The 144,179-nt window shown below is 43.2% G+C and overlaps 3 protein-coding genes and 1 long non-coding RNA gene across 7 annotated transcripts; 3 read left to right on the forward strand and 1 right to left on the reverse strand.

Annotated features, from left to right (window-relative positions):
- The first annotated feature begins 26,944 nt into the window (after positions 1 to 26,944).
- Positions 26,945 to 78,737, forward strand: fam110b (family with sequence similarity 110 member B). The gene is made up of 5 exons (XM_085388004.1): positions 26,945 to 27,050; positions 54,611 to 54,726; positions 70,501 to 71,083; positions 73,076 to 73,479; positions 76,405 to 78,737. Exons 3-5 carry the CDS (start codon positions 70,961 to 70,963, stop codon positions 77,312 to 77,314), a joined length of 1,437 nt encoding a protein of 478 aa, XP_085244130.1. The 5' UTR covers positions 26,945 to 27,050; positions 54,611 to 54,726; positions 70,501 to 70,960; the 3' UTR covers positions 77,315 to 78,737.
- Positions 78,738 to 82,030: 3,293 nt separating this feature from the next.
- LOC146648758 (THAP domain-containing protein 6-like) lies at positions 82,031 to 86,385 on the reverse strand. Of its 2 annotated transcripts, XM_085388009.1 has the most exons (4): positions 86,227 to 86,383; positions 83,767 to 83,959; positions 83,601 to 83,687; positions 82,031 to 83,519 (listed from the first exon to the last, which is right to left on the reverse strand). In XM_085388009.1, the coding sequence occupies exons 1-4, from the start codon at positions 86,304 to 86,306 to the stop codon at positions 83,307 to 83,309; spliced, it is 573 nt and encodes a 190-aa protein (XP_085244135.1). In that variant the 5' UTR covers positions 86,307 to 86,383; the 3' UTR covers positions 82,031 to 83,306. The 2 variants fall into 2 exon arrangements, with proteins under 2 accessions (XP_085244135.1, XP_085244134.1); XM_085388008.1 differs by having other exon boundaries at positions 82,031 to 83,687; positions 86,227 to 86,385.
- atg10 (ATG10 autophagy related 10 homolog (S. cerevisiae)) lies at positions 85,318 to 92,439 on the forward strand. Of its 3 annotated transcripts, none has more exons than XM_085388007.1 (7): positions 85,318 to 85,953; positions 89,458 to 89,562; positions 89,639 to 89,785; positions 89,861 to 90,035; positions 90,446 to 90,543; positions 90,617 to 90,714; positions 91,873 to 92,439. In XM_085388007.1, the coding sequence occupies exons 1-7, from the start codon at positions 85,876 to 85,878 to the stop codon at positions 91,991 to 91,993; spliced, it is 822 nt and encodes a 273-aa protein (XP_085244133.1). In that variant the 5' UTR covers positions 85,318 to 85,875; the 3' UTR covers positions 91,994 to 92,439. The 3 variants fall into 3 exon arrangements, with proteins under 3 accessions (XP_085244133.1, XP_085244131.1, XP_085244132.1); XM_085388005.1 differs by having other exon boundaries at positions 85,903 to 86,042; XM_085388006.1 differs by lacking the exon at positions 85,318 to 85,953 and adding an exon at positions 86,288 to 89,178.
- A 16,754-nt stretch (positions 92,440 to 109,193) lies between these two features.
- On the forward strand, positions 109,194 to 110,924 carry LOC146648760 (uncharacterized). The gene is made up of 3 exons (XR_014908582.1): positions 109,194 to 109,333; positions 110,236 to 110,328; positions 110,459 to 110,924. It is a non-coding gene; the product is annotated as an uncharacterized LOC146648760 (long non-coding RNA).
- The last annotated feature ends 33,255 nt before the right edge of the window (positions 110,925 to 144,179 follow it).

Below are 144,179 nucleotides of genomic sequence, written 5' to 3' on the forward strand. Positions count from 1 at the left end.
TTTCTTTCTAGTTTCACTCAGCAGCAATGCATACAAATACCACACAGTACAAAATAGGATGCATTATTACAATTTTTGCTCAGTCGCTTCGAAACATTTCCCAAAACACTTTTAAAGTTCTCAGCAGTGAAGACATATTTCCATAAACATGTATGAAATACACTGCAGCTCACCCAGAGCCTCAGTTCATATTTTAAAGTCACATGTTTGTGTCAGTGAAAAGGTCACTGCCAACAAAATTAAAGGTTTAGAAATGTTGTAAGAATAATTTCTCACCTTCCAATTTCACAGTCAGGTCCAAAACATTTGCTACAGTATACTTGAGCTTGAAAAAACCTGTTAGGGATGACTGGATGTTATTGCAGCAAATACTTCTCCTCACTATGGAACAGGTGAAGAACCAGCAAGTACACATGATTCAGTCCACTGCAGTGAGATTTATGTGTTGGGCATTCAAAAAGCTCTTGATTCATCAGGACAGAAGGTTTCTTGGCAGAATGAAGGAGATCCTGCCAAGAAACATGAAATGTAGATTGTTCATTTGGTAGAAATGTTAATAATGTATATTATAATTCCAACAAAGCTTCATCTTGGAATATGACTGGCAGCTGTAAGTCTGACAAAATGTCAGCATATTTAAGTGCATATAAATGCATGGTTATCATTTGATGATATTTCATCTATAAAAACATGAATTATTTAATATTTTCGGAAACTTGGGAGAAACTAAGCTATTGAAGTAACCGTGAGGAAAAACTGAGGCTTTTAGTTAGTTAAAAAACTAAAAATAGATCACTTTGTTGTTCTAATGTCGGTTGTACAAATGCAACAAAAAACAAGACATTTATGAGAACTTTTACAGACTCTACCTTCCCTTTGCTCTCCATCCATTAGTCCCTTGGGTGAGCAGAGCAGGGAAAAATGCCAAGGAATGTGGCTGTGAAGAAAACAGTCAGCTCTTTTATATGCTTGTGGGAATTCATGCTTCCCATGATTTCACCTATTTCAGATCATCTAAAAGCCTCACTGGGAGCCAGTAACTATGTGGGAAAAGTTCAGCAGTCGCAGTCATTTCCATGAAACCTTCTGGTATCATGTAAGCACCAGAGTGACAAACGTTGGACCCTCCTCCACATGTACGCAGGAACACACACTTACTCCAAAAACCCACAAGCGTACAAAGTATTTGTCTTTTTTGGTTAGCTTCACTCCAGGATTGTTTTGTGCATTTCACTTTGTCCAGGAAACGATGATGATGTGGATTAAATACTGGAAACAGCTTTACGTGGTAAAGCGTGTGTCGTTTCTTCTAGGATTTCCTGCGTTAAAGTGTCGGAGCATCTGCTTTGCTTCTTCTCAGCACTGGTTAATAAACAAAGCATTGCTGTAAACAATGAGAGCCCGGACACATGTTTCTGATCACTGCAGCACCAACACCAGCGCACACATGCAACACGAAATCAGTGTGATGGTGCAGCCAGTCTTGTAAAATTCACTGCTCAACAACCAAGTCAGTGTTTACATCAAGTAAACATAGTGACAGGTCCAAAAGTAGTTGTTTTTCCTTTTTTAAGTGCAGTTTAACAGTAAATGAAGGGTTTAACAAAAGTATTGCATTAACCTTTAAAGAATGAAAACCATTTCTATGCGCAGTTCTCCATTTTCAGAGGCTAAAATGCACCATTAACTGGAAAGTATTTTCCTGGTGTGGTGAGGCCTGCTTCCTCATTACTTCATAACAAATAAAGCAAACACAACATATGCAGTTGATTCCAACTCTGGAATTTGCATCTGGTAACTTTTAAGGCTTTTAATTCTCAATGAGGCCCAGCGAAGACGAAGAGGCCGAAAACCCCAAACAAACTATCAGACAGAGCAAAACCTCTACGTACATACGTACATTGTTAAACGAAGGAATACTTTGGTAAACACAGCAACACTGTCTCTGGTGGGCTCTACAGCCCACAACATACAGTGAGCTCTCAGTCTATTCAATGCAGATTTTGTAAACAGAAAACTACTGTAGAAAAGTGTCTCCAAAGCCTGCCTGCGTAGTCGCAGTGATGCTGTTCTTCTCTTTTTAGAATAATAAACATCCACCCAAGCAAACTCTGAAAATCACCACTAATCCCTTCTGTGCTGTGCTCAGCCAAGTGCTGTCCCGAGAGCTTTAAGTGGTGCCTTAGACTTAATTTGTAGACATAAGACAGAAAGGCTTGACTAACAAAGTGTAATATTTCAGCAGCGTCCTCCCTATGCTGGAATGTTGAAATCTAATGAGTGATAGTCATGTAAGGAATGCCAGTTTCACGGAAGGAGTCAGCATGGTGTTCACAAGGTTGCAAGGAAATTTAATGACTCACCCGGTCACTCTGACACATCTCACTCAAGTACCTGACTCACATCGTAGCAGTGTACATGTCTGCCTGTGCTGTTTGTTCACACCAGGCTGCTTTACGTAGAGTGAACATTCAGGCCTCCTGCTTTGCTGTGTGGAGTCACACAGCTATGATCTCGCAGTCCTAAAATGCCTGTCAGCTGCAACATTCAAATCCCAGCTGGTGTCTTTCTGTTTTCAAAACACGTGTACTCGTTAAATCCATGGAAAATTTGAAATAAAAGGGACAATAAATACAGCACAGTGATGAGTTTATCTCTTAACACTGGGACTGTGTCAAATTAACCAGCATGTTAGCTGCTGCTGCTGCTGCTGCTGCTTCATCAACAGTAGAACCAGCAGTGTTGGGCAAGTTGTTTGGAAAAGTAATTAATTATAGATACTAATTACTTCTTCTTCAAAAAAGTAACTGAGTTAATAACTAAATTACAAGATTCTAAAAGTAATTAATTACTAGGAAAAGTAACTATTGTGCTACTTAAAAAAGTTGTTTAACCCTCTGGGGTCCAGGTCATAATTGCCCATTTTTAACTACTTCTGATGTTTCCTCTACATTTCACCTTTAAAACGATTTTCTTTGCCTTGTTTCGTATTGTGGCGGACCACCAGGTGGCTCCACTCACACCCAAGTTGAAGGGAAGTGTTGGGGTGGAGATTTTGGCGCTTACTATATGTGAAGTTCTGAGAGTCAGTTAATAAAGTTGGAGTGAGACACTGAGACCTCTCCTGTCGTTATTACATACCTCCACAGTATCATCCTTTTCAGCACTACCTCACGTGTCTGAATTTACAGTCATGTTTTCATTTTGACTACAGTATTAACACAACTGATCTAAAATCAGACAAAAAACATAAAATCCAAGTAGAAAAAGTTATTTTTACTGTAACAACCACAAACATGTTTAATGAATCGTATTTCATAACTTTAAATGTAAATATAGTTTGTAAATTTTAAAATCCTGTCACGGTCACCGAGGCAGACCGTGGGGAAGTGGGGAAGGACCCAAACGCTGGACTCTGTGCAGTGAACAGTTTATTTACAGTGCAGAAAAGGACAATAAATCCACATGTGCTCCCTTGACTTCCGTGTCGTGTCTTCTCCCAGAAATCAGTGTCTTTGCACTCCCTGTGCTCGGTGCCCTCCTGTTTCCACGCTCCTCATGGAGTCTTCGCTCCCCCGACGAGCCTCATCAGCAGCAGGTGAGTGGCATGGTCTTCAGGTGTGGCCAGCTCTCCTGCAGGGCCACACCCACCAGGCCTATGGGTGCCTGTCACCCAGCCTACAGGAAACAGCCACACCTGCAGACACACACGCACACATGCCTGCGTATACATACAAATGTGGAACACAGAATGGCAGCACAGTGCAGCAAAAATACAAATAATAATAATAATAACAATAATAATGAGAGTCCACACTGCTCAAGGACCCTGGGTCACTCACACCCACCTGACCTACAGGTCAGTGGCCACTCTTTCAGTGATGAGGATATGCACATCCTGGACAGGGAGGAACGCTGGTTTGAGCAGGAAGTCAAGGAGGCCATTTACATGAAAAGGGAAAGGCCACCTTTAATTTGAGGAGGGGGGCTAAGGGTACATCTGTCACCATCTTACAATACTGTGATTGTAGCTATTCCCCAACTCTCTGTGAATGGCACTCATGGTCATTGATCAATGGTCTCTGATCAGTGGTTTTTGATTAATGGTTATGACAAGTTGCATGTTGGTGATCAAGAAACTGATCTCACAGTCCATTGTTCGCTAGTGGTGCTAGTTTGTGCAACTTTTATTGGGCGAAGCAGGGCTTTGTGCAAGGGCGCTGCTAGGATCATCTCAGTGGAAGGGGTTACATGAAGAGGACATGGAAGCTATGGAAACATGGAACCTGTGATGCCCAACTTCTAGACTAACTGCAAAACAACTAGTAACTCAGTGTTCCACCATTTAGAAGGCGCATCTGCTATCACAAGTGGAGCTCAATGAGGTACAACACAAATGCTATGGCAAGGGGCAGTCATCAGGTCAGGGGGGTGATATCATCATCCACACCCAAGATAGGGTACCTTAAACACAATTGTTCATATAAATCCTCTGAGGATCTACTAGATGATGTGAATGCGGCTCTACGGACAATACCTACCGCCACCATTACCGAGACTAACAAGTGGGGCTGAGTATCATCACTGATTTCTAGAATCAATCGATTCCAGTTCACAAGGTCCCGAATCGATTCAATCCACGAATGGATTCGATTCAATTCGATTTGAATTTGGGAAATTTTGCCTCAGACAGTCAGAAATATTATAATTCTAAACAGAATGTCTGTGAAGGTTCTCAGTCATCCAGGTCATCGTAGTCAAAGGAGCTTGCAAAGAAAAGCGTCTGGACTTCTTTAAGTTGCAACTTAAAGAAGTCCAGACGCTTTTCATCCACAAGCTCCTTTGACTATAATTCTAAACACTTATCCATATTTTTATATCTATAAAAAGACAGCTGACACTTGTGAGCCTTTATCAAAGGTGTGAGCATCACAGCAGATGCCTTTGTGTCAAAGTAACTGAGGATAAAACACAGAACAACATGGACATTTTCGTGGCCTGGCTTTTTATAGCAGATAACCTTCAAAATATTGTGCAATAGAACAAAAACGAAAGAAAACCATGAATCATCATATGAACGTTACCTGATGCTGCTGAAGTGAAGCAGAACAAAGTTACAGAGCTGAGCGTTTTGCAATTTTGCATAATTTTAAAAAGTTTACATTTGTTCAGTATTGACCAACAGAAATGAGACTTTCTTTTTGGAAGTCAGTAAAAAAACAAAAAACAAACTGTGGCCGACAGCGCTGTAAACAACGGTAGACAGGTGCATAATAAGCAAGCGAATAATGCAGAAAACAGAGATTTTTGGATGGGAAACCTATTCCTGAGAGAGGGAGACAGAAAGCTCTGCATGAAGTGTGATTTTATCGTGGTGGAAGCAGAACAGCAAAAGTCAGAAGGAATTCATGACGATGTTTACGTGAAGCGAAATGTGAAGCGTCGTTTGGCTTCTTTTGTTGATGGTTCAGTCAATATTGGAGAGAGATAAAACCTGCAGCTTCAGAATCAGCGCAAAAAAAGATATAAACACAAAGAGTGGACCCACCGACGCATTAAAAATCAGTGAGCTGTCGCCTTTCTCATGGACATGGCGTCGGGGCGACAGCTCACTGATTTTAACTACTATCATTTTACACCTCGGAGTTACATTAAAAGATTGTGACTCTACTTAGAGTAAAATTAACTCTACTTTTGCAAGAAGACTATTAACACCAAAACATTTAATGCTTTTGAATTGCTGTGAAGTTACTGATGGTGTACTTTGTGGTAACTGAGACACGCCAGGACCACAGACTCGGTGTTGGATCCATTTTATTTATTCTGGCTGCAGCTCTCGGCTGTCAGCCGCACATCACACCACAAAACTACTTGCAACTCTTACCCAAACCCTGATTCTCCATGTTTTAACATGGGGGGCATGATTGCAGATGCCGTGCAGTTGCGTTCGCATGGCACCGCAGACTACGCCCCACCACATACTTAAACTTACTTAAAATGCAATCTGTGTCTCCTTCCCTGTAAAATAACATGGCCATTTTCCAGAAAACAAGCAATATTTATACATTTTACATCGTATGAGGCATAGGCTGCATTCATGGAGTCACTTAAACATACACAACATCAAGGTATTTTACAGAGAAAGAAACACTAAGACAGATTTCTGAAAACTGACTTTGTGTGAAGCTGTTCCTCCAGCACAGAGAGCTGCAAAAGCCCTCAGGAAAATCTAACTCTCCAGTCACAGACAAAAACCAAAAACTCGAGCAGGCACCTGGAAAATGCTGTCTGGGTTGATATTGGATGTTGCTGCTGATGTCAGCAGAGTGCTTCTGACTCATGTGGACAGTGACTGTGGAGAGCTGCCCTGGCAAACTGAAAAGAGACGTAAAATGAAAAAACCCAAACAGGATTTCCATAAAGGCCATTTTGGAATCAGTAATCAAATATTGATCACAAATATACGGAAAATTATTGATTTATCTTTCAGTTAAATATGAATGTGTTCCTTAACTGTGAGGAGTTAAGATGTGGTTTGATTTACATCTTTCATGTACCCAGCACGTTTGTCATGGCCTCCAGCTAAATATTGGTGTAATCTCAGGGGAAATAGCTTATTGTAGGGATTCTGTGAGAAAGATTGCTAGCTCTAATATTAATAGCACAAAATCCAAGGACACACCGACAGCTCGGATTTCTAGAACAATTTAAAAAAAAACATTCGTTTTCTTCTGCCCATTCAATTCAGGGTCACAATGGGTTCCAGTCTGTGGCAGGACTTACAGTGAGACAGACATTAGAGTAGCAAGTCTGTTTAAAACGACTACAAGCTGGCTGCAACTATGACCATGTGTCTCTGTGCCCACGGTCCACTTCTCAGGAACCTGCAGTTCATTTTTAGTCTACTTTAAACAGACCTCACAAAGTCCAGTATTTTGAATTGATTATGGTACCTTTGGTCATACATCTCCTCACCACCTTCATTTTAACAATTCTAAATGAGACTTGAGTATTTTTCCCACACCTAAATAAAAAATACTGATATTTACAGATAACACATTCAGCTGATCCAGCCTGACTCCAACCTGATTAGAAAAGGTTCAGCGCAGACAGACAGGCATTGTTTAAAGTCAAGGACAGCAAATGTTTGTACAGTATTTCCCAGACAGTGTTTGCATGATGTTTGATGTGACGTTTGATGTCATGAAGTTTCTAACTAATGCTCCGGCAGCAGTTAAGAGGGTCATTAAAGCTGCATCCTGAGGTTTGTTGATGATCTGTCCGGCTGATTAAAGGAGCCAGATTTCTTTCAGACAGGTAGAATTTTATTTTACACTGACCCTGAGTCAGTATGAGTAACCTATACACCGAAACTTTAAGCCAGCACCATAAAGACGGTAAAGCACGTGATAATAACACTCCTGGTAACCACATTAACATTACTGACACTCGCTGACTTATTATAGTCCCTATAAATGCTCTCCATTGCAATGGTCTTACCTGTAAACACTGCCATGTCCACCAGAATCTATCAATCAATCAATCAATCTTTATTTATAAAGCACTTTTCATACAGAAAAAATGTAGTACAAAGTGCTTTACATAGTTAAAAGCAGCCCACCCCACCCTCCAACTCACTCCCCACACTCTCAATACACATATATCCCCCCACACACACACACATACACACACGCGCACACTTAAAGAGTAAAAATTGGGCTGGGCTCGCATGAGCCAAGTGAGGAAACACTATAACAGAGAGCCGTCTGCACCGAGAGCCGGTCACAGACCGCAGCCTCCGGGCTGGGCACACAGCCGGAGGGAGGCAAAGGAGCCCCCCAACCAGGCTGAGAGGACCCCCAGAGACCCAGCAGCCACGGTCAATAACAGCCCCGGTGCAGAGAGCGCCCTCCGAGGAAACACTGGAGATATGACACAATACGATATATACAGGGTAAAATGATAAAATAAATAAGAACAGGATACAATATAAATATAAATAGAGTAAGAAGGTTAAAAAATGAATAAGAATAAAATCAAGAAATATTAGGTAAATCCTAAATTAATAATAGAATAACAGGATAGAATAAATAAGCATAAAATAAATAAACGTTAGGTAAAATCTAAATTAAAAAGGTGGGTCTTGAGCCTGTTCTTAAAAACATGTACGTTCTCTGCGGCCCTGAGCTCCTCCGGCAGGCTGTTCCACAGACGAGGACCATACCACTGAAACGCTGCCTCTCCGTGAGTATGTGTCCTGACTTTAGGGACAATCAAAAGGCCAGCACCAGAGGACCTCAGGGTCCGCGAGGGTTCGTATGGTAAAAGCAGATCTGAGAGATAAGAAGGCCCAAGACCGTTAAGACATTTAAAAACCAGTAAAAGAACTTTAAAATCGATCCTGAAACACACGGGGAGCCAGTGCAGCGATTCTAAAACCGGTGTAATGTGGGCCCGCCCTCTGGTCTCCGTCAGCACACGAGCTGCCGAGTTTTGCAAGAGTTGTAAAGTTGAAATATTCTTCTTAGGAAGACCAGAGAGCAGGGCATTACAGTAATCAATGCGACTGGTAATAAAAGCATGCATCAGCATCTCCGTGTTGGCCCGAGAGAGAATAGGGCGGACTCTGGCTATATTTTTTAGATGATAAAATCCAATTTTAGTTACATGTTTAACATGTGGGATAAAACCAAGCTCAGAGTCAAAAATAACACCCAGGTTTTTCACTTGTAGCGAAGGACATAGTGAAAATGCCTCTAATTTAGACAAGAGTTTCTCTCTCTGAGCCTCAGGACCGACAATTAAAACTTCAGTTTTGTCCTGGTTAAGCTGTAAAAAGTTTTCTGCCATCCAAGATCTTATATCCAAGACACAGTTAAAAAGGGCATCCATTGGTCTGGTGTCATCAGGAGACACAGAGATGTACAGCTGCGTGTCATCAGCGTAACTGTGGAAGTTCACTCCATGCCTCCTGATGACACCGCCGAGAGGCAACATATACAAATTAAAAAGTACAGGGCCTAGAACCGACCCTTGAGGCACACCACATGTCATTTTATGGATCTTAGAGGAGCATGTATCCATACTCACCATAAAAGTTCTGTCAGAGAGATAGGAAGTGAACCAGTTGTGTACAGCACCAGAGAGGCCCACCATGTGTTTCAGTCTGTTTAAAAGAATAGCGTGGTCTACTGTATCAAAGGCTGCGCTTAGATCCAGTAGCACCAGGACTGAGAGCTTTTGGGAGTCCCAGTTACATCTAAGATCATTTAAAACCTTTAGGAGAGCCGTCTCTGTGCTGTGGTTCACCCTAAATCCAGACTGGAATATCTCCAGGATCTGTCTATCATTGAGAAAATCAGTAATCTGAGTAAAAACAAGTTTTTCTAAGATTTTACTTAAAAATGGTGAGTTGGATACAGGTCTGTAGTTATTAAAATCATTACAATCCAAATTGCTCTTCTTCAGAAGGGGCCTCACCACCGCTGTTTTAAAGGCAGCAGGGAAGACACCCAACTGAAGAGAGCAGTTCATCATGTATAAAAGCTCAGCCTCAAAAAATCCATAAAGTGTTTTAAAGAGTGAAGAAGGGATTGGATCTAAAAGACATGTGGTGGGTCTCACTGTGGAGAAAACCTTCTGAAAGTTCTCAGCATTAACCAGGACAAAGCTGTCCAGTGTCTCCTCAGGTACAATCGAGCCCTCAGATGTGTTTAAAATCATATCGCGATTAGATAAAATATCAGATCTGATGGCGCTGACGTTTCCCCTGAAGTGGTCTGCAAACTGCTCACAGAGCGAGTCTGTGGGGGTTCTTTTGGAGCTTTTAAAATCAGGGTTAAATAAATGATCTATGGTGGAAAAGAGGACCTTGGGATTATTTTTGTTTTTACTGATTATTTTGGCGAAGTATGAATTTCTTGACTTCCTTAATGTATTATTGTACATTTTAAGTTGCTCGGAAAATATTTGATGGTTGATATTATTTTTATTTTTCCTCCATCTCCTTTCTGCTGCCCTGCAGTTTCTTTTGAGTTTTTTGACTTCTTCGTTTCTCCAGGGTGATGCATGTTTTACGTTAATCTTTTTGGTGGTGAGTGGAGCAACGGAGTCAAGGCTTTTCTTCAGTTTGCTGTTGAAATAACTAAAAATCAAATCGCAGGGTGCAGGTAGAATCACAGGGGGGCATTCGTCTAAAACCCTGGTAAGATTTGCAGCCACTTCAGAGGTTAGATAGCGCCTCCTCACAGTTCGCACCGAGGTCTCCCGCTGAATAAAACCGGTGATGTTAAAAAACACACAGTAGTGGTCAGAGACAGCCAAGTCAACAACAGAGGACACGCTGGTGGACAGCCCATGGGTGATGACCAGGTCCAGAGTGTGTCCTCTGTTGTGAGTCGGCTGTGTGACGTGCTGGGTAAAATCCAAACAGTGAAGAATGTTTAAGAATTCTTTTGTTGCAGGGTCAGAAGGATTATCTATGTGCAGGTTAAAATCACCGGTTAAAATTATCATATTATATTTATCTAGGGAGTCTTCCCATCCTCCTGTTAGTGATCCCCCATCTGAATGGATGATAACAACCTTCTGAACAAACTAGGTGTAGAAGGCCCCTACTGGCCCATATCTATGGGGCTGATTTCTGCTAATAATGCCCATTGTATGGACTGTTAACATGTGAATCGGGTGCCCATTGCCTTTTACGGTTGACTCCAGGTATTTAAACTACTCCTTGCATCTTCAGTATTATACAGTACCTATCTCCCTCTCATTCACACACATCACAAAGAAGCTCTAATGTTTAATAGTAGCAATACTCTTCACTTCTGTGTGTGATTTTCTACATTTGGCAGAGCAGCAGCCTGTGCTCACAGATGGTGACGGTGTGAGAGACTGTGGTGTTTCCTCAGAAGAACTACCAGAGGGCACAAGTCCTGTGCTGTGTCATCAAATGTATATTCCACATCTTCTATGCGTACAGATGCAGAGGCTCTGTAGAGGTTAGACAAAGCAGAGAAAATGAAGATCTGATCTCTCATAAGAGGCAGAAGATAAACCATCCACAGCTAGAAAAGAAATAGTTGTGAGTTGTAGAATTTATGGCCTCTCATGTTGTACGTAGTGTGTTCTTTACATTTTACTGTGATTTTTGTCGGCTGATGTTTAGAGTAGGAATGGAAAGTGGAATGAGATGCAGATGTTTTCACTGTCTAATGAAGTGTTTAAATCTTTAATAATATTTATTTGTTGGTCACTTTAGGAGTGTTTTTCTGAACATGGAGAATTTCCAGTCTCCTGCTGCAGGTGATGACTGTAACCCCAGAGCGAACTGGTCTGCAAAGCTAGAACAGGACTGAGAGAGAGAGCAGTCTTCATCCAGCTTCAAAGAAAACATCCAGGTAAAGCGACGCGGATCAGTGGATAAACTTGTCTCCACTTTCAAATGAGATACTCTTAGAGACAGACGATCTGAGCCATTTTAGCCTTAAATTCTAGTACTTTCAAATACACAAAAGTTTTTAAAGGACAAAACTTAACATCCAACTTTGACCATAATTCAGACAAGCCATTGCATGTGTGTGTTCAAACTTCCACAGATGGGCAGGATATCGCTGTCAGGCCGTCCAACCAGCCAACTTCAACAAAAGAACATGGCAGGCCTCAGTGATCACCACAGATGAGTGTGTTCCTGCAACATTCAGCATCTGATTTTTCTTGGTCTGTCTGCTTCTGCTGTTGGTAAGTATAGTGACCTACAGTAACCATCATGCGGTCACTCTAGACACATGCCATATCACTATTTCTTCTTGTTCCCTTCAATCTTGAAGTGTCAGCTGGAAAGGAAACCATGCCAGTGTGCTGTGATGTTTCACCAGCATGTGCCAGATGCTGTTCTTGCCATTCATAGTTACACCACCAGAGACAGCCCCGCCCACCTCAGGACCTCCCTGTGTCAAGTATGATTATGAAGATGAAAATGAGCAGAACTAAGACTGTAAAAATTCATGAACAGAATGTTTAAATGCTTTTTAATTATTTATGAATCATTAGTATGTTTGTGTGTTTTGTCTTGTTTTTTGGCGTTGTTACTAACAAAGTTCACCAAACTCAGACAGTTTACATTCTGTATGTGTTTTCATCTTTACCAGCCACACTCAATTGTTGACTCAGTGACTTTATCAAATATTCAAGTAGTCCAGGTAACCCTTGCTCTCAGTAAGTTTGAAGTAATTTCCATATTTATTTTGTAATCTCTACTCTTTCTGTGTTCTGCTCTGTTTGCGTGCTGCCTTTAACAGTTTTTCTCCTTTGTAACTGAGCTTGTAAACAGCTGTGTCTCTTTGTTCCCACATCACCGTGTTAAGTTTTTCAGTGTCTGGTTATTTTTTACTGCTGTTTGAATTCTCTGTATGTTTGACCCTGTAGACTGTTTAATGGATTGCTTATCTTTCTGTTAAGCCTGTTTTTGACTAAAGATTTGGATTTTTGATTTTAATACAGCCTCTGCGTGTCCTCTTCCTCTGTGAATGTGTTACACATGACACAGATGTTTTCATTTTAATAACACAGCTTTCCCACAGTGAGTTACCAGCAGCATTTATTCACAGTATCACAGAGAAAGGAGATAATGACTGTGAGCCACAGTGAGTTATTATCTTTCATGAGGTAAATTTGAAAGTCCAGTATTTCAAAGCAGATGGGATTAAGAACAATACTTTCACTTATTTACAAAGTGTCGTTTTTCTAATTATGTTAAGAAATATGCTCTTTTTTTTCTTTTTTTTCTTTTTTTTGTGTCCCGTTTGGATCTTTAGCATCAGAATTGTTGTCTTAAGGCCAAGAAAGATGCCAAGCGGATTTATTTTACCACGTGGATCATCATGGCCTTGCCATATTGGTCCATTTGATTGACCTTTATTATAATTATGAATTTATTTTATTTTCAGTTGCTACAAACGGGACAGACATGACTGGGGGATAGGACAGGGAGAAAGAATGAAAGAAAGAGAGGGAGAGAAAGAAAACCAAAGGGGAGAAGAGACGGTGAGAAGGGGGGAAGAAAGAAAAAAACAAAAAAACAAAACACCTGGGTCACCTGTATGGAGAAAAAAAACGGCACCATCACAATAAACTAGCTAGCAGTAGATATCAGTAGATACTAAATAATAAACAATATTGTGCAGCACGCAAGATAGACAGCGCACAATGTGCTTTGAGGCAGCAGCCAAGAAAGCTGTAGTCCGCGTCTGTGAATACCCGTGTGTACACCTGTGTGCATACCTGTGTGGATCAACATGCTTGCATTCCAAAGGTTTCTCCATGTAACGATCTGCTAGGGAGTGTGGGGGGGCCACAGCCCCGTCCTCCAGGGCATGAAGCAGGTATGGAGGAGATCAAAACTCCAGACATCCAGAGGCCCCCAGAACACAAGAGACCATGGAAGACCAACAGAGGGGCAGCCGCGCCACTGTCCCAGAAAGAGCTGAGGAGAGTCCCAGATGAGGGCTCACTCAGCAGCCGCGGAGCAGAAGCCAGGGGGAGTTGCAGTGACGCGCCCGTGAGCTCCGCCGGCCGCCAGCTGTGCCTGAGTGACCGAACCCCAGGCCGAGAGGCCGGGGGCACCCCACCTCCGAAGTGGCCCGAGCGAGCCCCAGGCTCCAGGCCCCGATAAGCGGCCGCCAAGGAGTGAGTCGGTGTGTACCCAGACGCCCACCCCCAGACACAAAGAACCACCAACACACCGACACCTGAGGGAGTCCGCCACCGGCAGGGGAAGTGGTGGTGGGTGGAGATAGGCCTCCAAACCTTGGAGGGCCTGAGATGTCCCCAGAGAGGTGGCGTCTGATACCCAACCTGACATATAGACACAGACATACAGGCACACACAGATACAAACATCCATTCCCACCCTCATGCTCTCATATGCACTTACTCCACACTCAACCAACGTGGAGACAGACATAAAGAGACGCTGTACACACGATCACACTCCCCAAGTGTACTCTACGAACCGGGTCTAGGTACCTTTGCCCCTGGAGGGGGGAACTGCACCCAGACCCAGGTGGTGTTACCCTTTTCCCTGCGGTGGGGAGAGGCAGACCGCCCCGACTCCGCAGCAGCAGGGAGGCCCCACACTCCAGACCGCAGTCGGACGGCCAACTCCTCCTCCTAGCCCCCCGCTCCAGCAGGTCGCAGAGAACGGGGGTGAGAGAAGACTCCAAACCTCCCTCCACCCGCTCATTGTAGTGTTGATGCATGTGTGTTCTAAGGTGCAATTAAAACCCAGGAGGGCATGGAGCTACCTGCCAGAGAGCAGCAGGTAAGCGCATAGTCCCTCCTGCTGGCCCTCAATGTCTAAGTGTATTTAAAATTGAGAGGTGGGCAACGACGCCAGGGGTGAGGTTGGACACCCTGATGGTACCGTAATTTGGACTCCGTGTATCGTGCCCACCCCCAAGATCCTATATGTATGTGTAATGAGAGTGTGGGTAATGTGAATGTCTAAGTTGTGGGATATATGCTATTAATAATGCTGTTAGTCATGTATAAATTAGAGATGGTGACTCTAACTTTACAGAAGGATACTAAAACAAGTACACAACTCGCAATCTAACATGCCTTACTACTCTAAGTCATCATAAATAGTGATCGTTTGCTATGAGAGTCTGACAAGCATTTTTCTTGTCAGTTGGGAAGAAAATGACCTCAAAATGTTAGACTTTCTTTTTTATTTTGCTTTTTTTTTTGCTGCTTTTCTTTTATACTTGAAACTTTAATCAAAGTTACCCATGTAACACTGATGTTTATTAAGCTTGGGTTAGCAATTCAGACATATGTAATCGATATTACTCTTGCTGGATTTAACAAATATCTAGGAATTTGTAATATAATTCAATTTGCATGTAATATTCATATTCAATATCAGTCCTTTCATTTGATAACCACATATGCTCCCAGGCTCATGGTGGGGCAGGGATGTGTCCTGGGATCCCTGAGTAAAAGGCAGTGTACATCCAATTCAATTCAATTCAATTCTTTATTTATTTGTCACATGTAGTTATAACTAGTACAACACACAGTGAAATGTTTTTTCCGGCTAAAAAGTACTCCCCCCCCCGACTGTGCATCTTACTAAACTTATAATAAAAAATATCTATATAAAAGTATAAAAATGTATAATATCGTGCAAAATATTACACTGTAATAGTTAAGAGCTATAGTGTACGTATTTACATAAATACAGATGTATATGATAAAATACAAATAAAAAATAAGGATAAAACTCAAAGGAAAATTATATACTGTTTGGTTAAAAGAATATGAATGTAAACTAAAATCAAAGTAGGATTCTTGCAAATGAGAACATGGCTGTTTGTATTCAAGTCTGTCTTTGACTCTATCGTCCGCCTGATCCATCAAACCTCCAGCCAGTAAACCTTAGTCATGACATTATTAAAGGTAACAATGTAAAAAATTACACAGTCTGAATATAAAGTGCATTCTAAACTCCACTTCGGTGAATTATATGAATGTCCAAAGAGTCATTCAGGACTGTAAAACATTAACTAAAGAGCCTGGTCTTTATCATTAAACCTGTTGTTGCTTCATGTTTCTATTTTATATCAGATACTCTAAAGGTTTTAGTAAAGTTGCATTGTTATGGTGAAGTGACAGTATATATGTGTGTTAGTGTGTGTGTCACCAACAGCTATAAAAGGCTTTTTCTTAAAGGAGAAAGTGGGGTTTGAATCCGAGTTACAGCAGACTGTCAGCACTTTGAAATGGAACGCAGCCCTCCTACGGTGGACAGCCAACAACAGGAATCGGATGCGCCTTCCACCCAAAAACAGCAAACACCATAGCAACCGCCTAGCATGAGCTTACAACATATCCAGTCTTCATAACTATCAAACATATGAAATAATTTGCAAACAGTGAAAGTGTTACAGCTGTAGAGAGCTATATCTTTGGAAGCTGCTAACATGTAATAATGTAAAATGTGATGTAACCATGGAGACCATAACTCAGTCATGTTAGCTAGCACTGACTGAGGTGATCGAGCACAGCCTCCACACACAGCACAGGATAAAGACATTTTTTGAATATAGTTTTGAGGTTATGGTGAACAGAAAGTAAATGGATATATATTTGCTTTCTTTGACAGTTTCAGCCTACAAATGTGCACTGTCTAAACATTAAAACAGTCGAAGAATAACGTTTTGTCTCAGAAATAAGCAGAGCTGTTCATGTTTGCCATTATAGTTTTATTTGTTGAGAGAATTATGAATTTCACACTGTGTATCTAATGACAGAGAGTTTGAATAGTCTATTTCATTCCTTTGCCCTCTGAGAGCAGGAGAAACACTGACAATTATAGTTTAGCAAACTTCAGTTAAATCATGAAACAGTAGATACAGGTAGTGTCAGGGTCCTGGGACTGGGCGACCTAGGATCCCTGGGCAGTCATGGACCTGTGTATTATTATGTATTTTTGGTGTCGTTTCCCCTTCTCTGTGCGTGTACATATGTGTGTTTCTCTGTGCTGTGTTAGTCTGTGTCCCACTCATATGTTTAGGCGAGGTATGGGTGTGTATGTCTGGAGGATGGAGCTCGGCCACCTGCAGGCCTGAGGGGTGTGGCCCTGCGGAGGGACTGGCCACACCTGAAGCAACACACCTGCCGCTGATCAGGGCTCGTCGGGGGAGCTACTTAGGAGAGTCTTGGAGCTCCCACCGACGCGGGATCATTGCATGAGACTCCACGTTAGTCACCCTGTCTAGGTTTTGTCTTAAAGTGTATGCCTGCCATTCCTAAGTGTCCTGACAGCTGCCGCTATTGTTTCCCACAGGTGGAGCGTGGAAGGCTTGGGAGAGCAGCGAGCACCGGGGGTTGCTGACACGGGAGCAGAGGGCACGAGGGAGACACGACACGGGAGTCTGGGGAATACACTGGGGTTTATTGTTACTTTCCATCACTGTAAATAAACGCACTGTTTATACACAGAGTACCGCGCCTGGGTCCTCCTTTTCCCCACATCCCCACGGTCTGCCGTGACAGGTAGAAACTGGGTCAGATTTTTGCTTAGTCAAAAGCAGATACATTCTGAGTTCAGTCTGTCAAATTAAAAAAGAAACTACAGCATGCTGCATGTACTGTTTGCATACACGGTCTCATAAATAGGCATCGATGTCTCGAATGTAGACGTGTACCGCAGTAAGCATTAAAAGATCACAAATGAAACAGCAACATTCATGTAAAACTAATTTATATGACAATGATCAGACACTGAAAACAACATGTTTTAAAACAGTATTGTGGGGTGTAGGTGGGCATCAAAGTAGAAAACAGAACAGGACAATGTTCAATAACAAACACTTGCATGCACGGATATAACACATCTCCAAACAAAAATAAATATTTCACAGTTTTTGATCAGTGTATTGATTGTTGTATGACCACATGCAGTGTGTTACCATGATTGGCACACTGTGGATTGAGACTATGAACGTCACTTCTTTGAAGGATTCTCCTTCTTCTTGGCATCAGCATGGAAGCAGAAACAGCAAAGAGTTGCTTTCATCCACCAAAAGGAAAAAGCAGAATATCTGAGTTGAAACCAGTCACATCATGTCACTTTGCTGTTAGGGTTAGTGAGTTTCTCCAAGGTGTTTAACTGGCAGTGAATGTGAGCAGGGCTTCTAGCTTGGAAGCACATCAGTGGCTTACCCCCTAGTGATGGGTCGTTCGCGAACGAAATGGCTCTTAGAGCCGACTCTTTGACGTGAACGACGCGAGCCGGCTCGTGACGTGGTTTGTTTGTTTTTTCTCTCACCCTCTCTCTCTCTCGCACTTTTTTCCCGCTTCACTCCGCACGCGAGCCTTGTGCTTTAGGCTGGGCAGAGGGGGGAGGGGCGGTAGTTACACTGAGTAGCACAGGAACAGAGCAGGAGAGAGAGAGAAAGAGAGCCAGGGACAACAACGTCACATTAGAAAGGTATAGTGATCATCCACAACTATTTTCAGTTGCAGATGATAAAGGATTCACAAAGTTTATTCATGCAGGTCCATATGACAGAGAATATGCATGTTCTTTTTGTTTTCATATTATCATTTATATTTAATTGTGTTGTGATTTGCAGTGTTTTGTGTTGTTTCACTTTAAATTTGTAAAAGGAAAAAGCTGAAAATTTAAATAGTTAAAAGTTGAAATGTGAATAGTTGATTTTTGTATTATATGATTTATTTATTACATTTTATGTGGAGTGAATAAATAAAAGTATATTTACGGTGGCCCCTAGAGACAGAGCACACACAAACTTCAAATCACGTACAAACTCCAAAACACGTAAAAACACGTACGAACTCCGAAGCACGTAAAAACTCAGAAGCATATAAAAGCTCAAAACACGTATAAAACACAACAGAAGTGCTCCAGGATGCTGGGCGCAGTGTTGAGCTTTTGTTACCTCGTGGCTACACAAGCCAACAAGTACCAACGACCAGATTTGGTGTGTGGTAGTAAAAGGTAAATGAACTTTTTTTTTTTAATTATTTGAATTTATATGAATGCTTGTGTATAAATACACAAACAACACACATATGCTTTCAATTGTGTAATTTAAGTGATCTAGTAGCTCTGCTTTGGAAGTTCAGTTAATGCTAGAAATGTGTTTTGGAGTTTGTACGTGTTTTGTCTCTAGGGGCCACCGCATATATTTATATATAAACATATATAAATAAAACCACTTTTTTTTACGTTAGTAATTCCTTTTGTGCATAATTTTATATTATTGTTAATAATAAATTAATTAAAGCAACAAAACAACCTGAAGAGCCGGTTCGGAGCCGAAAGAACCGGCTCTTTTTAGTGAGCCGAACCGAAAGAGCCGGATCTCTAAAAAGAGCTGGAAATCCCATCACTATTACCCCCACTGGTTATCTTTGGTTGCAGTTAACTTGGGAGGTAGGTGTGGTCTCCCATGACAATATGAAAAACAATTATCTAGGGTACATTTCATAATGCATGCATATATCAATTCAATCTGGCTTGAAGTCTGCTATATTTTAAATTCAGTCTCGTAGAAACTTGGGATCTGTATTGCAAACATGTTACAGTTAACCTGTCGCTGGTTAGTGCAAATGGCTCATTGGGACATAGAAACCTAATATCTATGTCAAAGAATATCCAACCTGTAAAAGCTGTTTACAGTCAGAATCTTTTCCACCTGTATGCCATAAAAATAATACAAAAATCAATAGTTACATATGTTAATGAATTTTGTATTTATAAGGATGTCTTACTAAAATAGCACCTCTCTCAGCATGTTTATATTGTTTTCCTTTCAGAAATGTAGCATAAAGCAGACTTATAAACATTTATTATCAAGTAGCAGCTAAATGTTGTAAAATGTAAGCATGATGCTAAAGTGTAAAAATAAATGTTTCACCAGGTATATTTACTTTAATTCAAAAAATATTTGTTTGTTCATCTTTACGTGCATGTATGTGACAAGCATTTTCTCTGCTAGTCATTCTTTTAAGAAAATATCGCATGGCAGTAATTTCCTTGTTTTGTTTTTAACATACAATTTTCCAGCATTAAATTTTATAAAACGGTTATAAAAGTATTATGACATTATTACATTCACTTGGGTTCTATTTACATTTTATGACACAGTTGAATGCAATACACCAAAATAATGTTTAGTGTAATGTAAAGATGGCACGATACCACTTTTTTATGTCCAATACCGATATCATAAATTTGGATATCGGCCGATACCGATATGAATCCGATATAGTGTGTTTTTTAATTAAGACTGTTTTTTTAATATCTTGCTGCATTTTGTATAAGTTCAACTTTAAAAAAAACAAACAAACACTAAAGCTATTCTGTTATACCTGTATGCAAAAAATACACTGCAGCCAAAATATTTCATAGTTCAGCAACACTGATCAATCTAATAAACTTAACCCTTTAAGACCTACCATAGAACCAAGTCCGTCAGAGCTTATATTATATTTTTACATGCTGTGTGTCACGGAGGAGCAGGGAGGACTCGGCGCAGACTGAAATCTCAGAAAAACAGGTTTATTTACACACTCCAGGTGCACTATATACAGGTGAAGGAGAGGGGGGCCAGGGTTCCCAGGGGTGCGGAGAGGGGTCGGGAAAAGCGTCCAGAGTCACCAAACCAAGCACGAGAAGTCTGCATACAGAGAACAAGAGTTAGCACGGAACTTTCACGGACAGAGCTCAAAACTGGCTGAGGCTAAAGTAGCACTGACGAGCGTTACTCAATAGTCCAGCGGTGAGGTGCTCTCAGTCACTGCCTTAAGTAGCGGGAGCAAACAAGGTGAGGAGCCACAGGTGATTGCCTACAGGTGGTGGAGGCCGGGAGCTCACAATGAGCTCCGCCCAGGCAGCGAGCAGAGAGAGAGGAGAGAGAGAAAAGACAAAACATAACATGTAGCCACACAGGGCCAGCCGAGCAGGCACGGGGACCATGACACTGTGGTGCCATTTCTGGGAGCATTTCAAGTTGATATACATCAATACAACCATTATAGCCCAAATTTTAATAATATGTATGCATTAAGTGCATAGTAATTACATAAATTGCAAAAAAGTGCAATAAACTACAAAAAAAATTGAAAATCGTTTTTGTTTTTTTAACATATATTTCTAGTTAGAGAAATTTAAGAGGCTTATCCCTCAAAACTGTAAATACAAAACAGTTGCACAAAATAGTTTCCCACCTCAGGAAATTTATTTTGAGTGTCTTCATAGTTTTAGTTTTGAAATACACCAACTTTTATATACTGCATGAAAAACGAAAATAAACATTATAATACAAATTAGTGATGGTAAATTTGATTCTTTTTACTGAATCGATTTTTAATGAGTCACTCACCAAAGTGAATCTGTTTTTTTGAGTCATTTGATTCACTGAGTCAGTGGACCAGAGAGTGCAAAAAATGTACATTTTCACTCGAACTTAATTTGTTTCTCTTTTCATGTAAATCCTACTGCTAAGGTGAATGATTCTAAAAGAAAAACAACTATTTTATAGAGCAAAAAAGAGCAAAAACATTTCTAAAATTAAGCAATTTCCTATCAAAATTGCTTAATAAACATTTATTTTGTTTATTTTTATTTTATTAGTATTTTCCTTAAATGTGTTAAATACACTCAACAAAAATATAAACGCAACACCTTTGTTACTGCTCCCATTCCCCATGGGATGGACGTAGAGACCTAAAATTCATTCCAGATACACAATATAACCATCCCTCCCAAACAGTGGTCACAAATCAGTCCAAATGTGTGGTAGTGGGCACATCTGCTATATTGAGATAATCCATCCCACCTCACAGGTGTGCCACATCAGGATGCTGATCTGACATCATGAGTAGTGCACAGGTGTACCTCAGACTGCCCACAACAAAAGGCCACCCTGGAATGTGCAGTTTTTTGCGCTATTGGGGGTCTGGGGACCCAGAACCGGTCAGTATCTGGTGCGACCACCATTTGCCTCATGCAGTGCAACACATCGTCGCATGGAGTCTATCAGATTGTCAATTGTGGCCTGTGGAATGTTGGTCCACTCCACTTCAATGGCTGTGCGAGGTTGTTGGATATTCGTGGGAACTGGTACACGCTGTCGTATACGCCGGTCAAGCACATCCCGAACATGCTCAATGGGTGACATGTCCGGTGACTATGCTGGCCATGCAAGAACTGGGACATTCTCAGCTGCCATCTGCCCTGAACAATGTGAACCATGATTCATCCGTGAAGCGCACACCTCTCCAACGTGCCAGACGCCATCGAATGTGAGCATTTGCCCACACAAGTCTGTTACGGCGACGAGCTGGAGTCAGGTCAAGACCCCGATGAGGACGACGGGCATGCAGTTGAGCGTCCCTGAGACGGTTTCTGACAGTTTGTGCAGAAATTGTTTGGTTGTGCAAACCAATTGTTCCAGCAGCTGTCTGGGTGGCTGGTCTCAGACGATCTTGGAGGTGAACCTGCTGGATGTGGAGGTCCTGGGCTGGTGTGGTTACACGAGGTCTGCGGTTGTGAGGCCGGTTGGATGTGCTGCCATATTCTCTGAAACGCCTGTGGAGACGGCTTATGGTTGAGAAATGAACATTCAATGCACGGGCGACAGATCTGGTTGACATTCCTGCTGTCAGCATGCCAATTGCATGCTCCCTCATTGCTTGTGGCATCTGTGGCATTTTGCTGTGAGACAAAACTGCACATTCCAGGGTGGCCTTTTGTTGTGGGCAGTCTGAGGTACACCTGTGCACTACTCATGATGTCAGATCAGCATCCTGATGTGGCACACCTGTGAGGTGGGATGGATTATCTCAATATAGCAGATGTGCCCACTACCACACATTTGGACTGATTTGTGACCACTGTTTGGGAGGGATGGTTATATTGTGTATCTGGAATGAATTTTAGGTCTCTACGTCCATCCCATGGGGAATGGGAGCAGTAACAAAGGTGTTGCGTTTATATTTTTGTTGAGTGTATATATTTTCTCATCTAAATGTCCACTGAGCTGTGAGCCAGGGGGCGGTAATGCGCCTTAACATTGGCTGCCAACCAAGAAGAAGAAGCTGTGAGCCAGGAGGGAGGGGGTGAGTGAGTGAGTGAGTGATTAGTTTGCTCTATGATTCAGCACAGGAGGGAGGGGGTGAGTAGCTCAAATGTGCTGTTAGCATGTTGGCAGAGGGATGCTACTGTGAACCGAGGAGCTATTGTCTTGATGTGAGCTTCTACTCAGGGTTTTTTCTTCCAGTTCAGAGCAGAATTTTTTTTGTTAAGATACTGGATGTTGTGTTTTTCTCCACAATTTTAATTATAAGCTAGATACATTGCTGCTAACAGCAACAGGGATGAGTCAGTGAGTCAGTTGGGTTTGTGAATCATGATTCATGAGTCAGTAAAGTGATTCTCGAGTATTGAACGATTCGTTCATGATTTGCGCATCACTAATGCAAATTTGCAAAAAAGCAGCATATGCATCAAAATAAACTATATCCAGCAATGCAATATGAGTCCTAAGCATCCCAGAAACGACACAGAAAGTCATAAAGTCAAAGATAACTTATAAAAACACCAGTATAGGCTCATGAAGCCCTGATGGTAAAAAACTACATTTTCGCGAAAATGTCACTTCCGGTTTCGGGCAGGTCATGGTGGACATGCGAAAGTTCGCGCTGACGTGTATTCCTGATGGCATAAGATGTAAGTACAACTCCTCCGGTTTCATATGCAAAAAAAATTATCGCGCTAGCTTACGTGGTTGCAGTGCTACTGGGATTTAAAAATAGTTATGCAAAACAGAGCGTGCCGCTCCGACCGGCTTTAAAGGGTTAAACCTACTCCATCCTCCCTATTCTGGTATTTTAAAGAGTAAGTGTTAGGGAAAATATTCTAAAACACTTCTTCAGTAAAGACTCAGAGAAGAGAAACACACAGAACTTCTTGCTAGCAAGGGCAGCCTCCAGACTGAGACTCGCACTAAGAAACTGCCCCAATCTTTATTTATACTTCAGTAGGTGTGTGTGTGTGTGTGTGTGTGTGTGTGTGTGTGTGTGTGTGTGTGTGTGTGTGTGTGTGTGTCCTGCTGATCAAAGGGTCATGAGAGCACAAAAGGTACATCCTTGGTCAGGAAAGGGGGTAGTCTCCCCCACCCTAGATAACATGGTGAGGAAGTCCAGCAGTTCATCTATATGTAAAGAAGCACTTAAACTAAAACAGACATAGCTACGTTAATCCTGCTGTAAAACAATAAAACAAGGTATGAGCTCTCATGCTCCCAGACGTGGGGGTGCATTCCTGGGATGCACCCCAAGCCTGCAGCCTGTTAGAGATCACACACAATTAATTATATGCCTCTAAGTATACATGGTTGAATATTTTCTAATACAAATAACTACATGCAGTATTCTACCATATGCAAACTTATATCACTAAAAGATTATACTGACTACTAAATACAATTTTCCATTGACAGTAAGCAACCTAATTAATAGGGTTGCAAGCTCCCAGCAAAAAAAAATAAATAAATAGGGAACCACCCTCCACCTCATGATGCTTAATCGACGTAATCAACTTTAATTTGATGCAGTGTGAAAAAAAAATGCAAAGAAATCCATTATTTTTCAAGAATAATTAAATATAGTCAACATCTTTCTTCAACAGAACTGCAGACTGCACAGATGGTACCTTCCCAAAGGAAAAAGTTCTATAGCTTACTAGGGTATATTAGACTTAATCTTCTTCTTCTTCTTCCTAGCAGTTAATATCCCGCGACGCAGGGTCCGCTATCTTGCATGCCTTCCTCCACTTCTTCCTATCAAGGGCGTCTTCTGGTGTAACATTCACAGCCTTCATATCATCCTTGATTCGGTCCATCCAGAGTTTTTTTGGTCTTCCTTGTGGCCTGTTTCCATCCAGATCTAATTGCTGGGGTGTCTTTGCGATGGAATTTTTATCGCTACGGACAACATGGCCGTACCATCGGAGTCTCGCCTCTCGCATCTTGTCTGTGATCGGTGTCACTCCCCATTGTTTCCTGACATCTTCGTTCCTCACTCGGTCAAGTCGTGTGAGACCCAGAGGCCACCTCAGCATCTTCACCTCCATGGTGTGAAGAGCTTGTTCGTGTTTGGTCGTCGCTGGCCAGCACTCTGACCCGTAGAGTGCCACTGGGCGCACAATTGACTTATAGACTTTTGCCTTAAGATAGATTGGCATTCTCTTGTCACATAAGACTCCACTCACCTGATGCCACTTCCTCCACAATGTGTTGACACGGAGTCTGGCGTCTGGTAGAGTTTTGCAGTCCGAGGTGACAAGGGACCCGAGGTACTTGAATTGGGCAACTTTAGTCAGCGGCTCGCCGTCGATAGTGATGGTACTGTTGATCTGGGGGCCGCATTCAAGGTACTCAGTCTTCTTGATGTTCAGGTGCATGCCGTTTTCGAAGAGCCGGTCTTTCCATGCTTGTAGGCACACATCATCTGCATACAGGAGGAGCAGCAGGAGAGGGGGAGAGAGAGAGGCAGTCGTCCATATATCGGTTGTTAAACTTAACGTTGGAATGCTTTACAAACATTCAGAGATGAACTTTGTAACAGTTGCTATCGTAATGCAGTGTATCACCACATGGCGGCGCCTCCTGTCTCACGACTGGTGTCACCCCCTTTTTTGTTCTTCTTCGCACTCCTCCTGTAATGGATGCTCCCGTGTGTACGCGGACTAGTGTGCTCTTCAGTAATGTGTGGTAGAGGTAGCACTTATTTTTGCTACTGTTCTGTTGCTCATTCGCTATCCACCTGCACACCTCCGCGGCTGGCTTCATCTCCACCGCACGTTACAACTTACACACTTGCTTTACTTCTCTCTGGGATCACTTTCTGGTAGATGAAATGCCAGTTTGGTAGCGAGCCTCCAAATGCTCAACCAGACAACAGGTCTCATGCCACAGCCGCTCTATCACGTGATGCATACTGCTCCGCCGCGCTACAGTCATGAGCCGAGTTACGCCATGTCGCAAGTTTTGTGAGGTGCTTTTTTGATATTTAATGGATCGGATTACATTTTTTTATTTCTCTCCGATATCTGATCCAGTAATTTAGGTCAATATCAGACCGATACTTAATATCAGATCGGTACATCTCTAGTGTAATGGACTTTCACTTGTGCACCTATTCTGTGAAGTACACTTGTGCCGTCTGGACAGACAGCACGATTATTGAATACATTATTGCATGCATTAACTGCTGTTATGTAAAGCAGTGACAATGGATTGAAACAGAAAAAAGCAAAAAAGAAATTGCAAGCATAAAAGGAAAAACACTGTAAATGTAAAAATTCAGTGTCAGTGTTTGCTTTTTCAGTTCACGTTTTTTTTTTTTATCTTTCAATTACATTTTGTTTTCAGTATCAAAACCAGATGCTGTTCTGGCTTCATGTTACCCACCCAGGATACCAAGGTTGCCTGAAAATTCCTCTATCGGCAGGCTCTAATAAAAAACCTTGCAACACTCCATTCCTGATCAAAACTTAAATCAGTGTTCATGTGTTTAATGGGACAGTTTACAATGAAATTGTTCAGCCAGTTTTGGGGTGCTGCTGCAAGAAATGCTAAACCCGCTTCTTATTCTAGCTGTTAGCACATGCATGTGGGCCACCCAGCTGTCAAAAATAAGATTCGCACTGGCCCTTTAATGACTGGACCGCTCCATTCATTCCACAGGGGAGAACTCACCAACAAAGAACTAGATATGCCAACGTCTAACATAAATACAAAGAGTCACGGGGGGAAAGTGAAGGACACCACGTAGAAAATCGAGATAAAAGACTGTCTATGCTAAGAGTGGATTTAAAATTAAGTAAAGAAGCAGACAGTCCAAGGCTGCTTTCCCGTTCAGCCGCATCTATCTACTTTATTGCAGGGGCTGAGCCCCCGTCAAGGTAGCCGCAGTAGTGGATCACTAAGCGGAAAACAAGGGTTTTTCCTTTCAAAATAAAAGTAAAAGTAGGCCCAGCTACAGTACATCAAAGGTATCTGTATATTAATTCATTCACTCATCACTCAATTATATTATGCTACAATATTTATTACGACTAGTCTTTTTGATTTTTTTATGCTTTTACATTCATTGTAGTTCATTTTAACTGTTGTTTTTACGATTGGATGCATCTTATGATGCATCTTATGATTGGACTTTATAAAATGCCAGTACGCCAACATCAACAAGTTATCAGAGGTTCACTAAAATCTGTTAGGGTATAATGAATATCTTCTTTGTCCTTTATAAATAGACAACTATATAAACGTTAACGAGGGTCAAAGTCGACCATAATGCTTGAAGTTGTGACCGGAAGCGGCCTTCGTGCTGCCGCGCAGCCTCACAGCGGTGCTGCTGACTGGAAACAGGATGCTGTCAGGCCGAAGAGACGCTCTGACCTAACGGAGAGAAACCGCAGCATCATCCTTTGTTTTCTGGAGCTGGATATCCAGGTAAGGACAACTAACTAGCTTAGTTGTGATGTTAACCTGTCTGCATTTCATAGCTGCAATGGCTGAAACGGCACTGACACTTCTGATGAAACGCAGGACCTGTCTTTTTTTCTTCATTAGCAGTCTTGTCGTAACTAAGGCTATTGTTCGGGATAATGCGATCCAGTCAGGCGCTGAGGACAAATCATATAACGTAGCACTTATCCGTTGTTCTGACGAAGCCCTATGAGAGGTGCTGATGTGATTTCGTGTGAGGTTAGGGGTGGTGGTGCAGAGCTAGCTTCCAGCGCAGGAGCACACAGGCATTCCGAGGTGTAACATCCATGGCTGTGCTGCTGTGACGGGGGGGGGGGGGTCGCATTGCATTGCATTGCATTGCATTGCATTGCACTGCACCACCCCCACCACCAGCAGCAGCAGTAGCAACGCGGGGACGCGCGCGCATGCAGGTGTAGTTGGTGTTGTAAACAGCTGGTGACACATGGTATCACAGATAGGGACACCTCTGAATGCTTTGGGGACGTTTGTCTTCCTCCTCCATGTCACAGTGGCTGTAGATATATCTGCAGTATATGATGCTCATGCTAGCTTTGAGGGAGGAAAATATTGTCTTTTGGTGTGCGCACACTCACTTCTCTCTCTCTCTCTCTCCCGCCCCCCCCCTCTCTCTCTCTCTCTCACACACACACACACACACACACACACACACACACACACACACACACACACACACCTTTTCACTTACTTGTAGGCTGTTGATTATGCCTGACCATTTTGTGCTTGTTCCACCCTTTAACCATAAGAAACACTGTCCACTTTCACGCTGTCTTTAGCAGTAGGTGGTTCTTTGGCTAGCTGCAGTTACACGGGAAATTCCACCTGTTAGCTGTAATGTCGTGAAGGACTCTCTAAATGACAACTGTGTGGAGCAGAGTCCGTTTGAATCACCAGACCAAAAAGCCGGACCAGTGTAATCAATGTAACCCAGGGATCATACTGACAGTAGATGGCCCTAAACTTTAAGCACTTGTTCTTAAATTCAGCCAAACAGCCAGTGTTACATCTATGTCAGCGTTTGGGAGCATGGTGTAAATGAGCCTTTATACATTTAGTGCTTCGTGTCCACTTTACTGAAAGGAAACGGGGAGAAAAGGCTGCTGTGGCAACAAGTCGCTGTCAGTATCAGTCCAGTTCAACGGGGTAGAAAAGTGCTATATAAGAACCAGTCCATTGACCAGTTTTAGTGTTGAATCCAAATTTACAATGTGTGCTTCATCATCAGTAAGTATGGAGGAGGTCAGGAAAGTGAGTGGCAAACACGTTGGAGGTTCTGCCATGGTTTAGGGTTGTATTTAACCCAGTAGTGTTAAAATTCATGGAATTACGAAAACTGCAAAGTACCATCAGATTTTAGCTACCGTCTGAAAACTGATTTGTTACAGCTTCATTTTTCAGCCTGTGACCCCAATGATCCCAAACACGCTGCCACTGCGGTAAAAGCATTCATGGATTTAAAAACAAAATCAAACACAAGAAACTCAGTGGAACATCAGTCATGGTGTTATTAGTAGTAATACCAAGTGTTAGCTTTCAAGCTTGTTAACATTGTACAAACTCTGTTATGCAGCGTATATAGAACAGAATAATCCTTTAATTGTCCCACAAGGGGAAATTTGGTTGTAACAGCAACAGAAGAAAAGCACTTATACAAACAGAAACACACAATTTTTACAGAACAAATATTTACATCATGGAATCGATTCAGTAAATCACTGTTACACATTTACCTAGTGAAATATAAAGAAATGAGGAAGGGCTGAAGAGGTTTGAACAGAAATGAAATCACTACTGTTACAATATATACTCTAGAACAGCGGTCCCCAACCCCCGGGCCTCGGACCGGTACCGGTCCGTGAGTCGTTTGGTACCGGGCCGCGAGAGTTGAGGCTCAGGTGTGAAATGTCTGGTTTTCAGGGTTTTTATCGGTTTTCAGCGTTATTTTGTTATCGTTTTTATCGTTAACTCTGTTTTCCTGGGTCTTTTCACTGTGTTATGAATAAATTTTCTGTTTTTTGGTACCGGTACTAGTTTTATTTTGTTGTATTTATCCGTGACACATTAAAGGCCGGTCCATGAAAAAAAAGTCGGTCCGTAGCGCAAAAAAGGTTGGAGACCGCTGGTCTAGTACATGTGCTCAGCTTAAAAATCACAGCCAACAGTACAACAGTGCTTTTTACATTATGGGTAAGTTTACATTCATTAAGCTTGTCACAGAGCAGCAGCTCACCGTCTGCTCTCTGGGCATCATTCCTGCATCTTATAGTCATTTAGGGCAGCAAATAAGTCTTGATCACATAGAGTTTTGTGTGAAACTGTACACAGAATACAGTTTAGTATATAAGATACAGACCAAAAACAATGTCTCTGTATTTTCAGACTGAATAGTACAGTTCATAGTGCAGTGTTTCCCACACAGACATTACTGGGCAGGAACCCCAGGTATGCTTTATGATTTCATTTTTTCATCCTTCTGAGAAAACGGCACCATCAGTTTCCTTATAGGCCAAATTTTTAAGCCCCGTCACTGCTGGACAGGCTCTCATCTTATAGTCAGATGGACTCTGCTGCCATGGACTGATTCTGGCAGCAGTAGTCAGTGCTTGTACTTGGAAGGTCACTGTCCACAAGCTGCAGGTGGGAGACTGGTTCATGCATTGCTAAGCTGTAGTTCAGTGAGGCTAAAGAAAGTTGCTGCTAACTCCAGGTCAGGATGTTGAAGATTGAGTTTTTGTCATTCAGATTAGACAAAGTTTAATCTGTGAAAATCCCAGGCTCTTTCGTCTCCAGCACTTTTCTGCTCTTAGTAACCAAAGTGTGAAAACTGCAGGGGTCAGCAATAACCAGCACAAGTGCGCATCACAGAACTGTTCGTGTTTTGAAGGTTCAAAGTATCTTTACATGAAATGTGAAACACTTTACTTCCAAAATGTCTGAATGTGAAGGACACGTGTCTCACCTTTGTAAATGATGCTGTTCCTGTAAGGACTGCCAGCTCTTCAGTCGTGTACGTTATTAACACCAGAGGAAATTACAGTGGTGTGAAAACGTGTTTGCAAGCTTCCTGAATTCCTGTTTTTTGTATGTTTGTCACACTTCAGTGTTTCAGAGTATCAAGCAAATGTAAACGTTAGACAAAGACAATATAAGTTCCATGTTTTCGCCATTTGTGGATAAATGGCTCGTACTGTGTTTGGCTGAAGTTACACAGCTTTAGCCTTTTCAGACTCAGACCTGAGGGTTGTTTCTCATTTGTTCCTGAATTTTCTTGGATCACCTTATTCTTGATCGAGAACAGGTGTGGCAGTAATCAGCAGCAGCAATGGCCTTTATACATCTAGTGTTTCATGTCCACTTTAAGAAGCCACACTTCCACTGAGTCCATTTCTGATCAGGCTTGAGTGAACACTGTGGTGCAGCTGAAGTACATCTTCATGTCATCTGTTGCTGGGTATTTTAGTCAGGACCACTATAACCAATAGAAAAGGCAGACGTTTTCCATCTGCACCTTCCCAACTTTCCATGTGTATGTACATAGAAAACCAGTTAAAGGGAGAGCAACTATCCTAAAACAGCTATAAGAGACAAGCAGCTTCATACACAGAAGGCTTAAGGTAGCAGTGAAACCACTGGACAACTATTCGAGGAAAACCTTCTGCCCTTCCGTGTGAACGGGAAACCTTGAGGGAGGCCAAGCAGCAGAAAACATGGCCACAGGGAAGCCACTAACTCCTCTGTTTATCCCCAACCAGGAGGTCTGAGTCAGAAGTGAACAATGTTGAATTTGACCAGCGGTTATTGAATCAAATTCTTGCTTTCTTACAGAGTCTAGTTTTTCTTCTCAATGAGCTAAAGTCTGCCTAAAAAAGCAAAAACATGTGTGAAGTGTGTTTGCGTGAAGGCGATGCTTTTTCCGCTTTAAAAGTCAACATCAACATGACTGAAGCTGTTTTTTACAGTGCTGTCATTAACAGTCCTGCACCAGTATTAAGTTAGTTTTCTCACTGTGTGCTCAGCAGTTAACAAGTAGTGTAACTTCCACTCTTCATTCAGATCACTGCTACATTGAGCCAGCATCAAAGAAGCAAGAAGAAAGATGGAAGAGCCCTTTATAAAACCTGACCTTTGCTTTGGTAACACTGCAGAGCTCTCACCTTGCGCTCCCTCTTCATCCTGTGCACACTTAAGTGATGCAATAACCTTTTAAATTTGTCTGGGCAGTCAGTTGCACAGTCTTTGCTTTGTTGTAGAAACAAGCCTAGAGTTTAGTGCTTCCAGCTTCGACTGAGATGTAGATTGAGGAAGTTTTACCTGAGAGCCACAGGTGTCCTTGCTCATAGTGCACAGCTTCTGTCTGTAGCCTTTATGAATTCTGCTGTGAATGATTTAGTCAGGCTGTTTCTCTGCTCTAGCTGGAGCTTTAGATTGCAGTTACCAGGAACAGCTGACAGGGATTTAATCAAATGCATGAGATGATGGGTTCCCAGGTATCTGTGAAGTTACAGACGTCATGTATTAGCAGTTATTGAAAAGTGTTTTCTTTTTTCCAAAGACAGTGCTGCTGCTTCTTCTTCTTTAGAATCAGTTCAGACAATCAGGCTAAACCTACTGCAGCAATGACTTGACCCCTTTAGAAGGAGCACATTCAAATGATGGAGGTAAATGAAGCAAACTGCAGCGACCGCAGTGAAGGCAGGGCTTACTCAGGATGTGACACTACCCAACACTGGAGCGTGCATTGCTGTGCTAAGGGACATTTCCAATAAAGTTTACTGTACAACCAGCTCTGCTATCAGTGGTGACATACAGAGAGCTGTGCAGAGTAACTGTGAAACAGCACCGACTCTGAATTTGTACTCACCCATGTAAATGATCACCAGTGTCCAGTATTTTTACATTTGGGGCGGTCGTTGTGTCCTTGGGCGAGAGACTTCACCCGTTGCCTACTGGTGGTGGTCAGAGGGCCCGGTGGCGCCAGTGTCCGGCAGCCTCGCCTCTGTCAGTGCGCCCCAGGGTGGCTGGGGCTACAATGTAGCTGCCATCACCAGTGTGTGAATGGGTGGATGACTGGTTGTGTAAAGCGCTTTGGGGTCCTTAGGGACTAGTTTTTACCATTTCCAGTGACTCTCAGATTAAACAATAAAAAGCAGAGTGTGCTACTTTGAGCCTCTCCTCTGTTACAGCTCGGCGTCTGTCTGCATTGTGTGTGTTCTGCAGTTTGAACTGAACATTATTAAGGTGTCTGACAGTGAATGAAGAGCTAATCATGGTCTCTTCTTTTTCTTTGCACTGACACATTTTTGGCAGCGCAGTTGTTAGTAGTAGAGCAGGGCGATATGACCCAAAATATTTATCACGATATAGATTTGAAAATTTGCGATAACGATATAACTGACGATATAATTGACACTAGAAAAAATACTTTACAACTCCTCAACTTTATTAGTGCAAAAAAACCCATCAATGTATTTTCTCTTAAACAAGCAGCTGTTTTTTGTATGTGCATTACAGTTATATAAACTTTAACAATGCAAATGTAAATTCTTTGCTGACAGTTTAACCAAAAGGCATTTCCAGTGGAAATTGGCCAACATATCCTCAGCATAACCATGTATAATATCCTCAAAACTGAAAAAGAGGTTATACACACGCAATACGGTAATATTATGTTGAAGCCTACGATAGCCGTAATGCTCCGACAAGCCATCAAGTGGTGCGGGTTCGTAGCTTAGCAAAGTCGTACTAAACATTTGACAGATTTTCGAGCGCCACATAAAATCGTTTCGAGGTCGGTAAACAAAACCAGGATTAATATATAAGGCACACGGGATTATAAGGGGCACTGCCGATTTTCAGAAAAATCAAAGGATTGGAAAATATGGCACACTTAAAATCAAACAACACGGTAATAACGACGGCCCGCTAGCATGCTCTACCAAAAATAGTGTTTTGTTGTGTATCTGACGGACGAAAGCCAAACCAGTTCCACACCACTGAAGTTGCAGCATTTTTACAAACCAGTTCTGGTTCATCCGTTTCATTTAACGATCCGCTTTCGCCCTTGTCATTCTCCGTCACCGCCGTGCCTTTTCCGCCATGTGCGTATGAAAACAAAGGCACTGCGCATGCGCGTTTTACCCATATTCTATCGCGATATTTAATTTTAAAATAAAACAATGTTGTTTTTGTGCATAACAAAAAGTTCACAATTGTGCAGTCAAAATGTAAACTAAAAGACGCTGAGCATAATATGAAAGACAGATTTCACAGCTGCTCTGTTCCCAACTTCTACTGTGTGACTGACAGCCTGGAGTTTGAAATCCTCTTTGTAACCACGTCTCTGAACAGTTGCCATTTGTGTCAATAATTAATTAAATGTGTCAAAAATATTTATTTAATTAATTATTTCCCATTTGTATTTAATTATTGCCACATTTAATTAATTATTTAATGGTGTATTTAATTAATTCATTATGGCAGTCCTGGCGTTCCATAGTAAAGCAGCAACACTGATCCTTTTATTAAAGATGAAAGAATTTAGACAGTTTTTAACTCTCAGTAAACCCACAGTGTTCGTTTGACTTTGGACCCAGAATCTCGTCTGTAAGTCTGACGTCACTGACTTACAGACCGGATAAGATAAAGAAGACATTTAAGCATCTGCACGTTTATTTTCTAGAAATGAAAGCAAGACGAACATAGCAGTGTAAAGGCAGTATCCAATGAAACTGAAGTTTATATCAGCATTTGTACAGAGGAAAAATAAGGCTTTTTTGCATGTTTTTAGGCCACCAGCTTTTTAGCAGGACAAGCACAGAGATGAGTCCACTGTCAGAGGCCATAAGAAGATCATTTGTAACCTTCACTAAAGCTGTTTCTGTGCTGTGCTGAGCTCTGAAACCTGACTGAAACTCTTCAAATAAACCATTCCTCTGCAGATGATCTGTTAGCTGTTTGACAACTACTCTTTCAAGGATGTTTGATATAAAGGAAGGTTGGAGATTGGCCTATAATTAGCTAAGACTGCTGGGTCTAGAGATGCTTTTTGAGTAAAGGTTTAACTACAGCCAGCTTGAAGGCCTGTGGTACATAGCCGATTAATTTTTAAAACACCTGATGGCTTAGCATTTAGCGTCACAGTGAGACATTTATATATAACCTAACTGTAATCCTGACACTCAAACCACATTTTGAGCCTCAAACATGCCTTCAAACTTGTGGGGACGGCATTTCGTCCCCATTACTGACTGTTAGTCCCGACAAGTATAGTAGCATGTCAATTTTCTGTCCTCACAAAGATGTCTAAATATGTACACACACACACACACACACACACACACACACACACACACACACACACACACACACACACACACACACACACACAGGACCCAGTCTCTGTAACTATTTTATTACTTTTTTATGACAAACAAATGACAAAGTAACATAATCAGTTGCTTGTCCATTCGCGATGTGGAGTCTTAACTGTTGATCTGATCTGCAGCCTCTGTCAACTTGGCAAAGTGGTTGATTAATGACTTTATGCATGCTGCAGGTTTAGATGAAGTATGTCTGTGAAGGTTCTCAGTCATCCAGGTCATTGTAGTCTAAGGAGCTTGGAAAGAAAAGCGTCTGGACTTCTTTGAGTTGCTTGAAGACGTTTCACCTCTCATCCGAGAAGCTTCTTCAGTTCTAGGGTCACATGTTGGAGAGTCCCAGATTTAAGCCGTGTAGGAGCAACCCACTGAGAGGGACAATGGACCCCCTAATGATCCTCTACCTAATCACATGAGCCAAGGTGTGAAAATGGGTGTAGGTCGTCACAATGGGTTAACGCCCACTCACATCCTGGGCCATCTGACCTCAGAAAATCACATGGTGGGGTGGGGCTAGGTTTCACAATGAGCTCACCCGAAACCTTGGCTGATTGTGCCCTACACCCATATTTGGTTGTAAAGGTGTTGTCGTTGTGCTGTTGTCCACCTCAGTGTGTAAACAAAACAAAAAAACAACGATTGGGAATAATACTTTCTGAAGGGATTTGGATAACAGAATTTAAAAAACAAACAAAAAAAACACAGCGATTGTAGACTTTCATTTCTTTCTTTTTATGATTTTCTTTTATTGTTTATGATGTTTTTTTATATCTTTATTTTAATGGTTTCACCTTGTCCTTTAGTCACAGTGTAATAATATTAGAGACAGCGTTTTACTTTGCAGTTATTTTTGTGTGTATCCATGGAAATAAATCCTCCATGAGCCATCTGTCACATGCTCTCCATGTTGCAGAGACTATGTATGTGCATGAGGCGCACTACCTGTCAAATGTGTGAGCTGATTTTACCTAGGAAGTAGGATCCACACACAGCCTCACTCTCTCTTTGTCTCACACACACACTTGCAGTTGAAGAATACATTAACTCAGCTTCCTTCTTGTACTTGCTGGACTCTTTCAGGTAATTTAAGATTAGAATCTGATGGGTCACATCAGGGCGTCTGGGTGAAAATGAATCCAGGGATGTGTGAGCATCAGGCAGATGAAGTGGGGGAGGGGCTTTTACATGTCTACTCCAATCAGATTAGAGATGTTAAATCTTTCTGCTTTGCCATCCTTGGAAAACATGGCAAGCACTGTCATCAGTCTGTGCTTCAGTTCAGACTGCAATTCATGAATGGATGCTGCAAGTATTCCCTGGTTCAGGGCAACAACAAGTACCACTCCTAGGGATGGGAATCGAGAACTGGTTCTCTACAAGAACGAGTAGTTCAATTTAAGGTTGGGCGACTGGACGAATATATTGAAGATAGGCTGAGCCTTCCGCTGATCGTTTTTACAAGAGTGATTTATTTATTTGCCCATGAGTAAGTTTGCTAAAAATGTTGGTTGAAGCTAAGAGAAGCAGTCAACCGTAAAAATAATAGCGCTGTTTTAACAGCATCCTCTTCCAGCTGCGAACAAATGCAGCAATTCATTTACTCGGGTGGGGCGATCGTGGCTCAAGAGTTGGGAGGTCGCATTGTAATTGGAAGGTTGCCGGTTCGAGCCCCGGCTTTGACAGTTTCGGTTGTTGTGTCCTTGGGCAAGACACTTCACCCGTTGCCTACTGGTGGCTGTGGCTACAATGTAGCTGCCATCACCAGTGTGTGAATGTGTGAGTGAATGGGTGGATGACTGGATATGTAAAGCGCTTTGGGGTCCTTAGGGACTAGTAAAGCGCTATACAAATACAGGCCATTTACCATTTACTCAGACTCATAACAGAAAGAAAGAAAGGAGTTCAGAAAACATATTATTACAAAAAAACCCAAAACACAATGGTGGGGAGGGAAACAAAGAAGAAATGGCTTCTTTTTTCCACTATAACTGTGTTTACAGGCCGTTCCAGTGTTTATGTGTTTTACACACTCGACCAAACAACAAATACAAAATTAAACACAAAGTAAGTTAAAAATGTCTCTGCCAGCGAACATAAAAAGAATCTCTGACGTAAAGTTAAGTCTTTTGTGCGATTTGGTGCATCTCAAATAAATAAATGAGTAATCCAAAAAGTATCTATGTTAATACTGAAACAAGCAAGATAAGAAGGTGAAATATTCCCTCCAAACAAAACGTACAAATTTGAAACGCGCAAATCAGTCCATACATGATTACATTGCTCTGCCCATCAAAAAGTCTGCATGAATATATCGCCTATCATCGGTTATTGGACTGTCAGTTGGAAACTTTTTACATATCGCCCAAGAACCCAAAGTGAAAGCTGAATGAATGTTAACCCCAACCCAGCAACCAGACACCGAAACTGGGTCTACATATACATGTATATATGTGCGTGTGTGTGTGTGTATACCAGCCAAGGTGTACTCTCAGTGGCAGAGGAACAATATGAAATCGGCACCACCAAGGCAGGAGACGGCGCAATATTGGAAGAGCATATGGGAGAAGGACGCAACTCATAATGGCAATGCTCAGTGGCTAGTGGATCTAAGAGCAGACCACAGCAACCTCCCTGAACAGGGTCCAGTAACCATGCTGGTTGACGAGAGACACCCAGAATGGCTAACCAAAGGCCGGATGGTCCTGATCCTCAAGGACCCCCCAGAAGGGACCGGTCCCCTCCAACTACCGACCAATAACCTGCCTCAGCACCACGTGGAAGCTCCTGTCAGGCATCATAGCTGCTAAGATGAACAGGCACATGGGTCAATACATGAGTACGGCACAGAAAGGGATGGGCAAGAATACCAGAGGCGCAAAACACCAGCTACTGATAGACCAAGCAGTCAGCCTAGACTGCAAGACTAGGCTGACCAGCCTGTGCACTGCCTGGATTGATTGCAAGAAGGCCTATGACTCAATGCCCCACACCTGGATCCTGGAATGCCTAGAACTATATAAGATCAACAGGACCCTAAGAGCCTTCATCAGGAACTTAATGGGGATGTGGCGGACAACACTAGAGGCCAACTTCAAGCCCATAGCACCAGTCATTATCACGTGCAGGATCTACCAAGGAGATGCTCTGTCCCCACTGCTGTTCTGGATAGGCCTGAACCCCCTCAGTGAGATCATTGACAAGACTGGCTACGGATACCGACTACGGAACGGAGCAGTTGTCAGACACCTCCTGTACATGGATGACATCAAGCTGTATGCCAAGAGTGAACGAGACATCGATTCACTGATCCACACTACCAGGCTATACAGCAATGACATTGGAATGTCTTTCGGACTGGAGAAGTGTAGTCGGATGATAATAAAGAGATGGAAGGTAGTCAGAACTGAGGGGATCGAACTACCAGAAGGTAACATTGCAGACATAGAGGACAGTTACAAGTACCTGGGGATCCCGCAGGCAAATGGGAACGATGAAGAGGCCGCTAGAAAGGCTGCAACCACCAAGTACCTGCAGAGGGTCAGGCAAGTCCTGAGGAGTCAGCTGAACTGTAAGAACAAGAAGTCCTGAGGTCAAAATGGGAGACGCCCCCAAGGGTGATGGAGAATGTCCGAGCTAAGGTCCTGTGGGACTTCCAGTTACAGATGGACAAAATGGTGGTGGCTAACCAACCGGATATAGTGGTGGTAGACAAACAGAAGAAGACAGCCGTAGTGATCGATGTAGCGGTTCCCAATGACAGCAACATCAGGAAGAAGGAACACGAGAAATAAAGGGCTCAGAGAAGAACTCGAAAAAATGTGGACAGAGGTGTAACAGCGATCCCAGTGGTAATCGGAGTACTCGGTGCGGTGACTCCCAAACTAGTCGAGTGGCTCCAGCAGATTCCAGGAACAACAATCGGAGATCTCTGTCCAGAAGAGCGCAGTCCTGGGAACAGCTAAGATACTGCGCAGGACCCTCAAGCTCCCAGGCCTCTGGTAGAGGACCCGAGCTTGAAGAGTAGACCGCCCGCATGGGCAAGTGGGGAATTTTTAATTTTTTTAAAATATTCTCATTCAGCAGTCAGCGTACAAGTTATTGAACCTTGCATTGGCCTCTATGCTTATATAGTGACCATTGCAGGGAGAATTCCTCGGCATAGTGGAGGTGGAGCATCCCCACACTGACTCCTGAAATCTGACATGCATGTGTTCATCACGGTGTGTTAGTGCCATTCATTTGGTGAGTTAATAACATTACATAACAGCTTTTTTTAGCAGTGTCTGCAGTACTGTGAGGGAACTGAGGCTGGAGAGTTCATCTGTGTTCTCAGTTAGAGGCCTGTCACAGTATCTGTATAGGACCCACAGCATCTTAGCACATGTGTGCAGGAGATTTGAAATGTACTGTTTACCCTTTATCTACCTCATACCTTTATCTAATAAACTTAAACTAGTGCTAACACTGGTGAATATTGCGAGGATTGTTTTGTTCCAGCTAATGTCTAAATTGCAGAGGAAGATATGCAGATTATTACTATTTATCTTTTTTAGAGGAATCTTGTTTGCTTGTCTTATGTTTAGTTTGCAGTAGGGCTGCATTTTTACTCGTAAAGTGGACTGGTACTTATTGCAGATTAAGGGATTTTTTTGTGTCCAAATTACAGTCCCTAGGGTTTCTCTGTGTCCGTTTCAATGTATATGTGTAGCAGCTGGATTGAGGCCATCAAAACCACAAGTTTTTCACAAGGCTGTCAGTTTATTTGTGGCACAAACCCTGCCTGGATTAACACGTGCTGCTTTGACTTGGCTCTCAGCACTCTAATGTCTCTGATCCCAGTCAGTCTGTATGTACAGAATAGAATAGAAATAGAAATATCCTTTATCGTCCCTCACTGGGGAAATTCAAGTGTTCCAGTAGAAGAGTGACCAGCATGGAGCAAAAATAAGGAATAAGAGACTGTATGGTCTCTTAAGTGAAATTTAAAACATAAGAAAAAAAAATACTTTACTGTTATTAAAAATAGCATACTTGGATTCAAAGAAATGTGCAACGGAGTAGGGTAATTGTTTTTAAAAAGAATGTACAAAATGTGCTGTATATTTGTGCTTAAAAAACCGAGACTTTTTACAGACAATGGAAAAACGAGGGGGCATCCTAGGACAGAGCTGGCCTTCTTGATTAGCTTATCCAGCCACTTCCTCTCAGCTGTAGATATGCTGCTGTTCCAACACACAACACCACAGAAGATGGCTGACGCTACCACAGAGTCAGAAAAGGTCTTCAGCAGCATCCCTTACACTCCAAAAGATCTCAGTCTCCTCAGTAGGTAGTCTGCTCTGACCCTTTCTGTAAAGTGTGCATATATGTTTGGAAGTGTGGCAAAACACGTTCTTGTGAACGTTGTGGCGACTGTGGGTGAATAGTGCAACACAATAGTGACATAACCTGCAAGATACAGTGATAAAACTTTACAGGTGTGTAGAACAAGTTTAAAGAAGAAAGAAGTGCTACAAAATGAGATTACGGGATTAGAAACTTATGTTGAACATAACCTGCTCCCACTCAAGTTATATTCAGACATTTGGTTTAATGTGCCATCTTTTCAGTTGATTCTTTTGTTTCACGTCCAGTATACACTCACCAGCCTGTTTAACTGCTCATTAACACACATATCTAATCAGCCAATCACATGGCAGCAATGTAAATTTGTAGACATGGTCAAACATGGTCATGATGCTGAAGTTCAAACTGAGCGTCATAATGAGGAAGAAATGAGATTTTAAAAAATATCCAAGTTTTTAAAAAAAGGCAGCATAAAAAGTACACACTGTGGGTGCTGTGGGTACTTTAAGTGTTTTTAACACTCAGTTTCACTTTATCTCTTTGTTTGTTAAAACCTCACTGTTCTCTACAGCTGCTGATGGACCAGCAGCAGCACAAGCAACAGTGTCCCATAGATCGGTTGAACCACATTTGGACACTGCCTACAAATGGCAACAGATACCCTCTTCTCATAGATGGGCTGTCCATGGCCCCCTATAGTCTGCCAGCGGAGAACCGTGCTGAGCTCTGAACTCTTATGAATGCATCAGGACCAACTCAGGGTTCAGTGTCTTGCCCAAGAATACTTTAGCATGCAGACTGGAACAGCCAGAGATTGAACCAGCAACCTTCTGAATAATAGATGCTATAGTCTGCTACTCTTCAGTCTCCTCCTAGAAATATCCTGAAAGAAAGAACAAAGAAGAAGGAATCTTTTTATAGCAGTTTCCAAGTTGTTTACTGAGCCACTTAATCTCTGAACAGTAATTTCCGTTGACACGAGTCCAATAAGTTGAGGTGGTGAAGAAAAAGCTGTTCTGTAGAAGTGCTGTGATTAAAGCAGTAGGGTAAGTCTGCTTGTAAGATGTGATCTGTGTCTTTGGTAAACCCATTAGCTCCAGCACACAGCTTATCTTGTCTCCCTTATCTGACCCAGGGCTTCTTCAGCCTTCTATTGCCACTCTTTTTGCTTACTTTCTGCAGGTTTCTTCATGAACCTTGTTAAATTTGCCTGAAAATTGTAGTTTGCTCAAAGAGATGATGCCAGTTTTTGCCTGACTCGGGCAACAATGTGTACAGTAATTGTGTGCTTCATAATTCGCCAAGTCATCAAATGTGTGGAATTTAGCAGACTTATGGTAAGTCTGCAAATTAAATGTTGCAGAATATTAGTCTTACTATACAGTTAGTTCCACAATTTGTTGGTCAGCAACACAGTTTTTGTCACGTTGCCTCTGTCCACCACCACAGTGGATTTTAAAGTGCAGACTTACAGCTTTAATTTGAGATGTTCAACAAAAGATTTGGCTTAACTGTTTATAAATTGCAGCCATTTTTTTCACGGTTCCCCATATTTGGAGCCTCAATGGGACTTGGACAGTTGAGTGGCAAGCATGTCCTGTGCCCTTTGTTATTATCTGAAGTTAAAGAGATATTGGTGCAAATGAGCAAAGCACTCATTGGTCTGAAACAAAAACTGTGTGTGTGAGAGAGAGAGAGCAAAAAATCTGTTAGATTTTACAAAAGAATGGATGAACTGTTCAGCTACAACACAAGGCCTGAAAGAGCACTGCAGAAACTGAGGTGTACAATCACAGATTCATTTCCTTGGTTAAGACAACCAACTTCACAATATCTAACCATGATAAGAAGCCTCTCGAGAAGGCAGGAATGAATGGAAATACAAAGTTTAGGTGAAACAAGCTGAAAACGTCTGGTGTGTAGACTTCATAGGAATCATGTAAAACCTTCACAGTTCTGAGAGGTGAAAAACAGTCTTTGGACAAATTAATCCAAGATGAACTTGTACTAATGTTGGAAAGACAAAAGCACAGAGAAGGAGAGGAACGGTCCATGATCCAAATATCTGTCAAACATAGTGGAGGTAATGTTGTAGTGTTGCCAGTGGAACTCAGCATAGTGTTGATTCATGATGTGAATGCTGATAGAAGCAGAAGCATGAATTGTGATTTGTACAGGGTTTTACTCTTTGCTCGGGTTCAGACTGATGCTTTCCAGGGCTTCTCAGAACAGATGGATACTGACCCCAAATATGCTACAAAAGCAACCCAACAGAGCAGCTTCAGCTACTGAGGACAAAACTAAAGACGAGGACCCGCAAATGGGCAGCAACTGAAGATGGCTGCAGTAAAAGTGTGACAGAACATCGCAAGGAAAGCAGCATTTGGTGATGTCCATGGGTTCAAGACTTCAGGCAGTCAATTTTCACCTAAGTATGGAAAACAATCCTTATATTTGAAATGGTCCTAGTTTGTCCACATAGTTGTCAGCAGTGTTGGTCAAGTTACTTGAAAAAAGTAATCAGTAACTAATTACTGATTACTTCTCCAAAAAAGTAATCCCGTTACTTTACTGATTACTTATTTTCTAAAGTAATTGATTACTTAGTTACTTAGTTACTTTTTAAAAACACGATTTACAACCTGAGTAGGTGATAAAGCGATAGATCTTTCAGCCCAATTCTACTTTTTCTGCATAATCCATCATACAAAATGTAATCAAATGGAAAAGTCTCTTTTTAAAACTTGTTTTATTGGTTTTAATCTTTTAACTTTATGCATCAAGCAAACATTTAATTATATGCAACATTCTCTGACTGGAAGAAATTAGTTTAACATTTAAACCTATTTTCTGCACATTCCAGCACATAAAATAAAATATTTTTTGTGTTTACACTCAGTCTTTCAAATAGATGCAAGCAAAACACAGCAGAAAATAAATAAAGTCAAAGACTCAGCGGTCCTGTTGCTCTATTTTCACCTGTAAAGCAGGAGTGGGGTAGGCGGAGGTTTACCCTGGTGCAGGTGTGCCGCGGTCAGTGGAAGAATCCGCGAGTTTCTCTGTGAGTTTCCCATTACGTCGTTGTGCACTCGGAGCTTGTTTGGGGGGGGGGGGGTTCGGTGTAAAAAGAAGTTTTCTTCCCACGCACAGCGGACACTAATGTTTTTGTCACTTTTTATGGAATCAAACTCAAAGTAAGGTCAGTACTTCCACGCTTTAAACGCTGCACGCTCATACTCTCTCTGCACTCGATATATGATCCATTGTTGATCTGCACACAGCTGTTGTCACCAACGTCGCACTCGCTTACGTCACTGTCATGAGACATTCTCACAAAAAAATCACGGTTTTAGTAACGCAGTAACGCAGCGTTCCTACGGGAAAGTAACGGTAATCTAATTACCGTTTTTGCAATAGTAATCCCTTACTTTACTCGTTACTTGAAAAAAGTAATCAGATTACACATCTCTGGTTGTCAGCCTCTAACAAGTGGAGAAAATCACTGAAAGACCTAAAAGATGAACCTAACATTTTTGTAAAACCCCTTGAATTAGGCTGCTCGTATTGTTTATTTGATTTCTGATCCATTGTGGTGGCGTTCAGAGGCGAAACTACAACAGCTGGATTTGTGCTGCCTGACCTCAACCCTTCCAGTGCCCCTAGTTTGGGCCCTTGTTGTGGGAATGAGTATCTAAATAGTCTGAAGTTTCAGTATGACGTTTAAACAATTTTTGTACTGTGGTCACATTTCCAGAAGAAATAAATTATTCCGATTTGTTTTTCGTGTAGTGTAGCCTATACATTCTCCTTCCAGCCTCTCTCTCTATTATTAAAAGACGATGTTGCTGCACGTTGCCTCGACAGAGATCTTAGTTATATGAAAATGTAAGAATGCTAACACACACATACTCACGCTCTGCTTGGAAGAGCCGTAATAGGATTAGAGAGAACTGGAAGTGCAACTGGAACAGAGACAGAGAAACGGGGAGGTGACAGAGTGGGTCATCCACAGTGGAGCATATAGTGAGACATGTTATGTTTAGGCTCCAGTCTGGGCAAAGTTGGGTTTCTGGTTAATGTAAACACAAACAGAATCCAATGATTTGCAAATCTCATAAATCTTTATTTTGTTTTATCAAATCTTCGCTGAGAAAATATATAATTGTAAACAGGATGTTTGGAATTTAGCAGCAACACGTGCCAAAAAAGTTGGGATGGGGCAGCAAAATGTTATTTTGTATTAGTAGAGCTCCAAAACTGTGGAACAATTTCAGTGGAATGCAAATAGTGTGAATATCTCATCCTCCAAAGTCATACGTTCAGGAGAAATCTCTGTGCATGAGGGGCAAGGCTGAAAATCAGCATTAGATCCCGAATGGTCTTCAAGTCCTCAGGCAGTATTGCATTAAACACAGATGTGATTCTGTGATTAAATCAGTACATGGGCTCAGGAACAGACAGAAATCACTGTCTGTGAACACAGAAGCCATCATCTCTGGACCAAAGCCGGACCTCCAGACCAAAATGGATCGAAACATGGACACTACGTCCTCTAGACTAAAGAGGAGAAGGACCATCCAGCTTGCCATCAGCACTCACTTCAAGAACACCTGTATCTTTGGTGGTGTGGGGGTGCGTTAGTGCCTCTGGAGTTGGCAGTTTTAGAGCAGCATATACTCCCACCCAGATAGATGTGTTTCAGAAAGCACCTTGCTGAGCTGGCCTGTCTGCAGTGCAGGCCTTTAACCACCTGAGAACATTTGGAGCATCATAAAGTGAAAAATATGACAAAGACACAGGACTGCTGAGCAGCTATAATCCTCTATCAGACACGAATGGGACAACATTCCTCTGTCCCAAAAGTCCAGCAGCTGCTCTCCTCGGTTCCCACAAGTTTGTGGAGTGATGTTAAAGAAGAGGAGATGCTACAGAGTGGGAAGCATGACCCTGCCCCAACTGTCTGAGATGTGCTGCTGCCATCAAATTCAAATATTACATATTTTTCTTGAAATTATTTGTTTTCTCAGTTTAAACGTTTGATATGTTTCCTATGTTGAATAGATTGAAAGATTTGTAAATCAGATTTACAGCAAACAGCATTCAAACCTTTTTGGAATTGGAGTTGGCTTACCTCTGTTTTCTCTCCTTTCTGTTGTGTGTCCTGGTCCACTTTCCCCCATCAGCTCACATCACTGTGTGCTTTGCTAATTTGAGCCTCTTTTCCTTTTCCTCCCACACACTCAGCAGGCACTGAGGTGGACAGGCTGCCACAGAGCAGGAGCCCACAGCATTCTTCTTCACATGTGACAGACCCCGATCCTCTTTCAAATTCTATGTTCTCAACATACAGTTAAATCTTCAGGAGCGTTTCCACCAGATGACCTCTGTGTGGGGGTGGGCTCTAAGGCCCCCCTACTGGACAAGAGGGAGCTGCTAAATATAAGGCTGGGGGTGGGCAAGCAGCTGACTCAAAACACAACTTGGATTTGAGAATTTTAACAGATTTGTTGGTAGTTTGCTAACTAATTTTACAGTACTCTGTTTTCCTTTTGGTCAGCTTCAGTAACTTAGATGAGGAAAAACATCTTTGGGGAAAACAGACTCTGTGGCATGTTGTGGAGAATTTAAAGTCCAAGAGCTGATGAATTAATCATGATATAAATTGTTAAGACGTTCACATCATTCACAGCATCATTACTGCTGCTGTTGTGTTATAAGTCTTTAAAAAAAAACAAAAAAATGGGGTTGGTGTGGGCTTAATATTGTTATACGTTTTATTCACTTTATATTGTAAGGCAAAAACTCCATAATAAAGAGAAAACCCCAACCAGATGACCCCCTATGAGCAAGCACTTGACGACTGTGGGAAGGAAAAACTCCCTTTTAACAGGAAGAAACCTCCAGCAAAACCAAGGGAGGGACAATTATCTGCCGTGAGCAGTTAGGGGTAAGGGGAGGGGGACGGGACAAAGCTGTTGAAGAGAGCCAGATATTAATAATAACCAATGATTAAATGCAGAGCAGTGTATAAACACAAAGAAACAGCATCATGGGAAGCCCCCAGCAGGCTTAGACCTGTTGAAGTTCATGGTCAGCTAATGCAGCCCTAACTATAAGCTTATTTCTCTGTGTATATCTATCGCTTTGAAGCAGCCTTGGTATCTTTGGGTGGATAGTATGCGTATCAAAAGTTCAGCGGTTTAATCCCCTGTTCCTCCAGCCTGTGTATCAACATGTCTTTGAGTAAGAACCTAAACCCCAAACCGCCCCTCATGCATTGCATGCAATGCAGCATGCTTATATATCAATATGCTGCACAAACAACCTGCCAGAAAACCTGCTACTGCAGTCCACTGCAGAGTTAACAATGTTTTTGACAAACGTTTTTGAGTGTTGCTGACTTTAACGGTGTAGGTGTTCTGTTGTTTTTTCTCCTTCTGAATGTACAGAAGCACTACTGCTGTGTAGTTTTAGTATAGCTAGCAGGTTATTTGGTGGGACTCCAGCTCCCACTGAGTGACCATCTGGACCTCTGAGCTGGTGCATGTACGCCACATACCACTCACACACTCACCACTGTGAGTCACTGATGTAGAACCAATCAGCACAGGCCCAGATGATGTCAGCTAGTAAATGAGGTAGGCTGGGACCAGGAAGAACTAAACTAAGATGACAGCTGGAAGTCAATACTTACAGTAAGTGTAAACTGTAACGTTTTTACACAAACACAATACCTGTGTGTCACCTCCTTTAGCCATGTTTAATTTGTTGTAATTAGGGCTGCCACAAATGATTGTTTTGATAGTCGACTAGTCACTGATTATTTTTGCGATTAGTCGACTAATCAGATCATCATCCATTGGACATAAAACGTACAGCTTATTGCACCAGCAGCATCTGCTCGTATATAACTATCATTATCTTACAGCTTGAAGTGTTTAAGGTCTGTGCTAACTAAAAATAAAGACAAGATGATAGTTTATTAAATTTTAAAGAAATTTGCAGATTGTTTGAGTGAAGTTTAATAAACTCAGCCGTCTGCTCCTTGCTGTCTAAAATATAACAGGACACCGGAGTATATTCTCGAGCATCTCACACTCTAATGAGCCTTGAACCCCGGCTAGCTATCGAGCTGGTGGGTAACAGACGTCTCTGAAAACGTCGGAGCGCTTTTGAAAATATGTGGTGTCTTGATAAACTGAGCAGATATTTATTTGAAGTTTACACAGCTACATTCTCGCCTGAAAATATGTTAAACGTCGGCGAAGTTATGTGACATTAGTGACGTTTGTACTAACTTACAGCCTTTACTTTAAAATATACGCCGTTCAATAGCTGAGCTTAATCTTACAGAGAATGATCAAAGCTCATGTAGAAACAAACAAACAAATGAACAAAAGATTGTCTCCTTCATTTCTGTCAAACAAAGCTATATGACACGTTTCCAGCTGTTAGTATCATGGTTGCTAGGCAACTTGGGCAGCGCAACGGAGGCTAGACCGTCCCATTTTACGAGCCTCGCACTTCCGGCCTTAGCGGTCTTCGAGTACGCGGCCCTTGAGGATCGTTGAGGCTGCGTACTTTAAGGCTGCAGACCCTGAATTGGGATACAGCCCTAGTTTGGCACGATACCGGACACAGCTTCTTCTTCTTCGGAGTTTAACGGCAGCTGGCATAATAATAATAATAATAATAATAATAATGGATACTTTATTGATCCCCATGGGGAAATTACTTGTTTTTCTCTGCATTTGACCCATTCACTCAGTGAAGCAGTGGGCAGCCCACTAAGCAGGCGCCCGGGGAGCAGTGTGTAGGGACGGTACCTTGCTCAGGGGTACCTCAGGGTAGCCGTTAAGTGGATTCGAACCGCCGACCTTCCGATCATGGGGCGACCACTTTACCTACTGAGCTATCCCTGTCCCTGCATCCTTGTACATGCAGTGCTGCCATCTTCTGTTTCAGTCCGTTATTACTCTCTTAAATCCTACTACTTATTCCTGCATCTTTTGGGATCTTACAAAGCTTCAAATGACGTGTCGACTATTAAATTAGTCGTCGACGATTTTGATAGTTGACGTAATCGTGGCAGCCCTAGTTGTAATTAACAATACAAATATGAAGTCATACTGTAAGGACTGTTTGGCCTAGTATGACCTCATTGTGAGCTGTGGGTAGACTATCACAGCCATTAGTATGACGCACTGCACGAACTCCTTTCACGTACTTGCATGGAGGCAGTGATGCGTTCCAGTCGAAGCTGAGTCGGGCTGAGGAAAAGCTGCAGTACTCCTTTGCAGCTTTGCAGTTTTTCTTCACACTGAAGAGCCTCACAGAGATGTGATGATGTGAAGAAGCGACATTTTTTCAGTGTGTTGTCAGTCAGGCGTCAGTGTTGACCTGAACTGATATCCAACATTCAGCCAGTGGCTTCTCTACAAGTCTCTGCTTCACAGCTATGTCTCCACTTTGAATTAATTTTAATATTCCTGTCAACTTTGTCACTGTAAAACTCTGCATGTGTCTACCAGGTTGTGCTTTTCCACTGAGAGGAGCCTGAGAGTGTCCATGTGGACTGGAGAGACAAATATGTCTTAATGCAGGAGAAAACATTTAAAATTGCTGATACAAAATGGCCAGCAGAGACAGACTCAAATGGAAAAGCGTGATGAATCTGGTCTCACTCAGACTGTGGATGGTGGGCACCTACTGTGCATATTTTGTGGGTATTTGTTGCAGTGTGGAGCTTTAACGCCATCTGCAGAGCAGAAGGATCATCTCTACTGCGCTGTCTGTGTCCACACAGAAAGCCTTGAACTACAGCTTCAGGTCACCCATAGTTTGGCCTCAGAGTTCAACATACAGTCACAGTAAAATGCAAGAAAACAGAAATGTAAAAATACATGTCGGCTTGTGTTTTTAGGTATAGACGGTGAGTAAAACGGTTTCCCTGGGTTTTTTCCCATGTTGTAGTTGTGTGTCTTATTCTGAAAGAAATATTTACGCACTACCATAGCAACCAGAGAGCATTAATAGACCCCGTGCACGAGAAAATGCTAACTTCCTGTTTTAAGACCGGATGTAGGGTTGCACATTTCTGGTAGCTTTATTTTGCAGTCAATTGCTACTGCGAAGGTGGACTCAAAAATCATGTCCAAAATACGAAAACGGAAAGATTACGTTAAGTTAAAAAGAGCAGAGGGTGGAACACTCACCATTGCTGTCATGAAAAAAATCAAATGATATATTTTGATGTTTGAAGAGCGTAGAGCGATTGTTTGTTTACATCAGTGATGGTAAATTCGATTATTTTTACTGAATCGAGTTTGGATGAGTCACTCACCAAAGTGAATCGGGTTCTTGGAGTCATTTGAGTCACTGAGTCAGTTGACCAGAGAGTGACAAAAATTTACATTTTCACGCAAACTTAATTTGTTTCTCCTTTCATGTAAATCCTACTGCTAAGATGAGTGATTGAAACAGGAAAAACAACTATTTTTATTTTTTGTACGGTGCGTACTAGGAAGTACGAGAAGTGCAGAAGTGAGAGGCTTTTAAATGGGACGGTCTAGCCTTCGTCGCGCTGCTCAGGTTGCCTAGCAACCATGGATCTAACCGCGAGAAACGTTTCATACAGCTTTGTGTGACAGAAATGGAGAAAAACATTTTTTTTTGTTCATTTTTTTATGACATCACTTTGATTAGTTGAGTATCTGAGGCTGAGACCACGGGACTGTAAACATGATTGTTGGGCTTCATGTCTGTGCTGAACAGTCATTTAAGATTAGTTAGTAAATAACAATTAGTTAATGTTGCTCATGAGACTAAAGTCATCTCACTTTGGAAATGTAAATATAATATGGCCAATATCGAAGTTATTATCATATTAATCATTATTAGTTATTACAGCAGTGAACTTGAACTCTGTCAAACTCTGAGCTTCAGTAAAGATTCAAGTTGCAGTTATTTATATTTCCTATCACCTTAAATCTTCACTCAAAGACACTCAAGTATCTTTGACAGTGTATATAGATGTATTATATATAATATTCTGCGTTTAATTTGTTGGCATTACTAAATTTGGCTCAATGCTTACATATATGTGTGAAATGAAAATGTACGAGCTGTGAAAACTGTTTCTAATAGAATGAAGAGTAGACTGATATATGAAATATTCCTTTATTGGGTGAGAAAATCAGACCATGTCATAACTGCTTTAAGTCACACAGAATAGATATCAGAGCCTTAAACAGGCTGACGTCTGCTAAATGGGTCAAACTGGGCAGGAAGTCTACAAACACATAACATCCTTATAGAATATGATGTAACACTATAGATCAACTTAGCTCAGAATATATAAAGCATATAAACAATTACAGCAATGTGATGCAACAAACACAGCAGCTACTGATCCAAAATACTCAAAGCTTCATAGAACTGAAACCAACATTTATTTTAGCTCCATTCTGCTGCTGATACAGACTTTAGGTTTCTGAACATTAAACTTGTTTCTGCCTTTCATAGTGTGTAACTTGAAGGCCCTGAGTACTTTCTCCCACACTGAAAACACTGGGATGATAAAATGATTTGAACATTACCTAATAAGACTGATTCAGCACAGACAGTTATGTTAAACTTTTCTAGCAGTCCTTCACAAACAGGGAACAGAAAGGGGTCGGCAACCTTTCTGGTGATGAGTGCATCTAAAATTTCCTCAGAGGTCAGTGTGCCATATGACTGCATTAGCAATAAATTTAATAATACTCTAAATTAACAGTTACACACTATATAGAAAAACTTTATAGAATTATATTTGTGCACAGATGTTGGCAGCTATCAGCGAATAGTTATCAGCTATTTTGAAACAAAAAAGACTTTTTATCCATAACAGCAAATGAACTGAACAACAGAAAATGCAAATGCTGTTTACGGTCTCCTCACAACAATGATATGAAAAATAAACTGGGCCAATATGGCATGTTTGTTAATACAGAGACACACATGTTAATGTGACCTCTGGTCTCCCACTCAGAGACACAGGTCTCCGAGTGTCCAGCATTCAGAGGCTACCTGAGGACTCGTGTGAGAGAAAATCTGCTCACACAGACATGTAGAGCCAAACACTGTCAATAAGGCCTCTGCAATGTTCTGAAGACAGTAAACCTGTCAGGTAGTGACGTCCAGCAGGTGAACATGCAGCTCCATGAACACGCACAGCTGTGGATTCCAGCTGCGTCCGTAGTTCTACAAACTTTGACCCCACAGAGTCGAGCTTTTCAGTTCAATCAGCTGCATTTCGATGTCCTCTGTGTCCAACCAGTTAATGCGAGACAAATCCAGCTGCTCATTAAAGCTTTTTGATTTGATTAGAAAAGAAAACATTGGTCCAAACACCTGAAAGCCCCGAAAACCCATTGTGAATTCTGTCTCGAGTCTACGGATGTATCCGTGTATTTCTGCGGTGCTGATGCTGCGCTGAGCGGACAGCTCCTGAAGCATTTGAAGTGTCGGAATGAAGAAATTTCAACATTGCCTGAAAAAAAACTGCCAGCTAGCAACGTCCCTCTCACCGGTAGGCGAAGTGATTTTTAGCCAATTATAAGATGAATCTGGTAGTTGGGGTTGCTAAGATACCGTCATTAAGAAGCGGCACAACTAATGTGTCTATGCGAGCTGATTTGCGATGTGCACCGCTGGCCCGGCCATTAATTTTTTTAATGCATCTTCTCGGATTAACTCACTGCGTGTCGTGTCCAGGGCTGGACTGGGACAAAAAATCGGCCCGGGCATTTTGACGAGAGACCGGCCCCCCAGGTATTAAAGCCATAAAGCCTTTGAATGAAAACAAACGCTGTTGTGACAGTGATGTACAGTCTTGTTGGTTTCTATACATTTTACGTCAGATAAAAACTTTGGTTGTAAGCTTCAGATCATTAATTAATAAAAGCGAGACATTTTAAATGAGAATAAGAAAGTGTTTCTTTGTGCCCCCCTTTCCCTGTTAATGCCCTACCTGGCCCCCTGGCAACACTTTGCTAGACCCGCCCCTGCACAGTTACCAGCTGTCAGCTGCTTAGAAAAGGATCCTGGTGTTATTTGTCTCTCAGAAACAGTTCATAACTTCAACTCATTCATGTCACCTAAAAGGTAAACCTGTTTCTCCATCACCTGTTCAGCTCTGATGATTCAGTAAGGACATCTCCTGGTTTCATCTTCATGTTTCCCTCTCACCACATATCCAAACCAACATCATGACCAGCAGCTTTACAGCTGTGGCTCCAGCAAACATCAGCTGATACTAGAAATTAATATTAAATAAATTCTAACAACAGCTGATCAAGCTTAAACGTGCTGCTGTTGTTTAGCGCGACATCCACTGGTTTCCTCTTTCTGGAGCAAAGTGGGCGATAAACAAACAAGAGAGAAAAGCCGATCAGCTGATCATTGATCAGTTTCATGATTGAAGTAGCAACAGGAGAGAGAGGGAGAGAATGAGAGAAGAAGAGGCAGCTGTGCAGCATAAACACAGAGTAACTCCAGCTTTGTGTCTTTTTCATTGTAGCTGAAGTCCGGGACAAACTGTTCTTTTTCAGCTCAACATGAAACGCGTAATATTTTCTCTGAATACGAGACGATAACGTCTTTTTACAGAACATTTGGCAACTCTACTAACTAACCTTATGAATTAAATAAAGTTCACCATCAGTAACATCATAGCACCCACCCAGCTGTATAGAAACTCCGTCATGCTAGCTAGCACGCAGCACGAGTTATTGTAACTGACTGTAAAAAGTCAGCACAACGAAAATAAACTCCACCTAAACTTGGTTTATATCTGACCCAGATAGACTGCAGGTCATAACTTCTTACCTGAAGTTCAGTTCACCTGACACTCGGACCGGTGGCCGCCTCGGGTCTCTCCTCCTCCTGCCTCCCCTTTCCCTCATCCACCTGCTGCTTCTGTGGAAGCTCCGCCATAGCCACCACCAAACAACTGAGTTATTTTTACACATCTGCCAGCATCTGGCCAATCCACCACCTTTCATTGTTTATACCGTTACAAAAAATCATTGGCCTATAAAAACCGTCAGCTCGTTCAAACACACTTTAAAGTCCGTTTGGCTCGACACCACCGAACAGAGGCAGCAATATAACATAGCTAACATTAACAGTGCAGTGGATCCTGCTTGTGCCGTGATATTCAGGACTGCAAACCAAGCAGCATCACTGACTTTCAGCTTGTTGTGTTTGTGGATATATGACTGACTTTAATTATCCACAAAATCATCACAATCTCTGTAAGATTAAGGTCGACTATTGAACGGGGTATATTTAAAAGTAAAGGCTTTAAAACCAAGTCAGTACTAACATCGCTAATGTCACATAACTTTGCCGACATGTGGCCAACAGTAATGCTTTAATGTTCTTCTTTATTAAACATTCGCACATAAATAAGTGACATAATATTCAGTACTTACTTTTTAAAGTTTACTCTTTGGCCGCCCCGTTTCCGCCGTTTTTTTTTTTTTTGGCAAAATTATCCACACCCACCGCTGCGCTATGCATTCTGGGATATGTTGGGCCACGAAGGATAGACCGACCCATCCTTAAAATTCAGGGAAATGAAGGACGCATTTGAGGCTGCATTTCGAGCAGCCTTTGAATTGGGACAGCCTTCGTCGCGTCGCTGTGACGTAATCGGCCTTAAAATGCGGCCTTTAAGGCTGCAGACCCTGAATTGGGATACAGCCATAGACTATAGGCAGAGAGGAGGATGTTACTCTCAGTGTTGTTGCCGCATTTCAGGAGTACGCTGCTAATAAAGTTACACAGTTGCACAGTGACTTCGCTTTAATTACTTCATTTACAAAATACCACAGTTTTTGTCTTGGTCGTATCATTTTACTTTGTTGTATTTATCTGCGACACCTTAAAGGCCGGTCCGTGAAAATATTGTCTGACATTAAACCGGTCCGTGGCCCAAAAAATGGTTAGGGACCGCTGAACTACAGTGTGTGAGAGCTGAGGAGAGAGGTTGATAGCAAATGTCTGAAATGTTTGAAGAAAGAAAACCACTTCAAAAGGGCCTTAAATTCTCATATTTCATCCTGATTAGAAGCAAAGATAAATTAAGCTTTTGTTAATTTATTCAACTACTGAAAGTCATTCCAGCAGCACGCACTATGCGTACAGTTCAGTTATCATCACATCAATCAGCTGAAGCATCAGTAGCACTGAAAGGTCAAGGAGAAAAGGCCGTACCTGCATCTGGTTCAAATGGAGGCAGCTTGTTCTAGCTGTGGTGGTCAAACTCCTTTTAGATCACAGTTTTCTGTTTCTGGGACATTTGGCTGACCTGGCTGCGATGGATGGATGGATATGTGTAACATATCAGTAGTCCAAATCCTGGGACAAACAACAGGACTGGTTCCATTAAGCACTGGCCTCCCACTCTTACTGTCTGTTTTTATAATGTTTTATAATAATGACACCGCTATAATAGTAATAATAATAATAATAATGACTTTCTGTGATACTAACATGCATCAAGGAATCCTTTTCTCTGATATTTATCTCTCTGGATTGTTTTGCAACATGTGCTTAAATGGCTTCATTTCTAGATCTTGGAATATAGCGAGCTTCTCGATTTGCTTATATTGCTCGCTGCTTATGTTTGGAGTAAAAGCAGCACCAGTGATGTAAGATGCTCTATTTCGATGTCAGTAATGTCACTCATCATGATCAAATCTTTTATTTTCTAATGTGTTTTCTTTTCTTTAGGCACTGTGACACCGACTGATAATCTGGAGCAACTGGCAGAGAAGGAGGAGGAGTCCAGCTCTGACAGCCAATAGCGAAAGCTTAAAGCGTCCAGGGAGGCCGACTGCTCTAAACAAGTAAAAAAACTCAGTTTATGTAATGACATTTTTTTAAAGATATTATTAGTTTAAAAAAAAACCTGAGACATGCAGCTTGAAGATCCAACAGCTTACCAAAATTATTTTATGAATAAACAAAACCCAAGAGAGCAGAATTCCTGGTCTGTGTTGTATTAGTGTAGCAATTGTAATTCATTAAGTTGCAATATCATCATATCATATAAAATGCTATTTTGGAATTTGAATAGCAGCTCCCCAGGCTGTAGTATCACTGATGTTATAACCAAATGGCCGCGTGCAGATGAGGGTAAAATTATTTTCCCTCCTATAAAAATAAAATGAAAAGTGCATTTTTAAACATACTAGTTATTTTTTTCAGAAAGCACAAATTATCTTTATTTTATTGAGCCAAGGCACAAAGCTTGCAAAATCAAGTTCAAACTGAGGGTTAGCTCCAAATTTCTACAGAGTAACTGTAGAAAGACTCTAATGGATGAGTTTGTCAAGTCGGCCATCGTAGTCTCAAAGAAGGAAAGCACCAAAACCCTGAACAAGAATGGACTGCCTCCACTTTTGCAGAGACACAGTGCACACTGTGAGTGAAACATGGTGTTTGGAGTAATATGCTGCGGGGAAGCTTCAGTGAGTCTGGAACTGGGAATCTCATCTAGGTGGAAGTGATCATAAAGAAACAAGGATATGTACATATGCAAGAAACATCTCCTAGGATGCGCTGGTGTGCATCATCATTGATATTGTGTTGTTGTGTAAAGCACTTTGAGTGCTCAGAGTAGAGAGCACTATATAAGCACTAGTACATTTACCATTTATGAACAGTCCCGTTGCCTGGGGTCATGGGGCGTTTTGGGTCTTAGCTGACTCACCCAAGTGACCCAGTTGGGGTTGATCAGGCCTCGACTTATGTCCCAGGAGCAGTCCACTGATCAGCCCCCTTAATCTAAAGCCACCTTGTCTGTGTGGCTTGAATGGGCTTCTCCTTGGCGATTCCTTTAATGCCCAACCGTGTGTCTGCCTGCATTCAGTTTGGTAATCCTAAACTGGAGTGTACCCACCTTGACCATGCTCCTTGCTGCTCACTCTTTCACATCCATGTAGGCTCTTAGGTGGGGCTGCCATACTTGAGACTTGGACAGGGGTCTTCTGCACACAACCTCAGCTGACGCAGCTATAGAGATGGTACAACCTGTTATTTTTCCTTCTCTAGGCAATGCCATTCTGATTTTTCTGACTCGCATCCTGAAATTGTTATAGTAATTCAGGATTAGGTCTTTAATCTTCTTGGGAACAGGGTTGTGGTGAAGTGCAAGTTCAATCAGTTTGTGCGGTATCGATCCGTAGGCATTAGCCAGATCCAACCACAGCACGACTAGATCACCTGTGTTCTCTGGGGTTCTCTGATCAGCTGTGTAACTACCTCAATGTGTTCCAAGCTGCCAGAGGTGCCTGATATTCCAAGTGTCACATGTCTAGCTGTTGAGTTTGAAGATGAGTTGAAGATTTTGGAGGCTGTCCTCCATTATTCAGTGTACTTTGTGTGATGTACCACTGTCAGCAAAACAGCCCCAGAGCATCATGCTGCCACCACCATGCTTGACATCTGGAACAGTGTTCTTAGGATTGAAGGCTTTTGGCTTGCTCATGTGGGCAGCTGAAAATGTCAGTCAAACTTGAAGGTGTCAATCTTAGAGCAGGGCCTTCTTTCTTGGTTGGTACCCTCTCAGTGTATAGTGTAGAGAGAGCGCAGAGGTTCAGAAACAATCATATAAAAAGAAAATGTTGCATCTGAATGTTGACGTGAGATAGCTGATGGGTGTCAGCTTGCTTTATTCCTCACTACCTGTCTGTTGGTAAAAATACAGCTTGGACGTCATGTAAATCAATATTTCTGCTCATCCAGGTTATTGTGAACCAAAAGCTAATTTCTGAAAGAGACGCTGAAGTATGATGAATACTGGTGGGAATGTGGAGTGTACTGCCTCTGCTCACCATGCTGCTAACTCAGGAAATAGAAAGAGCTAGAGGCTATGTGAGCATGTGTGTGTTTGCTTGTGTTCCTTGGCTCTATGCCTAGAAGTAACAGAGAGAGAGAGAAATGAGAAAAAAGAGAGGAGGTGGAGTTGAGTCATCACACACGGTTTCTTGATGCCGACTCAGTGAGAAGACCCTTCATTTCCCAACCTGCTGGTGTGAACCATGCTAACACTGAGATCCCAACATGGTCAAAGTGCTACAGGCGTCTGTTTTACTTTTGCCTAAATGTAGGAGACAAGAACAAATAAATAAAGAAGACCCAGGCTGTGCCCATACAGTTTTAGATTACTAAAAAGCCAATAAATCTTCCAAAGTGAATTCCAGTTGACTTCCTGATTGAGTGGCTGTAGCTCAAGAGGTAGAGCAGCTCATGTACTAATCAGAAGGCTGTTTTTTCAGTCTGGCTGCTCCAGTTTGCATGCCCAAATATATTTTTGCAAAATACTATCCCCAAGTTCTGATGCATCCATCATCATGAGGCATGTTGTATAAAACTTGTGAGTGCTCAGGAAGAGTAGAAAAGCACTATATAAGAACCAGTTCATTTCCATTTACCATCAGTCCTGTCCCCCTGTAAACTCCCCATCGGGCTCTAAAACAACAAAATAACCAACACATTTTTATCTGTTATATGACTGGTTCTCTGAGAAATGTTTAAAGCGGGGACTGTTATCATTTTAGCACAGCTTTAGTATTTGACCATGTTGTTATGTTTTTGTTGCAGAGGGTTTTTTTTATTTTTTTTATTTCACCTTTATTTATACAGATTGTAGAGGCTAAGCCTACGCTTGAAGCCACTGAGGTGGTCGTTAACGGGGGTGACGCGATGTCACTGGTATGCATGAATTAAGTTCACAGTCCAATAAATCCAGCAGTATGTATCTTGTCCTTTTTGGTCTTTATTCCGTATCGACTTAGCATAACAGCGCAACGGTCACAAACTGTTTGCCTTCTTAATGACACACCTGACGCTGATTACGTGCGTCTACCTTAAATACCTTTACATTACATAATCAAAACAGAAAAAGGTGACCTCTAGTGACCACATAAGGTATTAACCCAAGAATGGCTCCTACACCCCGGCCCCTAATTGATATGGCTATCAGACATGGCAATTCTAATCACAAAGAAAATAAGGAGCCACTAATACAGTCTATTTTAGACCTATACATTCACATAAATAAACATAAGTAACACACTTTTAGATTACAGTCTCATGTAACAAGCAAAGTTTAGTTACAGGTCTTTCCAGAATATTAGTCTTTGTTTTTAAACGTGCAGATCGCACAAGTCCTTTTTGTCACGAATGGCTTCCAGAACTCTTCCAAGTGGCCAGGAACCACGTGGTGCAGAAGAATCCATTATAATGACTATATCTCCAGGTTTTAGATTCTTCTTCTTTTGGTTCCATTTTTGTCTCTCCTGTAACAAAGGCAGGTATTCGCGTATCCATCGTTTCCAAAAAAGATCTGAGATGTACTGAGCCTGTTTCCATCTTCTCTTCAGATACATATCCTGAGGGTCAAATAGTCCGGGTGGTAAAGATGGTTTTCCTTTCATCAGGAGGATGTGATTTGGTGTAAGTGGCTCTAGGTCTTTTGGATCATCAGAAAGCTTTGTGATGGGTCTGTCATTTAAAATTGCTTCAATTTCACATAGAACCGTATTTAATCCATCGTCGTCCAACTGTTGTTGCTGAAGAACGGATCTCAGAATCTTTCTGATCATACGAATTATCCGTTCCCAAATTCCACCATGATGTGACGCTCCAGGCAGATTAAAACTCCATCTTATTCCAATGTGTCGCAAAGCATCCGCTATTTGGGTATGTTTCAGCAATTCAAGAGCCTCCCTTAACTCTCTGTCTGCTCCGACAAAGTTGGTTCCATTGTCCGATTGGATGTGAGCAACTTGACCTCTTCGACTCACAAAACGGCGCAAAGCATTAATGCAGGCATCTGTGCTTAGAGAGCTAGCCACTTCCAAGTGCACTGCTCGGCTGGCTAAACAGGTGAAAATGACTCCATAGCGTTTAGCTGTACCTCGTCCTCTTTTCACTTCAATAGGTCCGAAGTAATCAACTCCGACGTTGGTGAATGGTGGGTTATCTGGCAAAATTCTTTCCTTGGGTAAATCTGCCATCTTTTGCTCCAAGGCTTTTCCATGATATTTTCTGCAAAAATTACATTCTGCGATAACCTTCCTTACAGCTGAGTTGGCCTTTGTGATCCAGTATTTTCTCCTTAGTGTGGATAAGGTGTGGTTACGACCGCTATGACCAAGCTGTTGATGAATGTGCTTTAGGATGAGACTTGCTACATGTTGATCCTTTGCAAGAACAAAGGGATGCTTTATTTCTTCTGATAAGGAGCCCTTTGTCAGTCGTCCCCCAACTCTTAAGAGGCCTTCATCGTCAAGATAAGGATCTAATCTATAAATTGAGCTGTGTCTGCTCACAGAACCTTTCCCACTTGACAACGTAGCAATCTCCTCTCCAAATCTTTGTTGCTGGCAAAATCTAATAATGGCAAGCTCAGCTTGTCACTAAGACACGTGACCTGTTTTAAATATCCGTACAACGCTACAATATAACCAAATAACTGGGAAAATAATGAAAAATAAAATAAAAAACAGTAGCAATAACACTTTTTTTTTTTTAATTATGAATTTATTTTATTTTCAGTTGCTACAAACGGGACAGACATGACTGGGGGATAGGACAGGGAGAAAGAATGAAAGAAAGAGAGGGAGAGAAAGAAAACCAGAGGGGAGAAGAGACGGTGAGAAGGGGGAGAAGAAAGAAAAAAAAGAAAAACAAACAAAACACCTGGGTCACCTGTATGGAGAAAAAAAACAGAAGAGAAAGCAAACAACAAAGAGCAACATAATAAAAAAAAACAGCACCATCACAATAAACTAGCTGGCAGTAGATATCAGTAGATATTAAATAATAAACGATATTGTGCAGCACACAAGATTGACAGCGCACAATGTGCTTTGAGGCAGCAGCCAAGAAAGCTGTAGTCCGCGTCTGTGAATACCCGTGCGTACACCTGTGTGCACACCTGTGTGGATCAGCATGCTTGAATTCCAAAGGTTTCTCCATGTAACGATCTGCTAGGGTGTGGGGGGGCCACAGCCCCGTCCTCCAGGGCATGAAGCAGGTATGGAGGAGATCCAGGCCCCAGATATCCAGAGGCCCCAGAGTACAAGGACCCGAGGAGGACCACCAAAGGGGGGGGGGGGGGCGTGCCACGATCCTGGGAAGAGCTGAGTAGAGCCCCAAACGAGAGGTCACCCCGCAGCTACGGAGCAGAGGCCAGAGGGGGTTGCAGTGGCGTGCCCGCGGGCTCTGCCGGCAGCCAGCTGTGCCAGAGAGGACCGGGCTATAACACATTAAGAGCAGGAACAGCCATCCAATGATGCTTTCTCCATTGCCCTTAGAATTTAAAACCTTCAGTTCAATATGCTGCACCGTTTCAAATCCTGTTGTAATTTTACTGTTCAATCGAATTAGTTTGAACTTTTTTGAACTTAAAAAATCTGCAAACTCGTTGCCTTAAAAAGAATTTTTTACATTTATTTGATGGACAATTTAAACCTTACAATGAAAGAAAGATTTAATTATTCTGAAATTAGTCTGAAGGTTAGACTTTCCATAACTTTGTATTGGAAGGTACATTACTGATATAATCAATATAAAATGTATTTATTGTTCAGTCACAAGTGCAGTCTCTAGGTCAAACAACACATTTGTTTTGCATTCAGTCACAGAAGCTGGTATGTTGTAATATTTTAGAGATGTTTGTTTCCAGTCCAGGCATGACTGCCTGAACGACTGTCATGGATTTGGGTGATCCAAATGTATGTGCAGAAGAACTTCCCTTAGGTACAGTGGCAGTGGATGTGGGTTGGAGATGCAATGACCTTGAACCTGCAGGTGACCATCCTCACTGACCACACCATCTGTGACGGAGGACTCGTCTCTCCTGGTGTTCTGCAAGCAAACGATCATATTCTTTTGAACACCAACTTATTTGCTTTCTTAAAACATGTTTTTCTGCATTTGCTATTGTACAGACCCCAATTTAGACAATCTCAGGCTCCCTCCCCACCAGAGAGGTGGAATTCAATGTCCCACTTGTCAGTCTGGATAGCCCTGACCACCACCTGACGCACATTCATGTCACAAAAGCATAATTTTAAAAAGGACAATGCAAACGTGTCGACTAACTTTTCATTGTGATGATCTCCAGAATCATTTGGGAACAAAACAAATTTTACTGTTACTTTACTGTAATTTTATACAGTTAATTAATAATTAATAATTTGGACAAAGAGACATTTGTTTCCAAATGGAGGACTTTGAAAAAGAAAAGGACATAGAATCCCTCTCCTCATAGATAAGGTCATTAATAACCGGGCCCATCTAATCTTAAAGACTTCATAGTACCGTGTCACCCTTATAGAGCACTTCTATAAGGGTCAGGGTTAGGGGGGGTCTGACCAAAGTTGAGATTATAGAAGGCTATTTGGAATAGCATGGAGAGCAGCTCTGCTGCTTACCTTTCAAATATAGAACACATTTAATATTGATCTAATCTGGTTTGATAGCATTGCTTAAATGATACTGTGCACAATATGTATTCATACTGATCACTGTTAGAACTACATGACTACATTTGGGGCTACATCCTCACAATAAAGGGCTATGACTACGGAGGTGAGCAAAGGTGCCAGGGCCTGCTGATTGGTGCTTGCAGCTTAATTCAAATTGAAAGAAAAAAAGAAAGAAAATCAGGGTTTGTTTGTTTTGTTTTTTTACTTCAGTTTTAAATAAGAGAACCACATTAACTACAATAATTACTTCCTCCAAACCATCAACGTGTCTTTTAGACCCCATTCCTACAAAACTGCTCAAAGAAGTCCTGCCATTAAGTAATGCTTCGATCTTAAATATGATCAACCTATCTCTAATAATCAGTTATGTACCACAGGCCTTCAAGCTGGCTGTAGTTAAACCTTTACTCAAAAAGCATCTCTAGACCCAGCAGTCTTAGCTAATTATAGGCCAATCTCCAACCTTCCTTTCATATCAAACATCCTTGAAAGAGTAGTTGTCAAACAGCTAACAGATCATCTGCAGAGGTTTATTTGAAGAGTTTCAGTCAGGTTTCAGAGCTCAGCACAGCACAGAAACAGCTTTAGTGAAGGTTACAAATGATCTTCTTATGGCCTCTGACAGTGGACTCATCTCTGTGCTTCCCTTAGGCAGCATCATCAGAAGACATAGCATACATTTACACTGCTATGCAGATGACACCCAGCTCTATCTGTCCATGAAGCCAGATAACACACACCAATGAGTTAAACTGCAGGAATGTCTTAAAGACATAAAGACCTGGATGGCCGCTAACTTTCTGCTTCTTAATTCAGATAAAACTGAGGTTATTGTACTCGGCCCTGAAAAGCTTAGAAATATGGTATCTAACCAGATTCTTACTCTGGATGGCATTACCTTGGCCTCCAGTAACACTGTGAGGAACCTTGGAGTCATTTTTGACCAGGACATGTCCTTCAATGCACATATTAAACAAATATGTAAGACTGCGTTCTTCCATTTGTGCAACATCTCTAAAGTTAGAAATATCCTGTCTCAGAGTGACGCTGAAAAACTAGTTCATGCATTTATTACTTCCAGGCTGGACGACTGTAATTCATTATTATCAGGATGTCCAAAAAACTCACTGAAAAGCCTTCAGCTGATCCAAAATGCTGCAGCAAGAGTCCTGACAGGGACTAGAAAGAGAGAGCAGATTTCTCCTGTTTTGGCTTCCCTTCATTGGCTTCCTGTTAAATCCAGGATTGAATTCAAAATCCTGCTCCTCACATACAAAGTCTTAAATAATCAGGCCCCATCTTATCTTAATGACCTTGTAGTACCATATCACCCCATTAGAGCACTTCGCTCTCGCTCTGCAGGCCTACTTGTTGTTCCTAGAGTATTTAAAAGTACCAATTGTTAAGTTTAGAAACTGCTGTAGATGGCACCTGTTTGATAGGATTCCACATCGTCTTCATCAGCATACTACAGTTAACTGGTAGCTGTAGTTTCACCTGAGTGTCATAGGGCGTGTCCAAATTCATGGGCTGCATCCTCCTGAGGCATTTGTAGGCCGATTACATCACAGCGATGCGACGGAAAGCTGTCCAAATTCGTAGACTCCTCTGAACACAGCCGACAAATGTGTCCTCCTTTTCTCCGAATTTGAAGGATGGGTCGGGTGTGTCCTTCGTGGCCCACCTTATCCTAGAATTCATAGCACAGCTCAGCCAATTCCAGTTTTCAACAATGGCGGACGCTACTAAGTTTTTAATATTACTCTTATTACTCTTTCTGGGTCACAAAATAAACTTTTATAAATAAACATTTTCAGGCGAGAATGTAGCTGTTGGTTGTCAGTTTATCAAGATATCACATATTTTCAAAAGTGCTCCGACGTTTTCGGAGACGTCTGCTACCCACCAGCTCGATAGATAGCTGGAAGCTCGAGGGTCACTGGAGCCGCCGAGAACAGCAAACTCCCGGCACATCATTTTCAGATCACCGCGGTCTTTCGCTACTCAGGTTAAACGTAATATATAATTCACTTAGATAATCTAAAAATGTTAATGTTTGGCTTTTTTCAGTGTTTTACTTGTTCGTGAGTAAATCGGTTTGGCTGAGATTAAAGTTATTAGATTCGATTAGATAAAATAAAACTTTATTAATCCCCCGGGTGGTTTTTACACAGCTGAATAAACATCAAACAGAAAACTGATTAAACAGAAGTGTGAGATGGTCGAGAGTTTACACCAGTGTCCTGTTATATTTTAGATATCAAGGAGCAGACGCTGAGACAGCGGTGACGCTAATCAGAAGGCTAGACCGTCCAATTTCACAGCCGTTTACTTCCGGCCAACCCGACCTTCTGAGGACCCGGCCCACGTAGACCGCGAAGGCCGGGTCCTCAGGAGGATGCAGCCCATGAATTTGGACACGACTATAGAAGTGTCTGCAGATTCTGGAACAAGTCTTTATTCTCTATTTTAAATTATTTGTTTCTTTTACTTTTTCCAATAACTTAAAGGTATTTCCATCAGCCACGCTGCCTGTTGCTGTTATGCCTCTGTCGGTCCACTTGTAAAAGTCTGGTCAGTCTCTCCTGGTGTGTGAAGGCCACAGCAGCAGATGGCACTCTCCCTCCAGTTCATATCTCTTTACTATCTCTGTCCATACTGCCAGTGTTTCTGTTACAAGTATGTTATCCTCTTCCTGGGGTCTGATATATTTCTCTCATATTCTGGCCTGAGGTGGAACTCTGGAAGTGGAAGTCTGAAGAGCATCAACACACTATTTATCTCATTTGGGTGGACTACAAACTGTCATGCGCCGTGGTGCGCGGGCACGAAAGGATCCAGGCGCAGACTCCGAGCTAACAAAAAGACACTTTAATAAAACAACGAAAGGCGACCCGGGGAAAGTAGAGAGCAAAACAGAAACTAAAAATCCGGGGAAACAATGACACGAGGAAGCCGGGATCGGGACGGCGGGGGGCTGCAATAGAAAGGGGAGATGATTACTAGGGAGCCAGGAAGCGGGGAGAACATATCAGGACTGAGTTAGAGTAGGGGCTTACGATAGAACGGAACCGTGGGAGCTCGGGAGGGAAGTGTGGCAGTCCGTGGGGGCAGGAAGTCCGTGGAATGGCGAGTGGGCCAGGTGAGCACCGCGAGATCCAGTTGAGCCGGAGGACAGGCAGGTAGCAGACGCCGAGTAGAAACCTGGACAGAAGTAGGCAGGTCAAACAAAGTTCCAAGCAGAAGAGAATGCACACTTTTCGTGGAAGTCTGGTTACCACTGTGGGGATGACTACGAACTGGCGTGGAGCATCCGTCAGCGCCGGATTAAGTGGATCTCCGTGTAACCACCGGGATGGAGAGCAGGTGTGCTGGTGATGGCCCAGCCCGGGGGTGTGGCTACCCGAGCATCACGCATTCCACAGACACAGGACCACGGACCATGACACAAACGTTATCTTAAATTCGGTAAAGAGAGTCCTCCGTGCTCCTTCTCTAACTGCAAAGTTTTGAATTAAACCCTTGGCCTCCTGCCTGCCTGATATTTATATAATATATAATATGCGCAGCCGCTGCAGCCGCGTGTGTAAGTTGAAAGTGCGAACATGTGGCTGGGTGTCTCGTGCCCCAATCCTGGGTTTCGGCATCACTGTAAACGATGTATGACAGACCCGACCACATGTTCACACTTTTCAGTACACTTCTTATTGCGGCTGTCGACACACACATGGCTGCAGCTTTTCAGCGGCTGCAGCTTTTCAGCGGCTGCAGCGGATGCACATATTATTAAATAGTATATTAAATTTCTGATGTTCAACATTAGTTCTGCATGACTTTTCTGCGAGGTTCACAAGTGTGTGGTGGGGTGCGCCACACACTTGTGAACCACTGCTCTAATGTCACTGTTTTGCCTGATTTCTTGGGCCAAGGGTTCAGTGAACAAGACAAACAACGAGGGGCTTAAACAGCAAGTGTAGCGGCTCTATAGAGTGTCAATCTGTCTGGAAGGGTGCCATTGGTTCAATGTAAAGGGCTTGTATATTCCTACTAAAACCCATCCTCTCTATAACAGAGAACAGTAGTCTCACAGTAGTCTTTGTTTCTGCCTTCTTTTGGGATTACTGGGATGACAGCGTCCCTGAGGGCTGGATAGTAGCCTTAAGTGTCCAGTTAAAGGAAAAGCTCCGTCACTCCCGGGGCTTTTGTTTGCCTTCAGTTTGCTAACGTTGTCTAATTCCTTCATAGATGTTAATGCTTCACTCAGGTTTGTGTCTGTTGTTGGAAGGTCCAATTTGAACAAGTAGTTTTGGATTTCAGTCACATTTGAATCAGTAGGTGTGGAGCACAGCATCTCATAGGCACTTTTAAAGATTGTTTGAATCATCTCTGGGTCGAATGTAAATTCATTAGTAGATAGGTCTCTAATTTTAGGTATTGAGTGTTTAGTTCTTTGTGTTCTAAGGCGCCTCGCTAGAATTTGTGTTGCTTTTGATCCCAATTCATAAAATGTTTGTTTAGCATTTTCTTTCCCCGTTCTTCACATGTGTTTTTTGTCCAGGGTGTGTTTTATTATTCTTATTTCTTTTGATAATTCCTCACTCCGGTCAGTTTGGTGTTGCCTAGTTCCTAGTTCCCTTTTTTTAAATTGTCATATTCAACTCAAGAAATCAGTTTACCTCTTGTAATGGAAATTCCTTTATTTAATGTATTGATCACTTTGGTAATAGTAATATCACTTTCTCACTTACAGTGGCTTGGAAAAGTATTCGGCCCCCTTGAACTTTCCCACATTTTGTCACATTACAGCCACAAACATGAATCAATGTTATTGGAATTCCAGGTTAAAGACCAACACAAAGTGGTGCACACGTGAGAAGTGGAACGAAAATCATACATGATTCCACAATTTGTTACAAATAAATAACTGCAAAGTGGGGTGTGCGTAATTATTCAGCCCCCTTTGGTCTGAGTGCAGTCAGTTGCACATAGACATTGCCTGATGAGTGCTAATGACTAAACAGAGTGCACCTGTGTGTAATCTAATGTCAGTACAAATACAGCTGCTCTGTGACGGCCTCAGAGGTCGTCTGAGAGAATATTGGGAGCAACAACACCATGAAGTCCAAAGAGCACACCAGACAGGTCAGGGATAAAGTTACTGAGAAATTTAAAGCAGGCTTAGGCTACAAAAAGATTTCCCAAGCCTTGAACATCCCTCGGAGCACTGTTCAAGCCATCATTCAGAAAGGGAAGGAGTATGGCACAACTGTAAACCTACCAAGACAAGGCCGTCCACCTAAACTCACAGGCCGAACAAGGAGAGCTCTGATCAGAAATGCAGCCAAGAGGCCCATGGTGACTCTGGACGAGCTGCAGAGATCTACAGCTCAGGTGGGGGAATCTGTCCATAGGACGACTATTAGTCGTGCACTGCACAAAGTTGGCCTTTATGGAAGAGCGGCAAGAAGAAAGCCATTGTTAACAGAAAACCATAAGAAGTCCAGTTTGCAGTTTGCCACAAGCCATGTGGGGGACACAGCAAACATGTGGAAGAAGCTGCTCTGGTCAGATGAGACCAAAATGGAACTTTTTGGCCAAAATGCAAAACACTATGTGTGGAAAACTAACACTGCACATCACTCTGAACACACCATCCCCACTGTCAGATATGGTGGTGGCAGCATCATGCTCTGGGGGGGCTTCTCTTCAGCAGGGACAGGGAAGCTGGTCAGAGTTGATGGGAAGATGGATGGAGCCAAATACAGGGCAACCTTGGAAGAAAACCTCTTGGAGTCTGCAAAAGACTTGAGACTGGGGCGGAGCTTCACCTTCCAGCAGGACAACGACCCTAAACACAAAGCCAGGGCAACAATGGAACGGTTTAAAACAAAACATATCCATGTGTTAGAACGGCCCAGTCAAAGTCCAGATCTAAATCCAATCCAGAATCTGTGGCAAGATCTGAAAACTGCTGTTCACAAACGCTGTCCATCTAATCTGTTTTGCAAAGAAGAATGGGCAAGGATTTCAGTCTCTAGATGTGCAAAGCTGGTAGAGACAGACCCTAAAAGACTGGCAGCTGTAATTGCAGCAAAAGGTGGTTCTACAAAGTATTGACTCAGGGGGCTGAATAATTACACACACCCCACTTTGCAGTTATTTATTTGTAAAAAATGTTTGGAATCATGTATGATTTTTGTTCCACTTCTCATGTGTACACCACTTTGTATTCAAAGGAGCTTGCGAAGCTTCTTCAGTTCAGAACTGAAGAAGCTTCTTGGATGAGAGGTGAAACGTCTTCAGGCAACTTAAAGAAGTCCAGACGCTTTTCTTTGCAAGCTCCTTTGGCTATGATGACCTGGATGACTGAGAACCTTCACAGACACCACTTTGTGTTGGTCTTTCACGTGGAATTCCAATAAAATTGATTCATGTTTGTGGCTGTAATGAGACAAAATGTGGAAAAGTTCAAGGGGGCCGAATACTTTTGCAAGCCACTGTAGTTATATACATGTAGGATAGCATCGCATGTGTTCTACACACACACAGTGGGGCATTGTGAGTTCATGGGAGACATTAAACAGATGGTGAGGCTCCTTCCCTTATCAGGGAGGATTCGAGAGGTAAATCTCTGGGTGACGGCTAAGTGAAAAACAAGGGTGCATCTCTCTGTTTAAAGGAAAGGTTTGAAGGAGGGAGCTGAGGGTATAGGCTCATGCGATGGGACAATATGTAAGAGGTGTGTTTTTGTTCACCCCTGTATTTAAAGAAACGCTTTGTTTTTCATTGTTAGAGACCACTTTGGTGTTTGACAATGTGATTAAACCAGATGCTCATCAGTGTTTGCAGTTTATGTTAAAACTTCCACAGCACTCTCATTACACCCTTAACCGTATCCCAGACTGTTGTGGGTTCCACTTCATTATCTTTGTTTAAATTATTACAATCTCGAGTTTCTTTCTTTATTTCCTGCACTATTGTTTTTTTGTTCAAAATTCCAATGTTTAGTCTCTGTTGGGTCCTTCATTTTAAGTCTTCCAGGTTAACTGTCAGGTGAATGGTGTTATGAGCTGATGTGTCAGCTGTCCCAATTGTACAATCTGAGACCCTCTGTCTCTCTGTAGTGTTCATCAGGAAATAGATCTGGAATAGACCTTGTGAGTTGCAGAGTAATGTGTAATGTCTTTTTCTTCTGGATGGAAATCCCTCAGCACCTCAAATAGTTCACTTTCCTTAATTTTTTAAAACATTTCCACATTTTTAGACACAGTATGTTGTGTGAATGCTGTCCAGTGCTCGTTGTAGTTTGATATAATATTCCTTCTTCTTATAAATACCTTCACTCAGGGAGACTACTTGATCAAAAACAAGCCTGAGACATGTCAGGTCACTCTCTGGAGGTGCGTCTATATTGACACAGTGCTGTTGATTCTGCCTTTAACAATGACATCTCTACCATCTTTATTGGCTTCCACTTTCATCACTTCAAAATTGACGCGGTTAGATATTAGTGTAATAACCCCCCTCCTGCTGTTCTTACATGAACTGCAGAAAGAGTTTATATAGCCTAGCTTTTCATCTTCTCATGTTCGTTTTCATGTGTGTTTCTGGGAGAAGCTGCTCTTGCCTTTTTCATTTTTGCAGTGACTTTACTCCTTTTTATAGGATTGCCAAGACCATTAACATTCCAACAGTCAGCCCTATAAACAAAAATGATACTCTATAAGAGTCCAGAACTGTAATGGAACATCTAACATGGAAGAAGACCAAATAATACTGTGAACTCCAATGGTGGGGCAGATAACTGTCCTGCTCCATAACCCTGCTGGTGGGTCATGGGAAAGGCCTGTCGTAAAGACAAGGCCCTACGCTGGGGGCTAGTGATGAAACAAGCACCATCCTATTTGTCCAGCGCTCTTAATTTCGAAAGCTGCTCCCAGCTATAAGCATCTGAAGCAAATTTACATCTGACCCGTTGTTGTTCCCACACCACACCATCGTAGTCATTCCGGGGTGCTCCTTTTGAATATCCAGAGTTTTTCTTTGGCTCTCCCTGCAGCTGTAGATCAGCCTTCCTTCTGGCTCTTTTCCAGGCGTTGCCATTTTAGTTGCTCCTTCCGTCTGGTTGCAGCTGAGGCATCCTCCTCTCTCAGAGCGGATACCACTACGCTGAAGCTGCGTCTCTTTAGTTCCAGCGCTGCTTCGTGTGCGTTGCTGTAGGTTCGGATTCCGTTGTCACAGTCGATTCTCTTATTAGTGTCTGTAAACGAATGCCTTTCTCCTTTAGTGCCTTCTTTATCCCGTTGCAGTCTCTACGTTTTGAATAATCTCTGCTGCATAATCATGGTCGAAGAACAGCGTTTGGTTTCAGGATATTAGCTAAACAGAAAGGCACAACTAGCAATTCAATGAAAATAAAAAGAGAAGAAATTCTGAAAACAGAAAGCTCTTTGGAAGGCAAAGGTTTTCCCATCGGTGCTTGATAGAGGATTTCAGCTGCTCAGTCATCCAGGACTGTTGTTGTGTTACAGTGGTCCCAGTGTTTTCAGTGGGTGACAGGTAAACCAGCAGTCTGTGATATGGAGCCATGCTGCTGTACATCAGGAGTGTGGTCTGATACTGAATTTCTGAAGTAATCAAGACTTTTCCAGAAGAAGACATCTGGGTACCAACATGTGTTGCTTTAACACCCCCAAAGATCTTCTAAGCTACTCGTGCTGTGCAAAATGCTAGCTTTGAACTGTGCGTGGACAGTGGGCCCACTGTGGCTCACAGCATGACAAGGTGTCCTTGACCAAGATATTGAATCCTAAACTGTCCCTGGTGCAGCCATCAGTTTGTGTGACTGATGAAATGCCCAAAATAAGCGCCTTGTGTTTGAACAAATGTATTTTCCAGATTGGATGAAGGCAACAACGTTTTAAGATGTTTATATAACTGTTGTCACTTTTTAATGTTGTGTAGCTTGTTGTTGGTGTGATGACAAACCATTCATGACACCTTGCAGGGACTTCCTCTGTGGTCCTGGCTATTCCTGCTATTGTTGCTAGGTGCATGTCAGTGTGTTACCCTAATCTGATTGGCTTTTGTCTTTCTTTCTGTTTTTTTAACCTCTTTCAGATCGTGTGGTGAACTGAAAAGAACGCTGAAGCAAAGGTGGAGAGCAGCAGGACTTTGGTCTCCTGCTGTCCCGTGTTTTTGCTGGAAACTCCACTTCTCTCACTGCCCAGTACACTCCTACTGTTCTTCCTGTTCGTTCACTCTCCTATCATCTATCTGCCCATCTTGCTCGACAAATAGGTCAACAGAATCCAAGCGCCAAAGACTAGGAGACCATCTCAGCTGTTTCTGTAGAAGCACTGCTAATAGAAAGAACACAAGTGGATGTAACTGCCCCCACCCACAGAGTTCGGTTCAGTCCCACGGGCGATGAGACGAGCCAGGAGCTTCATCTTTCTCTAGACACTTTCTTCTACACCTTCTGTCTTCATGCTTTGGGGGTCCTCAGGTGCCCCCACCCCGTGTCGACCCCCCCACACCCGTTGCCACCACGGCAGACCACCCCAATCGCCTTGTTGCCATGCCGACAGAGACACTGACTCCAGCCCTGCCAGATAGCAAGGCTGCTGGCCCTGCAACGCCCTTCAGTTCCACTGTACCCCTCCGCATCCTCAACAAGGGCCCCGAGTACTTCAGGAGACAGGTACTGTGTGTGTTAGGATGTACAGAGATCTGTTCAGGTAAATGTGGGATTGAACTGAAGCATCAGAGGTCATAACTTTAAGTGTTTTGGCCACAAAATTCCAGGGTCGAGCTCATTTGTATAACCAATATAATTCCATAATAATTGGTCATTTGTGAGTCGTATAATACCGTGTTTTAATAAGCGCTGATCAAAATGCCTGCACCATTTGTGACTGTATTGTACAGTGAAACTTGTCTTAAAAAGAACTAGTTAGTGCTTTACAATGCAATTAATATCCTGTTGTAGTAACACCCACTGTACCACTGTCAGAAAAAGGTGTCCATCCATTTGGAACTAACACTGGTCTTAATCTGTCTGTGAAGGTTCTCAGTCATCCAGGTCATTGTAGTCAAAGGAGCTTGCAGAGAAAAGCGTCTGGACTTCTTTAAGTTGCTTGAAGACGTTTCACCTCTCATCCGAGAAGCTTCTTCAGTTCTAAGGTCAAGACTCAGCTGTCCATCTGCATCTAAAGGTCAAAGGTCACTCTTTCGGGGATGCCAATGTTCACATTTTGGACAGAGAGGACAGATGGTTTGAAAGAGGAGTGAAAGAAGCCATCTATGTCCACTGTGAGCGACCATCTTTGAACAGAGGCGGGGTTTACGACACCAACTCTCTGTCATCTATAATCCAGTTTTGAGATCCTTCCCAGACGCCTTAACGGCCACTCACATCCTGGGCCATCTGACCTCAGGAATTCGCATGATAAGGTGGGGCCAGGTTTCACAATGAACACACCCGAAACTCTGGCTGATTGGGACCCACGCCCAGTTTCACACCTTGGCTCAGGCGATTAGAGGATCATCAGGGGGTCCTTTTGTCCCTCTGTGGGGGGAAACTCCCACTAGGTTTATATCTGGGACTCTCCACCATTTGATCTTAGAACTGAAGAAGCTTCTCGGATGAGAGGTGAAACGTCTTCAAGCAACTTAAAGAAGTCCAGACGCTTTTCTTTGCAAGCTCCTTTGACTGGTCTTAATCCACGTCACAGTTAGAGTTGTATGAAGTATTGCTGTGCTCTGCTGACGGGGCTCCATCGTCTGTTGCTGATCATGTAGGCTGTCACTGTTGCCGTCAAGTTGCTCGTAGACACAATTGCAACAACTTTTACATGACCTTGTAGATATGCACTTAGCTGTAAATGTTTAAAGTGTGGAAGCTTGTTGCAAATTTAGGGCTGTGAGAAACTCAGAAAGTCCTAAATATAAATAAGCATAGAATAGAATTGTGTAATGGCAAAGATGGCAGTTAACCTGCCCCGATCACCACAGAGCCATTATCTTGTTTCAGTTCCAAATGCACATCAGAGGTGGAGCTGCGTGCTGTCGTTTTTCTTGTTCCTGTAATGCTCATCACCTCTGCACTCTTCCTTTAAAACGCTGAGGCGAGCCAGAGAATTCGTACAGATGCGAAGCTGTGCCTGTATAGTACAAATATAACGTGCTGGGGAAAAAGCGTTTTAAAGCTTTTTCTAAGGCAAAGCTGCCAAATTTTAAAGCATTTTTAATAACATTTGCTGATTCTGTACATCAGTGCTGCATAGGTGAGACGTGCTTGTAGAAAGACTTTGGTAAAAATCAGGATGTATCAGTGTCTGTTTCTATAGTGTCCAAACGTTATGTGATGCAAAAGGGAAAAAAGATGAGTGGATAAATTTCCAATGCTCACTCGTTGTATCCCAACATTAGGCAGTGTAACACTTCCTGACTTTATGAACTCGTGAATCTCTTCCGAGATGATCTGCAGCTGCATCACCAAATGAACGGGGTTGTATCATGTTTGTCTCCTATCGCTTGTTTCAGACAAGGAGTGAGAAGAACACAATAACAGATTTTTAAAAAACACACAGAAATAACCCAAAACAACTCGATTCCTACCCCTGCTGCACGCATATAGAATAAGGTAAGGGACTGATTCAATGCCATCTCTCTTTTTTAACCTGTGTCTCAGGTGGAACCAAACCCTAAGCGCCTCAGTGCTGTTGAAAGACTAGAAGCTGATAAGGCCAAGTATGTCAAGAGCCAGGAAGTCATCAATGCCAAGCAGGAGCCAATCAAACCACCTGTGCTCGTTAAACCACCTGCTGGCCATCCCCTGCTATCCAAGAGAGGTCCTGGCATCGGTGGAGGAGGCAGTGGAGGCGGGTTACCTTTCAAAGCATCCAATAACAATGCCAAGTCAGACACGTGCGCAACAAGCTGTGGCAGCATCAAACGGGAGAATTTAAACCTAGAGATCCTAAAAAATCTGCTAAACTCATCGTCTTCTTCAGCAGCAGGATCTGGAGGTGGAGCTAAGAGTGCTGTGCATATGAGGTCAACAGGTGGAATGCCCAGGAGTTGGACACCATCGGGGTAAAATAATATACTTTTATCTTGTGTACATATGTAATCAATAATTATGTGGCGCTCAAATATCTCCATTCAGAAAGTTTCTCTAAACGTGTTACTTTGAGTGTAACTTGGTAATGTATGTTATATTTGGTACAGTCCTGTGAAAAGCTATATACAACCTCACTGCTGTCCAGTTAATCAAAAGCATTTGATTAACTGATCATCAAGTGTGACCGCAGCTGTAAAATCAGAGGTTTTGGCAGTTTGCTAGTCTGCAGCAGTCAGGTGTGTTAACACAATGCCACAGTCTTCCCAGGAGTGCACGTTCCAGCAAATTCCCCCCAGCTCAGACCATGCAGCCTTCAGAGAAACTGCAAAAAGCCCACGAGCTACACGCCAGACTCTGCAGGCCTCAGTTAGCAGGCCTGCAGAGTCTGAAGGGGGGTCTAGCCTAGGGGCCCTTACTGGATACAGATGCCCTGGTCAGGAATCAAACCCCTGACATGAAGTTCCAAAGACGTGTAGTGTTTACCTCCAGGTGAAGCAGAGAAAGTGCTGATAGGGATAGATCTACCATCTTTCTGATTGGTAGATGGCGTGCTCTACCACCTGAGACACGACCGCCTCCAGCAAAACTGGAGAAGCTCTGACTGAAAGAAGTAAAAGTTGTGTCCAAAGAGGAAGCCTGAAAAGGCACAGCTTCCCAAAATGTTTCCACTGTTGTGAGGACAGTTTTAAAAAATATTAATAATGAAAAATCAAAGCTCCAGCTCGGAAAAGCTTCTGAAAATAGTTTCTGCTAAGATGCTCACTGTGACTAAGTTAAACAAAAAGTCTGGAGGTCAATGTTGATATGCAAAAGACAAAAATATGACAAGCAAAATAAGAAAGCAGGAAGTGAAGTGTCAGCCTGAGATGAGCTGCAGTGAAGACAAATGTGGCTTCTGGTGTATTCGAAACCTATAGATAATGACCAAAAGACAGCCGGGCCGTCATAACTTGTTTGTTTGCACTTTAAATATGTGTTCATGAAGCGCAAACAAAGTCAGCTAGATGATAAATAACCAACATTTGTACGTGTAACGTTTGTATACACAATTTACGTACAGATTTTTGTGTACTCGCGATTCAATTAGGTTTAATGTCCTATGAACAGACGAGACCAAAGTGGAGACAGCAGCATCTCTACTTTAAGAGAAAAACCAAACGGCACAAACCTCTCACACCAACTGTCAGCATGGCGGCGGTGGGATGATGATCTGAGCGCCTCACACTCACTGAGACCCACAGATGAAGACGATGAAGTACGATTTAGACCAGGCTGTCATAGACAAGCCTTGACACTGAAAACTGCTTTTGCTATTACTGATGATAATAAGAATGAAATGATTTCCGTTGTTGCTGAATGTCTTACAGTTTCATTTCCCAGAGATGCTGGAGAATCTCAATTTTGTGAGTTTTTTTGTTCTGATAGAAATGTACCTGGTTTCTGTTTTTATTAGCTCGAGCTTTGCTGCTTTCTTGGTGAATTACTTTTGTTTCCTGTCTCGTCACTGCAGTCATCACTACAACTTTCTGGCTTCCTCCTCTGATAGTTTCAGGTTCAGTCAAACTTTGTCCTTCTTTTTCCCTCAGCGGTGCAGGCTTCTGTCTTACAGCATCATTACCTCTTTCTCCACTTTGGCTGTTGGTTTAGTTTAGTTGTAAGAACAAAATAGGTTGGTGGGCACGTTTCAAGAATCCTGATATTTCTTGGGACGTATTAGTGATAAGGCCCAGTTATCCCAATCACAGAAACAACTCTATCAGAATGACTGGGCCACTGCAGAGGCTTGATTCTTTTCCTCAACCTGACTGAAAAGCTGTGGACAGACCTTAAGCTAGCCGAGCACAAACAAAGATCCAAAAACCTCGATGACTTGTAAAGAAGAGGGAGACAGAAGTTCTCCACAGCAATGTGAGAGTCTGATAAAACCATAAAGAAAACGACTCCTCCAGCTATGGCTGCTCAGGGTGGTTCAGTTTAGTTTTCACAGGACTGCTGCTGAAAAAGGAAGTTTACTCAACTGACTACAAAAAATATTTTTCCTTTTTATTGCTCCTTGATATGACGATTGTTTGTTTTGTTTTTTTAAAGGTATGTTATATTGTACACCAGAATAATGGTTTCAACACTTTAAAATCTTCTGGTTTGAAGTGTTTCTTCAGTATTTAAGTGATCTAGTGACAGTCGTCAGCATTTCTACTGCTACACAGTAAACAATAGTTGCTGATAATAACTTATTTTCCAAATTGTAAACAAATCCGATGTAAAACGGTGCTCGTGTTGCTGCCATGATGCAACTCACAAACTTTACATTGTCACATCAGGGCGTCTCTTTCTTTGGCCTCCAAACTGTGAAAAGTAATTTGGCGAGCAGGATTTGGCTTTGAGCGCGTTCAGCGGCATGCGTGTGCTAAACGGCAGAAGCATGCACACAGCACGCACTTTGAAATTACGTGACAGGACTTTAGATAATGTTTTTTCTCACTCTGAACTTTTGAAATAAATATAGTTCCATACTCCGCTGTGAATGCTAATCCACGTGGTGACATCAGCCCAGACTGACTCGGCTGTCCACAGATGGTACCTATTTAACGTAGCCAAATACTGTAAGAGCTGTGGGCGGTGCTAACATTCAGCTGTGCGGTCACGGATTCTCTTTAGTACCAGGAGGTTCCAACATCAAAATCGGGGCTTGCTCTGGTGCACATCAAAAGTAAATCTAGCTCTGTGCTTATAGCAACCGCTCAGTTGGCTGGTGTTCATTAACTTGGCTGCTGATGGTGGTGGTTTATAAAGGCAAGTTTTCAAAAGCTAAGCTACCATCCAAATACTTGTGTCTGTGTCTTTATTTAGTTTGTGCTGGACTCCTTGGATTTTAGCTTTCTGTTTTCTGCTCCTAGGATGCCGTTAACCTATCGGTCTACCATGACTCTTAACGAACAACCACCCGACTCGACTCCCAGTCCCAGCACCTCACACTCCCTCCGATCCTTCTCCCATTCACTGAAGGTTCCCCCGATCAACAGCGGGGGGCGTCGCAGTCCGCAACAGGGAGGAAACCTGAATCTCAGCAGACGAGTCCAAGATGAGAGAAGCGGCGAAGGAGGCGTTATGGATCGTTCTCGGTCCCCGCTGCCACCTCTGCTTACTTCCCACTCATCCTCCGACCTCCTGCGACTGTGCAATGGCAAGCCGCTCCGTACTGCACGATCCAGTAGCTCCTCAGCTCCGCCCCTCCCTCCAAAACCCAAACCTGCTTCCCTCCCTCCTCCTGCACTTTCTTTGTCACTGCCTCCCCCTCGTCCTGCCCCATCCCCCTCACCTTGTGACAACACCACCCCTCAGTCGCTACCTTGTGATCTTGGAGATCCTTCAAAAATGTTAGCTGATCCTAACCTCGAGCTAGAACCTGGTTCGTCAGTGGCACGTCGCTCCTCGCTGCACAGATCTAAATCAGACCTGTCAGACCGTTACGCCCGGGCCGGAGCTGATGTGGAACGCTTTTTTAACTACTGCGGACTCGACCCTGAGGAGCTGGAGGCGGTTGGTCCGGAGAACTTTGCACGGGCCAACTCGGATATCGTCAGTTTGAATTTCCGATCAGCTTCTATGATTTCCTCTGACTGCGACCGTTCTCGGCGATCTTCCAATGATGGTCTGTCAGATGGGGATGAGGGTGAGGACGAAGAGGAGGAGGCTGGGGAGCGTGTGCCATATGGCATTTCGGCTGTGGAGCGAAATGCAAGGGTCATTAAATGGCTATATAGCATTAAGCAGGCGAGAGAGTCACACAAAGTGTCCCATGTTTAGAAGTGGAGGTTCTTTAGGCTAAAGACAAACTGTCCTAATCTCTGAAGGAATCACTGCAGCGGCATTTCTCACAGATAAAGAGGCTGTTGTCTTATTGCTGAACGAAAACTTTTTCAACTGTGTGTAGCTGAATGAAAGAGGGAGGAGTGCACAGGTATAACCCAAGCCAGGTAAGGAAAGAGACAAAATAGTGTCTGAAGATTATAGAAAAGACAAAGACTGCAGTCCTCCAAAGTTTAGAACAAGAAAAACACCAAGAACAGGAAGAGGAAAAGCAAATTCAGTGCTTACTCTAGAGTGGCCGTTAACTGCTTCTCTGTGGACACTGTATGAACTGTTGTGTAAGCAACAGGAACAAAAGTGAAATGCACTACATTTGTCCAAGGATCCATAATGTGGCCATCGCAGTAGAAAGGATTGAAGACGTTTCTCACAGAGGACATTTGGACTTGTCAGACATCAGTACGACTGACACTCTGTTGAATGTAGCCTTTGACACCTGCACTCATCGTCTTTGAAATGTTCCTCAGTCCACTTTTGTGCTCTTTCATGGTCACATCCTCAGTAGGAAACAGTCGGCCAGTTGTAAGTGGTTGAACATCATCTTACCTCACAAATGCTGTCTGTTAGAAAAATAAAGCTACAGGTTAACTGTCTTTAGCTAGCACAGAAATATTTTATACAGGCCTCAGTCTTGCTTACATTTATCGCTCATTACAGATACTTTGGATATGTTCTCCCTTTGGGACACTAAGAAACAAAAAAAACCTAACCTCTGACCCTGTGACTAAGTTTGCATAGTAAATGTATACATGTGATAAACTGAAAGCTTAAACAACAAAGACCCGTTAAATCAGCACATTTCTTGGACGGAGGCAGCTGTCTTTCACACAATCTGCCTAAATTTGCACTCAATGCAGCGCATGTAGCTTATTGCTAAACCATTGGTGAATGACGTCACACTCGTTGTGGTTTGTCTAGCACCTCACAGAAGTTCTTCCTCACAGTACTTTTCTGATTGTTTGAGGTGATCAGCTCCCCAGTTTCCAGCTTTTTGCCTTATCAGAAACATCAGTAGCATCATTCACTTACAGTAATAGGGTTGCCAACTTTTTAGCTAACAAATACGGGACACTCTGGCATGCCAGAAGCACAATACACAACCAGCTGGGTGTAGTGCACATATGCACTGTATGTGACATTGCAGGTAATGGTCAATAAATGGGACATTTAAAGTGGACTAAGGGGCAAACCAGTGTTTGCTCATTATACAGCTAAAACGGGGCAGTTGGCAACCCCAGACAGCAACACTGTGAGGTTTGGGTAACAGTGCAGTTAACAAATGGCCCCAATAAAATGCCTGTTGCTATAACCCACGGTTAAACAGCACATGAATTTTAAATAAAAAGTGAAAATCCTTATCAAGTAGCACCTGTTTCCATAACTTGTCACTGTTCATAAGTTGGTGGAACGGAGTCATCGTCTGTGCTTTCCTACAGTAACAAGTCCAAATGTCCACTGTGAGAACAGCCCGCACGCAGTGCTGATGAGGCTGCTAAACACACCTTGTGAAAGACGCCGCTGCAAACACGACTGAACTGTCAGAGCAAACTCGGTAAAATCACTTGATATTTGCGTAAAGTGACTGTTAAAGGATGGATTGATGACTTCGTCACTTGCCTCAATGAAGCTGCTGCAAATTGTTGAAAAACTCTGAAATACAGACGGTGTTAGAGTTGCGAAATAAAGACATCGGAGCGGGTGGTGAGTGAGACAAGAAGGAAAGCAAGGAACATGAAACAAAAACTAATGTCACAAACTCTGAGCATATTTATGTGGTTACACCATCAAATCATTGCACTCTTTGGCCTTTATCGCCAAATGTCTCATTACGCTGCCGTGTCAGCCAACAGAACATTTCAGCGGAGAGTTTAGGTGTCCTGTGGTGGGATATCTGTAGACGACATATTCAATTCAGGTGTATTTATTTAGCACCAGATCACAACAGCAGTCACCTCAAAGCACTTTACACTGTAAAGTGAAGAGTCTACAGTATTCTAGAGAAAACCATGACCTCTAGTTTCAATTTGAAAGCTTTTGATATTAGAGCCGTGGTTTTAATGGGAATTTCCCAACTACTTCTCCATCTTAAGGTCACAGAGGGTTGGAGCCTTTCCCCATTCAGACAGCCATTGTACCACTCAAGTCAAAATTAACTGTGGTAATGAACAGATTTCTTCCGTGAGGCTGCTTTCATGACGTAGGGTGACATCAACAGAAGTGTTAAAGTACCAAACCTTGACTTCATGCCGCCGATGTCAGTGGGACTATTAAACAGACCACAACTACTGACTTTTCTTTGGTGGCAGCCAAATAAACCAAACGCCCGGTGTTGAAGAAGCTGAAACAATCAGACCTGTAGATGTATCCACAGACGGTCCAAACCTTTATTGCAGTGGAAACCTAATGAGAACGTGAGTGAAGCTGCAGGACACCAAGACTCTCCTGTCGAAACAGTGTTGGTACAAATCATCATGTGTCACCACGTGCAAACACCTACACTGAAAGCAATATTATGCATACCGTATTGCAGTGCAGAACAGTGTATGAAGGTGTCAGACTGAAGTGTTGCTCACGCTGATTGCACGCTGCAGCCACACACAGCTCCAGCAGTGCGTCTGCCACCCTGCGCTGACTCCATCTCTCTACTGTATCCAAACCCTCAGTCAGTCCATCACAGGAGCAAAGTCTTTCGTTCTGCCTTTGTTTGCTCCTAATAATGACGGTGGCCGGATTACTGAGTTCCACACCACCCTTCACATCTGTCTGCAAGCCGCTGACATGTCTGAAGGCCTGAAGCCATATGGGTGTGAATGCAGTGCCTCAGCCAGCAGTTCCATCTACCCCACCACCACCTCCTTTTAGCTCACTTACAGGTCTGCAAAGGTCCAAGCACCCTGCTGGCTTCACTTCACTGCCCCTCATCCTGCACTGCAGATAGTGTTGGTGCTGTGGAAGCATAAACGTCTGAAACAGCTGGAGTCTGCTCTGCCACGTTAAACTGAATTTGGGTTGGGGGTAAGATGACTCACATGTTAGTTAAGCTCCCTATAAAGCCGTCCACTTTCAAATGCAACCAAAAACAAGGTGCTTGCTCAAAGCACCTTCGTGCTTACAATCAGTGTCAGAATGGAAAAGCTTCACCTAATGGACACAGCTGCTGCCAGATGTCTTACAGCTTTGAATGTTTCATACTTGCAGAACTCCAGGTGCAGCGTAGATGCAGTCATAAGTGAATGTAACATATGAAACATTTCTAAATGTACATCACTGGTTAGCTGTTCACATAGTGCTCTCAGGTACAGGAACAAGTTCTTGTTTCCTGAAATGATGCACAGGGACGTGTCTTTGCTGAGCTGGAGCAGTTAGGGTCACAGTATAATGCTTGTTCTTCTGAGTAATTATGAACAAAGTGTACAGCTGTAATAATCTCAAAAACCCTCCAAACATCAAATTCTTGAAAATAACACGTGCCTCGTGAAACACAAAAACTCAGTTCAGCTGCAAGGAAACAAGGAAACAAGTACCAGGAAAGCAGTGGTTTTCTCTGAGGACTCATCATTCTCCCAGCAGCCTCTGCACCTTAGAGGAGACGCAATGAGTTGTGTCTTGAGTCCAAGTGTCAGTATAAAAGGCTCTCGTCAGATCCCGAACCAGCGCTTGATTCTTCAGTCAGCGAGCACACACTGCCAGCACAAGTGAAAATGGTAGTAAACATGAAAGCAACTGAAGATACCCACTTAACATTGGAGAGGATATAATTAGATGATGCTGAACAGTGATACTGTCAGCATACTGAATATAAATATGACCTCTAAAAATGTCAAACTAGTGCTCTGAAAACATTAAAAAAAAGTCATGAAATTCATTGTTAAACTCTGATTCTTATATCGCGCTTTTCTACTCTGGTTAGGAACATGCAGCGACAACACCTGATTATCAGCTGCAGGTTATGTGGTTTGGGTTAAAATGTTTAATAAGTCAAAGCATTGTTTTTAATGACAAGCAGGGGGAGCCCTCCAACTGCATGTATGCAAATGTGTGACACAATTAGCCCACTTCTCCTAAACCCTTTTTTTTACTATGTTTTTGGTCTTAGTCACTAGTTTGATGTTTTAGTGAACACAATGCGATGCTTCCTGTGTAAAAGATAATTAACAGTAAAGCAGGACACTCGTTACCATAGTCGTGCAGTGTCCGAGGGGCTTCTGATGATTTAGGTTAACATACACCCATTCACAATAGCAACAACCCCACCCCTAGCTCAGAGTTATTAGACAAAACACCAACCAAGTGATCCTAAAGTGTGTGGACACAGTTGTCATGAGTTGCGGGATGTTTAATGTTCCTAAGACAGTGGATGTGAAGTGAAGCCAGCTGGAGGACTGGCCCTGTCCTGAGGCTGAGCATGTTCCTGACCCTTCATTTGTCTCACGTCTTCCCAGCATCCTTTGTGGAATCAAGCAAACCCTGCTGCTTCTCCCTGACAGCATGGTACGGCAGCAGCGACATTGTGTGCCATTTTCACTTTTGTCGACATGATGTGCTTTTCCTTTGACTCCGGGACAGAAGGATGTAGAGTGGTAATTGTTTTACTTTTCATTCAAAGTGTAAATATTGTAAGAAAATGTATATTTGATTTTCAAAGGACGGTGTGTTGTGTTTCAGTTTTTTCTGTGTTATAAAAGACCGGGAACAAAGCTCTGCTGTTTTGCTGTTGCCCTCAAACAGAACTGTCGGATTGAGCCGGGCATGACTGTTTCAGTGTTGATCATGTTTTTTGATGTGGAAACTGTTACATTTTGCTTGATTGGGAGAAAAAAATTACAAAAATGTCTTCGTGTTTAGTTTCTTTTGCATTATTTCAATAAATGTCTTCTTTTCCCATGTCTTGCCGCTCATGTTTGTAAGTGTTGACCTGTTAAACTAAGATGGTGGAACCTGAGCAGCGGCTGCTCTCTTCAGTCCAAACGTGAAGCTGGGCTGGCACAGATGACTGCTGTGATCTGGTGCTACAGAAATAAACTGAACTCGTTCAAGGTGAAGGTTGTTAACTTCAAGTATTACAATGATCGGTTCAATACTAGCAACTCTAAATGATAGAGCTGGGCTTTTAAATAAATATAAATGGGAGTGACTATAAGAGATGAAATGATTTATTGTAAGAGTACAAAAATATGTCTCGAGATCTGATTGGATACTCGTGAGATCAAAGGTGTGCTTAATGTTACTGCAGAGGAGCTGCACGAAGGTTGAGCTCTATAACACGCATGAACCAAGCTTAAAAGAACAGCTTGTTAATGCTTAAGAATCTGGGTTTGTGTAGCAGACAATGGAATAGTTCAACAAAACGGGAAAGAATTGATAATAGTCACATAAAATCTAATGTGAAAGTAAAAAGCTGCGGGATTATTCACAACTCTGCCCTGAGATACAAGCCGAGCCTTCTGGAGTGGATCTTAGACGCTCCTGACTAAGACATCGTTAGCATGCTGTGTCTGCAAGACTACTTAGGTTATGTGCAATATCAGGCCTTGAAACCACAACACAGCAGGTCAGATTATTTGTCAGATTATTCCATTAAATTGCTCTAAAGCCTGGAACAGCAGCACACAGCGACCTGTGCTGCTACGTTTGTCAAAGCAGTCTACTGCTTGCTGACGAGCACTTAATGAGACATGAGTGAGAGGTTCCTTTGCTTCCAGTATGAATGTTATGTTTGATAAACTTCTATCACTGTTTATCACTTCACTTGTTATGGTTTTTAAAAAAGTGTTATAGATTTTATTTTGAACATTTACAAAGGATCACACTAATATAACCCACATGTTGTCACGGAAACACTGTTTTTTTAAGAACTTTAATATCAAATCTGAGCAACGTTTTTTTGGGAACATCGCAGGCCAGTGGAGCGACAAAGAGAGGCCACAGTTTAGCCAAGCAGAATATCATCCAGTCTTTGCTGCAGTTCTTCTGAGAGCATGTGTTTGTGTTTCAAATCCTCCAGCAAGCTTTTTACTGTCTTTTTGTGCCTTCTTTCCCGATCCTTAGCATTTCTTAAGTCCCGACGCAATTCTTCCAACTTCTCCCGGGCCTCATTTAACCGCTTTTTTACTTGCACTGGGTCTAGCGCATACTGATGATCCTGAAAAATATTACGACTGAATGAAAAGTGGCTTTCTAACTGATGACGGTCCAGAATGTGTAAACGGCAGCTGTCACTCACAGATGCTGTTTGCTCCACATCCTGCACCTGTGGGGGTTCTTCTGCAGCTTTCTGAGAGGTCCTGCTTGTTCTGGTTGCAGTATGTGCCTGGGAAGGTTCAGAGTGCAAAAGGTTTTCCTCACAGTTATCACTCGGTTCAACACAGCCTGTGATATGTGATACTCACCTTGCCAAGATGTCTTGTAAATAAAAAAACTGATGGGATCACTCCTTCTCTTATACGAGTTGTCTGTCCAGTCCTGTCAAAGTCTTCTGCTTTAAAATGACAGCTGCAGACAACCGAGCGGTCATTTGGCTCAAAGTCTCTTCTCTTCAGGGCCATTTTCCATAACTGCCTTTTAACTTTGTCCTTCGGGAACCTACAGAGATAAGAGCCTTATGAGGAGAACAGCATGTAGTCCTGTTGTCTGTAGCAACAAGGTACACAGTACACTACTGTGGTCCCTCAGAACTCAGAGGTTTCCCCCCTCTGAGCTTCAAAGTCAACGCTGTATACACACAACCACATGTTGATGCACCCTGTCCTCCTTTTAATGAACTATTCTCAGCTTTTCTCATTTCATGTTAGCACTGCTGATTCAACACAGCTGCCTGTTTTTGTGTTCACCATATCCCATTATGGAGCCTTAAGCCGTTTTTCCCTTGACCGTGTGGAAGTGCTGGTTCTGACTGAGAAACAAAGGACACTGTGCACTGATTGGCTGCAAGTCATTACCCAGTGGGCATACCCAGGAGAATTCTCTTTTCTGGCTCCTAGAATGACCATAATGTGGAAAATGAGCTTCATGTTCACTTTGATATCTGAAAGATAAGATCTGAAATTCAGCACATTCTCGTGATGAACTGTCTCTTGTTTTCCCCCATTGAATCTGAACCTGTGGCTGTGAGTCACATCAACATCCAAGAGGCTACAAACCACTGCAAGGACAGGCGTGCTCTACTGAACCACGACTCATAAACCCCCAGCCTCTTTCATGCTTCAGCAGGGGAACACAAAGCATGGCAGGGGCAGTCACAGGCCCCCCCGTCTGCACCACGTAACTAGCCCCCGGCCCAAGCTTGCTTGTGCTGTTGTTGGTGCTTCAGTCAATGAGAAGAGTAAAGTTCTAACATACAAAGCACTAAAGTTAGATTTTTTTTATCTCAAGTATTCAAGGAAGAGTGGTGACAAAAATATAATAATCTCTCTAATAATTACAGTTAACATCTGAAGAAACTGAAATGATCAAAAACTATTCCAGCAGCTGAGACTCTCCAAAGATCTGGGTGTGCTGGATTGCCTGAAACAAACGAGCAGCATTTTCCTCTTGTTTAGGCGCATTGGGACAAAGTGGGCACTGCTGTTTGAATGGGGAAATATCTCCATACAGGTACATGAAGACATCTGTTACCTGAACTTACTGGATTCAAAAATCAGCTATTATTTTTTTTCCAATATCACTTTTAGAAGGCCATGCAATTCATTGTTCTTGTTGTCTGAACAATAACTGGAGTCCCACTTTACAACGTAAACGTTAGAGGCGGGTGGATCGGTCCAACTTCGCTTTCATCCTTCAAATTCAGTATGTAGCCCGCTGAACTGTGTTAATTATTTCTTTGAAAAAATAAACCTCAAACATGCACTACAAAAAATTTCCAAACCTTTTTGTGTGCTTTAGAGACAGAAACATTTACATTCCAGGTCCCCAAAAACCCAGTTTCAAAACACATGACAAGCTGAAAGGTGTGTTTTGTTGTGTTAACTAATTATTCTGCAAAGTAACAATGACAGTGATATAGTGGTGAACAAAATGTGCTCAGAATTTGCAAATTGAGACTTAATCTGGTAAGTGATGGCACACCACTCTCCCCCAATCAGCTGCCTGAATAACTTACAATTATTGGTACGGATATCGGCAATAGTGGCCCTGTGTTTACTTGGTATTGGATTGATACCAAAATTTGTAGTGTGGCGCTGCACTACCGTGGATGAGGGAAAGTGTGAATAGAGTATTTTTGTTGAAATGTCCAGGCAAGTACATACATGTTAAATGACACGATATACGTGTTCACATAACGTCAGTTAACGCACAACTTCAGGCTTTTATTTCTACATGATAATCCTTCATAATTAAACAATAAGGACAAGTTGTCTGATGTCCTGTGATCGTTATGAAGCTAGAAGTTTAAATCACACATTAAGTTTCTGTACAAAGGATCGGAAAGGAAATCAGTGGTGTCGCACATCACTGTGGCATAAATAATAAATACGTTTGCTGCAACGTCACTCGGTGCCATGACAGAAAGCGGTAGGAACTGTCGTAAAACGGATGTGGCAGTTTCGTACGGGACCCGTCGCGCAGTACTGTGCTTGGTGAGTGCAGATGAAATAAACTGGAGCCGTTTTCTACCCGCACACAGGAGCAACATTACCACAGACAACGCATCCGTCGCGTGCCGTGGGTCAGTACTACAGCACCCAGCTGACTCACAGCTTCCATGTTCAGCCTCACTGACGCTTTAATGGTTTGGCAGCTTAAAGTTAAATAACTGTGTTAAAGCTGTTGACACTCTGCTGTGTGAAGAAACGCTAATAGTCGTAAACTAGATGCTATGCTCGTACAGCAGTAGTATTGTAGCGGCTCACCTGTGGAAAGTTATTCCCTGCTGCTTGGTGTTGGCGTTCCTTTGATTAGAGCACCCGAGAGCGGCACAGAAGTCTGGCATGTTCTGTTATTTTGGGCTGACCCGAGGAACCCCGTTGCAATATGGCGGCGGTATAAACACGTCTCAGGAGCCGGATGAGGAACCCACGTATGAATCATGAACGCAGTGGTCACGTGATCCGGAAAACAAACTGTTTTTTTTTGAGCAATTGCAAAATACAAACTCTCAAAGAGGAACACGGATAATAATGCAAATGAAAATTAGAAACAGTACAAGAAATACAGAATTAGGGGAATAATAAAAAAGTAAATGAATAAAAAAGTACAATTAAAAAAACAAAAGATACATGGCAGGCATTTAAATTGTGCATAAAAGGGAGCAGTGAAACAAAAAACATAAAATAAGTCAAAATTTAGAATAGCAGGAGATGGGCAATACCCTGGTAAAAATGTTTGGCATATTTGCTCTTTGTCTTTTTAAGCGAAGAAAAAAAACTTAAAATCATTAATAAAACCAGGGAAATAAGGCTTAGAGTTCCCCCATCTAGCACAATGGATATGATATTTACTCAATACCATGTTGGGTAAATATCTCTGACAGAGACATCCAAAGCTAGATGATCCATATAAAAAAACATGATATAGTTCAAATGGTGGCACATCATTCATTTTTAGAGAAATCCAATTTTTTATGTCACACCAAAAGCATTGTGTGATAGGGCATGGAAGAAATGTTTTAGGGTTTCATTTTCGTCAGTACAAAAAGAACACTGATCCACCTCAAAGCTAAATCTCTTTTTTAGAAATTCGGCCCTGGAATCAAAACCGACTGGACCTGCACACTCTCTGATTAGAGCCGGGCTACGTTAGTCTCGGCACAGTTTAGTTCTCGCTCACTTTTCAACAAAACGGATGATTTGAGGCTCTAGTTTGTCAGTGACAGGTGTGGAACAATAATTTCCGAGACATGGCTGTATTAAGAACATGCCAGATGCAGCTGTGGAAACACAGGGACACAGTGTCTACAGAGTGGACTGCACACCAGAGGCTGAGAAGAACAAAGGAAGAGGTGTGTGCATTTGTTGAAAGACAACTTCTGGACTGATGTTGCTGTTGGAGAAAAACATTTTCCATAGACTCGGAGTTCACATTGCTAAAATGGACACCTTTTCATCTCAGCATTGAACGTAGCACACTGTTTGTCTTTGCTGTGTACAGTCATCTATGGACCAGTGCAAAATTAGCTGTGAGTAGACCGCATAATGCCATCAGTAAACAACAAGACTTCCGGCTAGTTCCTTTATTATGGCGGGGGACTTTAACCACACAAACCTGAAGTCTGTGTTACCAAAGTGCCACAAAAACGTTCCCATTGGAACATGGAATGGAAAACCACTGGATCAGGTTTACACCAACATCAGAGGATCCTCCAAGACCTGCACAGCCGTCCACCTTGGACAGTCGGACCCTTTGGCTCTGTTTTTAACCTCTTATCATCAGGACAGGTCACGGTCTGAGGAGACTGATTGTGTCCCATCACGTGTCGCGCCCGCAGTCTTTGTGGCGCTTTGGCTGGTTGTGCACTAAGGGTACTTTCAAGCTCTTACAATGCTGTGGTTGCATTGAAGAGCTTGCATTACGTTTCTCCCACCAAAAACGCTGCATCCAGATGAAAAGAATCAACTTTCTGGGATGTACTTACCCAGTTGTTTGAGCATGCATAAAGATATGTAGCACGTAACTTTGCTTTAACTATGAACAATTTGTGGTTCTTCACCTCCCATGTGGAATCCCTGACAATAAGGGATAATATCAATTAAGACTATGCTTTACGTTACTGTAAGTGTAACAAAAGTGTCCCAACAACTGTTACATCAACCATAATGAGCAAGAGGGAGTGAAGAAGCAGAAGAGCATCTCTAGCGTGAGCGCATTTAGGTTTGGTAACTCACAGTTAGCAGTCAACTTAAACACTTATGCAAACGTAGGAAAAACGCTGTCACAGCAAGGGTGAAATACACGAGTCATCTTGCCTTTAAGCAATATTCCATCTAAATATGAGGTCAGTGCATCTGTACGTAAAATGAGCTCAAAGACAATCAGGTCCATATATATTTGAACACTGACACAAGTTTAGTTTTTTAACCTGTTTACTGAAACATATTCCAGTTATAGTTCTATAATGGACGTGGACATGATGTGTAGACTATCTACATTCAAATTGGATGAAGAGTTTAGAAATTTCAGCTCCTTAACATGTGCCACCCTGTTTTTAAAGGGACCAATGTAATTGGACAGTTGACTCAAAGGCTGTTTCACAGGCAGGTGTGGGCAGTTCCTTCCTTGTGCCTGGAGCTGATTTGAGGTGCGGTGCTTGCATTTGGAGATTTTGCTGTGAACAGACAACATGTGGTCAAAGGAGCTGTCCATGCAGGGGAAACAAGCCATCCTGAAGCTGCAAAAACAAACCCATCCGAGAAATGTCTTCACAATATGGAAAATCTACAGTTTGGTACATCCTGAGAAAGAAAGCAAGCACTGGTGAAGTCAGAAACACAAAAAGACCTGGACGTCTACAGATGACTGCAGAATCATTACCATGGTGATGAGAAAAGACTTCACAACAGCCAATCACGTGAACAACACTCTCCATGAGTAAGGCGTGTCCATATCCAGTGTTCCATGAAGAACGCTGGACAGCTTGCACTGCAAGAGTTTATTAAAGCAAAGAAGTGGAATATCCTTGAATGACCAAGTCAGTCACCTGATCTTAACCCAACTGAGCATTTCACATGTAGAAGACAGACGGCCCACAAACAAACAGCAACTGAAAGCTGCTGCGGTAAAGGCCTGGGAGAGTCAGGAGGACATCTAGTGATGTCCATGAGTTCAAGACTTCAGACTGTCATCACCGGCAAAGGATTTTCAACCAAGTATTAGAAATGAGCATTTTATTTTCAGTTATTTGATTTGTCCAATTACTTTTGAGCCCCTGAAATGATGGGATTGTGTTAAATAAATGCTTTAGTTACTTATATTTTTATGCAAACTTTTAGTTCAACTTGCTGAATGAAAGCTGAAAGGCTGCACTTCACCTGCATCTGAGTTGTCTTGGTCCTGATATTTATGCACCCAACTTATATCGGCACACGTGCATCCACAGTCTGACTATACATGAAATACTGTTTTGTTTTTGTGTGTCCTCTGCATAGATGAGTGGGTGTGCGCTGAATGAAAAGGAGTTCTTTTCCTGCTGTCAGCTCCTCCTGCAGCAGTCTGAGCATCTGAGAGATGGCTGGAGCTGGGAGGCAGTCCAGGTGAGGAGGCCTCTCAATCTTGATCTTGATGAGCAGCCTGGAGCTGTGCTTTAAAGGCAGTCTGATTTTGGTACAGGGTTCAGAAGAGGGCTACCTCAGGAAGACTGTTCTCAGGTCAGTCGTAGCTGACTGCTGTGATGCACAGAAACAGAAGGAAGCTGCTTCAGTTTCCCCTATTTTCGCTCACCCCATCCAAGAACTGCAGCAGCAGGAAAGGACGCAGGTGAAACTTGAACAGCGCTTCATTTTCCAGCTGTCTCTCCAGTAAATATCACTAAATGTGTCTCTTCCTCCACAGCCTGTTGTTGCTACCCGTTTTCATTCTGATGGCATCACAGGCGACGGCGGTGATGAGGACGATGCAGTCTGCGTGCTGTCTGAAGGCAGCAGCCACGTGCTTCAGTACGAGTATCACATCCTGTACTCTTGCAGCTACAGCGCTCCTGTGCTGTATTTCAGAGCTTTCACCCTGGGTTAGTCACACATACGGCAGCCACGGCACACACACACCTACCCCCGTGTCCTCCTGTTTGAGCAGGATACCGCAGCGTTTGCCTTTGCTGCCACTCGCCACCAACATGATGTTAGCTGTGTTTCACCGCAGCAGCTTTCTCCACAACTGCTGTGTAGCTCTTTCAAGGGACTCGGTATTTTGTGTAAATCAAGTACACAGGTGGAAGTGATGATGTTTGGTTAAACTCGAGTAACACAACCACGAAACATAAACAGCAGAACAAAGGGCAGAAGAATGAAAACTAAACTCATCAGTATGAAGGCGACTCAGACTTAATGTTGGTGATGATGCACTAACCTGTGGCAGGAGGTCGTCCCTCAGCAGGTCCCTGTGGTATAAACTCACCCGTTTTGCACTGCTCTTTGTCAGAGGGTCGGAGTCTGATGTTAGAGGACGTGTGGAGCTCTGTTCATCCAAACTTCAGACACTGCCTTCAGAACAGTCCTTTGACTGCAATCACTCAACAGGTAAAGGAAGTCTCGGCATCATTATCTCTACTTTTCTCCTGACAGTCCACTTACTCTTGTGTCTGTGTGCCAGGAGCATCCTCTGCTGGGTCAGCCTTTCTTTATGCTCCACCCCTGTAGAACGGAGGAGTTCATGAGGCCTGTGCTGCAGGAGGCTCAGGAACAGCCCAGGTAGGGTCGCCGAACCACAGCGCTGTTGATGTAAAACTCTGAGGTAGCTCAGTGTTGCTCTGTTGATCAGGCAGCTCGGGAACATTGACTCCTGTATTAAAATATTTCTCAGGCTTTTGTGGCATGTTTCTGATTTTGTATTTTTAGCCTGGTTGGATTTGGATTGCATTTCAAAAAACAAACTTATTTTTAGGTCCACATTAGTGAAAACTGGACGCTTTTTCAAGACCAACTCTGCTGCTGCAAAATCAGATCACATCAACACACATGGTGTCACACTGACGCATACACCGTGTTGTTGCTTTCACTAACTGAATGTCAGTTTGGTTCAAAGTATTAACTCGGGAACCGTAGGACTCTGCAGCTGTCCACTCGTAGCTCTGGTTGTTACTCTGTGACTGTGGGTGTAAACTTAAACAGGATTGAACGTGCAGCTTTCAGGAGATCTAGTCTACACCCTCTGTCACCTCTGATGGTGACATATGAAGATGCTGTTTAAGAAAATCAGCTGATCCTAAAAAGTTTCTAAAATGATTTAAATACAAAGTCAGATCAACAAGACATATTGGAACTAACAAAACGAAGCAGAAATACAGGTGTGTGTGTGTGTGTGTGTGTGTGTGTGTGTGTGTGTGTGTGTGTACAAGTACTTTGATTTTGTACTTAAGTAGAATTTTCAGGTACTTTTTTCTTTATTTTTCTAACATCTTCCTTCATTTTTATACGAATATCTGTGATTTCAACTCGTTACATTTTCAGTCTCGTTGCTTTTCAGAGTCATTTGCAACACGAGTTTAACATCACTACGATCGTGCGTTGAAACATCAAACCAGTCTGAGAACAGTAACATGAAATACAGTCCTGCTGTCGACATCTCTGCTTCTGCGTTTTGGATTAGTTTTTGTTCAATAAGTAACAGCGTGGTATAATACCTCATGTTCTGTTGTTTATCCGAGTCTGTATTTAAATCATTTTAAAACCTGGTAAAGATCTGGTTCCTTTGTTGTCCCAGTATATAAAAGTTTGAGCTGACAGAGGGTGTCGACTCTGTACATCGTGACTCTTTGCAGTTTTCTTTTTGATGCAGTTGTTGCTTCCTCTGTTTTTTGAAAAGCTGGATTCATACATATGTGTGTGTGTCTGTGTGTGTGTGGGCAGGCCAGTGAACTATGTGTTGTTGTGGCTCAGTGTGGTGGGTCCTGTGGTGGGTCTGGACGTCCCTCTGAAGTACTGCACCCAGCTCCATCCGTCCTCTCCCAGCAGCAGTGAGCCTGACTAGAGCTACAGCGCTCTGCTTCAGATTTGATGAGCAGCACCGTGGAGACGGGAGGCGGCTCTGTGCGACATTTTGCAAGGAAGACTTGCAAATGAGTGACATCTCCCCCGTCCGGGGAGAGTTTGGACCAGTGTTAGATAACGCTCTCCACTTTCATCATCAAAACATGGAATATCTTACAGAAGAATCGCGGCCCATCTCTCCACTACAGATCCATAGACATGGAGAATCAGTGGCACATGGCGGCTTGAACTCGTAGTGAGATGCTCTTTTTCCTTTAATTTGACCACTGTCAAAATCAGCGTTTTGATTAGATACCAACTCCGTGCTTTGGAGAGATGCCCTGTGCTATTAATACATTTAATATTTGTGTTGATGTAATGTATACAATACATATTGTGCTAGAATTTAGACTCAACTGTGCAAAATGTAATAAAAATATAATCCTGGGATTTGCAGACCTCATTGAAATAATACAAAAACAAAACGAAACCAATCACGACCTTTTTGAAATGCATTTGTACATTTTATACCAGCAAAACATTTCAAAAGAAGTTGGAGGAGAGTTAAGAGAAGTTGTATAATGCTGAAAGAAACACCTGGTGGGAAATCTCCAACAAGTGGGCGTGGCCGAGTATTCCACAGAATCTTTCTGAGTGGGAAAACAGTTCAACATTTGATTCTTTTAAATATAGTCAATACAGTAATATGGTCAGCTGATGGTGGTGAGTTTTCAACGGAGCCACATCAGTGTAGCCTGTGAGATATTTTTATTATAGATGTACATTAGCGTTTCACGGGAAATGTTTAATCCATCGGTGCAAGTGCAGAACACCTTTCTGAATAAATAGTTTGTATTTTAATGATAATTATGTAACTATTCAAGTTCTATTTAATTTAAGGTTTTTTTGTTTGCTGCTTAGTGTTCCGGAAAGTAAGAATACTATCAAGCCATCATCACGGTTTTCTCAGATGCACAGTCAACGTGGACCGTATACAGTAAATCTTGCTGATGACGTAGGTGGTAGGCAGTAGTTCTGCTTACGGTCTTGACTTGAAGGATGACTGGAACACTGCCAATGATAATGCTGCATTTTTTTTTACTGTAAAGCAAACTCAAGTACTTTGAGTGACAGGCAGGTTAAAATGGTGTACACTGAAGTGTAAAGCATAAAAAGCATTTTTAAAATGTGTCGGACTTTGAAGCGAGTAGCATACACTGATTTGCTGACTCGATATTAAAGTAAACCCTGCAATCTCCTGCTTTCTTTGAGCCAGTTCATGACATAAGAAACAGATAATGATGAATAAATAAGGTGTCATAATTAGATGTCAGGCCACTGTGAAAGGACAGACGACCACAAATGGGATCTCACTGGACATTTCCATCTCATTGTGCACTAAACAGTGCCGCTTTCAGGTCTCTGGATGGCATAGTATATAAATTTGTATTGATAATTATCAAAATTTGAATATATTTAGAACAGTTCTTATATAGTGCTTTTCTACTCTGAGCACTCAAAGCGCTTCACCAGAACAGCCTGTGATTGATCCATTAACCTGCCGATCAGTAGATGCTCAGCCTCCTGAGCTACAGCCTTACCCTGTCTGTCACAGACCATTCAGCATTGCTTTGGAAAGCAGCCAGTTCAGGTGCTCCACGTCTGAAACCAAAGGTAAGTGTCGTCATAAAGTCACAATCGCACGCGTGCAGGCTGAGATGTCCATCAGCCTGTATTGACTGAGTCTGTGGATATTGCGCCTCTGGAAGTAGGTAGGCTAGGTCACTTAAGATATTAAACTAAGATATCCAGCTTCAGTTGAATAAAGCTTTTAAATAATGCTATCAGTTAACTGCATTGTGTGTATGGTGCATGTCTGACAGGGAAGTTGAACAGAAGGACACCTTAGGTAAGATGGCGCCACCGGGAGTTTGGCGAGGGTGACTTAAGTGTTTAGGAAAGTAACACTACACACTGTATAGGTGGATGTCATTTGAACATGAAGGAATTGGAATCCTTATTTTAAAAAACAAACAAAAACCCCTAAGATTTATACTTGAGCTTAAGGTATTTTTAGACAGTGTACTAATACTCAATCACTTCATTAGGTATACCCGTTTATTACTGTGCGGTTATACTAATTGGATAGTTAAATTGCAGGAAGTGTATTTAGGCATCCAGATGTATTCAAGATGACCTGCTCAGAGTACTCTCAGAACTGAAGAGTCCTCTTGCATGAGAAGTGAAACTTCTCCACGAAACTTAAACAAGTCCAGCTGCGTTCTTTCCAAGCTTCTTATTCTACAATGACTTGGATGGCTAAGAACCGACACGGATCAAAGAGAATGGACTTTTCTTGAATGTATTGAAGGGTTTAAATGGCTGTGTCTGAACCCAGTTCTAAATATTTTCCAAAGCCGAATGATGTAGTTCTGGTACCTAAACTCAAACAAATCAAAATGGACCTCATACTGAAGACTAAATGTAAAAATCCTGGTCAGATGTCATCTGTGTTTTCATTATTATGGGCTGGGAGGTCAGTTAAAGGAAATGACCTCCCAGTCCATTGCTCCTTCAGTGGGCTGGTTTCAGTCATTATGCAAATATATTGTTTATAAGATTGAAACCTGCAGTCAGCTGAGACTGAAGACGTCACTGGATGAGTGACGAAGCGTTTCTCCCACAAAACGCTGCGTCCAGATGAACCGAATCAACCTTTGGGGAAGGTTTAAAGCTCATTTTAAATTCTTTTATATTCTGTTTAATCTACGGGTAATGCACATATCCCAGTTAATTCATCCAAAGGTTAGATGCTGCAATGTTCACAAATACAAACTGTGACTGTGGATGTAAACTTAGACAGGACTGAGCGTGCAGCTTTCAGGAGATCTAGTCTACACCCCTTGATGACACCCAACCACCTTTAATGGTTTGCATATGAGGATGCTATTTAAAAGAATCAGCTGGTCCGAAACAGTTTCTAAAATGATTTAAATGCAAAGTCAGATCAACAACAAGACATATTAAACCAGGTCATTGTTTAGTTAAAAAAAACTAAGTGGAAATACAAAAATACAGAAAACTATTATATCATGAGGTGTAGCTTAACTTAAAATTATTTTTGAAGCTAATGGAAAGAAATATCAGGATGGCTATTTTTCTGAAGAGTCTTTGCACTATCACGGCTGAGCGGTGGATATCACCACCTCAGACCGGAATAAGAGCATGTATGACATGCTGTGCAGGCTTGATGTGGAGGCAGGCTTCTACTGTGTCTACTATGAGTCCAAAGCCCATATCCACTGGTCTGTGAAAGCAGGTAGGTGAATGATATCAAACACAAGGCAAGCTGATTTAACACATGAACTACAAAAACGAACTAGAAGAAAGCCTGGACAATTAAGTGACAACCGTAACCTTTAAGTCCTTTAAGTTGTAAGTTGAGAAACTGCAATGCACTGTGTATTCTAACATCTTTCTATCAGAACCAACATGAACCTTTTTCCCAGTCTGAGCTACAGTAGCTCATCTATTGGATTGGACCACGTGGGCTTAAGTGGTGTTTGGCCCTACATGACCCCGTCTCTGGTTCACCACCCTTCCATCCTTGGACTACTTTTGTTAGACAGACCACTGCAGACCAGGAAAACCCCACGAGAGTTGCAGTTTTGGAGATACTCTGATCCAGTCATCTGGGCTTTGTTTTCTTAAACCCCTCTACTTGCACATTTTCTTGCTTCCAACACATCATTTGAGGACTAAATGTTCACTACTCACTAATATATTCCACCCACTCACAGCTGCCATGATGAAGAGATAATCACTGTTATTCAATTTACCTGTCAGTAGGCAGAATGTTATGCTGGATTTGGACGACACCACAATCACTTATGTGTTTAGTGTAATGAATGAGATTGTAGATACAAGCAGCTGAAAAAAAGCTTTCTTCCAAGGGTAGCTGGGCTCTGCCTTAGAAATAGGGTGAGGCGTTCAGCAACCTGAGAGAGGAGGTGGTTTGGGCATCTGACTAAGATGCCTCCTGAGTGAGGTGTTTCAGGCATTACCTACCAGAAGAAGGCCCCACCTCTCGACTGGCCTCGATATGCCTCGTGCTCCCTCAGATAAGTTTAGGTTGCTGCCCCTGCGACCCAGCCACAGACAAAGAAAAGAAAATGGATGGATGGATAGAAAAAAATGGATTGTATAGTTTTAGATTGTATAGGTGAGATTTTTTTTTTCAAACTTTTGAGGCGGTTGGAAATTACCTGGAAAATCAAGAGGCTGCAGAGGTACCAGAGACCGGCTCCATGTAGTTTGCTAGGATACCCAGCAGAGGGGGCTGTTTACTGGCCTCAGAAGTTGTGTGCTAATACTTCTCTGACTCTCATGTCAGTGCAGACAGATAATGCTACATAGTTTAGGTGCCATGGCCAACAAAAACAGAAAAATAAAATTACCGCATTTTTATGCTTTTAAGTTTACCAACACACTGTATGTGCACGTAATTCACATACACACCTGACACAGTAACAAAATTTTATCTTTAAAGAATATTTAAAGTACATAAAGTCATCCTAGCTCATTTCATGTGGAAGGAGGAGGATATGGAAGAGAGGTCTGCAACATCTGAGGAGTAGCCATTGGACTGATTTTATTTTTAATCACATGAATGTGATTTTAAAGTGCAAACTACGCACAAGACAGAAAAACCTTGGCTGACAATGAACACCTGAAGTGCACGCATCGTCATTTTCAGCTATGCTGTTAGCTTGTGTTAAAAACATAAACACTCAAAGGGAGCGTGTCCTCATTAGATAGGGATTTAGGTAAGTGTGTGAGACTGTAGGCATGTTATACATGATCCAGTATATGAGAGTAATGCATAGTAATGAGAAATGAATGAATTTGTCGTGGGGTGTGGTTGGTGGCTCAACTGCAGAGGACGGGTGGAGCAGTGGGTTTAGGGCATGGTGTCAGGGGGAGGCTGATTGTCACAGATGGTGAACGTCATCTAATCATGCCTTCCACATTTTAGTAGCCACTGGGAAGAGGAGAGAGTGCGAAGAAGCTGATGGAGCAACGACTGGAACGGAGCACCAAGCAGGCACTCCACCTCTGGGTGCGAGGTCTTGGGAAAAGCAGGCATGTGTGAAAGAAGCACAAAGAACACAGGCTTAGTACTGAGTTGTGCCGGCCCTTTTAAATGGTGCCAAAACCCAGCCGGCATGTCGGAGCCTCGTCCCGCGCAGCCGCCTGAGTCACTGGCGCAAATGGTGATTTGAGTTGCGGTAATGTAACAGTCATCCTAAATGACTGAAGGCAGTGCAGGGCCAAGCCGAGCGACAGACAGAGGTATTGGAAAACTCCCTGTGATGTTTCACCGGATGGTGGAGGGAGATGACGCCTAGGAGAAGGAGATCTCTGCGCCCATGGTGGAGGTGTGCTGGTGGCCGGAGGAGGAGTGGGCCCTACCGCTTGTTGCCGCTCCTGTGGGGAGAGGCCCGACTACACCATGAGCCTCCCTGTCATGGAGAGGACCTTCAGGGATGTGGAACGAGTGGCTTCGGGCTGGAACGGTGGAGTGGGTCCACTTTCATCGGCTGGTTATCCTGGAAATTGCTGTAAAATTGGCCGAGGACCACCTGTCAGTGTGGCTGGAAGGCTCACAGCTGAGGCTGGCGATCGCATCAGTGTCTGATGGAGGTGGGACTAGTGTTCTGCGTTGCTGGCCCTCTGACACCCTCCCCCAGAGAGACGTATTGGGTTCTACACTCAACAAAAATATAAACGCAACACCTTTGTTACTGCTCCCATTCCCCATGGGATGGACGTAGAGACCTAAAATTCATTCCAGATACACAATATAACCATCCCTCCCAAACAGTGGTCACAAATCAGTCCAAATGTGTGGTAGTGGGCACATCTGCTATATTGAGATAATCCATCCCACCTCACAGGTGTGCCACATCAGGATGCTGATCTGACATCATGAGTAGTGCACAGGTGTACCTCAGACTGCCCACAACAAAAGGCCACCCTGGAATGTGCAGTTTTGTCTCACAGCAAAATGCCACAGATGCCACAAGCAATGAGGGAGCGTGCAATTGGCATGCTGACAGCAGGAATGTCAACCAGATCTGTCGCCCGTGCATTGAATGTTCATTTCTCAACCATAAGCCGTCTCCACAGGCGTTTCAGAGAATATGGCAGCACATCCAACCGGCCTCACAACCGCAGACCTCGTGTAACCACACCAGCCCAGGACCTCCACATCCAGCAGGTTGACCTCCAAGATCGTCTGAGACCAGCCACCCAGACAGCTGCTGGAACAATTGGTTTGCACAACCAAACAATTTCTGCACAAACTGTCAGAAACCGTCTCAGGGACGCTCAACTGCATGCCCGTCGTCCTCATCGGGGTCTTGACCTGACTCCAGCTCGTCGCCGTAACAGACTTGTGTGGGCAAATGCTCACATTCGATGGCGTCTGGCACGTTGGAGAGGTGTGCGCTTCACGGATGAATCATGGTTCACATTGTTCAGGGCAGATGGCAGCTGAGAATGTCCCAGTTCTTGCATGGCCAGCATACTCACCGGACATGTCACCCATTGAGCATGTTCGGGATGTGCTTGACCGGCGTATACGACAGCGTGTACCAGTTCCCACGAATATCCAACAACCTCGCACAGCCATTGAAGTGGAGTGGACCAACATTCCACAGGCCACAATTGACAATCTGATAGACTCCATGCGACGATGTGTTGCACTGCATGAGGCAAATGGTGGTCACACCAGATACTGACCGGTTCTGGGTCCCCAGACCCCCAATAGCGCAAAAAACTGCACATTCCAGGGTGGCCTTTTGTTGTGGGCAGTCTGAGGTACACCTGTGCACTACTCATGATGTCAGATCAGCATCCTGATGTGGCACACCTGTGAGGTGGGATGGATTATCTCAATATGGCAGATGTGCCCACTACCACACATTTGGACTGATTTGTGACCACTGTTTGGGAGGGATGGTTATATTGTGTATCTGGAATGAATTTTAGGTCTCTACGTCCATCCCATGGGGAATGGGAGCAGTAACAAAGGTGTTGCGTTTATATTTTTGTTGAGTGTAATAAGGTGCCAAAGGGTATATACAGGGTTTGTGCTGAGCTCAGCAGCGAAGCAGTCGTCCGACACTGAGGGGGGCGTGAAGGCACCGCCGGTCCCGGTAACTCACTTCATGGAACATTTTCCACTAGAACAGACTTGTGACGACACCCTATGCTCAGCTCAGCCTAGTTAACTAGTTGGTAATTCCAAAAGCGCATTTGTGCCCGTTACCATTAATGGAAGTCCCATTTGAGCACATTAGCATGGACCTTGTCGAGCCAAGTGTAGCACAGGCACTGTTTCAGGTCATCTCCCTACTTGGCATCCTGAAAGAGATATCGACTGACCAGTGCACAATATTCATGTCTCACAAAGTAAAAGAACTGTATGAATTACTGGACATTAAATCTGTTTGGACCAGCATCTACCAACCTCTGACATGTCCATGATTCATAAATTCACTCACGAAGATGAACGCAACTGGGATCGCTGGTTAGACCCTTTGTTGTTTGCAGTGCTGGAGGTGCCCCAGGCCTCCACAGGATTTTATCCCTTTGAATTAGTGTTTGGCAGAAAGCTGTGGGGGATGCTGGACCTGATGAAAGGATGCATGAAGGATGCCATCACCTGGATCACACGGTGATATCTGTCTCTGCAGCCTTTTAAGTTCATGGTGGTCCATAGACCACGATGAACAGAGGGAAGCCACATGCGAACTTCACAGACCAAGGTCCTGCTGACCAGCAGATTTGAACTGGGGATCTTCTTGCTGCAAGGCCACATAATAATAATAATAATATAGAAAGATGCTTTTCAGAATCATATACATGACATTAATGAACTGGTTTGGGTCCTTAAGGGTCCGCTGGAATATACTAATAAACAGCAATGCCAAGTCCTGTTTCTCCTCGGCATACCTCATCAGGTACACGTACACCAGCTTCTTGAGTTCAATATTTTCACTCGCAACATTCTTTACCACAGCAGAAAACAACTTGGAGACCCTCCTTGGCAGTGAGACCGAGAATTCTCTTCAGTGTAAATGGTTCCTTGTTGCTCTCCAATATCTCTTAATTTCTTCATTCTTTTTAAAGTTGGCGCTGAACAGCTGAAGGCAGCTCCGGTGCTCGAGGAGGTCGGTGTCATGGTCTGGGTGTGTGGCTGTAAAATTCCACTGAAGGTCTGGCCCTCCCTGGTATCCACCCATGGGCAGGGCCTACTGCCTCCCTCACCTGAAGCTGATTGAGGCAATCAGGTTGGAGATTTAAGCTGCTTGCTGACGCTGCTTCCTCGCCAGTTCGTCAACTACCCTATGTTGGTAACCAGGCCTCATGCCTATGAATCTCAAGTGCTCTACTTAGCTTGCATCTTGTGTTCTAGTTACTCCTGGAAATTCCATCACACTGAACCTCTCGTCTTGGAAATCTGGTTAACCCGCCTGCTTTCAGAATCATCTCCTTGCCTCACCTGCCTGCCCTCCTGCCCTTACACCACCTCTGGACCTTCACCGCTCAGGACAGCTGCCACACACCACCAAACCCACCTGAACCGCACCACCTCTCCTTCGACACTTCCATCTCCCACCTGCACAGTAAGACGAAGATTTTCATAGCTTCCACCCTCTCCAGAACTCCTCATTGGCTACCGCTCTAACACTGCTCTCCTCTCTTCCAGTACGTACCTAATCACCAGCAGCTCCCGATGCTTTCTTGGACCTGTCCCCTTGCTTATCCCTCTCCCCTGGCCAAGACCCTCATGCCCCATGTGTCAAGCTTTAAATCAAGGACTATCGTAAACGTCATTTCTGTGCTAGTTAATAAACCTTTGCTAAACCCTTTCTTCAGCCTCCGCTTTGGGTTTTCTGCACGTGGGTTTGATTTTTGGTGCTCGGCCTCCGGCCGTTTTGTGACAGTCGGGGTGCTCTCGTGACCCGCTTCCACTGCAGCCTCCTCTCCTCCTTGGTCGTTGTATGAGTACAAAGTCAAATATTGCATCCAAAATATGAGGTTGAAGTAGAAAGTACCAAAATGCAGAAACAGAAATACACTAAAACTCTGCTTCAGTAAAGTTCTTAAATATAAATGTACTGAGTGAATGTACACAGTTACATACCACTTCTAGACTTATCCATGCTTTCATGCCATTAGTGGTTTCCTTTTTGACAGAACATATAGTTAGGACTATATGAATCCTTGGTGTAGACTGCTGGAGGCCTCTCATGATTCTTTTCCACACCTTTTTCACTTAATAGGTGTTTACACACCACCCTGCATTTAATCACGAGTTATTATTAATCTTTGGCTCTGTTCCACAGTAAGTCTTTGTCCTGTCTCCCTCACTTCACCCCGAAATGGTTGCAGCAAATGACTGCCCCTCCCTGAGCCTGGTTCTGCTTTTTCCTGTTAAAAGGGAACTTTTTTGTGCTTGCTCATAGACTGTTTGTGTTTTCTGTGTTATTGCAGGGTTTTTACCTTACAATATAACGTGATTTGAGGCAGCTGTTGTTGTGATTTGGTGCTGTATGAGTAAAACTGAATTAAATGAATTGAATTGTGGTGGTGGGATCCCATCTTTACAGTAGAGAGCCTTAAGAGCCCTGTGTTAACTCTGGATATTGTCAGCCATCAGGGCTCCTCGCAGTCTTTAACAGACTCTGACACAGCCTGCAAGAAACATATGGAGGAGACTGACCCAGCTGAGAGGATCTTCCTGCCATCAGCAGGTTTCTCTCTACAGGAAACTGACAGATGATGGAAAAAGCCCTTCAGCTGACATGGAATAGCGCAGTGTCCAGATCCCATCTCAGCACTCTTCACTCTCCCTTATGGCCCCAGATCATCACCTTCGCTGACTTTCTTCTTCTACTTCCTCAGCTGTTTGGCTCTGTTCCCTGTCATGAACAGCAGTGCAGAGGTGAATATAAGGTGAATAAGGAGATTAGCGGCTAGAGAAAAGAAACAAACAACTAATTATACTCAAGTGTTCAGTATAACACTTAATTGGACTGAAATGATTTTTTTGGTCAGCAGTCTATGCCCTATGATCATGGCACAGTGCATTAAGCCAGCTCCCACAATAAAGGCCTTTTTCAGGGCATGAGCAGAAGGATACAGCCTCATTTTTGTTGGTATTCCATAAAAGTCTCACTGTCATTCATTCCCACTGTAACCTCTCCCAGCACAGCACCCATAAGCTGCAATAGTCTGGGAAGGTGGTTTCACATGATCACATGAGCTGTTTAGTCTCCAGACCATTTGAAAAGCTCATCCTTGGACTGGGGGAGAAAGCATGTATGTATACGAGATGCAGAACTGCTGACAGACCTCTGGAACCAAGGCCAGATATAGGTCTCCTTTTGTTCCCTGAACACATATGTTTCAAAGCTATGAACAGTTTTAAAACCGCAAATATTTTATCTGATTAATTTATGATGCATTCAGGACCAGTGATAGCGATCAACAGAAAAAAGCTGTAAATGAGCTTGAGTAATGCTTAGACATTAGGTTAAAAGTGACTGTAGTGACTGTAGTGGCGTGGCAAACAAGTATTACAAAACTTAAACATAAAATCAGTAAAATAGACAAAAGGAAATGACATTTTCCTGATGATGGATGATCTAATCACAGAATACACAGAGTGCTTTTCATTCCCACTTCTGCTGGTTAGATCTCATTAGCTAAGGCACTCTGTGGCTGAAGCACCACACTGAGCTTAAATGTGTGCGTGTGTGCTCGGTGTATGTCTGTAACCTCGATGAGCTGCATATGGCCTGATATTTTTATATGGTAAGCCCTCAGTACACAGGCTTAATGAGCAACCTGCAGATGCCCCCCTCCCCCACCCCCACATATGTAGATTACAGATATGGCTACCAAAGAAAAGCACTCTGTGGACCACTCACTCTGTGCTAGGCTCCTGACAGCAACAGAGCTTGATGGAAACTGGCAGCCTTAGAAAGCTCGCCACTGGGGCTGACAGTGCCCACTACCTCAATGTTAAAAAGGTCACCCAGCAAAGTGGGAAGAGACTGGTAACTAGCTCTTGTGAGACAGACTCCACAGTACAAGCAGAGCTGGACTGGTAATATGACAGGTTATGAGCTACTGTGCACCCACCCTAAAGTGTGTGGAAGAAGAGGTTGATAAAGTTGGGCAGGCAAATGTAAAAAGGTGGACTGGTTGGAATGGACTGGTTCTTATATAGCGCCTTTCTACTCTTCTGAGCACTCAAAGCGCTGAAAAGCACTTTGAGGTGGAGCTGAAAAGCTAAGAGAGAGATAATAAAAAGAAACTAGAAATAGGTTTAATAAGGAAATAGATGAATGGACATCATTAGGAAAGGATAAATAAAATGAATGGATACATGCACATCTTTGCTCTGAAAAACAAATGGCATTTGGAAGGTTACTGCATTTGGAAATTCACTGCATGTATATCTTATATCCTCTAGTTTGTATTTCTCACCTAACCACATTCTGTTCTTGTGCTTTTCACATATTCTTAGGATATTCAAAAGTCATGCTGTCTCCTGAAGGTCCGCCCCCTGGGAGCCTTGTCCTCCGTTTTGTCTCATTGGAAGCTTCAGTTATATACATATACTCCTAGGACCTGGCGTCCACATGTGGACATCACATTTTGGGTTATTTAGACCAAAATACTCAATTTTGCTCTATAAGGGCCAGATATCTACTTACGAGGACATTATCCTGCTACTGTTCTATCGAAAGTTTAAACGAATATCCTCATATGTGGCTCTGATGTTTCTTAGAAACAAAAATTAGGTAAAATTTTAAAAAAACAAAACAAAAAAAAAGTGGTAATTCTTTGTTTTTAAATTCATCGAGTCCCAATATGCCCAAATATCAAAGAGAAATTAAAAATGCCGTGAAAGAGTTCGGGTCTTAGCGCGGATTGACGCGAGGTTAGCTCGTTAACGCGCCGTCCAGACTGTGTCTGCTTCTGCAGACTGTGACACAACCAACTAGCTAATATTGTAGTACTGTCTTATATGTACCTGAGATGACGGAAGATAAAGCCAGTGGGGATGCGTGTTAAATCTCCCTTCTTTCATAGTTTTATGTCTTATTAACTAATGAGACTGAAAATAGTCTTATTCTAAGACATGTCTCATTAACATCACTAAGTGATGTCCACTTAGTAAATTATGTTCCACATTAGAGGAAAAACAGGATACTGAAGGACTACCTGCTGACTGATAAGCATGTGTTGTCCTTGAGTTCAGCGGTGAGGCCTGAGTTATGAAAGAGTTGAAAAGGTGATGGCGAGAACACCTCAAGCCTTTGTAAACCTGTGATGATGTCACAGTGACATCTTTATCTTTTATAAACTATGGTCCTTCTTCTTTATTTATGTATTGTTGAGCAATGTTCTAGACAAATGCACAGCACGTAATATCCTATGTAATATTAATATTATGTTTTCCTTGTTGTCTAACAGACGGCCCAGCAGCAGCAGAAACCATATTATGAAAAATAAAGCATACCAACTCAATGCCCACACAGTTTTATTCAGTGATGTCTGCAGTGTTTCCACGTTGTCTCCTCAAATGTAGCAAATGGAAACATACATTTGTTCTACCCTCAGTGGCATACTTCACTCCCCAAACCTGCCTCTGTGCTCACTCTCATCATCTAAAGCTCAGTTCTGTTCTGTTCACACAAAGATGTAGTTATGAATACACACACACACACACACACACACACACACACACACACACACACACACACACACACACACACACACACACACACACACATCTCTACAGATTTTTGCTGTGGCAAAGCTGTTCATGAAAAGATTAGCAGGAGTTTTGAGCACCTGCAGGATTGAAAGCATGCTGATGACCGTGACAGGATACTGTCCATATGCCACAAGCTGCGCACACTATACTCACTCATACACACATCCACACGCACACATGTGTGCAGGCTTCAGTGAAAGGTGAAGGAGTGTATCAGATTATTGCGACAGGCAGTGAATGAAGATGTTGGGCTGTTCAGCCATGGTGAACTTTCACACACACACACACACACACACACACACACACACACACACACACACACACACACACACACACACACACACACACAGTCAGCAGATTGCTGTGATCTGACTGCTAAGTCTGGAACAGTTTACAGAACGTGGAGAATGTGGGACATGTAGTGTTAAATACTCCATGAGGGAGATTATTTCCCTTTGAGCCTATAGTTGGTTAGAAGCTCAGAGATGCAGATGGTGAGACTATCATGACCTGCTGTGCTCTCAGGGATCCAATGCCAGAGCAACAACACAGAAACCCAGAAATGTGATTATTGACTCAAACACAGTGCTTGCAGTCGACTCCAGTATCTCCAGCCAACAGACAGATGTCTCTTTAACATGTCTAAGACTGGATAATAGTATTGTGATAACCATACTCAGATTAATGCCAGATAAGGCTGAAAGTAACTGTGATTGTTTGAGTGGTCAGATCAGTTGATCATAGAGAAGTTGTGGCTGTTTTTTCACCCGATCAATGAAAGCACAGAGAATATTAGCATTTCATCATAATCTGGTTGATGTACTGCATGGTTGATTATCAAAAGGAGAAGCCCAATGCAAATGGTCTAATAAAAGGTTAGTTTTAACTAAACTTGTTCAAACTTACAAGAACACAAATGTCCAAAAGTCTATGCAAACAAAACAGGAACCAAAGAAAAACACAAGTGGAAATGGGACATGGGAAAGAATAAAGGCAGGGAGACGAGTAAAAAACATAAGAAACGATTTGCTTAGCACTTTTCTAGTCCTACTGAAAAGTGAGCACCAAGGCCACATTTAACCGTGCAAACATACAGTGTTTTGTTTTATACTTTCTAGGTATTTTTTCTACCTCACATCCATAGCCAATTTAGAATGGCCTAACTTGTCTTTGGACTATGGGAAATAGCCAGAGAATGCAGAGGTCATCCACAGAGCCACAGGGAGAACTTGCAAACTCCACATAGGTGCACTATTGTGCTGGTTACACAAGCCACTTATAAAATAAGACTGGAAGTAACAACAAAGAGAGGGACATAGGTAAAGACAGGGAAGATAACAGGACTTGGAAAAAAAAAAAGAATAAGAAACACCAGCAATTAGCCAAGGAGAAAACATGCCACAGAGAAGCCAACATGCATGAAACTGTGGAGCACGTTTTTACAACGCTGTGATTGCAGCCATTCCCCAGCTCTCTGTGAATGGGACTCATGGCCATTGATCAGTGGTTGTTGATCAATGGTCATGAGAATTTGCACAATTATGATTAAGGAACTGACCTCCCAGCCCATTGTTCCTTCAGTGGGCTGGTTTCAGTCATTATGCAAATGTCCTGTTTATAAGATTGAAACCTGCAGTCAGCTGAGACTGAAGACGTCACCTGATGATGACGAAACGTTTCTCCCACAAAACGCTACGTCCAGATGAACAGAATCAACTTTTGGAGATGTAGAGCACATTGCATAAACAAGTAGTGTTGTGAAGCCTGCTTTAAAAATGTAACAGGTCATAGTATACCACCCCATAAAAATATTTAAATTAACTTTTAATATTTGATTACTTTTGAATTTTGAATGTAAGACTTGAAAGTGAACAGTAAAGCAGATGTGTCCTCTAAATTCAGGACATATTTACCAATGTAAACAAGCTGTATTGTCTACACATCGTCATGCTAGGTCAGCTTTCTGAATTCACAAGGATACTGACTTTATATAGCACAGTACCTGAGAACTGATCCATGAAATTTGGTGGCAATTCTTGAAATTTTTATATTTTTCCATTTTCAAAATAGTGCAGGGAGTTAGTCCGCAAATGTGAAGGCTTTGGAAACAGCATTTAACCCCTTAATGGAATCTAACAGTGGCATCAACATGATTCATGAGAAGAACATACTGATTAAATGTTTGCATTCAGGGCTGGAGTCCAGTATGTTACATTCCTATCAGAAGAAATGAAACCAGCTGCATATCAATGGTGCATATTTGAAATGTTATGCTGTAAAATCTGCCAACAGCAGCCGGGCCAAGTCATCTGCTATGTAATCCTCTATACACACAGTACACATAGGATTATTTCGCAGAGTTAATTGGTATTTTGCAGAAAACAAACACTTATAGCATCACTGAGCACACACTGTAGACAGGAGAATAAGTTCTTGTTAAACCCAACTACTACATGCATAGTCTGCAGTGAATAACAATTAACACAGAACGGTGGGTGCCGCATTAGTGTGAATACGCTGAGGTGGAAGAGCAACTGTCCTCTGTTTAAAAGGCAGCTTTAAGTAAGGTGCCAGGTGTTTTATAATTAGAGAGTCAATAGAACCAATCTCTCAAAATGCAAAGATAACTGCCTTCATCCTTACTGATATATGTGAATTGACGAGCATTTAAATATAAAAAGACACTGCTCAAAGACAATGGTTTCACACTTTCTAATAAAGCTAATAATATTAGCTATAATAATAATGCCCATACATTTACTCATTTCTTCCACAGCTATAAAGTTATCAGTCATTTCAAATAAACCTACAAACAAAGCTCCCACATGGAAATAACAGCAAACCAAGCTTTAGTCTTTTAAACTGAAAAACAGCAGACATGTCCTCTCTGGGTCTCAAGTTATTTTTCCTTTGTTCTACATCAGTTTTTACCGTTCTTAAATCTAGCAAAGGAGGAGGGCGAGGAGGCCTTGCTGGTGTTAACACACAGTTATGCTTCCTAACTAGCTGGTGTTATCGTGGCATTATCAAGCCCACAGCCCATTTTGTCTGTTTCACGAATGATTGTGCCACAATGTTTGACTTTTTTTTATTATCTTTGTCACATCATTAGAACGACACTGAACTGCCAAAGTGTACCCCGCCTCTTGCTCAGTGATAGTTGGGATAGGCGCTCTGCCCATTGATCACAATTCATCTAAAAACAGAGAACTTTGAGAACCTTTCTTGGTGCAGTATTCCAGGGCACTGGATTAATGCAGTGCTTCAACCAGCAGTAAAAGCTAAAGCCTGGTTCTATGTTAGAACATTTCTTAACATCAAAGAAACACTGTTAATGAATTAAATGTTGTCTTAAATAACTCTCAAGCACTTCATGGTAGATCAAACCCTAACGCCATTCCCTCCTCGAGCAAATGGAGTAAAAAAGCTGGCACTGGATCAAAATTGACAGGCAGTCTTCTCTAATGCTGCGAATCATAAATTACAGCCCTGCTACTGAACGTCAAGGTTAATTCCCTCACCCAGTGTGATGAAATGATTCCACATGACACCTTCAATTGATGCTTTTGGAGGCCTGCCCACCAGAGGAGATCCCTGTCACACAGGCTTTTAATAAAGGACATAAAGGAAAACGAAAGTGGCATGACAATAGTAACCATGAAAATGACTTCATTCTTGTATAATTCACTGCAGCACTGCCTTCTTTTGTTAATAATTATTCTTTTTGGTGGTGACTGAGAAATAGACATTGAACAAAGTAAAAATGATAAAACTCTTCTTTCTGTCTCTCAGAACATTCAAAATTCTTCATCGAGACAATGAAAATATGTATAGAGTTTGCACAGCCAAGCTATGATTTTTGCTGCAGATACATAATAAGTCTGGTACATAGCCATCTGTCAAGATTAAGTACCAATCAGCACCACTGGTTCAAATGCCCTTCTTAACACTCACCATCCTCACACTACCATCCCTCCTCTTACCTACCCTTTCTTCTCTCACCTCCCTCCTACTACCCAGTGTGTTTTGTTTCTGTGCCCAAATGTTTGGAACACATAAAAAACAACAATAGCAAGTCTACAAGAGTGGTGTGGTTTTTTAACTCCCAAATATGAATATGAACTTTAAATTCATACACTCTAAGAAATGACACACTGATGTTGGTAGCATTATGTAAATGCTTCATGTTAAAACTAATGCCACCAATTGATTTTTAACTTTAAACACAAGTATGTTGTTTTGAATTTAATTAACAACATAATATTTCAATACAACAAGATGCAGTAAATTAAATCCAATGTAAAAAGTTCATTTAAAATGAAGAGCACTTTAATTTAAAGAGGATTGTCCTAATAGGCTCTCCGTACTTCTGAGTTTGCACATGTGCAGTGTGGAAGTTTGATCATCCGCCATTTTCAACTGAGACTTGCATATGCTTAGCATCCTGGATAGAATCCATCGCCATCTGAGGATTATTTGGTAAGTTCAACAATTTAAGGATGACAAATTTGATTAATGTATACTAACTGATACACATCTGACACTTTCGGGAATACTTTTGCATTTTTTTTAAACAAATGATGCCTGGCAAACTCTAGCTTGTATACCTCTCTCACATGTTAGAAGTATGAAAACATTTAACAAATATTGTTGAACCTGCTTCGGTGTAATTTTCCAAAATCTTTTGCGATTCTTGTTAAGATGAGACTTGCCTACTAAGACCGACAGTTTTAAAATTACTCCCATCTACCGCACCTGCTCCCTGACATCAGTAATGACCACTGGGAGCGCCAGCGATCCTGTAGTTTGAAGAATGAAATGAATGTGTAGTGTATTTTAGAAATGTGCATCAATTAAGTTGCTACATTGTTTGAAAGAATTCGACTCCATGTTGATTTCTGGTTTAGTGTCAGAAATCTTCACTGAAGAAGCTTCACTTTTCTTTCCAAGCTCCTTAGACTACGATGACCTGGATGACTGTGAACTTTCACAGACTTATTGTTATCCACAAAATGTCATGATAGGATTTTAAGTCCATATTGCCCAGTTCTAATCTTCTATTTAATTTTAATATTTTTAGGGGCACAATTATTAAATATATTGTTGAACAATCTAGAATTGATTAAAGCAAAAATGAAAGCTTTCACGTAATGTCAAAATTGAAAAGCTTCGATTTTTGGGTTCATATATTTGTTAATCTGACACAGAGGAGTCAGTGCCTTACCAATCATGAACCTCACTGCACATCACTGATGTGAGTTATGAAACATTGCTTAATCACATATCTGCTATGTGTTAATATTTTTGACTTTGTTTTGTAAAAAGGTTGAAAGGAACCAAAATAGGAAACTTCTCTCATATTGAGTTCTTATCTCCACCAGAATCCCAGCGTTGATGTTTGACAGGAATGCATTCTGAAAGCTGTCTGTGTCTACTTAAATGAAAAGCCAGATGACCTGTTCAAGGAATTCTTGGTAAGTTAAAAAAGGAAAACGATCAGTTATTTTCCTTTTTTAAATTTGGGATTGGAAATGGAAGGTGGACTTACTTGTCCATATGTATATGTACGCAATTAACTTATCTTTTTTTAATTTTTATTTAAAGGATGTGGATCTTGGTGCAAGCAGAGAAACAGAGCAGCTGACTTTGGGAGTCTATGTTGTCAGACATGAGAGCAAACTCTGCAGATACACCTGAGGACATTGGTGTCATCATAGAAGGATGCACTGTGCTGCAAGCTCTTAGTGATGTGGCAAAGGGTTGTGCCCTCCTGCTTGGACTAATCTATAGTCTAAATCTGAGCTACCCAAAGCACCTGAAATACACATTTGAATTTCTTCAGAAGGTGCTGATGGAGTTGGATGGGAACAACCTATCCATGAAGGTGCAGGTTCTGAAAAACAAACTTCTTGAGTGAAACAGCCTGCAGTGAACTATAGAGGACACTGAACTTTAAGGTTCTCGAACCCTTCTCCTTGCACTTCATAAACTGTTCAGTTTGAATTGCCACAAGAACTTCTGCAAGGCCTTTCACTTTTCTGCGTTCTTTGTTCTTGAACCTTTACCAACATCCAACTACACTGAAAAAGACTGCTCCTAACTTTGGACTTCAGTTTAAGTTTTGAAGCAAAGGTTATTTTTCTAAATATGGACAAAAATGACACAAAAGTAATTTCTACCTGCTGTTTGCAGGGCTGTATTGTGGGCTTTTCATTGTAGCCCAATCAAGTTTAAATTAAGTCATGTTAATGTTAAAAATGTTGGAATCACAACACTTTCCAGTTTTAATCATTTCAGTTTAACATGACATTCTGTATCTTGTCTTCCTGCACCTAAAATGCACTTGAATATATGTAAAGATTGTTTGGGGAAAAAGATCTAGAAGCATTTGAATTGCTCAAAGTGTGCTTCAACAAGTTTTACACAAAGTGTTATTAAAGTTAGGTTAACTGAATAAACTTGTGTTCGATTTATTTAATTTACAAACTTAAATAGACTAAGTTGCAATTCTGTTAAAGTGATTTAATCCTATAGTTTCAGTAGAGCGTGTTTTGGGTGAGTAGATTTATCAGATTTACTTAAAATTTGTTGTTCAAATTAAATATATCATACATTTTATATTTCACTAACCCAGTTGTGTGGAACCGGTTGACATAACTGGGTGGAGTAAATACAACATGTTATTTCTCAAAGTAAGTACAGCTTGTTTTGGTTGAGTAGGTTTTATTTAGTCTTCTCAATTTAAATCAACAAGGTTAGTTATATCAACATTATGATATTCAGCTAATACAACATGATTCTTTTGATTTGCATTTAATTATCCAAATCTTATCAGATGTACTTAAAATTTCTTGTTCAAATTAAATGTATCATACATTGTATATTTCACTAACCCAGTTGTGTGGAACCGGTTGACATAACTGGGTGGAGTAAATACAACATTTTATTTCTTAGAGTGTACCATCACTGAATGTTTTGTGGCAAACAAGTAGCACAAAATCTCCTTTTCTCCTCTAGAATTGGGCATGGTGGACAAGGTCCATGGCATGGCTGGATCATTCTGTCATGGTAGTCAGACATAACTCAAATGCAGGACTCAAAGGTTTACAATCAGATGTGTGTTTATTTACAACGTGGTCACCAGGTGCTATATACAACAGTGGGAGGAAAGGGCTCCAGGGAATACAGAGGAAGGCACACAAGTCCAGACTTCACACTCTTCACTTGACAGTCATTTACAGAAATACATGCTCATCACAGTCCAAGGCCACAGGGAATAATCCAGGTAGGTCTGTGCCAGGAGAAGGAAGTACACGTTAGAACACGTGAACATGAGAAAGATAAATAGAGATGGTACGAGAGCCAAGGGTACACTGAGTAGATTAAGCACAATGATCCAGAGACAATTAAGCAATGGCTTTGAAGATGATGATGATTTGCAGGTGTCTGAATGTCAGCAGGTGAGTTGGCCAAGGGCAGGGAACCAGCAGGGAGGACCACAGGTAAACAAAAGAGGTGAGAGAAGGAGACAGAGGGGGAGAGAGAGAGACAACAACAAACTCTGGTAGGAAGTCAGGGAGGACTGGGGTACGATGACGTGGCAATTTTCTTTTATTGTTTTGTTTTTGTTTGTTTTTTTCAAATTGTGTATATGTGTGTGTGTGTGTGTGAGTGAGAGAGAGAGAGAGAGAGAGATTGAGAAAGAGAGACATTGTTAACATTGTATGTATGCCTGGAATAGATTTTAGTAATTTTTGCTAATGTATGACTGTAAGCAACTAGCCTGGTACCAAGTATAACATTAACATTCTTGTTGTTTTGCTTATTTTATTGGCTGAGAATAAGCCAGTAGCTGTGGAATCTGGATGGTGGTGGGTTCTTTTCCCCACTCCCTTTGTTGTACAACAACCTGAGTGTAAAGTTGTTTTTAATTGCTTTATATTGTAAGGTAAAGACAAAGAAAACCCCAACAGTCATATGAACTCCCTATGAGTAAGCGCTTTGGCGACAGTGGGAAGGAAAAAGAAAAAAATGGGTTTTAACAAAAAGGGCTTCTCACTCTTACTAAACTTGTCACGGTCGGACGGTCCTCCCTGGACGACCTGCTTGTTGTGTGTGTGTGTGTGTGTGTGTGTCTCCTTTTTTCCTTCGCCCCTCCCTCCGGGTCCGTCTATGTTTAGGAGCCGTGCTTTCGGGAGAGTGAGAGTGTGGCGACCCCTGACCCGGAAGTGTCTCCGCTCAGCTGCTGACACACCTGCACCTAATCTTCCACCCAGCTGCCACTAATCATCCCCGTTTGGGCTGAGGTATTTAACGGTGTGTCCAGACGGCAGTCGACGCTGGATTGTACTCGAAGCTCGGTAGTAAAGTGTGCTCGTTATTGGTGACGTAGCTTTAGCCGGCTAGCCTTCTCATCTATTGTTGTCACCCGTCCATTAGGAGCAAGAAGTACGGAGCGGAGGGTTGGAGAGAAGGGCTCCCTAGGATTATCACTCGGGAGGAGAAGCACATTCGGATTACTACTGGGGAGACTCACCTGCACCACTACTGGGAACTTGGAGAAAACCACTGTTGGACTATTACACTTCTTTCATGTTTGAGACTGTTTTTGAGCACTGTAAATAAAAGCACTGTCTGCTTTGCATCCAGAGCTCCGCGACTGAGTCCATATTTCCCCATTACTCGTGACAAAACTGCTGCAGTGCTCAATATATACTGTGAATAAGAAATTACAAGAAACATTTACAACAACTATTTACAAATACTCTTAGCTCAAAACAACATATATTAATTACAAATGGCTCACGTGTTACGAAAAAGACCATCGCTCAGGATTCTCACAGAAATGATCAGAACTACAAACAACTAGCTGCTTTGTTGGTTGTAGAGGAGACAAGGAGAGAGGCAAGGTGGCTGTCAGCTGGAGATTAAGAAGCTGCTGTCCATTCAATCATCCAATCCGGACTTCAAGAGCTTTCTTGAGTCAGCCAATCACAGCCACACCCATACACCCAGCCTGGAGGGAGGAGATAAAAAATACACACACCCACACACACTCCAATGGGAGGAGCCACACATCAAAACAGGCAGCATGTGATCACAAACCACAACATTTCATGGAATCATAACATTTCCCCCCCCACCCAAAAATTGAACATTTCGCCCTTAACGAAATGCTGGATTCATCACCTAGATAGAGCATCAGCCATGACACTTTCTAAGCCTTTCTTGTAACGGCAGAGGTCTTACACTGTGAAAATCTGGGGGTGAAGCTGGTTGTGTTTTCTAAGGAGCTGTCTTATAGTCATTTTCTGATGGTTTCCACTGCCTCAATTGTAGGTATGCAAATGAAGAGAGAAACCACATCAAAGAACGCTATGGTTTCACCTGGATAAAGTGTAGGTTTCTGGACATTTTTTGTGAAGTCGGTGGAGTTTTTGATGTGACTGGGGGTGTTCCCCACAAGGGGTGCTAGGATAGTGACAAGGTGTTTGGAAATGTTCTAGGTGGCTGAGTTTATACTGCTAACAATGGGTCTGAGTGGGATTCCTTCTTTGTGGATCTTTGAAAGTCTGTAAATACAGGGTATAGCATCCCCGTTTTAAGGCTTCATTGGTATTGTTGTCACTGAGCAGTGAAGTAATTTTTGTGTCATAGTCCATTGTGTTTAGAACAACAGTGTACCTTCCCTTGGTAATATGGTGATGTTTTGGTGTTTGCTCGGGGATGTGAGGGCCTTGTTTTCGTTTTTATTGTGTTTAAGCTCCTTAGATGACGATGACCTAGATGACTGTGAACATTCACAGACAACACCTTCAACACACCACGCTCCTCCTTGCCATAGCATTTGTGTTGTGCCTCATCAATCTTGAGTTGTTTAAGTTGTTTATGTTCAAGAAAGGACTTTATAAAAGATGGACGATGTGGCCCCACTTCCTTCCATTGTACAAAAATAAAGCTTAAAGGTTTCATAGAAGTGTAATTTGTTCTATTTAGTTGTATTTTTACTCAGTTGTATATAGTATTTGTATTTGTATTCTATTTTTATCTTATTGTATATTTATTTTATTTTATTCTACTGTATATAGTATTTTATTCTATTCTGTACAGTTGTGTACTGTATTTATTCTTATTGTATTCTAATTTTTGCCTCATAACTTTTGCACTGTCCACTTCCTGCTGTGACAAAACAAATTTCCCACGTGTGGGACTAATAAAGGTTATCTTATCTTAATAAGGCGCGTGCACACGCAGCGGCTTCTCTCTCTCCCAAACAAACTACTTTTTCGTGTTTTTCGTCCTGCAAGTTGCAGTGTTTTTGTAAGTCTTTGTCGCGTCTATCTGTGTGCAAGCGAGGATATGCCCGAACACTTCTTCTCGACATCGGCAGAAACAAACTTTTTAAGTTAAACTCTGTGGACATCGAGAAGCTGAAAGATCTGGGTCTGCTCCGAAGGCCTACTCAATCACCGACCCCCACTCCTGCACTTCGCCCACAATGGATGCGCCTCAAGCGGTGTGAGAGGAAGCAGAAGAGGGGTAAGCGCGGTGGCATCTGAGCTAGGCTAGCGGCTAGCCCACACAAACCCGCCATCCCCTCTATCGTTCTGGCCAACGTACGCTCGCTAGAAAATAAACTGGACGACATCCGACTGCTACGTTCATCTCAAAGGAACGTAAAGGACTGCTGTGCTTTTGTGTTCACGGAAACATGGCTTAGCGACAGTGTCCCGGACCGCGCCATTCAGCTCGACCAGCTAACATGCTACCGTGCTGACAGAGTCATCGTCGCGGGAGGTAAGACCCGCGGGGGAGGACTTGTGTTTACATCAATGATGCCTGGTGTCGCGATGCTGCTGCGGTCTGCAAACACTGCTCACCAGTGCTGGAGTGTATGGTTATTAAGTGCCGGCCATTCTATCTACCGAGGGAATATACAGCCATACTACTGTGCGCTGTGTACATCCCTCCCTCCTCCAATGTCAACAACAAGAGTGAGGCACTGAATGAACTGTACCAGCACATCAGTGAGCAGCAGACAGCCCATCCTGATGCTTTTCTCATCCTGGCTGGGGATTTCAATCATGCAGACTTAAAGTGCGTGTTTCCAAAAATACAGCAACACATAGACTTTCCAACAAGGGGAAATAACACACTGGACTTTGTTTACACCACCCAGAGAGGAGCCTACAAAGCTTTTCCCCTCCCCCACCTCGGCGCCTCAGACCACATCACTGTCATGCTAATGCCTGCTTACAGACCGCTCGTTAAAACCACCAAACCGGTTCGTAAGCGGATACAAGTGTGGCCAGAAGGGTCTTCAGAGGCTTTACAGGACTGCTTTAACACCACAGACTGGAACATGTTTAAGCAGGCTGCCACCTATAACAACACCACTGACCTCCAGGAGTACGCAGAGACTGTTACTGCCTACATCAACAAGTGTATTGAGGATGTAACAGTCACGAAAACCATAACTGTCCGGGCAAATCAAAAACCATGGATGACAGGAGAGGTCTACAGGCTGCTGAAAGCTCGGAATGTTGCCTTCAGAGATGGAGACGAGGCAAGCCTGAGGACAGCTAGGGCCAACCTTTCCCATGGCATCAGAGAGGTTAAGAGACAGTACTCCAGGAAAATATCGCATCACTTCAAAGACAGCAGAGACTCACGGAGCCTGTGGCGGGGCATTCAGACCATCACAGATTACAAGCCCCCACCACAGACCTGTGATAGCACTATCCCCCTGCTGAACGAGCTGAATACTTTCTTTGCTCGCTTTGAAGTCCAAAACAGCACCACTGCACAGAAGACCCCACCCCCTCCTGGTGACCAGGTGATGACTCTGTCCCCGGACAGCGTGAGGAGATCCCTCAGCAGGATCAATGCACGTAAAGCTCCGGGTCCTGACAACATTCCTGGTCGTGTACTGAGAGACTGTGCAGTGGAACTCACTGATGTCTTCACAGACATCTTCAACATATCACTCATCCAGGCTGTCGTCCCCACATGTTTTAAAGCCACCACAATCATTCCGGTTCCAAAAAAGTCATCTCCCTCCTGCTTTAATGACTACCGTCCTGTTGCACTTACTCCCATCCTAATGAAGTGCTTCGAACGACTAGTCATGCAACACATCAAGTCTGTCCTGCCCCCCTCCCTGGATCCCTTCCAGTTTGCGTATCGGCCCAACCGCTCAACCGATGATGCCATCTCCACTGCACTCCACTCGGCACTCACACACCTGGACAAAAAAGACTCATATGTTCGAATGCTGTTCATAGATTTCAGTTCAGCATTCAACACTATAATCCCCCAACAGCTCACTCAAAAACTGGTCCAGCTGGGGCTCAACACCTCACTGTGCAACTGGCTGTTGGATTTCCTCACCGGAACACCTCAAGCAGTACGGGTCGGCAGTAATACATCCAGCACCATCATTTTAAACACGGGGGCCCCGCAGGGATGTGTGCTGAGCCCCCTCCTCTTCACTCTGCTGACCCATGACTGCACTCCATCATATAGCTCCAACCTCTTCATCAAGTTTGCGGACAACACAACGGTGGTGGGTCTCATTAGCAACAGGGATGAGACCAACTACAGAAGTGAGGTGAGACGCCTGGCCACGTGGTGTGTTGACAACAATCTCTCTCTGAATGTGGAGAAGACGAAGGAGATTGTTGTGGACTTCAGGAGAATGCACACCCAACATGCTCCTCTGACCATTGATTGTCTGTGGAGAGAGTGAGCAGCACCAAGTTCTTGGGTGTGCACATCACAGAGGATCTCTCCTGGACGTACAACACCACAGCACTGGCCAAGAAATCACAGCAGCGTCTCTTCTTTCTCCGCAAACTAAGAAGAGCAGGAGCACCAGCCCCCATCATGTACACTTTCTACAGAGGCACCATCGAGAGCATCCTGTCGAGCTGCATCACTGTGTGGTTTGGAGCCTGCAATGCGTCCTGTCATGGAACCCTCCAACGCATGGTGAGAGCTGCAGAGAGGATCATTGGTGTCTCTCTCCCCTCCCTCCAGGACATTTACAGCAACCGTCTCACTAAAAAAGCCCTTTGCATAGCGGCTGATCCCACGCACCCAATGCAAAGCTTCTTCAAGCTGCTGCCGTCAGGGAGGAGACTGCGGAGTCTCCAGGCCAGGACCAGCAGACTGAAGGACAGCTTCATCCATCAGGCTGTCAGGAAGCTTAACTCCCTCCCGATTCTGCCCCCTCTCCCCTCTCTCCTCCATGGTCTCACTGAACTCTGTCACACACACACACACACACACACACACACACACTGGCCTGCACCAGTTACCAGTCACTTTGTGGAGCATTGGACTGCCATTACCTCATACGACTTTGTTGTTATACTATCTCTTACCGTACATTACTAAATCTCCATTTGCACTATTTGCCTATTTGCACTACTCTGCCTGGTTTACACTCAATGTCATTTACCCATACCTGAATATTGTATATTGTATAGCTTTCTTGTTAATTTGTATTGTATTTATTTATTTAAATTTTTACTTTTTAATTATTTTATTTACATTTTTTAATCACTCTCTTTATTTAAATGTTCATTTGCTATTTCATCTAGGGTTTGAGAGTAACGAAATTTCTATTCTCTGTATGCCCTGTACATGTGGCAGAATTGACAAATAATAAAATAAAATGACAAATTTCCCCCAGGGATCAATAAAGTATTCTGATTCTGATTCTGATTAAAGTTGACTTTGACTTTGACTTTGATAACATGATCCAACATCCAGATTATTATCAACAGCTACATTAATCCTGGGGGAAAACAAGTGAGGGAAACAATCAGGACCAAGCTGGCTTTCATCACTACTGCCTGTGCCAGATGTTCTGCTGACTCACGGATAGAGAGACCCACTGAGGCCTGTCCCAGAAGATGGAGAAACCCAGCACTTTATGAACACCTTGATTTTGACCTTTGCTTTGTGTAATGGATTTTTACATAATGATGTAACTCAGCCCTGTTGAAAGTCCATCCATTCATCTTCTTCCACCTATCTGAGGCAGTAACCTAAGCAGAGAAGCATGGACCTGCCTGTAGCTCAGGAGGTAGAGCTGGTGACCTGCTCTACCTGGTGGTTTGATCCCTGGCTGCCCCATTCTGCATGCCAAGTATCTTTGGGCATGCTCTACGGCATGCTCAAACACATTCATCAGAGTATGAATGTGTTTGAATGCTTAGATAGAAAGCACTTAAAGCATAGAAGAAAGTTCTTGTCACGGATTGCCGGGGCAAGCCGTGTGGAATTGTAGAAAGGGACCAAAAGGCGGCAGCTCTGGTGCAGGTGAGTGTTTATTCACAGAGGTGGGTAAGTACAAACAACGGTGGCGACAAAACATGAAACTGGAAACCTAAACTGGGTAAACTAATAAGACAAACCAGAAACGAGGATGCAGGGAGGTCCGGAGAAATACATACGGGAAGATGCAGGGAGACCGAGGGGAAACAACACAGACGAACCAGCAATTACTATGACAGAAGACACAACTTAAATACACTCAGAGAACACAGGGAGATTACATACAGGTGGGAACACAGCTGGGAGTGATCACGTGACGAGAGTAGGGAGACAAACTGAAACACTCACATAAGACGCAGACCTTCACAATAAAACAGGAAACACATACACGCAATGACATAACACACCAACTTAACACAGACTGGGGGACACAGAACATAGGAACATGAACCATGAAACAGAAGAGTATAAACACCCAAGGTAACCAAAACCACAGAATACTAATAAACTAAACAAACACGGAGTCGCAGACTCCGGATCATGACAGGACCCCCCCCCTCAAAGGCTGGCTCCAAACAAAACACGAGACCCAACCCAAGAAAACCAATGAAACGAAACACACCACAGCCCAAGAAAAACGGAGTCCAAAACAGAAAAGTTCAGGGGGCCGACAGCACAGGAGTCCAAACAGTTCAGGGGGCCGACCGTGCGGACGGCAACGGCGGCGACGTGGACACAGTTCGGGGGGCCGACCGTGCGGACGGCAACGGCGGCCACTCAGGCGAAGAGGGTCCGGGGGCCGGCCGTGCGGAAGGCAACGGCGGCGACGAGGGAGACGACGGAGCAGTTCAGGGGGCCAACCGCGCGGAAGGCAACGGCGGCGACGAGGGAGACGACGGAGCAGTTCAGGGGGCCGACCGCGCGGAAGGCAACGGCGGCGACTCAGGCGATGGCCGCACCAGGCGAAGCACAGGCAGAGGCCGCACCAGGCGAAGCACAGGCCGGGGCCGGACCAGGCGAGGACGAAGACTCGGATGAAGCCGGACCAGACGAGGACGAAGACTCGGATGAAGCCGGACCAGACGAGGACGAAGGCTTGGATGAAGCCGGACCAGACGAGGACGAAGGCTCTGAGGCTGGACCAGACGAGGCTGAAGGCTCTGAGGCTGGACCAGACGAGGCTGATGATGATGATGCTGCAGCAGGCGAGGATGATGATGATGTTGCAGCAGGTGGCTGAACGGGCCCCTCGGACCCTCCAGCCGACGAGGAAGGCTGCTGGACGGGCTCCTCGGGCCCTCCAGCGGACGAGGCATGAGGCTGGACGGGCTCCTCGGGCCCTCCAGCGGAGGCAGGAGGCTGAACGGGCCCCTCGGACCCTCCAGCGGAGGCAGGGGGCTGAACGGGCCCCTCGGACCCTCCAGCGGAGGCAGGAGACGAAGGCCGGAGCGGTCCCTCGGACCCTCCAGCGGAGACTAGAGACGAAGGCCGGAGCGGTCCTTCGGACCCTCCAGCAGAAGTCATCACTAAGCCAGCAGTCATGGAGGCCACTAGCTGACACAACGGCGACTGGCAATGCACTGAGCACTGGCTCTGCCCAGGCAACGCTGACATGGTGCAGTACTCAGGTGGCTGCTTAAACTTCAGGGGTCCAGAATTAGCTGGGGACTGAGACCTAGCCTCTGGGGAAGCCCCGGAGCGGCAAACTGTGCCAATGGCGGCTAAACTATGAAAAGCACCTTGAGTTGAAATTAGACTTTCTCCCTGCATGGAGTGAATGAGTGAAACTGGTAATACTGGAGCCAGAGCTACGGGTAGCGGGGGCACTGGAGCTACTGGGGCCTGCGCTACAGGCGGCACTGGAGCTACCGGAGACTGAACTGAGGGGGACACCGGAGACTGAACTGAGGGGGGCACCGGAGACTGAACTGAGGGGGGCACCGGAGACTGAACTGAGGGGGGCACCGGAGACTGAACTGAGGGGGGCACCGGAGACTGAACTGAAGGAGGCACAGGAGACTGAGGTGAGAGGAGCACTGGCTGCGGGGAAGCTAACTGAGCTGAGAATGGCTGCGGGGGAGCTAACTGAGCTGCCAGTAGCTGCACAGGCGATAAGCAGCTCGCGTTGACATCCGCCACACAAAACGCAGCCCCTGAATGAACAGTCATGCAGTCCGAAAATGAAAAAGAGTCCTCACTCACCACAGCCGGCGATTTAGAAGCCCGAACGTCCAGCTGTGGGGTGGCGCGCTTGCGGCGCGATCTGCGTTTCCTCCCCGCAGACGGCTCCGACGGGCCGGGCAAGATCACATCCGGCGAGTCGGGCAGTGAGGCAGGAGTGGCTGAGAGAAGGTGGGGTGTGTGCCGGAGAAAAGCCTGCACGGTCGGAGGAAGCGAAGTTAGAAGCCATGGCAGGCCGGAAAAGAGCCGTTGTAGCCGACTTTCCACGGCGCGGCGAAGCTCCTCTGGAGGGTCCTCAAGCCACAGCCCGAGGAGAATCTCCACGTTATATGTAACGTCGTCCCGGTGCTCCTCAGATGGATTTACTGCCGCTGGGTCCATGGTGGCTGGTTCGTGCTGTCACGGATTGCCGGGGCAAGCCGTGTGGAATTGTAGAAAGGGACCAAAAGGCGGCAGCTCTGGTGCAGTTGAGTGTTTATTCACAGAGGTGGGTAAGTACAAACAACGGTGGCGACAAAACATGAAACTGGAAACCTAAACTGGGTAAACTAATAAGACAAACCAGAAACGAGGATGCAGGGAGGTCCGGAGAAATACATACGGGAAGACGCAGGAAGACCGAGGGGAAACAACACAGACGAACCAGCAATTACTATGACAGAAGACACAACTTAAATACACTCAGAGAACACAGGGAGATTACATACAGGTGGGAACACAGCTGGGAGTGATCACGTGACGAGAGTAGGGAGACAAACTGAAACACTCACATAAGACGCAGACCTTCACAATAAAACAGGAAACACATACACGCAATGACATAACACACCAACTTAACACAGACTGGGGGACACAGAACATAGGAACATGAACCATGAAACAGAAGAGTATAAACACCCAAGGTAACCAAAACCACAGAATACTAATAAACTAAACAAACACGGAGTCGCAGACTCCGGATCATGACAGTTCTTGTGTGAATGGCTGAATCTGGCATGTTGTATGATGCACTGTAAGTGCTTGAGTGCCTGCGTTGGGAAAGTAGAAAAGTGCTATAAAAGAATCAATCCACTTGCCTCCCTCTCCCCAGCCACTTCCTCCAGCTTGTCTTGGGGAACACCAAGGCGTTGTCCTGGTTCTGCCTCAGGGCCTCCTCCCTGTGGGACATGCCCGGAACACCTCACACAGGAGAATTCCTTGTCAGATGAACTACCCCAACCTTCTCCTTTCAAGGTTGTGGAGTAGCGGCTCTACTCTGAGCCCCTCCTGAATAGCTGAACACCTCACCTTAAGGGAGAAGCCAGCCACCCTTCGGAGAAGGCTTATTTCCACTGCTTGTACTTATACTCTCATTCTTTCGGTCACTCCCCAAAGCTCATGACCATAGGTGAGGGTGAGTACATAGATCTACTGGTAAATCGAGAACTTCGCTCTTATGCTCAGCTCTCTCTGCACCATGGTGAAGATGAAGCCAACAGAACCACATCATCTACAAAAAGCAGAGACAGGATTCTGGAACTGGAAGCCTTCCACCACTTGGTTATAGCTAGAAATACTGTTCATAAAAATTATGAACAGAATCGGTGACAAAGGGCAGCCCTGGTGGAGTCCACTGCACACCGGGAACAGGTCTGACTTATTGCTGTCTATGTGAAAAAGACTCTTGCAATGGTTGCATAAGGATCGAATGGCCAGTAGCAATGGGCCAGAAACCACATACTCCCTCCCAAGTATGTGGAATGCCTTCTCCAAATCCACAAAACACATGTAGACTGGTTGGTCAAATTCCCATGACCCCTAAGTATCCTTGAGAGGGTAAAGAGCTTGTCCAGTGTTCCACGACCGGGACGAAAACCACATTGTTCTTCCTATATCAGGCATGGCAGGCACCAACCTGGTGGCTGCAACTCAGCAGCTTCAGCAATGCAGATGCTGAACATGGTCCATTTGAACTCAATGTCCCCATTCTCCTTCAGGATACTGCTGAAGCTCTGCCAGAGGAGAAGTTGAAAATTTTGTGGACCGGGGTCTCTGCCAAATGTTCCCAGCACACCCCAATTATACATTTAGGCACCCCAGGTCTGTCCAGCATCCTCCCTAGCCACCTGATCCAACTCACCACCAGGTGGTGATCATTTGACAGCTTAGCACCTCTCTTCACTTCCAGAGTGTCCAGAACATATGGCCACTCCAAGACTCCAAGAAAGCTGGGTGCTGTGGTTCAGCACATTGGCACAGATAACAGTCTGGACCCAACAGTGTTATTTGAGTGATGTTAGATAAAAGATTAGCACTGTTGACTCAGACCTCATAGTTGGGAAAACAGTGATAATGGATGGGTGCTGAAAGGTGGAAGACGTGGTGCAGGCCGGGTGCTGGTGGTTGGACGAGCAGTGATGTTGGCTGATGGAGGAGAAGCAGTGTTGACTGAAGCTGGCTGGGAGCTGAAACATTTAAATGAGTCCAAATGATTCCATTGCTACAGCTAATGGACTTTTTTCTCTTTCTAAAAAATTGCTTGTTACTGTCACATTAGAGGGCACCGTGAAATTCTGTCAATAATTACACATTTAACCTAGCAATCTGTCCATTTTGCAATTGTCAGTTTGAGGAAAACAAACAAAACTTTGAGGGAGAATTATTCTGTAATTTTCACTAATCAGCATATTTTTTGTGTTTTATATATATTAAAATATCACACAAAAGCTGAAGGTAATAACTTTGATTTGAATCAGTTTTTCGCGAGCAAGCTAAAGCCATATGGTAGAAAGGTTGAAATATTTATAAAGAGGCCAGTTGGGTGTTATTATCTCACTAGTCCTGGGGTTGAGCCCCAGAGTATGAGAAGTATTTTTGCTGCTAGGCATATTAAGGTATTAATATTTTTTTGTTTATTTGTTGGCTGAACAGTTTGTGTTGAGCCATACATCAACAGTCAACCCAAGGAAGTATGGCGTCTATGGTCTGTTGTCTGCCAAAATTGATCTCACAGACTTTGTACCCCTGGCAATCCAGGGGTATACATTTATTTATTACTGATTAATTAATTAATTAATTGTTTTTTTTATTTTAGATTTTTGTATGTATTATTTTCATGTCATCCTCCCACCGTCTCCTCCCACCGTCCAAAGACATGCAGCTTGTGGGGATAGGTTAATTGGATAATCCAAATTGCCACTAGGTGTGAATGTGCGAGTGAATGTGAGTGTGAATGGTTGTCTGTCCCTATGTGTTAGCCCTGCGACAGACTGGCGACCTGTCCAGGGTGTACCCTGCCTTTCGCCCTATGACAGCTGGGATAGGCTCCAGCGCCCCCCGCGACCCTGAAAAGGATAAGCGGAAGCGAATGGATGGATGGATCATCCCCATGTGAATGAAATGTTGAATTCTCCTTTTGTGTTTGTTTCACATGCCATATGCAGTGTACATTGCCTGAACGTAACTTAACTGGGGATTTAAGCTTCAGCAGAAAATCTACATTGTAACCTGTGGTGTAACTTTGAACCTCTATGATCCCTAGGCTGTCATCTATTCACCTCCCTGAAAATGTGAGTCGGGTTAACGCAGCACACAACTCCTGTAATTGGTCTGTTCAGCAACATTGATTCCTGTTTTGCATTTGAGGCTTTTTTGCCGCAAAAAGCTGATGGTGTATTGTCATCCATTGTACATCTACTAAAAATCTCCTCGTGACCTTGACCCACAAGGTCAGAGGTCACGTTTTCTGAAAATCATGTGGATTCAATAACTCTGAGTGACTCTGAGCAAGCACAGAGTGACCTTACTTCCTACAGGGAGTGCAGAATTATTAGGCAAGTTGTATTTTTGAGGAATAATTTTATTATTGAACAACAACCATGTTCTCAATGAACCCAAAAAACTCATTAATATCAAAGCTGAATGTTTTTGGAAGTAGTTTTTAGTTTGTTTTTAGTTTTAGCTATTTTAGGGGGATATCTGTGTGTGCAGGTGACTATTACTGTGCATAATTATTAGGCAACTTAACAAAAAACAAATATATACCCATTTCAATTATTTATTTTTACCAGTGAAACCAATATAACATCTCCACATTCACAAATATACATTTCTGACATTCAAAAACAAAACAAAAACAAATCAGCGACCAATATAGCCACCTTTCTTTGCAAGGACACTCAAAAGCCTGCCATCCATGGATTCTGTCAGTGTTTTGATCTGTTCACCATCAACATTGCGTGCAGCAGCAACCACAGCCTCCCAGACACTGTTCAGAGAGGTGTACTGTTTTCCCTCCTTGTAAATCTCACATTTGATGATGGACCACAGGTTCTCAATGGGATTCAGATCAGGTGAACAAGGTGGCCATGTCATTAGTTTTTCTTCTTTTATACCCTTTCTTGCCAGCCACGCTGTGGAGTACTTGGACGCGTGTGATGGAGCATTGTCCTGCATGAAAATCATGTTTTTCTTGAAGGATGCAGACTTCTTCCTGTACCACTGCTTGAAGAAGGTGTCTTCCAGAAACTGGCAGTAGGACTGGGAGTTGGGCTTGACTCCATCCTCAACCCGAAAAGGCCCCACAAGCTCATCTTTGATGATACCAGCCCAAACCAGTACTCCACCTCCACCTTGCTGGCGTCTGAGTCGGACTGGAGCTCTCTGCCCTTTACCAATCCAGCCACGGGCCCTTCCATCTGGCCCATCAAGACTCATTCTCATTTCATCAGTCCATAAAACCTTAGAAAAACCAATCTTGAGATATTTCTTGGCCCAGTCTTGACGTTTCAGCTTGTGTGTCTTGTTCAGTGGTGGTCGTCTTTCAGCTTTTCTTACCTTGGCCATGTCTCTGAGTATTGCACACCTTGTGCTTTTGGGCACTCCAGTGATGTTGCAGCTCTGAAATATGGCCAAACTGGTGGCAAGTGGCATCTTGGCAGCTGCACGCTTGACTTTTCTCAGTTCATGGACAGTTTTTTTGCGCCTTGGTTTTTCCACACGCTTCTTGCGACCCTGTTGACTATTTTGAATGAAACGCTTGATTGTTCGATGATCACGCTTCAGAAGCTTTGCAATTTTGAGACTGCTGCATCCCTCTGCAAGATATCTCACTATTTTTGACTTTTCTGAGCCTGTCAAGTCCTTCTTTTGACCCTTTTTGCCAAGGGAAAGGACGTTGCCTAATAATTATGCACACCTGATATAGGGTGTTGACGTCATTAGACCACACCCCTTCTCATTACAGAGATGCACATCACCTAATATGCTTAATTGGTAGTAGGCTTTCGAGCCTATACAGCTTGGAGTAAGACAACATGCATTAAGAGGATGATGTGGACAAAATACTCATTTGCCTAATAATTCTGCACTCCCTGTAATCTGGGGCTACCATCAATCTAGTGATCTAAACAAGTACACAATCCTGTTATTCAGTAGTGATCTCTCCAGAATTAAACAATCATGGCTTTCAATGTCTTTTTATTAATTCCAAAGTAGTGTAATCTGGGGAAGTAATGACGTAGAATTCAGTTTCTGGGTCAAAACTCTCCTGATTCAATATGCCGCAATGCTGTGTTCCTCATTGCCTTAACAGGGATCTGAATTTTTTTTAAAAACACACTAATTAGTCATTTTACTGTTTTGACGAAATGGCTCCATCTGATAAGGTTACATTACAATTCTCTAGTGTTTGAAGAGGCATGTAAAATTAGCATAATTTTTTACTTCCTCTCCGTGAATCGCTACCTTATCGTGGTGGAGGGGTTTGTGTATCCCAGGGATCCCAGGGGCTATGTTGTCTGGGGGCTTTTGCCCCCTGGTAGGGTCTCCCATGGCAAATTTGTCCTGGGTGAGGGACCAGACAAAGAGCGATTCAGAAGACCCTTATGAAGAGAACATCGAGGGAACAGTTTACCCTGCCCGGGATAGGGTTACCGGGGCCCCGCCCTGGAGCCAGGCCCGGGGAGGGTGCCCGAGGGCGAGCGTCTGGTGGCCGGGCCTTAGTCCATGGGGCCCGGCCAGGCACAGCCCGAAGAGGAGACATGGGCCCATCCTCCCGCAGGCCCACCACCCGCAGGAGGCACCATAGGGGTCGGGTGCATTATGTGCCGGGTGGCGGCCAGGAGCCGAGGCCCTGGTGGACTGATCCCCAGCTGCCAAGACTGGCAATAGGGACATGGAATGTCACCTCTCTGGTGGGGAAGGAGCCTGAGTTAGTGCGTGAGGTTGAGAGGTACCGGCTAGATATAGTCGGGCTTGCCTCTACGCATGGCTTGGGCTCTGGAACCAGTCTCCTGGAGAGGGGCTGGACTCTGTCTCAGTCTGGAGTTGCCCTTGGTGGGCGGCGGGCTGGGGTGGGTATTCTAATATCCCCTCGGCTTGCTGCCGGTACGTTGGGGTTTTTCCCAGTGGATGAGAGGGTTTGTTCCCTGCGCCTTAGGGTCGGGGAATGGGTCCTGACTGTCATCTGCGCTTATGCACCGAGTGGCAGTTCAGAGTACCCAGCCTTCTTAGAGTCCCGGGGGGGGCAGGGGGGGGGGGGGGTGCTGGAAGGTGCTCCACCTGGAGACTCTGTTGTCCTCCTGGGAGACTTCAATGCTCACGTGGGTAACGACAGCGAGACCTGGAGGGGCGTGATTGGGAGGAACGGCCTCCCTGATCTGAACCCGAGGGGCGTTTTGTTATTGGACTTCTGTGCAAATCACAGTTTGGCCATAACGAACACCTTGTTCGAACATAAGAGTGTCCATAAGTGCACGTGGCACCAGAACGCTCTAGGCCGTAGGTCGATGATTGATTTTGTAATCGTATCACCAGACCTGCGACCATATGTTCTGGACACTCGGGTAAAGAGAGGGGCTGAGCTGTCAACTGATCACCACCTGGTGGTGAGTTGGATCAGGTGGCGGGGGAGGACGCTGGACAGACCCGGTGCACCTAAACGCGTAGTGAGGGTGTGCTGGGAACGTCTAGCAGAGGCCCCAGTCCGCGAGATCTTCAACGCACACCTCCGGCAGAGCTTCAACAGCATTCCGAGGGAGACTGGGGACATTGAGTCCGAATGGACCATGTTCAGCGTCTCCATTGCCGAAGCTGCTGCATTGAGCTGCGGCCGCAAGGTGGTTGGTGCCTGCCGTGGTGGTGATCCCCGAACCAAATGGTGGACACCAGAGGTGAAGGGAGCCACCAGGCTGAAGAAGGAATCCTATCGGGTTTGGTTAGCCTGTGGGACTCTGGAGGCAGCTGACAGGTATCGACAGGCCAAGCGGAATGCGGCTCAGGCAGTGGCTGAAGCAAAAACTCGGGTGTGGGAGGAGTTCGGAGAGGCCATGGAAAAAGACTTTCGGACTGCCTCGAAGAGATTCTGGCAAAACGTCAGGCGTCTCAGGAGGGGAAAGCAGTGCTCTACCTGCACTGTGTATAGTGTTGGCGGAGCGCTGCTGACGTCGACTGAGAAAATTGTCAGGCGGTGGAAGGAATACTTCGAGGACCTCCTTAATCCCACTGACACGTCTTCCGAGGAGGAAGCAGAGTCTGGGGATGAGGGGAATGACCCACCAATTTCTGGGGGCGAGGTCACTGAGGCAGTTAAACAACTCCTTGGTGGCAGAGCCCCTGGTGTTGATGAGGTCCACCCCGAGTTCCTGAAGGCTCTGGACGTTGTAGGGCTGTCCTGGTTGACACGCCTCTACAATGTTGCATGGAGATCAGGGGCAGTACCCCTGGACTGGCAGACCAGGGTGGTGGTCCCCATCTTTAAGAGGGGGGACCGGAGGGTGTGTTCCAACTACAGGGGGATCACACTCCTCAGCCTCCCTGGGAAAGTCTATGCCAGGGTGCTGGAAAGGAGAGTTCGTCCGCTAGTCGAACCTCAGATACACTGCGGTTGGAACAATGCGGTTTTCGTCCTGGTCGCGGAACACTGGACCAGCTCTTTATCCTCTCGAGGATACTTGAAGGTGCATGGGAGTTGGACTTGGAGAAGGCATTCGACCGTGTCCCTCGGGGTGTCCTGTGGGAGGTGTTGCGGGAGTATGGGGTGTCTGGCCCATTGCTACGGGCCAGTCGATCCCTATACAACCGTTGCAAGAGCTTGGTTCGCATTGCCGGCAATAAGTCGGACTCGTTCCCGGTGGGTGATGGGCTCCACCAGGGCTGCCCTTTGTCACCGGTTCTGTTCATAATTTTTATGGACAGGATTTCTAGGCACAGCCAAGTGGCGGAGGGCTTTCACTTTGGTGGCCTCAGAATCTCATCTCTGCTTTTTGCGGATGATGTGGTTCTGTTGGCTTCATCGGGTGGGGGCCTCCAGCTCGCACTGGAACGATTCGCAGCCGAGTGTGAAGCAGAGGGAATGAGGATCAGCACCTCCAAATCTGAGGCCATGGTTCTCAGCCGGAAAAGGGTGGAGTGCCCACTCCAGGTTGGGGATGAGTTCCTGCCCCAAGTGGAGGAGTTCAAGTATCTCGGGGTCTTGTTCGCGAGTGATGGGAGAAGGGAGCCGGAGATCGACAGACGGATTGGGGCTGCAGCTGCAGTAATGCGGACGCTGCACCGGTCCGTCGTGGTGAAGAGGGAGCTGAGTGTAAAAGCGAAGCTCTCAATTTACCGGTCGATCTACGTCCCACCCTCACCTATGGCCACGAGCTGTGGGTAGTGACCGAAAGAACGAGATCGCGGATACAAGCAGCAGAAATGAGCTTCCTCCCAAGGGTGGCTGGACTCTCTCTTAGAGATAGGGTGAGAAGTTCGGCCATCCGGGAGGGGCTCAGAGTAGAGCCACTGATGCTCCACATCGAAAGGAGCCAGCTGAGGTGGTTTGGGCATCTGACAAGGATGCCTCCTGGGCGCCTCCTGGGTGAGGTGTTCCGGGCATGTCCCACCGGGAGGAGGCATCGGGGCAGACCCAGGACACGCTGGAGAGATTATATCTCTCGGCTGGCCTGGGAACGCCTTGGTGTTCCCCCGGATAAGCTGGAGGAGGTGGCTGGGGAGAGGGAGGTCTGGGCCTCTCTGCTTAGGCCCCCGCGACCCGGCCTCGGATAAAGCGGGTGAAGATGGATGGATGGTTTTTTACTTGTTTAGCTAGCGTTGAACAATGAGTACCCAATAGTAAAAAAACAAACCGGCTTTTACTAGAGTCTTACATAGGCTTTGGATTTTAATGTGGTCTCTCACCTCGAAGACATCACTGTGTCCCGGATGTCATTATTCCCTCTCCTCCAAGTGAAGCTTGCAAGCTAAGGGTCAACAAATATCTGACAATCCTGAAATGGTCCAGTACTGTCAGGGTCCTGGGTCTCTGGACCTCAGTGTGTTTGTATTATAAATTTATGTTCTAAGTTTTCTTTGTTGCCCTAGTTTATTCAGAGCCTAGTGTCCCAGTTTGAGCTTCTTGTATTCTTTTTGGTTCCCTGTGTATTTAATAGGGTTCCCTCGTGTAGTTGCCCTCTGCGTCTCCCTTTGTGTAACTGTGTTTATATTGTGATGTTAGTTCTGGTGCCTTTTATTCCATGTTTTCCTCACCTCGTCATGTGCTGCTACTTGTTCTCTCTCTCCCTCCAGGTTGCCTCTGTGTATGTCTTGTGCTGCGTTGAAAGTTTGTGTCTGGTGTCAGCATTTTCAGTTTCCATGTCTTTCCCGTCCTGTCACGTGTAATTATCCTCACCTGTGTTCCCTGTGTGCTTCCACTTTCCTCGTTACCTTCTGGGTATTTATGTCCGAGTCTCCCTCTGTTCCATGTCACATCGTCCCTCATGCTGTGTGTTTCCCAGTGTCTCCTCGTGTGCATCTATTAGAGCAGGGGTCTCCAACTCCAGGCCTCGAGGGCCGGTGTCCTGCAGGTTTTAGATGTGTCCTTGGTCCAACACAGCTGATTCAAACGGCTAAATGACCTCCTCAACATGTCCTGAAGTTCTCCAGAGGCCTGGTAACGAACTAATCATGTGACTCAGGTGTGTTGACCCACAGTTATATCTAAACCCTGCAGGACACCGGCCCTCGAGGCCAGAGTTGGAGACCCCTGTATTAGAGTTTCCCAGTTTCGTTTCGTTTTGTATGCTTTCTGCCCTGCCAGCCAATACAGCTGTGGCTTTTTGAGTTTATTGCTTGTGTCCAATCCCTGCCTGCACACAGCCGTAACATGATGAGTACTATACTATATTGCCTGATCCGGCTACTGTCCCCTTTTTAAAAGCTCTTCTTTCCAAATTTGAGCTCAAATATCATTCTGATTGGACTGTCTATATGATTTCCTTGGTTGACCAGTCATTTCTAACCCAAATGAAGCTCAAACAAAGGTTGTTTGTTTTTTATTTAAGCTAATAGACTTGAACGAACTTTGGGACCTGTTTGGGAAATTATGTTCAGTTCAGTCTGGTACCTTTTTTTTGGACTGGCATTTTCTTCCAAGTTGTAATTTCTAATTTATTTTGCTGATTTTTAACTTAATGAATCTGTTAATGATTATTTCTTTTACTCTGCAGCAAGACAGCAGCCTGTTGGGCATTCTTTGAGATACCTACTGCATTTGGGAGCTCCATGAGGGAAGAACCAACACTTTTCAATTTGGTGTATGCACCAAACACTTCACTTTATACACTTCATGGGACATAGAGCACCTGCCTTGAAGTCTTTTAAGGTCCAGTCTTCTCCAGCAAGACTGCCATTACTGTTTTAGATTGCAGTTTTTCCATTTTTCACAGATGCTGGCAGACTTGGTAACTTTGTGGATGATGCTTCCAGTGAGATGGAACAGAATACATTTCTCGGCTTTTATGAGTTCCACTCTGACAGATGCACTGGGGGTTGCTCCACTGTGTCCACTGTGCAGAAAGCTACTGTCATCTTCCTGGTAACTCCCAGACCTGAAGGTGGCAAGGAACTGCCCAACAGATACTATCATTATCATATATTACTGAGTGCACATTGGAATTCAACTTGAGTTGGGACAGGAATTTTAGACCTCACACAGCGGAAAGTGTTTTTAAGGCAGCCATGTGGTGATGGAAGATTAAGCAAGTAAGCAGGACGTGGAGCAATAGTTTTCTGACCGTCGCTGTGATAATTGTTTTAGATATAATATCATAGAAATGTAAACTCAGCTCCAACTGGAGGCATTTGTTTTGTAGTTTTTGGTTTTGTGCGGAGTAAATAAATGTTTTCCTTTTTTACATTTGCCTCATTTTTTTCCTACCAAAAGGCATACAAGTGATCCAAGAAAAGCACGAGTCAGAGACTTTACGTCCTACAGAAGCGGCAAAGAAGGACCGAAGATTGCCGCTAGCTCCCCTTTGACCCGTCTTCATGCCATGGAATAGATGAACAATATTCTGGAGGAAGGAGATGGCCTTTTCATACTACTACATTTTGAGCTTGCTCAGGGCTGTAATTTGGATGATGAGATGACATGAGAACAAACCAATGATCTATCTACTCTACAAACCATGCAGTAGTAATATAGCAGAGAGGGCAGTTTTCTTGCTGCATTTTTGAGCTATTGGTTTTTGTAGATATTTTTTGGTCACAGAAAATTTTGTTTTCTTTAGAGCTCTATTTTCTTTCCTTGTTTTCCTTAGCCTTTGCGTTTTGGATAGTTTGTTCTTGTCTCTTAATTATTTTATTTTATTTTCAGGATAATTGACTGTCCAAAGGGTCCCTGGCATACTGTCTGTGTCCTGCCTCACTGGTATACTGGCAGACTGCTGGCTGACTGGGAGGTGTAAGCTCTTCCTGTCTCTGATCTCTAGCCTCTTCTCTGTCACCCTCACTTTTTCTTCCCTCAGTCTTTATAGCTGATATAAAGGATCAGAGGAAACATTAGTTGAACTACTGCTGATTTTGTAAGTTTGCCCACTAACAAAGAAATGATCAGTCTATAATTTCTATGGTAGGTTTATTTGGACAAACAGAAACATAAAAAAATCCAGAAAAATGCATTTCAAAAAAGTTATAAATTAATTTGCATTTTCATGATGGAAATCAGTATTTCCTCCCCTGCAATCACCAAGATTTCTTTCTCCCAGGTGTATTTTATACAGGAGCCTTCTCAACTCATTACATGTATAAAAGACAGGTGTCCATAGATGCAACCACTCCATCTAGATTCCAAACTCTGCACCATGGCCAAGACCAAAGAGCTTTCCAAGGATATCAGGGACAAGAGTGTGGATCTAAACAAGGCTAGAATGGGCTACAAGAACATCTCCAAGCAGCTGGGTGAGAAGGCGAGACGAGTTGGTCTGATTATTCGCAAATGGAGGAACCATAAAATAACTGCTAATCTCCCACGGTCTGGAGCGCCACACAAGATCTCACCTCGTGGAGTTTCAATGATAATGAGAACGGTGTGGAACCAGCCCAGAAGTACTCAGGAGGAACTTGTCAGTGATCTCAAGGCAGCTGGGACAATAGTCACCAAGAAAACAGTTGGTAACACATTACGTGAAGGACTGGAATCCTGCACTGCCCGCAAGATCCCCCTGCACAGAAAGCACATGTACAGGTCCATTTGAAGTTTGCCACGGAACATCTCAATGATTCAGAGGAGGACGGGGTGAAAGTGTTGTAGTCAGATGATACCAAAATCGAGCTCTTTGGCATCAACTTGTAGTGTTTGGAGGAGGAATGCTGCCAAGAACATCATGCCCACCGGCAAACATGGAGGTGGAAACATTACTGTGGCAGGCCGTGGTCTGCGGTACGGCAATGGGGGAAGCGGACGCACCTGAGCGGCATCCGCAATCATGACCCGCCAGCTTGAAACAGATGTAGCGGATGTCGGGGTGTGCAAGGGACCTGCCAAGCCCGAGGTCAGCGTGCTGTCTAGACCAGCCTTGCTTCCACCAGAGGCCGGTGCGCTGTGTGGTCTTGCACACCGGCTTGGGGGTAAGTTCGGCTGGATGGCTCCGTGGCCTCAGTCGGGCGATCAGGGCAAATTAGGTATTTATGTATACTTTATCATGGGGTTAGTCATCGTACACACAGTTATTTAAATCAAGTGTTTTTGATTTACAAAAAACATAACTGTGCTGTTGTACTCTGTTTAATGAAACTATAATTACGTCAAGAAACTTGTAACTGAAATATGAATTCTTAAGCTTTCAGTCCCTTTCACTTCTCCATAATCTATAAATATGATAAAAGATGTGACTGAGCTTGACTGGCATACAAGTTTAGAAACTGTATTAAAAAGATGAGTGCAATAAACAATGTTAACTTACTCTTTAGCTGGCAGCCAAAACTGCCGAAAGGCTGATTCTGAAAACAGTTTTAACCAACAACCAAAACCATTGAGCTAACAGCCCAAACTGTTAACCCTGTGAGTAACAGTAACTGTTCAGACTAATCCTTGAAGATGTTACTGTTAGAATGCATATATATTGATTGAACCACATACACAATTGTATGTTTTATGTAAATATTGTAAATCAGTGCATTTATAGATAATTAATTACCAAAAATTGACAGTCTGTCTCCCTGGAAGTTGATTTAAATTTGCTGGTAAGCTAATTATTTGTAGTCGCCGTGTATCATGTGACAACCCAAATTCTGGACCCCTGCAGACACAACTCTGACTTACTCAACGACTCTGGTCGGAGTATGTCCACAGAGTAACTTGTGTAATGTACTGTAATTATATTATTTTACACATATAATATATAATTGAACTGAATCTATACTTCACCACCTCTTGACTTACCCTTCATGACAAAAACATCACAAATCTCTTATGCACAGTTACTCTGAAGCTGCATTTGATTTAATTTAATTTAAAAAAAGAGCTCTTTTTCATCTGCAATGGATTCACTGCCCTGCCTATAATCACAAATCACAAAAGAGTGGCAAAACAATTATTATGTCACTCTATCATCTGATTATGCATAATGTGGAGGTCAATAATCCTTTCAGTAAATCAGAGTTTATCAGGGTAAGCCATAAACTTTAGATTGTGCCTTCCACTGCCTTGGAAGTGGCTCAGCTCCTCACTGAGCATGTTTTCTGTCTTCGTGCTATTCCATATTTTGGACTGAGGTCTGCAATTCACGTTTAGAGTCTGGAAGAAATTCTGCGCTCAGGTCAGCCTGTCATAAGGTTTTCATCCTCATAGTAATGACCAGACAAGGAGGCTCAACCAGGAGCTAGAGGCAGCTCTGCATTGTGTAGCGTCCTCCAAGGGAACCACCTAAGCTCCCACCTAGTGTGGACCACAACACCCTAACGTCTGCTGCCACAGAGCTGTCTCCCTTTGAGGTGAGCTTGGGATACCAACCTTTCCTCTTTCCGTCTAAGGAGGCCAAGTTAAATGTCCCATCCATCCACCATCACCTCTGTTGCTGCCAGAGAGTCTGGAGAGCCACTTGGCCACTTTGCTAAAGAATCGCAGAATAAACAGCGTGCAGACTGACATTGCTTTCCAGCGCATAGAAACATCCCTAGTCAGAAAGTCTTGTTGTCAGCAAAAAATATCCAACTTTACAGTGAATCCAAAAACCGATCTCCAAGTTTTGGTGGCTTGTTTGAGATCCTGTATGTGTCTGCACATATACTTGGCCAATAAACACGATTCTGATTCTGTCAATAAATAATTCTGTCATTCCATCTCAGATTACCTCAGTATATGAAAATTCACAACAAAACCAAATTAACTGCTAAACCTTTCCTCACTGTCTTACGAGTAGGTTCATTATTCTGTTGGTTCACAACAATGACAGGTGTTTAAATTCTTTTTTTCTTTTAAGAAGAATTTATTTAGCATAAGAGCACGAAAACACTCTCAAAACACCTCACAACACATAAAACTGTTTTAGTGGCAAAGTGCAAACCCCAAAATAATTATGCTGCAGAAAAATAAAACTACACTAAAACACACACACCAACTATTTAACAGGTTTAATATCTGACTTTATAAAGGCATGGTGCAGACATGAAAAAAATAATTTTCTGCAATATGAGAGTAATGAGCTCCACTCTATCCGGTCGTTAAGTGATGATGTGACGAATCCTACTGCGTTTAGTCCTTAGTGGAGCAACAGAGTCAAGGATGTTGGAGCATATTGAGTTAAAAAGGTTAGCTAGTTCAACTGATAGTTCCGCACTAGGGTTGGCATCATAGAGGAGCGAGTTAGTAAAAGTGGGGGGAAAGTGAGCAGTGGTCACTGAATTGTTCGCATCTGACGCACAGGTCGCTCGCTGTCCAACTCCACATTACACACTGCAACATTAAACATAACTGGGAAATGATCTGATATCCCACAATCCTTGATTTCCGTAATCCGATCGTTAAGTGATGACGTGACGAATCCTACTTCCGGGTCTAAAGTAGTCTGCGTTTAATATGGCTTTTGTGTTGTTAACATGTTTAATGTTTTGTATTTTCTTCTATTTAATCTCAAAAAGCCCCTAAAACAGTCAGTGATCCCTGTTGACCTCCCTCGGCTTTTATTACCGCTAATCATTTATTTAAGCTCAGTTTTTAAAACCTTAGGATGTAACTACAGCCCAGCCCATGCAGCAGTATATGAATGACTAACCTCGTATTGTGGATGGATTATCTCAGTTGTTCTCCTGGCTGAAGTTTGGTCCTTTTACAGCATCCTGCCATGCGATTACATTTGTTCCTGTCCACCGAGAACACTCACGTTAACTTTTATCCAGTGGAAAAAAAGTTCGCTTGTTTATATTATGCTAACATAGCTGTGTCGCTAGCGGTCACGTAGCACATCATTATATACCAGCTAGCCAAACTTCAGTAACCCTACAAACGTCACTGCTGTTTAGTTTTCTGTCTTCATTTATGCTGGAAGTGATAGCAGAGCTGTACGTTTTAATTTGTTTCCAAAACCCTGCAGTCAGGACATGCTATATTATATTTAGATAGAAGCTAGCGAGCTAACTTCCTGCTAACTTCTCTGTTAAATGTCATAAATTCCTTTTTCATGGATGCCTGGATGTTAAACTCAATTGTTACACCTGGTAGACCAGAACGCTGATCATTTTATTAAAGATGAAAGACTTTAGACAGTTTTTCAACTCTCAGTAATGCCACAGTGATCGTTTGATATATGGACCTGCAGCGGAGTTTAGACCCAGACACGGCTAGTGACGTCAGACTTAACGACCGGATTGAAAGGTGATAACACCAGAGCACATTTTACATACAGGTGTACAAACATGTGTGTGTGTGTGTGTGCGCGCGCATGTGTGCGTGTGTGTTAACCACGCCTTTTGCTCCATTTCTGAATCTCAGCTTATCTGTTTGTTCTTCTCTGTGCAGAAAACCTGGAACCACTGAGAGTGATTTACTAAGAGACAAAGAGAACTGTGGGTCTGTCTGCACTGATTGCAAATCTTTTTTAAAGCACTTGCTGAAATAACTCTTGCTAGGGTGTTTTTTTAACAGAAGCCCAGTGAATCATCATCAGAGTAATAGCTGCAAATGTTAACAATCCTATCCCAATACTTAATTATGACGCTGATAAAATAATGAAAAATAAATTTTCACTCGATCCAGCTGGACTGCACTGATAATTGATAATTAAGGTTGCTCTCGACTAGCTGCGTGCACTTGATTTGTAGAAACAAATATTCGATGTACATATGTATCTATCCTCTGACTTTTTTGTTTAGCACTGAAAACAAGAAAACATAGCTGGGGCAGTGAATGAACTGAGGCTGAACAAATTGACAGCACAAACTTTGTTATGCAGTGAAATGCACTCCCTGTAGGAGATAATGAAGGTAGTCCCTTGTAATGGTCCTGCTTCCCCTCACCATTCCCTCCTCTGGGACAAAGCCATACACCATGAACTGATAGATATGCAAAAGAGAAGACTGAGTGTAAATTAACTCAGTAATTTAGGTGTTACAGAGGCATAACGTGCCTGGTTGTTGTTGTTTTTTTGTTTTGTTTTGGGTTTTTTTTCCCTTGGGCGGGGGGGGGGGGGTATTCTTTCTTTCTTTTCCTTCATTTTATTATGTGCTGCTATATGTGGTGTGGTGTAAATGCCACTAGAAACACTATGGAGGCATCAACAATTTACATTTTGACGCCAGCCGTAGATCTGGCTCCTGTTATACCATAATCATTACTACATCTGAGGCCAACGGGAGCATTTTACTCACTTCCCCAGATAAGCGTGTCCACCTTCAAGCCAAGCTAATGATCACTAGTCTTTGAAACTGTGGTGGAGCCACAGTGTGATGCACTGTGCACAAATTTCTTTGCTGGTTAGAAAACAATTATACCGTAAATCATTGTGTTTGAATCTGTTTATTGCTCTCAGCACAGCCACACAGCAAAGTTGGGCAGAAAGAAAACAGGGTTCAAACAGGATGACAAGGAAATAACAGAGCACAATAAGGTGGTACAGTGATTAGCAGTAGTTTTATCAGATGGTAAGAATGGGTTTCCTCTAGATACAAACCAACTGCCTTAAGGACAAGAAGTGTGGAACCTCTTAAGATAAGATAAGATAAGATAAGATAAGATAAGATAAGATAAGATAAGATAACTCTTTATTGTCATTGCACAGTCATACATAGTACAGTAGTACAATGAAATTGGAAAAACTGTCCTACGTCGGCACTACATATAACACAACACGACACGATATGACACATCACAACGTAACAAACAACACAACACAGTATATTAACTTAGTATAAAAAAGAAGAATAAGTGTATGTGTATTGCACACTGTTATTATTGCACATTAATTATTATTGCACCTTGTTATAAATATAAATATTATTGTTATCGTTTTAAACATTGTTACCTCCCCCTAAAAAGTCCAGGGAGGTATCCAGTCAGGTCAGCTATTTACATTGATCAGGGCTATTGCCCTGTTGTAACAGCTGTCCTTGAGTCTATTTGTTCGGGACCTCAGCAGCCTGAACCTCCTGCCAGACGGCAGCAGCTTAAACACCCAGTGTCCTGGGTGTGTGCAGTCCCGTAGGATGCTGCGTGCCCTCTTGAGACAGCGAGTGCTGTACAGGTCCTTCAGGGAGGGAAGAGGATGTCCAATGATTTTTTGGGCCATATTGATGACCCTCTGGAGTGCCTTTCTGTGTGCTGTGGTGCAGCTGGAGAACCACACACCGATGCAATATGTCAGCACACTTTCAATGGAGCAGCGGTAGAAGACGGTCAGCAGCTCCTTCTTCAGGTCCATTTTTCTGAGGATTCTCAGAAAGTGGAGACGCTGTTGGGCCTTCTTTAAGACCGCAGAGGTGTTAGAGCTCCATTGGAGGTCTGTGTCTATGTGCACACCCAGAAACTTGAAACTGGAGACCCTTTCCACGCACTCCCTGTTGATGCTGACAGGCTGCAGCTCGGACTTCCTCCTTCTGAAGTCAACTACCAGTTCTTTTGTTTTGGTGGTATTGAGGTCCAGGTTGTTGTCTGCACACCAATCTGACAGCCTCTGAACTTCAGCTCTGTACGCCGTCTCATCTCCCCCTGAGATGAGCCCCACCACAGTGGTATCATCTGCAAACTTGATGACTGTGTTGTCTGGGTGGGAACTAACACAGTCATGTGTGTATAGAGTGTACAGTAGGGGACTCAGTACACAGCCTTGTGGAGAGCCGGTGTTGAGGCTGAGGGCTGAGGAAAGATGAGGCCCCACTCTAACTCTCTGTACACGGTCTGAGAGGAAGTCTCTGATCCAGCGGCAGGTGGTGGAAGGAAGTCCAATTTCCAGCAGTTTAACTATTAGTCTGTCCGGGAGTATCGTATTGAAAGCAGAGCTAAAGTCAACAAAGAGCAGCCTGGCGTAACGGCCCTGCACTTCCAGGTGAGAGATGGTGGTGTGGAGCGTTGTAGCAATGGCATCTTCAGTTGATCTGTTAGCTCTGTATGTGAACTGGAGCGGGTCGAGTATGGATGGCAGGTCGAGTCGAGTCTTAAGCTGCTGAGGTATCTCAAGCTTTGCCAGCCTCCATCCATCCTTTGTCTTCTACTCATCCAGTCCAGGGTTGCAGGTGGGATGGAGCCTATCCCAGCTGCCATAGCGATAGGCTCCCCATTTACACCCTGGACAGGTTGCTAGTCTGTCGCTGGGCTAACACACACAGACAGACAACCATTCACACCTATGGGCAATTTGGAATTACCAATTAACCTATCCCCACAAACAAGACATGTGGGAGGAAATTGGACTAGCTAGAGAGAACCAAACAGAAAGACCCCACCCAAATGGTGAAACCCAGAGCCTCCTTGCTGTGAGGCAACAGTGTTAACCACTACACCGCCATGCTGACCCCTTACACCTCTGCCAGCTTGTTCAATCACATTATCAGTGATGCATCTTGGGTTTGGATGGCCAGGACTACAAGACCTGGAGTGTACAAATTATCAGCCAATCAGCTTCTGTGTTACCCCACAATGATCTTCAAATGAGCCACCATCTCTCCCAATCAATGCCGATTTGGCAAAAGGTGTAGGATGACTGACAGCATCCATAGAGCCCAGCTGCATTTGGAAAGACCCCGGCAGGAAAAACAAGCCCGTTCTTATAGAATTTCTGGTAAATGAAAAAGTCTCACCAGGCTCATCTGGCATGCTTTTGGGACACATGACATGTCCAATGTGTCTAATTGCTCTGCCAGAATGTAACTAGACTGTACAATGCCCAGCAGTAACTTTGCTGCTTTTCAATGTCAGTGTTGGGATCAAACCTACCAAAGCTCTTTTTCCTCTATATAGACAAAGCAACAGCCGATTTTTAGCTTCCCTGGAACCTGCTGTATACCTGTTATGGCCCTGGCCATATTCATTACAGTTTAGTATTTCTTCTGTGTGCTGTTTTGTGCATTAGTATGACCTTTCTTCTTTATCTCTGAGTCTCTCTCTCCAGGTCTCCTAATAATTGGTCAAATCCATGGCTTTAAATCCAGCCTTCAACATCACACACATTAGTGGAAGGATTGGCTGGATGTGATGCCATGCAGCTAAATTTAAAGACATGCAGCGGGAGCCACAGGCAGATGGGGCAATGGTTGTCAATGGTTTAACCCTGAATAAGTGTTCAAATACTTGGCTCCATCATTTCCAGTGATGGCCAGAGGTGGCAAATGTACAGCATATCTGTACTTAAGTAGAAGTACAGATACTAGTGTTAAAAATACTCCAGTAAAAAGTACAGTACTGATTCAACTTCTTTACTTGAGTAAAAGTAAAAAATAACTCTTTGGAAAATGTTTCTACCAGCAAAGCTAACTGAACTTCTTCCTATATTAAGGTAATAATAAAATAATGTTAGTAGATGGAAATACAAACTTTATTTCAGTCTCTCAACTTGAATCTGTAAAGTAGACCATGAGCAGAGAAAAAGAAGGAAAATTAAAAAAACAAACAAAAGCAAAACAGTAGCTCTATTTTGCCTACACTGCACTAAAGAGGAAAATGAGTAGGGAAGAGGTTAGAGTGGGTTTCAGCAGGTGGATGATCCCTAAAATCACCTGTAATGGCTCAGTGTAGAGAAAAGAATCACAACTCACAATAATTTCTATTGTAGATTTTCCTAGTATACAGGCTGTGATTCAGCTACTTTAAGATGGCGATTTTAAGATGACGCGGCCACATCCAGACGCCTTCCTGACCGCTCCGTTCCGATTGTGCACCTTTTTAGTTTTTGCACAAGTTGAGGAGCGTGTCAGGTTACATTTCACTGTGTGTTATACTTGTATAACTATGCATGTGACGAATAAAGAACCTTGAACCTTGAGCTAACCTGCTGCTCTTTTTGGATATACACAACCGAAGTCAACAACTGGATTCAACCAAATGTCAGCTGATGTTTGATGAGTTGTCCTTTTTTTTCTATAAAGTTGTTATGAAGGTGGAATTCAGTAAATGAATCTCAGTACCATCAGCTTAACTTTAAATTAATCTCTGCAACACTTCATTTAAGCTAACTCTGACCATGAAACCACAGCTGCTGAAACCAGTCACACACACTTTAAATCCAACACAGTACAGCAAATTATCCTGTTTATCAGAGTATTTTCATGCACCCTTTAAAATGAATTAATGTTGCATGAAATAAATAAATAACACAGTAAGTCTACCTCAGTTCTTACCTTTAAATCTAACCTCTGTTGTCCGTCTCCTGTCCTGTTTTTCTGATCTTTCTCCATCTCTGAGTGAAGTTAATTCTCTTTCTTTTCTCTCCCTGTGAAATACACCAACTGGACCTTTAGCCAGCAACACACTGTGAGACCAACTGCACACAAACACTTTGTTTGTTTGCTGATGTTTGTTGAGTATGTTGTTTGTATGTTGCATTTAAAATTGCCTGCCACAACATGTTATTGCCTTTATCCTCGCTCATCTTCTGTACTGCTAGGTAGATGTGGAAGTAACGCAAACGTAACTTATGGACACCTGCAGTCATTCTGGTGTCTAAAGGCTCGCAGTTGCAGATAAGATGCAAGAATCATGACTTCAATGGTGTGTATTGAAGACCTGTTGGACAGCTTCAAATACCTCGGAGTTCACATCACGCAGGACCTGTCAGGACCTGTCATGGTCCTGTCACATCAACACCGTGGTGAAAAAGGCCCGACAGCGTCTCTACCACCTCAGACGCTTGAGAGACTTCCAACTGCCCTCCAAGGTGCTCAGGAACTTTTACTCGTGCACCATAGAGAGCATCCTGGCGGGAAACATCTTAACCTGGTTCGGGAACAGCACCATGCAGGACAGACGAGCTCTACAGAGGGTTGTGCGGTCAGCTGAGCGCACCATCCGCTCCGAGCTCCCTGACCTGCACTCAATCTACAGCAGGCGGTGCTGGACCAAGGCCAGGAAGATGGTGAAGGACCTCAGCCATCCCAACAACAGACTGTTCTCTCTGCTGAGGTCAGGAAAGCGATTCCGCTCCCTGAAGACCAACACAGAGAGACTGAGGAGGAGCTTCTTCCTGCAGGCGATACGGTCTCTCAATCACACCACCACACAGTACTGACCCACACATATGGTTCTTACACACACACTGGACTTTCTGGACTTTGTTTTTGCACAACACTGGTCACTATATTCTTCATTTCCGGTTAATACTTGTACAGCTGCTGTTATTGTGTATATATTTATTTATATTTAGATTTCTTCATACATTCTTATATAGTTCTATATTGTGTATTGTGTATTTTGTTGTACAGTTATTTTATTTTCAACTTTAATTTATATATTTTATCTTATTCTTCCCAGTTAAATTTACCCTTCATTCTAATTTGTGTTGTACAGTTATTTCATTTTTAACCTTAATTTATATTTTATTCCTTCCTAGTTAAATTTACCCTTTTTAATTTTTCATATTTATTTCCTATCTTATTCATAGCCTTTTCCTTTTTTGTTTTCTTTAGGTCACGAGCAGTTGTCCAAGCATTTCACTACATATCGTACTGTGTATGACTGTGTACGTGACAAATAAAATTTGAATTTGAATTTTGAATTTGAAAAAACACCTTATGTCTCAAGCTCAATGACCTCAAGAGAGACTGAAGAAGAGAAGGCATGACCATCTTTAAGAGGACATACGGGGAGTGTGAACTTCATGCCAGAGGATTACTTCAACTTTTTCATATGGAATGCAGCTAAGCCTGTGCTTGCATGAGAAAAATCACTTATTGTATACAATTTTATAAACTATTGTTATAGTTATAGAGAAATTATCGTTCCCCCCCACACTCCCTAGCAGATCATTACATGGAGAAACCTTTGGAATGCAAGCATGCTGATCCACACAGGTATGCACACATGGGTATTCACAGACGCGGACTAAAGCTTTCTTGGCTGCTGCCTCAAAGCACACTGTGCGCTGTCTATCTTGCGTGCTGCACAATATCGTTTATTATTTAGTAAATATTGATATCTATGACT

Source organism: Rhamphochromis longiceps, linkage group LG18, assembly GCF_057381845.1.
Source record: "Rhamphochromis longiceps isolate RC_006_pf linkage group LG18, R_longiceps_female_GT1.1, whole genome shotgun sequence".
Lineage (NCBI taxonomy): Eukaryota > Metazoa > Chordata > Actinopteri > Cichliformes > Cichlidae > Rhamphochromis > Rhamphochromis longiceps.

Coding starts and splice junctions, on each gene's coding strand:
- fam110b (XM_085388004.1), top strand. CDS start 70,961: ATGCCGACAGAGACACTGACTCCAGCCCTGCCAGATAGCAAGGCTGCT. Junction 71,084..73,075: donor CCGAGTACTTCAGGAGACAG/GTACTGTGTGTG, acceptor CCTGTGTCTCAG/GTGGAACCAAACCCTAAGCG. Junction 73,480..76,404: donor AGGAGTTGGACACCATCGGG/GTAAAATAATAT, acceptor TTCTGCTCCTAG/GATGCCGTTAACCTATCGGT.
- atg10 (XM_085388007.1), top strand. CDS start 85,876: ATGACAGAAAGCGGTAGGAACTGTCGTAAAACGGATGTGGCAGTTTCG. Junction 89,563..89,638: donor GGAGCTGGGAGGCAGTCCAG/GTGAGGAGGCCT, acceptor ATTTTGGTACAG/GGTTCAGAAGAGGGCTACCT. Junction 90,544..90,616: donor TGACTGCAATCACTCAACAG/GTAAAGGAAGTC, acceptor TCTGTGTGCCAG/GAGCATCCTCTGCTGGGTCA.
- LOC146648758 (XM_085388008.1), bottom strand. CDS start 86,306: ATGCCAGACTTCTGTGCCGCTCTCGGGTGCTCTAATCAAAGGAACGCC. Junction 83,960..86,226: donor CAGGGAATAACTTTCCACAG/GTGAGCCGCTAC, acceptor TTATCTCTGTAG/GTTCCCGAAGGACAAAGTTA. Junction 83,688..83,766: donor TTACAAGACATCTTGGCAAG/GTGAGTATCACA, acceptor GAACCTTCCCAG/GCACATACTGCAACCAGAAC.